The sequence below is a fragment of the Myodes glareolus genome, chromosome X (genome assembly GCF_982192425.1).
Source record: "Myodes glareolus chromosome X, mMyoGla1.1, whole genome shotgun sequence".
In the NCBI taxonomy this organism is placed as follows: domain Eukaryota; kingdom Metazoa; phylum Chordata; class Mammalia; order Rodentia; family Cricetidae; genus Myodes; species Myodes glareolus.
The window spans coordinates 71,716,713-71,860,891 of record NC_142053.1 but is presented as its reverse complement, the minus strand read 5'-3'; the positions used below and the strand labels follow the sequence as shown (position 1 = coordinate 71,860,891).

At 38.6% G+C, this 144,179-nt stretch overlaps 3 protein-coding genes across 6 annotated transcripts; all 3 read left to right on the top strand.

The window, feature by feature from the left end:
* The first annotated feature begins 1,190 nt into the window (after positions 1-1,190).
* LOC125389246 (uncharacterized) lies at positions 1,191-6,064 on the top strand. The gene is made up of 3 exons (XM_048417699.3): positions 1,191-1,196; positions 3,620-4,568; positions 5,626-6,064. The coding sequence occupies exons 1-3, from the start codon at positions 1,191-1,193 to the stop codon at positions 5,988-5,990; spliced, it is 1,320 nt and encodes a 439-aa protein (XP_048273656.1). The 3' UTR covers positions 5,991-6,064.
* Positions 6,065-15,922: 9,858 nt separating this feature from the next.
* On the top strand, positions 15,923-16,291 carry LOC146889169 (endogenous retrovirus group K member 21 Pro protein-like). The gene has a single exon (XM_085685175.1). It carries the CDS (start codon positions 15,923-15,925, stop codon positions 16,289-16,291), a length of 369 nt encoding a protein of 122 aa, XP_085541301.1.
* A 65,993-nt stretch (positions 16,292-82,284) lies between these two features.
* Apool (apolipoprotein O like) lies at positions 82,285-138,096 on the top strand. 4 transcript variants are annotated; one of them, XM_048417849.3, is made up of 9 exons: positions 82,285-82,396; positions 106,440-106,544; positions 115,351-115,470; positions 118,477-118,531; positions 119,999-120,097; positions 124,209-124,300; positions 130,087-130,200; positions 130,398-130,506; positions 137,545-138,096. In XM_048417849.3, the coding sequence occupies exons 1-9, from the start codon at positions 82,382-82,384 to the stop codon at positions 137,631-137,633; spliced, it is 798 nt and encodes a 265-aa protein (XP_048273806.1). In that variant the 5' UTR covers positions 82,285-82,381; the 3' UTR covers positions 137,634-138,096. The 4 variants fall into 4 exon arrangements, with proteins under 4 accessions (XP_048273806.1, XP_087758707.1, XP_087758708.1 ...); XM_087902581.1 differs by lacking the exon at positions 82,285-82,396 and adding an exon at positions 92,198-92,276; XM_087902582.1 differs by lacking the exon at positions 82,285-82,396 and adding an exon at positions 92,254-92,272.
* Positions 138,097-144,179: the final 6,083 nt, after the last annotated feature.

Below are 144,179 nucleotides of genomic sequence, written 5' to 3'. Positions count from 1 at the left end.
GGGGATGGTTTGGGGGAATGAGAGGGGGGAGGAAGGATGGATATGGGACTAGGGAAGTATATATCTCAACTAAGGGAGCCATTTTAGGGTTTGCAAGAGTCTTGATTCTGGAGGGGTTCCCAGGCCCAAGGAGAGGTCCCCAGATTGTTTCCTGGGCAGCAGAGAAGAGCGTACCTGAACTGGCCCTGGTCCATAACCATACTGATGAATATTTTGTATATCACCATAGATCCTTCATCGGACGATGCATGGAGATAGAGATAGAGACACACATTTGGAACACAGGACTTAACTCCCTAGGTCCAAATGAGAAGCAGAAGGAGGGAGAACATGAGCAAGAAAGGCAGGACTAGAGGGAACCTTCATCTGACGATAGATGGAGATAGAGACAGAGACCCACATTGGAGCACTTGACTGAGCCCCCAAGGTCCAAATGAGGAGCAGGAGAGAGATCATGAAAAAGGAAATCAGAACCGAATGGGATGCGTTCACCCTCGGATACAAGGGGACTGATCGAATGAGAGCTCACCGAGGCCAGCTGGACTGGGACTAAACGAGCATGTGATCAAACCGGAGTCTCTAAATGTGACTGACATGGGGGCTGACTGAGAAGCCATTGTCAGTGGCACTGGGTCTTGTTTTGTCTACATGTACTAGCTTTCTGGGATCCTAGTCTGTTTGGATGCTCATTTTCCTAGACCTGGAGGGAGAGGGGAGGAACTTGAACTTCCCACAGGGCAGGAAACCCTAACTGCTCTTAGGACTGGAGAGGAAGGAGGAGAGGGAGTTGTGGGGAGGAGGAGAGGGAGTGGGGAGAATAGGAGGGTATGGGGAAGAGGGGAGGAAGTGGAAATTTTTATAAACAAATAAATTAATTAATAAAAATATTTTAAAAAAAGAAATGGGAGAAAGTCTTCACTTTCAGACAGGGAATATATATATATATATATATATATATATATATATATATATATATATATATATATGATCTATAAGCTGCCAATCAGTAAATCAGTAAATCAGTCAATGAACTGAATAGATAGGTCTCAAAATAAGAAACACGAATGGCTAATATATATTTTAAAATATCAGCATTCTGAGCTATAGTGAAAATCCACATTAAAAGAACATTGAAATTATATCTCACTGAAATTAGAGTGGCTATCATCAAGAAACAAAAATAACCACAAATGCAGGTGAGGATACATGTGCATAAAGAGGAATTCTTATATATTATTGATGAGAATGTAAACCAGGGAACTCTTCTAAAATTGTGTTTTAGTTTTTTGTCCAATATATAGTTTAATATGTAACAACTTTATAAAACCACTTATATTGTTTTGGAACCATCATATGGAAGTATTCTGGGAGAAAGCCTGTTCTAATCAAATCACAAAGATCTCTTCACATTATCACTCCCAAAATAATAAAATAAGAAAATTATCAAATACATGAACTTTTCTTTACTAATATAAATGATATTAAATTATTAATATTAAATATTTATAAATATTAAAACTAAAATAATAAATGCCACAGAATTAGAAAACAATGAAACTCATACTCAAGTTAATAACACAGCATGTAACTGATAAATATTAGTCTGAAGCTTTCAATATAATACTGTTACTTTAGTGTCACTCTTTCTTTGATTTAATTTATACAAATATTGTATGGTGAAAGTTAGAAAAAGACATGAAGACCAAATCAAACGTTACCAATAGTTAATGAGTGTGATGAATTTTACCATGGCTTGCTTGTGTGTGTTCATGTATATGTCTGCATGTTTGTTTTTTCTTTTCCCTATTTTTTATTAGACTACAATGTGACAGGCAAGTCAATTCATGATAAGTCCATGAGAATGAGTAAGTGAAGGTGGTTTAATTCTATTTCATCTCCTTCAGTGGTTGCTAGGCCCTGAGTTTTCACCATGATTCTAAATTGTTGGTTTGTAAAGCATCTCTAAAACTGGAGGTAGACAGTGATGTTGGAACAGGGAAAATGAAAATGCAACAAGCTTAGCTACCCATATTAAACAAATGAGCAGAAATTACTCCAAGCTTTTGACTATTTTCTAGAGTTTTAGAAGTTGATTTTGATATTTTCTTTCAGCTTTTTTTATTGTACTTATTGGAAAAACTTTTATTTTACTTTTACTGATATCCTGGGATTTCTTTTGGAGGTTTTGAAAATGTTCAAGAATCACTTGGTGGTGGTGGGTGTAGGATCAAAGTACACAGTTTAAGAGCAGTTATCATGTGCAAATATAAATGTTCAGTATGTTTATTTTTCACATATCATCATACTTTGTGGAGTTAACAGACATATCAGTAAATGACAGTCATTGAAAATATAGTCCACTATGCTCACACATCCTAAGAAAAGTGACATACTATGACATGAGATAGGGGAAACGTGGGAACCACCAAAATCAGTGATTATGCAGCAAAGCAAACAGGTTAGCTTAAATAATTCTTGATTCTCTGATATAGGAGCTATTCCTAGTTATCCAGTGAATGAATTTGAAATTTATGTCCTGGCAATGCTGAAGTATGCATGGGCAGCCTATATTTGGTGGTTCTGTTGAGCTTGTCAATATTGAGTTTATGGTCTAAGTTGATGAGTATGGATGACCAGGTTTCTTCTTCAAGAGGGCACCCGATCCTATTACAGATGGTTGTGAGCCACCATGTGGTTGCTGGGAATTGAACTCAGGACCTTTGAAAGAGCAGGCAGTGCTCTTAACCGCTGAACCATCTCTGCCTGTTCCTAAAGTGACTGGCCAAGTGATAGTGGCCTAGAGACTGAGGTTTTTGGAAGTATAAACTGTAGCTTGGTTGGTTTTCATTTTAACAGAGTTCTCAAAGACAATTTGTCTTTCAGAACTAGCAACCTATAGGGGCAAATGCTTCAAGATTTTATTTACTTGGTTCATCAAGTAAAATCTCTTGCCACACAACTCTAATATCTGAATTTGATCCCCAGAACTCAATTTTTAAAAATATCAGATGTGGTACCTTGTATCTGTAACCTTAGCACTCCTGTGGCACACATTCAAGCAGCCAAAATAACAAGAGACACGGTGCCTCGGAAACAAGATGGATGGAAAGAACTGATTATACAAAGTTTTACTCTGTCCATACAACTGCTATAAAATGAGTGTACTTACATTCACACATACATACATAATGTACATGCACATGCATATGCACACATGCATACATGGCAAACACATGGACAGACATACAAAAATAGAAACATATTTTAAATATATTTCTAGGAACCTTTAAGTGAGTATGAAGTTATAAGAATTATAAATTGTTTTTCAAACTATTGGCCATAGATAATGTATGTTCTCAGAGGATAATACAGTCTTTGATTGGTTATTAGTAAATAAACTTGGGAAACACTAGACTAAAATAATATGTTTCTGAAATAAATAGACCACTTTTGGGGAATCCTTCATATTTCTCAATTTGGAGCAATCAACTTATGTCTGCTGTGTCTAAGTTAGTGTTATCCTGTCCTTACAATAAAAGATACAACGTATCAGAATCAAGAGTATTATTCAAAGTGTTGACATAATGAACTGTATCTTTGAACTTCAATTTTCTTTCAGATTGTTTCTGTGAATCCAAACTTCCAATACAGACATCCTCAAAATATTTCTGATGAATTCATTTATTTCCGTCCTATTAATGCGGAAATTCAGGAAAGGGACAGAAAACAAAACGAACAGAATCCAACTTTGGCCTCCCAGCAACCCAATCGTGAAGGTATCCATCAGAGGGACTTGGGGCTTACAAGTCATGTAAAGGCTACCACCCCACCACTAACTAAGGAGTTAGAAAGCATTGCCCTTGTAAGACCAAAAACTTCAGGTCTTCTTCGCATAGAGAAAGTACCAATTTCTCTATGGTTCCCAGAATTACAACGCTTAGACGTTACAGGAATTGTCAATCCCAAGGAAAGGGGGAAAGGCACTGCAATACTTGTTGCAGGTGTGCCTGGAAAGGAGGATCTAGATGATACAGAAGTTCCAACTTTGCACTTCACTGGGTTTGTACACCTGGAGGTTTTACTAAATAAATCTTCACCATCCTCAGAATACAGTCGCCCAGGAACCCCAAGAAATCTGTGGATGGAATCTCCAGAAAATTCAGAGTCCCCAGGAAGTGATGATATGGAAGTAGCAAGAAGCATGTATCCTTTTAGAGAAAGATTCATCTATCGGCGTTCCTGGGCAGAGCTCTTAGAGGCACCACTAAACAGTGAGGGGCTCCATATTCTCCAAACTATTCCCAAGGAAGAAAACCAAGATATGGATTGCAACAAACTAACATCAGAAGAAGAGAATCAAGTGACCATCCATACTAAGGATCAACATGTCCAAGCTTTGCAAAGCCCTTTCCCCTTGTTGCCAGGGAGTCCTAAGCTCCAGCAGCAGCGCAGTCAAAGCTTACCAAGATACAGTGAAGCCAGAGGCCAATATTTAAATGCACCTGAATTCAAATTAAATGAAGAAGAAACTCACTTCTTTCCACTTGACCATAATTTAATAACAGAAGGTAAGATTTTTCTTGTTGTCACTACTTTTTTAAGTTATATATAATTTTTCATATAAGTAGATTTTCACCAGTAAGTTTATCTTCAAGCTTGCCACCTAGATTATCCCTTTCTATATCATAAAACATTTTATGATGGAATTGGTTTCTCTTCCACAAATGTAAGTCTTATATTCATATTTGGTGATTACAGCCTGATGCTGTTGGGTTAATTCAATTACATACCAATTAATAATCATCAGAAGTGGGTTCTAGAATATACAGACTTCTTAAGACTTCAAGTTAGGAACAAAAATTGATCTTTTAAAAGGTGTGAGAAAATGAAAAGTCCTCATTCATTGAGTTTTAACCCATAGAATAGAAAAATGTGTCCACTAACACACTTGTTGTCTAATGACTAAGTAGTAGATAATAAAAAAGAAATTATGTGATGATGGGCATTAATAATCATCTAGTTAAAAACCAACAGATAACTTCTTTATCTCCTCTTGTATATGAGGAGATATTGACAAGAAAGTATGAATTGGCATATAAACCATTAATATTTAATCTATAATTGCTTAAAAGTAATATTTGCATAATTTATATCTATAACATATTAAATCCTAGATTGAAATTTGCTACTGGCTATAAAACAACATTTTGGTTTTATCATTACACCTATATAAGCATATATAAAATTTCTCCTGTGTATACTGAATGGTATTTGGAATTTTCATGTCTAACTTCTGTTAGAACCCCAATTCTACAACTTCATAAAAGGTCTGCAAATTAGAAGTATTGTTTTAAAAATAGCATCCCCAAACTCCTGAAGATGATTTTGCTAATAAACCTAAACGTCTGGTTTAGAATCATTTACTCACTTTTTTCTTGTCCATCTTTTGCATCCAAAAGTGTAATTGCTAAATAAAAGTTACTGTGGTAAAAATCACCATGTCATTTTGAGGTAATTGCACTGAAATTAAATTTGGAAATACATCTTTCATTCTTATTTATAGCTTCTTCTCAAAACTGAAGCCAATCTGTTAATCAGTTACAAATTTCTGGCTTTGTGTTTTAGAAAATATCGAGGAAAGATACAACATGGAGGAAGCCTGGCAAAGAGAAATTCCATCACATTCTGGAGAACATCTTCCCATCAAGCCAAGATTTGAAAATTCTACAATTGAAGGAAACAATGGAATTCCTGAGGATACTTCTGCATGCTCCAGAGGCAATGTTAGAATCCCTAAGAATGATGTCAATACTATCCCCATGGTTAATGTTGGAATGCCCATAGATAATCCTCAAGTTCTTAGAGACAATGCTGGAGTTCCCGGGGTCAGTGGTTTTAGTGTTTACATGGGTAATAGTGATAGAACCTCCAGACGTATGGTATGTTCTCCACTCACTGAGCTCTCAAAGATAGGTGAATACCAGTTATAAAAAATGATACTTTACAATGCTGTCCATTGAAGAAACAAACTAAGACACTTAACATCAACACAGACATGTACAAACTTGACAACTCAAAATACTAAATGGCATATCTAAATTATGAATACAAAATGAACATAATTACTAAACTTGTGATAATTATTTATTAGATTGGATAAAACTAGATTGTTGCTAGCTAGTTTATCCCATATGCAGTCATCAATTGTATATGGAATAATCTAGTTGGAGTAGCGTGTTGTAGATGTGGACTTCTTCATTGAACAAAATACCAAGTAATCTTCAAATGATAATGTCTCCTAGTAATTTCAAGTCCTCTTGAATACTTTGAAAGACAAATAAAAATGATCTCAGAGGTATTGTCATTTATTCTGATTAGTCTAGCTTAATGTCCAAGACATTTATTTAATGAAAGCTAGAGTCCAGGAGATTTCTTGAGTATAATACTTCACTAAAATATTTTAAAAAGACATCTGGGGAAAAGTTCACTAACAAGAGTATTTAAATATGACTAATTGTGGTTTTTTTACATATACACATCAAAATTGTAAATATTTATGGGAAGCCTTAACAATACAAGGAGACAAATAACTGTAGAACTGTAAATATCATATGTGGTTGTGATGCTAATAATATAAAACAATAATAACAGCACCACAGGATACCTAAAATACTATGTGATAAAAAAATGCTTTTGGTTTGAAAGTTAATTTTTTTACCTTTCCCATCTACTCTGTTGATTTGCATAAGAAGAGTCATGGTAGAAGATAAAAATTCTTAAAAACTTTTATGAGATGAATGAGTAGGATACTCTTCCAAGAGCAATGAAGATAGCATTTCATTGACCCAGGTGATCAGCCCAGTATTCAAATTAATGAACCCTACTTATGTATAAAATATGGCTTTCTGGAACATTTATTTCATAAATCTTGTAAGGTAGATAAAATATTACCAGAAGGTTATGAGAATAACTGACAAATTACTTGGGAAATTAATCTCATTACTTTGTATTCATGTGTAATATAAAATTTGTGCTGAGTTTTAGGGCACTCGGGCCATTATTCAATTTGTACATTTAAGTTTTCAACTTTCCTGAAAAATGGTTGCTGTTGTTTTTACAAATCCAAGGGCAATTTAAACAATAGGTTGCCCCCTAACCCCTTATTATGTGCCTTAACACATAGTGTAAGGGGTCTTTGATATGAAGGCAAACTCTTGCCTTTTTTAGAAGATTTCTTTGTGCTCTGAGGAAGGAGGTAAAGAGGCTAGCTAGCCTCCCTCCCTTCAGTTCCTATGGTTCAGCATGCGTTTTATGAACCAGGGCTTTAACCTCAGAAAATTAGTAAATGTAGTGAGATTATTTTTTTTTCTCCTACTTCTTACCAACCAAGAAGATGGGATACCATTTCAGACTTGAGTAACCTAAGTTTCACATAGTGTGGCAAAACCACAGAAATAACAGAAAGATACAGGCTACCATACTTGAGTTACTTCCAATATTTGACTTAGAATAAAACACCAAACAGAGATCACCTTGCTTAACATGCTCTCGTATCACACCGACTTTCGGGAACATAACTATTGTGTTCTAATTTTCAAAAGAAACAACCTTGTGAGTGAAAAATAATGAGTACAATAGAAACTGAGAAACTATTTATCAAGACCGAATGTTTATCAAAAACAAGTAGAAAGAGAGACAGTAAGCAAAGTTTGATTCAATTATATATAATATTAATATATAATTGAAGACAGTCACGAAAACACCAACTTCATCAACAACAAAACCCTGCTTTGTGAGTGCTATTCCTCATGATCCATATAATTGTGGATATTGTGTTTAGTGGCTTAAAACTTAAATATAAAAATGTATGTAAAGTGGCCAGCTACTTCTCTGTAAATTTTTATGAAATTAAATGAAACTGTCAAGGAAAAATCAAACATGAAGATGGTCTAAGAAGATTATTCTCAATCCTGTACTGAAAGTTTTTATAGCCTTGCTTTTATTCTTCTAAATACTATTAGTTTTTATTAAACTGAGCACATCATTATTTATTTTCAGAGATTATGACCTATTTCTTAGGGTTCTCCATACCAAATTAATTCTCTGAGTCACTCAATAACATCATTATTAGACAAAAGAGAGAATAAAGAACATAGTTTTTTTCAATAAGCAAACTTCATAACAAAATTCATAAAGCTGTCAGAAATGTGTCATTAATCACGTTATATTTCCATCAAATCGTTGTTTTAAGCATGTTTTAGAAATAAAAATCAAAAATATAGCAAAGTGCTTTTAACATATCATAGGTTACAAAATACGTGTGCCTTTTTCAGTAAATATTTCAAGAGCAGAGAGCCTCACTGATGTGGAAGACAAATTTATGGAAAATGAGAGGAAATCTAAGAAAACAAAAATTAGAATAAAATTATAGCTTTAAAGTAAATGAAGTTCTGCTTTATTATTTGGAAGAGAATATTTTTATTTCTTGATTTATTTCATTACTTAATAAAATGAACAAATAACCCTAAAGTTTACACTTTCTTCAGATACACTAATCCCCTATAAGCGTCCCTCAACCTGTCCTAACCGTACGACATCCTTAACCTTTCTTATCCCCAACCCAATACTTCTTATCGCCAACCATATCATGCATACCTCATTCCCCGACACTTTAGTTTTTTTCCTCACCCCTACACCATTTTGGGTATCTTCTCTGCTTTCCTCCTCTCCCCATCTAATTCCAAAATGATATTGTCCTCATGTTTACTATACCCTATTTATCATGCTCCTTTCCCTCAGTCGATTCCCAAATTCTGTCCAACTCTCACCATACACTTATTAACTCCTATCTCAAGTCTCCCGTACCTTTGACCCTTAAACTCTACCCCAGCATGTCTCCCCACATTTTGACCTTCAGGAACCAGGACAGAATGAATACTAAGGTAAACATTATGATTGGAGTAAATATGTCTACTTGATACCTTTGTTAAGTTATAAAAAAAAAGTTCAAAAATTGTATATTTTCCATACTAAAGCAAGATATCCAAAATTGTAACATCCGTAAAATTAAAACAGTTGGATAGGAATGATGATGTGAAAATGTAGGGGCCAGAATACCATGGACTCCCCCGACCAATATTCCTTCTTCTTTAAAATGAGCTGGCTTATGCTAGTCTTTCGAGGATTATGAAAATGTTTGCAGCATAGGTTTTAAAGATTTTTTTTTTAGTTTTAAATTTGGGGTTTTGCATTACTTTGAAAGCACCAATTTTTCTTTATATTATATATTATAAAAATCATTCTTTTTTAGGCTCTTTGAGAAAAATAAATGGACATACAATACCAATTTCTTCTTCTAAATTGTAGAATATATTAATGAAAACGATAAAATACGCACTTTGTGAATTTACCTAGAGCATATTTTTGCTATTAAAATAATATTTTAAGAGTTTATTTTTTAAAAGGACTCACCTTTAGTAGATTTCATTATCTTAAGCAACTAATATTCACCTACAAACCAACTCCTTTATTCTTATAAATATATTAGGGAAAGATAAAAAGATCATCTTCAAAATAAAATTTACCATACAATGCAGTGACATTAGTTAATTCTAAATTATGATAAAAGTATCAACAGTTAATATTACCCAGATACTCAATGTTTTTGAAGATCATCATGATTATATTAACTAATTTACATAATTTCTTCATAAGTATACCTAGTTATTAAAAATAAATGCACATATATTTGAGGGTTTAAAGTTATAAAATAATAGTTTCCAAAGTTCCTTTCTTAAACCCTAACATTTCAGTGTGACATAATGACATAATGCAGTGCAGAGTGTGTTTCAAAACCAAAATAAATTTCATTAAAAAGTAGTAGCAATTTGGAAATACCCACTATCATCAAAATTAAGTTTAAAAAAATCAAACCACCTCTACACATTATACTTCTCCAGCCTTTACACCCATCAGATTCTCCAATCAAGTGTTTCAGTTTGTTCTTAGTACATTCATAATGTTTCAAGTTAGTAACACCATATTTATCATTTTCTACACTTATCACCAGTGACTAGAGAACAAATCTGTCTAAAATCTGCAAAACCTGGAGTGATGCTTACGGCTTTAATATTTATTATGTATGTAAATTTCCACCTTTTGACAGTAAAGGAAACAACTGGGTTTTATTTTCAAAGTAAAGCAGGACAGTTAAGTGCACTAGTATGGTGAAACATTGTCCATTTTATACTGATGCTGTATTTGATTTTGTGAAATGTGTAGTACCATTATTTGCTGGCCATTTTTTACTTTTCCCTTGTTTGCTAAATATTTATTGTGATATGTTTAAACAAAGTACCATTCAAGGTGATATCGTAATATATATGTGATGTGTGTGAATTGGCCTGTATTGTATCTTTAAATAAACTATGGTGTAGATTGATGTGATGTTTGTATTTATTCAGGGGTTGAATTATTGCAGCACTAGAGTACTGAACTACTGGTGCTCATTCTATAAGATTATGCTAATCTTATAAAATTCACAACAGGTATTTTAATAGCTTACTAATTTAAAATTCAAATAAAGAATATTGCAGAGGGGTTGTATTCATTTGAAAACTAAATTGCTAAATCAATCTTATTTCTGTAACAGAATTCACTAAACATTTATTAGGACTGTGTTCAAAGCTAAAAACAAAATTAATTCTGCACCTGTTGAAGTAGCTGCTGCTTCTGTTACATAGTCCAAATATAGTTACATGATCTGGGCACTCTTGGTTTTAGATACCCCTCTGTGTGTATGTGAGACACAGAGAATATCTGCAAAGAAATCTATACAATAGCAGGAGCACTTTTATTTAATCATTGACAATTTTTGCTACCACCATGTATTTTTTTCTTAGCTACACTGAAGAGATTATTTTATATTTTTTTTCAACTCCAATATTACCTAATCTGTACATATAATATAAACCTAACCTTAGTCCTGACAGGTTGGTAAACATGAAAATGGAGATCCCAAATATTAAGTTTAGTGTCTGAATCAGTTGTGAATAAAAATAAGACAGCCCATCAACTTTTTACATTAAAAACTTTGATTTGTTCTAAATATTTTACCTGTTTCATTTATGTACAAAATCTCATCAAAATTCATTTTTTCTTCATGCAAATGTAAACTCTTATTTAATATGGGTTGTCCAAATATTATTAACTAGACCACTAGAAGTGTTTCATGTTACAGAAATATAAAAACAATTCACCCCCTCTTACATTTTGAAAAGTAAATTTCAACTCTTGGATAATAGTGTTTTCCCTAAGTATTTTCAATTTTGTATTTGTATCTTGTTGAGACTTGTACTCTAAATTATGTAATCTATAAGTGTCAGCTGTTTTTCTTCTCAAGTAAATTGTGATACTAATTGTGATTAGTATCATTTTCTTATGCTATATTTCTGCCAATTACCTTGTTAATACTTTGTGTCTGGTAAAATTTATTGATGTTTAATTTCATTGTGTTGTCCTTACTATTTTCCAACGCATAACAATGATGTGTAAGGTGCATTGCAAAATGTTTAAATTTGCTCTTTTTTCTAGTACGTGAATCTGCTGGAAAAATAAATATTTGACACAATAGTGAAAGTGATATATTTCTTCCTGAATTGAAATTGTCTTTTGCTTTAAGTACTTCATTATGTAAGTTTATATTTCAATAAATGGTGTCATCTGCATTCAAATGTTATATTGTCTGTTTTTAATTTTTAAAGACGTTTCCTATAGAAATTTGCCTAAAACACAGACCATTTAATAGAAAAATAAGAAAGCTGAGCATCATGATGCACACCTTTAAATCCAACACTTGGGAGAGAGAGGCAGGAGGATCTCTGAATTTGAAGCTAGACTAGTCTACACAGTAAATTCTACATTGTAAGATCCTGTCTCAAAAGAATGTTATTAGAAACAAACAGAAAATGAATAAAGGCAAGAAAATACAAATACAGTTATTTGAAAGTTTGAGAATTACTACATACCCCACAAAACAGAGAAAATAAAAACAATGCAAGCAAGTTTCACCAAGTACTTTAAATCTTTAAATCATATATATCTCATGCTCATGAGAAACACCAACTTCTATAAAAACCCAGGATTTTACTTACCTATAGTTTTCTTCTCTACTCACCAGCTTCACAATAATATTATTAAAGTCTTTGTTTTGGGAGACTTCAAGTAAATCAGTGATACCACTATGGGCAACAATAACTCTAAAATTGCCTTGGTTACTTCTACTTAATAAATATTTAGAAAATATTTGTATGCAAATTTATGTATCAAACACTTTTCAGTTTATTTCAAATAAATTATGTTGAAACAACGATGACAAATAAGGCAAAACTCAAACTACCTTTTAATTTTAGTCTTAACAGTCTAAAACTGAGCATTTATGTGGGATAAATTATTCCAAGCAACCAATGAATGTACTAAAATGATGTTTCACTGAGGAAAGAATTGCTACAGCAGACTTGAATAGGGAAGTCTGTTATATACATTCATTTTCATGAATATACAATTAAACATGTAGCATGTACTATACAATATAGGCACTGGGTGATATGATAGTAAGAAAACAAATCTATCCATAAACTTCTGTAGTTTGCAGTGTGGTTGGAAAACAGAATAATGATGAAAAATGGTCATGAAAGTCTACTCTGTCAGTAACTGGCAATCATGATCCTTTCAATTTAGAAAATATGACTCGAAATTACCTGTGAATAAAATATTGACACAGAAAGATCTGTTAGTACAAGAGATCTGGAAAAAAAATGGTTTCTTTCAGAAAAAAAAAAGAACAGCAATTTTTTTTCAGTATGAAATCCTAATATAAAATCATAGAGAAGAAATCAAGTCACTTTTTATTTTTATTTAACTTTTTGATAATTCAGATTTTTTCCTAGTACAATGAATCTCAAATTTATTATGTATCTAAGCTCAATATATCAAAACCTATGTAACTTTCCATTTAGTCATTTCTTTCCTAGATTGGCATTTTATTAGTTTTAAAGAAAAACCACAGGACAGGAAGCTGTAAATCTCAGCAGCTGCCCTGAGTCTAAGAATGAAAAAGTAAAGGGGAAAAACCATGCTATTTAACATAGCAGCATGGAGGTCCATCACAAGGCATGAGACAGTCACGTGGTGGGAAGAGTGAGCTTTAGAGAAAGAATAAGGAAACTCAAAGGATTAAAGCACAGAATAGAATAGCATAGCATAGCATAGAATAGAATAGAATAGAATAGAATAGAATAGAATAGGACAGGACAGGACTGTTGGATCCCTAGAGGACAGGCCTTCGCATCCCCACTTGATCTGTTTTGCACTCTTGTGATTGGTTGAAAACAGGAACAAAAACAGAAACAATCTGTTGTTTTCAGCAATGTTTCTAAGGATGTTTACCCCTAAGCCATTGAGTTACGATGATGAGTTTCCTACTTTTGCTGGCTTGGCCTCCCCTGCTGAGGGCAATATATACTGTGTGAGAAAGTGGAATAGAGGCTTGTCTGCAGAATCTGAAAGTTGTGTTGTGTGTTAATCCCGACATCCCTTGCTCAGAAGAACAACAGTTGCCATGCTGGTGTAGCAAGTGGAGGTTCCACCAAGATCTAAGAAAGAAAGGGTAGCAGACGGGGTCATCCTAGGCCAGTAAGGATGGATCAGGGTAAAAAATGGGATCCACAAGCAGTAAGAGAAACATGATATATCAGATAGCTAAATTGTTAGGGAAACAAGGAACCACAGTCAAAGAGAGAACTATAGAGGATTTTTTTAAAGAATATAGCTGTAGCAAGCCCATGGTTTTTGACAGGTGGAGGTTTGAACATCTCCGATTGGAATCAGGTAAAAAGAGATTTGCAGAAACAGCTGCAAAAGGAGGGTGCCGATAGTGTCCCTATATCTACCTTTTCACTATGGCGCCTGGTTTGCGATGCCCTACTTACTGATAAAGTGAAAGTGAGACCAGAAGTCATTGTGGCTAAAGAAATACTTGAAGAAATACAGGAGGAGGAGACTTGCTGGTCCATAGGATTGGCAGAGTCACATAGGGACTAAAAGGAAATGTCAGAGGTACCAGGGGGAACTTTGGAATCTGGCGCAGGACTAAGGCTAGCACCAAAGTCTGCCCACTTTTGGGTGCAAAACCAGATAGCAATAACCTCTCAGTCAGAAAATGGGGAAGACAGCCTCAGCTCTAGTGCAGAGAATAGTTTATCTAATGAGGAAGCACAGCTAATGCAGAAAATTAAGGTACTTCAGAAAAGGCTGAAGCGCTGTAAGGTGAAGGATTCCTTATGTGTGCCATCAGCCCCATCTGCTTATAATGAGGTTTGAGTAAGGAGGGAGTCCCGTTGGGGACTGACAGATGACTGGGAGGCCGAAGAGGGCTCAGGAAGAAGAGGAGGTGTCTGTTTTCAGCTCTGGCACACAAGTGCTTCGGTTATAGAGGTACCTGATCCTAACAATCCAGGACAGATGCTGAGACAACATGTGGCCTTGAACTTTAAAGAGATGAAGCAATTGAAAGAGGCCATGGTGGTATACAACTCTCAGGCCCCGTTTACTCTTGCCATGGTAGAGTGTTTTGCGGCATTGAATCTTACACCTAGTGATTGGCAGCAGCTATACCATGCCATACTATCAGGAGGAGATTACTTATTGTGGAGGGGAGAATATCAAGAAAATTATTTACAAATGGCTAGGTTAAATGAGCAAGTAGGACAGGCACAATGCAATCTAGACATGCTAACTGAAGCAGGAGCTTATGCTGACTTGGCCAATCAAATTGTGCTCGATCCTGCTGTATATCTCCAGATGGCGGCTGCGGCTACCAAAGCTTGGAAAGCCCTGTCAAACAAGGCTGCAGGGGATCAGCTGTCAAAAGTTTTACAAGGGCCTTCAGAATCATTTCAGGACTATGTGAATAGGATATTGCAGTTGGCAGGGAGATTGTTTGGTGATGTGACCATAGTTATGCCCACAGTGAAGCAGCTGGCATTTGAGAATTCAAATAAATACTGTAAGGAAGCCTTGCGGCAATATAAGGCAAAAAGCTTAAATGAATATATCCACATCTGCCGAGATATTGACGGGCACTTCATAGTGATTGCCACTGCCATCAGGCCTGGGTGAGGATCCCAGACAACTGGGGATAAAACCTGCTTTAACTGTGGTGCCCCTGGACATTTTAAAAAGGAATGTCTACAACTCACTCGGAGAATTACTACTAGACCAGAAAAGTGCCTATGATGTAAAAGGGGGGCCCATTTGGCAAATGGGGGGCCCATTTGGCAAATGATTGCAGATCTAAGACAGATATAGATGTAAAGCCTCTGCCCATTCAAGGCCAACATCAGGGAAACTGGCAAAGGGCCCCACTCCAGGGCCCCAGAACCTCAGTGTATGGAGCAATGACACCAGGAGACAGGGGGTCCCACCCCAGCAGTGGCCGTATCCAGTTTGTTCCACAGGGCAATCCTTTTGTGTTACTGACCTTGCCCGCACCACTCCAGGAAGTGCAGGACTGGACCTCAGTACCTCCGCCCAAGCAGTCTTGACAGCCCAAATGGGGGTACAAGCTTTACCCACTAACGTTTTTGGGCCACTACATAGAGGGACCTTGGGGCTTATCTTAGGAAGAAGCAGTACCATCTTGGGGGAAATTCAAATTCATCCTGGGGTTGTTGATGCAGATTATCAAGGAGAAATATAAATTATGACATCAGTTACTCAAGGAGCTACAGTAATTCCTCAGGGGGATTTTATTGCCCAATTGGTCTTGGTACCCTTAGTTAACACCTCCAACCCCGTGGCCAGGTCCAATCAGGGTGCTAAGGGTTTTGGGTCATCTGGCACTGCAGTCTTTTAGGTAGCTCATATGAAAGAAAGGCCACGATTAGAATTGATTATTGATGGGAAGTCATTTAATGGGATTTTAGACTCTGGAGCTGACGTCTCCATCCTGTCCTTAGAATTCTGTCCGAAGAAGTGGCCATTAGAAAGTAGTACTGCCACCCTACAAGGAATAGGTCAAGCAAGTCCCAAGAAGAGTGCAAAAATATTAAAATGGCAGGATAATGGAAGCCATGCGGGTTACTTTCAGCCATATGTCCTCCCAGGACTACCTGTTGATCTCTGTGGAAGAGATGTACTGAGTGAGATGGGAGCTGTCTTGACCACTCAGCCCACACCACCACCACCAGCAACCCAAATTATGCAGCAACTGGGATGGAGACCAGAACAGTAGCTGGGAAAAAATCTGCAAGGCCAGTTGCAGCCAGTAACACCAGATAAACAAATTACCAGACTTCTGGGAGACTTACGTGGTCTGGGTGATTTTTAATTAGGGTCACTGTTCCCAAGCCTGCCCCAATTCCTATAACTTGAAAATCTGACGATCCAGTTTGGGTGGAGCAGTGGCCCTTGACTCAAGAGAAATTGTAGGTGGCTCATGCCTTGGTCCAAGATCTGCTGCAGGGTGGGCACATTGTCCCCTCTACTCCCCCTTAGAATACACCCATATTTATCATTAAAAAGAAATCTAGAAAATGGAGACTATTACAGGACCTCAGAACTGTCAATGAGATGATGCAGCCTATGGGTCTTCTTCAGCAGGATTGCCCTTCCCTTCAGCCATACCTCGGGACTGGCATATAATCATAGTGGATTTAAAGGATTGCTTTTTTACTATTCCTCTAGTCAAACAGGATTGCCCTCATTTTACTTTTAGCTTCCCTTCAGTTAATTTTAAGGAACCAGCTCTGTGATTCCATTGGATTGTACTCCCAAAGGGCATGGCAAATAGTCCTACCATATGTCAAACTTATGTTGCTGCTGCCATGGAGCCTGTTCGCTGTCAGTTTCCAGTTATATATTGTCCATTATATGGATGATTTATTAATAGCAGGCCCTGATCAAGATCAACTGCTCAAGGCTTATACTCAAATGCAATAGGATTTAGAGAAGGCCAGGCTGATCATAGCTCCTGAGAAGGTCCACATGCAAGCCCCATATTCCTACCTTGGGTACCAATTGGCCATGGATGGAATTAAACCAAAAAAAATTAACTATTGACACCTCTCATCTTAAAACCTTACATGATTGGCAGCAATTACTGGGAGACGTACAGTGGATACGACCCTCCCTAGCAATCAAAACAGGTGACTTAAGACCATTGTATGATAAGATCTTGGGAGATCCCGACCCAACCTTTCCCCGAATATTGACGCCTGTGGCCAGGTAGGCCTTAAGGCTTCTTCTGGACAACATTGAAAGGGTCCATCTCCAGCAGATTAATTATGATCAGTCATTAAATTTTGTAGTTCTTGCTTCCAATTTTGCCCCGACGAGAGTCTTGGCAGGCTGGACCTATTTTATGGGTACACATGCCTACCTCTTCAGCGAGGGTAGTGACCACATACTATGAAGCTATATTACAATTACTTTGGAAAGCTAAGAAGGTTGCTGCCCAGATGTTTGGGAAGTACCCTGACAAGATTATAACACCTTATACTAAAGAGCAGCTAGCACATTTACAGAAGTACCATAATGAGTGGATCCTTTTTCTCACCTCCTTTTCCGGAAGTTTTGATTCTCATTATCCTCAGCATCCATTAATGGTCCTATTCAAAAATCCCGTTATATAAAACCCGTTATATTCCTCTGAGTGATTAGAGAATCTCCCATACCCTCAGCTTGTGCTGTCTTTACAGATGCTTCCCCTAAAGGTAATGCAGTAGTGGTTTCTGGAGGAAAAGTATGGAAACGTCCTGTGGGGGATGTATCAGCCCAAGCTGCAGAGGTAACAGCCTGCCTCATTGCACTCCAGCTCTTCCCTGGGGAACCTGTAAATTTGTATACTGATAGTGTGTATATGGCCCACATCTTTAAGCCATTGGAGACATCTGCATATATATCACCTACCTCTAAGGTCCATCATTTTCTCAGTTGTGTTCAGCATTTGATTTGGCAGCAGACTGAGCCTTTGTTTGTCAGACATATCTGAAGTCATACCCAGCTGCCTGGGCCATTGTCAGCAAGTAATTATTTAGCTGATAAATATACACATGTTTGCTTTACTTCTGACCACGCCCAAGAAATAAATGATAAATTTCACCTTAATATGTGCTCCCTTTGGCATCATACTCAATGCACGTGAGAAGTAGTACAAGCCATTACATCTTCTGGTCCTCAGTGTGTTCCTTTCCTAAGCAGCCCCAATTTAGGAATTAACCCACGAGTGTTACAACCAAACCAATTATGGCAGATGGATGTTACACACCTGCCTGCTGCAGGGAAACTTAAGTTTGTCCATGTGTCAGTAGACACCTTTTTAGGAGTAATTTTCACATCCTTGCATTCAGGAGAATGAGCAAAAGATGTCATTGCACACTGCCTATCTGCTTTTGCATATATGGGCAAACCTGGGGTTATTAAGACAAATAATAGCATATTTCAGCAAAATATTTTATCCTTTTGTTCATTCTATGAAATTTCCCATAAAACAGGCATTCCATATAACCCAACGGGTCAAGCAATTGTGGAAAGAACTAATCAGACCCTCAAGCAATATTTTAAAAAAAAATTAAAATGGGGGAGTTCATATTCTCCCCAGAGACACAATTATCCACCATTCTCTTTATTTCAAATTTTTTGACTGTGGATGCTGAAGGGCGCTTGCCTATGGAGTGTCATACATAAGTTAGGGTTCAGAGCCTAGGATGGGTTTGTTCAAAAGATCTGCAAACAGGAAGATGGATGGAACCAACCTCCTTGTTGGCAAAGGTGAGTGAGGCTGTGTGTGTTTTTCTTCCAGGAGTTGATAAACCAATTTAGGTGTCAGAGCAGTGCATAAGGCCAGTGACCCAGGATGAAGACCATGATGCTCCTTCTGCTTCAGGTGATGACTCTGGTAACAACAATAGAATTATGAGTGATGGGTATTCTGGTGAGAAACTCCCCACTTTTAATGCCAGTTAGTATTGCATAATACCTATGGTCCCAAATCTGCTCCTCAGTGTTGGGATGCTGACAGAGATTTTAATCTCCACCCCCACAGTTATGTGGGGAGAATGTATCATGCAAGACCCTGATTTTTTATACTGCTGGATGCAATATGACTATTTAATCCTCTGCTTGCTTTCCTGCCTCATTTATTTTTGTATTGTGGAATGGCACTTTGGGGGGGGGGCGATATTCTTAATTGTTCTTCCAGGATCTGCAAGCTGAGTATTTGCTGGGATGGTTGATGGTTCTGATGGAGCTTTGATCGTTCCAGTGCCTGCTGTGATTCCTTTGCTGGTGCTGATGTCTCAAGAATATCAGGAGATCATCCTTTGTTAACATTGGGCAAACAGCTGCAATTGCTGTTATTGCTGTCACTGCCACTGCAGCTATGGTTGCTGGAGTTGGCATTTCACAGACAGCTATGACTGCAGAGACTGTGGATCAGCTGTCTGGGAGGGTTAGTGAGTCCCTGCAGACACGGAGTGCTCTGGACTCTCATATTGGACTTTGACTTTTAAATTTAAATCAATAAACTGTGTTTTTGCAAGAACAGGTAGATTCCCTTTGACTCTTGCAACAAGTGTCTTGTACTTTACACCTGCTAATGTTGTAAATGCTTCTGATGTGGTTGAACAGTTGAATGCAATGCATGTCTGGATGACCCTTGGAATTCCTCCTTTTTGAATTTCACCCTGCAGACAGCTCATCATATTGTTAGTATTAATAGCACATGGGGCCCTGCTGTGTCTGAATTGAGTCAGTAGAATGCCATGACCCAGCTTGGGGGTTGGGTCCAGCGATTGTCTGGAATGCTCACTTGTACTGATATTGCTATTGGGGTTATCTGGTTTTGGAATCTCTGCTGCCTTATGGGGCAATCCCACATACAGCACACTGTCACACGACAAGTGTTGGTCGGGCTGTCTTCTGGTAATCAGGAAGTGCCTCAAGTCTGGCTGCAGATGCTGCAGAAGTCATGAGGGATCCCTACGATGGACAACTGTCCTGGTATAGAGAGCTCACCTAAGACAGGGATTAAGGCCTCCTGTAGACAGGTAAGGGTCTCTATCTGGGGGAGTCCTAAGATGGGTTCTCATGCTTTTGAAATAAAAGGGGGGGGGAATTGTTGGGTCCCTAGAGGACAGGCCTTCGCACCCCCACTTGATCTGTTTTGCACTCTTGCAATTGGTTGAAAACAGGAACAAAAACAGGAACAAAACAGGAACAATCTGTTGTTTTCAGCAATGTTTCTAAGGATGTTTACCCCTAAGCCATTGAGTTATGGTGATGAGCTTCCTACTTTTGCTGGCTTGGCCTCCCCTGCTGAGGGCAATATATACTGTGTGAGAAAGTGGAATAAAGGCTTGTCTGCAGAATCTGAAAGTTGTGTTGTGTGTTAATCCCAATGTCCCTCACTCAGAAGAATGACAGTTGCCATGTTGACACAGCACAGGACAGGACAGAGCAGAGCAGAACAGAACAGAATAGAAAGTAGAAAGCTTGGTGGCTGTCATAGATAGTGTTACTATTGCAATGATGAAATACCATGACCAAAACAACTTGGAAAGGACAGGGTTTATTTGACTTGTACTTCCAAATCACTGCTCATCTTTGAAAGACGTCTGGATAGGAACTCAAACAGGTCAGGAACATGGAGGTGGGAACTGATGCAGAGGCCATAGAGAAGTGCTGCTTACTGGCTTGCCCAGCCTGCTTTCTTACAGAACCTGGAACACAAGCCCAGGGATGGCATCACCCACAATGGACTGGCCTCTCCCTCATCTATCAGTAATTAAGATAATGTCTACAGTTGGATACTATAGAGGCATTTTCTCAAATAAGGCTCTCTCCTCTCTGATGACTCTGGTTTATGTTGAGTTGACATAAAATTAGCCAGTTCAGTGGCCCATTGTCGAACATTCCATTTCTACTAAGGCCCAATAGCCAGGCCAAGAGCTGTCTCTCAAAAGTAAATTTGTTGTCTGCAGATGATAGTAGAGCCTTGCTCCAAATCTCTGTGATTCACCTATAAAGGCCTGACAAAGGTTCCAAACAGCACCACTATCAGCCACTGACACCTCAAGTACTATCAGGTCTACTGAATCATATGATCCAAGTGGTAGAGCATCCTTCACCATGGTCTATACCTGTTGAAGAACCTTCTATTTCAGGCTCCACTCAGAAGTGGGAACTTCCCTAGTTGCTTGGTATATTGGCCAGAGTATAATGAAGAATTTGCTATCTTCAGAAACCAAATAGGCCCGAGAAGTGTTGTGCATCTTTCTTGGTCATGGGAGAAGCCAAGTACAATAACTCCTCCTCACCTTAAAATAAATATTTCTTTATGCCCCATACTACCGACTCCTAAAAATTTCACCGGAAGAGAAAGCTCTTGAATTTTGGTTGGATTTATTTCACATCTTATGATGCACATATGTGTTACCAACAAGACCAAAGTGGTTGTTTCTATCTTCTGCTCACTTGACCAATCATCATAATGTTGACAATATAGTGGACCCATGTTGTATTTTGTAGAAGAGACAGATGCTCATGATCAACCCACACCCAAATGTTATGTGGAACTCAGGGAACCCCTCAGAAGAGGGAGAGGAAGCATTGTAGGAGTCAGAGGGGTCAATGATACCAGGAGAGCACGGCCCACAGAATCAACTGAGCAGGGTTCACAGGGGCTCACAGACACTGAAGGGGTAGTCAGGGAGTCTACATAGGTTTATACCAGGTCCTCTCTGTATATGTTGTGGTTGTTTAGCTTATGGTTTTTGTGGGACTTATAACAGTGGGAAATGAGTGTCTGACTCTTTGGTTTGCTCTTGGGACCCTTTTACTCTTACTGGGTTGCCGCCTTGTCCAGCCTTGACATGAGGGCTTGTACCTAGTCTTATTGCATCTTGTTATGCCATATGTGGTTGCTATTCCTGGAAGGTCTGCTCTTTACATAAGAGAAATCGAGGAGCAGTAGATCTAGGGGAAAGGAAATATGGGGGGCGGGGCTGAGAGGAGGGGAGGCTGTGGCTGGGATGTATTGTATAAGAGAATATAAAGATGAAAAAAAACCTCTTCTAACTATGTTATCACACAGACTGGAGAGTTAATATATTCATGAGGTAAAACTGTAAAGCTATACTATGGGATTTACCAACTGAAAGCAAATTGCTTCTGGTAGTCCTCATGGATAAGTACCAAGAAAAGCACATTTTCTAGATCAATAGTTATATTCCATATACCAGGAAATATGTTAAACTGCTCAGGTAAGTATATCATACCTGATAAAACAGTGACTAGGAGAGCTGCTACCTGACTGAGTTTCCAATAGTCAACTGTCATTCTCCAAAATCCATCTATCTACTGCCATGTTCTAAATACATCTATCCCAATTATACATTCTGGAACTGGGGAAATAACCATTAGATGAGTTCAGGAACCCACAGAACCTACTATGAGTTGGACTTCAGTCAAAATTTAATTTACTCACCTGACGTCTCTAAGTCCCTACTTTAACTGGAGGGCCACAATGCTTCTTGGGGTCTCTGGCAACCAGTGTCATTTCAGAACCAGTATCATATAAACCCCAGGACGTCTGATTGTTTCCTTCCCCAGTGCACAGTTACCTTTGTAAAAGGCTAACAGTAACTCTTAGGTATTTGCTCAAAATCTTTTCTTGGGTAAATCTGGCTGTCCTTCCATATGAGGGGTTCTGAATCTGCACACTAGCTCAAGTCTGGATACTGGTTTACAAGCTGAGATTCCATCTAGTCATGATTCAATAGAACTTCTTTTCTTTTGATAATTTTTCTGCTTATACAGATCACACAAAAATGTAGTAGTCTTCTTATCTATTTTGTGCAACTCATGCCACCATAAAATTACTTTTCTTGCGCTGGGCATTATGAACATTGCTTGGTCTATGCTGCCTATCAAAATAACTGTGATTGTCTTGCCTTTTGCAATTCAGTCTTGTCACCTGGCCCTTGCTACCTTCGGGCCCAATCAAACCCATTGCATTTAATTCATCAAACTGAGCAGCAGAATCTCAAACTCTAAAGTCTGATACAAAGAAAATGGTGGCAACAAAACTCTTCACATGTGCAGGTGGCCCTCTTAACTGTTTGTGTCTCATAGGATTGATGAAATACATGTCTTCTGAGCCTTCCCATTGTGAAAGATTACATTTTATACAGCCTACCCACTCCAGCATTGCAGTTTCCCTGGGTCTTAAAATCCCTTCATTTCCAGGCAGTGAAGACTCATGCCTTTAATCAGGAGGCAGAGGCAGGTGATCTCTGTGAGTGAGAGGCCAGCCTAGTCTATAGAGTGAGTTCTAGGACAACAGTCAAGTTTATACAGAGAAAGCCTGTCTCGAAAAACCAAAACTAAAAACAAAAACAAATCCATCAACAGTAAGCCATATGATCTCAGGCATTTCCAACACCCTTTCCGAAAGTCATCTTTCAACATATACTTCAGCCAACCATTCAATCTATTGTCACCTATTTTTTAAAGCTGTGCAAGCTTCAATATTAAACTTAGAATCTCTACTCAGTGGGCCCATATAAGTAAACTCAACCTGATCCAGGTTCATGTATCTTTCACCATTATCCCATCCCCTTAAATTTATTCCCACACATATTCTCCATACTTCTGCTTGAATGAATTAGCAAACTCATGAAACTCCTTGGTGTTTGTAGTGCGACTCTTCATGAACTATATTTTCTATCTCCCCTCTATCACAAGGAGCCAGTCTACTTGAGTCTGGTTATACATCTAAAGGCCTCTGGTGGACCCTGAGCATCAGTCAGTATTGTTTTGCCTGACACCTTCTTTTTTTTTTTTTTAAAGATTTATTTATTTATTATGTATATAGCATTCTGCCTGCATATCTGCCTGCACACCAGAAGAAGGCACCAGATTTCATCATAGATGGTTGTGAGCCACCATGTGGTTGCTGGGAATTGAACTCAAGACCTCTGGAAGAGCAACCAGTGCTCTTAACCTCTGAGCCATCTCTCCAGCCCCTGCCTGACACCTTCTTAAGGGCAGGTTACTACTGGTTTGGCAGACAATGAGGGATTAAGTCCCTAATTCAAAGACAGAGGACAATATGGCAGGAGGTGGAGGTGTGGATAAGACATCTTCTAAGAGTGGAGAGGTTACTTCCTCAGTGAGATAAACCCCTTTGATTCAGAGTTCCAAGCCAACAGCCTCAGTAGAAAAAAAAAGCAGAATTCTGAAACAGAAACCCCATGTGTCTGGAAGAAAAGACTGACAACAACAATTAGCAAGACTTCAAGGCTGAAAAGATGGTTCAGCTGTTAACAACACTGGCTCTTCTTCTAGAGGATATTGGTTCAGGTTTGATTCTCAGTAGCTATCTGATGGCTCACAACTGTCTATCTGATGATCTCTTCTGACCTTTATGGGTTCTGCATGCATAAGCAGGAAACCACCAATACACATAAAATATAATAAATGTTAATATTTTAGGGTAAGAATTCACTGTTGTCTTCATTAAACATACATCACTGCCTTTTAGGGTTTTTGTTTTTACTCTTATAAGAATAGATTTTATTTTCCTTTATCTCAACTTTTTTTTTCTCAAGACAGGGTTTCTCTGTGTAGCTTTAGAGCCTGTCCTGGCACTCTCTTTGTAGACCAGGCTGGCCTTGAACTCACAGAGGCCACCTGTCTCTGCCTCCCAGGTGGTGGGATCAAAGGCATGCGCCACCACCCCCTAGCTTCTCATTTTTTTTTTACCCCAACCTTTGGCTTTCACCTAGTTCTATAGAGATAATTTAAATTTTCTATCTTATCTGGAAGTATAAACACCACACACACACACACACACACACACACACACACACACACACACAATTAACAATAGTACCTCCAGTCCCCATTAAGAACTATACTGTTTGTGCTAATTTTCTCCTTTTTCACATTTGTACATCATCCTCTGCTAGTAAGAAACCCAGTTTTAACTATCTCAAAATACTTGATCAGTTAATCAAGCTCTTATTTATGTATCTAGACCCTTCCCCTTAAAGATGTTGCCCTTTCCCTATTCTCACTATGAGACAAAAATCTCCTAAGGCCACGTGGATGCTTGTCCCATCCTACTAACATATCCTTGTTACAGGTCAGCCCTCTGCAGACACAGAAGCCAAGGACATTACTCAAACCTTGACACTAAGCCAGTTTATGTGGTAATTCTCCTGCTTTATTTTTACTTCTCTTTTTTCAAACATTTTATTTTAATTTTTTTACTTTATAAATAATACCATTCAAAATTTCCACCTCCTCCCATTTCCCTCCCACTCCCCCACTCACCCTCTCCCCTCCCCCTCCAGTCCTAAGAGAGGGCAGGGTACCCTGCCCTGTGGGAAGTCCAAGGTCCTCCCCTCTCTGTAACATGAGGGCCAGCTTGTTGGGGTTTCTATCCCGCCCGGTACCCCACAACCGGCAAGCCCAAAGAAAAAATCACACACAGGACTCCATAAGGTTATAAACTGACTGGCCCATTAGGTCAGGTTACTTATTAGTTCTTATAACATATGTTACCCCATTATCCTTATCTACATTAGCCACATGGGCTCAGTACCTTTCTCAGTGCGACAGCTTACATGTTGCCTCTTCGGTGGTCTGTACAGGAATGGTCGAGGAACCTTCTTCCTCCGTAGCCTTATTCTATTCTCATTGCCCCGCCTCTACTTCCTGTCTGGTTGACCTGCCTATCCTTCCTGCCTGGCCAATCAGCGTTTTATTAAAATACATGATTGACAGAATACAGACAATTCTCCCACACCATTTCCCTCTTTTTGTTTTTAAACAAAGGAAAATACCCATAGTCCATTTGTTGGGAATGTGGGCATAGTATTTCAGGTTACTTCCTGCTGGTTGGGAGCGCTGATGATCTTATGGGGACCTAAAGAAAATTTAGAGTTATAATCAAGTCCTGACTGGAGTATCCTGTGAGTCTTGATCATCTCAGGCAGCAGCTTTGAATCTGTTCTGGATGTAAAACTCAGACATCTGGGCCATCTATTCCTGTCGGAGAGTTTTCAGGTGGACTCCCTTGGTCAAAGATGATTTTTCTTAACTCTGAATAAATCCAGAGCCTCTCGTTTTCTGTGGAAACAAAAGCAGAATCTCTTCTCCAAAGCAGCATACCTTTTGACTTCAGCTTTGAAGCCAAGGTATTTTCAAAATGCCTATCTTGGATTAGTTAAGCAGCATTTATAAACAAAAGTCTTTTAACAGCTGTTTCTCCTTCCTCAGCATTCAAACAGTTCAAAGAGAGCATAATAGCATACAGTATCAAGATTCTCTGTGTATTTTCCATCAAAAAGAGGGAAATGGTGTAGGAGAATTATCTGTATTCTGTCAATCATGTATTTTAATAAAACGTTGATTGGCCAGGCAGGAAGTATAGGTGGGTCAATCAGACAGGAAGTAGAGGCAGGGTGATGAGAACAGGAGTATTTCTTCTGGGAAGAAGGAAGCTCTTCCTCCACTCCTGCGCAGACCACTGAAGAGGCAGCATGTAACTTGCCCAGCTGAGAAAGGTACGGAGCCATTATGGCTAACATAGATGAGAATAATGGGTTAATATAAGTTATAAAAGCTAATAAGAAGCCTGACCTAATGGGCCAATCAGTTTCTAAACTTATGGAGTCTTGTGTGTGATTTTCTCTGGGACTTGCCAGCTGTGGGGAACTGGGCAGGAACTGTAGGAAGCCACCTGGAGGCACAGGTGGTCCTGCAGTTTGGAGGTATACCTGGCTTAGCCACGTGGGGCTGAGCACCCTTGCCTGCACCCTTGCCTGCACATGCTCAGACTAGCAGAATGGCATCAACCAATCAGCATTCAAGCCTCTCCACCGTTTAAAAGCAGCTGCCTCTGGGCTCTACTTCCTCTCTCTAAGCTTTCTCTTGTCCCTGCACTCTCTCTTCCCTTCCCCCAATTTTCCTCAACCGAATGCTCCGAATAAAGACGTGACCAGGGAAGGAATTCTCGTTTTTAGTGGCGTTCATTCCTGCTGGTCAGGAAGCGCGTCACAAGGAACAGAAACCCCAACAAGCTGGCCTAGGAAGGTGTACATCCAAACAAACTAGGATCCCGAAAAGACAGTACATGCAGTAGAATCAAATCCCAGTGTCATTATCATTGGCTTATGAGTCAGCCCCCATTATCAGCCACATTCAAAGAGTCCAGTCTGATCAAATGCTAGTTCAGTCCCAGTCCAGCTGGCCTTGGTGAGCTCCCCTTAGGTCAGTCACACCATCTTAGTGGGTGGATGAACCCCTCACGGTCCTGACTTCCTTGCTCATCTTATCCCTCTTTCTGCTCTTCAACTGGACCTTGGGAGCTCAGTCGAGTACTCCGATGTGGGTCTCTGTCTCTATCTCCATTTATCGGCAGACAAAGGTTCTATGGTGATATTCAAGATATTCATCAGTGTGGCTATGGGAGAAGGCCAGTTCAGGTACCCTTTCCTCCACTGCCCAAGGACCTAGTTGAGGACATCCCCTTGGATACCTGGGAACCCCTCTAAAGCCAAGTCTCTTGCCAACTCTAAAATTGCATTCTTAATTAAGATATCTTCTTCCCTACTCCCATTTCCACCCTTCCTCCATCTCAACCATCCTACTTCCCCAAGCTCTCCCCAATGCTCCCCTTTTCCCTTCCCTTCTCTCTCCCCCTCTCTCCTACTCCCCCACCCCGACCCCCGTGCTCCCAACTTGTGCCTGGTGATCTTGCCTGCTTCCAATTTCTAGGAGAATCTATATATGGTTTTCTTTGGGTTCACCTTATTATTTAGTTTCTCTATGATCACGAATTATAGGCTTGATGACCTTTGTTTATGGCTAGAATCCACTAATGAATGAGTACATACCATATTCATCTTTTTGGGTCTGGGTTATCTCACTCAGGATAGTGCTTTCTATTTCCACCCATTTGCATGCAAAATTCAAGATGTCATTGTTTTTTACCACTGAATAGAACTCTAATGTGTATATGTGCCACACTTTCTTTATCCATTCTTCCATTGAGGGACACTTAAGTTGTTTCCAGGTTCTGGCTATTACAAATAGTGCTTCTATGGACATAGTTGAACAAATGCTTTTGTAGTATGACTGGGCATCTCTTGGGTATATTCCCAAGAGTGGAACTGCTGAATCCTGACTCCCAGTTTCCTGAGAAACCGCCACACTGATTTCCAAAGTGGTTGCACAAGTTTGCATTCCCACCAGCAATGGATGAGTGAGTCTTTGTACTTTTGCTTCCATTTCATTCATTACTACCCCAGTTACAATTCTGTAGGTCCATTTGGGCTTTTATCTTAGTTAGGCTTTCTATTGCTCTGATAAAACACCATACCCAAAACCATCTTGAGGAGGCAATAAAACCAGCTTACATTTCCACATCAAAGTCTATCTTTGAAGGAAGGTAGGAACCCAGGGCAGAAATCTAGAGGCAAAACTGAAGCAGAGATAATGGAAGAATTCTGTTTACTGGCTTACTACTCATGGCTTGCTCAGCCTGCTTTACAATTTGTACAATTCAGGACCACTTGTCAAGGGATGACACCATACATAGTGTCCTGGGCTCCCTTCCACATCAATAATGCAGAAAACCCACAGGCTAACCAGGTGGGTGCATATTCTCAGTTGAGCTTTCCTTTTCTTAGCTTGTGTCAATGTGACAAAAGAAAACTAACCAGGACAACTGACCCCTTGTTGGTCTGACACTGAAAAAACTGGGGGTGGCAGGAGGCAGACCAGGCTCTCCTAGCAGCCTGACAGAATTCTAAGCCTTAGTTTCAGTTCACTAAACTGAGACAGAGATAAATAGACAGTCCTCAAATAAAAACACCTTCTGAGTTCTTTTCTATCTCACCACCTTACCCCCAGGCATCCTAGGATGAGAGGTCCTGGAAGAAAAGGGGGATGGTGGAGAACTCCCCACATATGCACACATTCTCAGAGGTGAGTTGACTCCATGGCCCTTCCATTGCATGCTGTGGGCCAACCTGATGCTGAGGGCAGGCAGAGCTAGTCCACTGGTCTTTTGTCACCAGCAACCTTTATAATTAGAAATTACAAAATCCTAAATTTTATGAAAAGCCTGCAAGTCTAGTTGACCTTTGTGTTCTGTCCTTTTCACTCACCAGACCACATGGAATGATTGTTTCCAACTGGTTTAGGTTCTCTTCACTACTGAAGAAAGGTACCGGATTAGAATAGAGGCTTGGAAATTGGTTCCAAGCCCAGATGGAAGACAAGTCACCAATGCAGACCTCTTAAATGCTGGGTTTCCTGTGTCGTGACACAGCTGGGATTTCAACACGGAGAAACGTAGGGAGAGACTGAAAGTCTACTGCCAGACTCTAATAAGAGGTCTCTGGGCTACCACAAGGCAGCCCACAAATTTGCCCAAAGTTAGTCAGGTATGCCAGGGACCTAAGAAAACACCGGGAGTATTCCTAAAGAGGCTGATTGAAGCATATAAGACCTAAACACTCTTGAATCTGGAAACACCAGAGAATTGGTCTGCAGTTAGCCTGGCTTTTATTAACCAGTCAGCACCAGATGTCTGCTGTACGTTGCAGAGACTAAAAGGCTTTAAATGTAAGAGGTTTGTTGAACTCATTGAGAAGTTGCTGAGAAAGTATTCAATAATAGGGAAACCCTTGGGAAAAAGGCAGACAAGGGGGTTTATAAAAGCTTTAGAAAGACAGACGCAGGGGTTCACCAAAATCCTTCTGCTGTGTCAGGCAGCCCAGAGGTTAGGAGACAGACTCTGGCCTTTGGAGACTCACTGCATAAAGGGAAGGACCAGAAGCAGGGACTGCATAATAGGCCTAGTCTGCAGAAAGACCAATGTGCCTGCTGTAAGAAGGTCACTGGAAGAAAGAATGCCCTGAACAACGGGGCTCAAAAGTGAATGTTGTGATCCAGCTGCCCTCACTCCCCCAGACTTCCTTGTGGTCTGTAATTGACAAGGATGTTTGTGTTCTTTCTGACCAGTGGTTTTCCACAGAGGCAGTAGAGGTATAAAAGGCTTCAGCTCGGGGTTAAAAAAAAAAAAAAAGGTACTGTTCTTCCACCTGAAAAGAAGCCTCTGTGTCTCAATCCGCCCCCCCCCCCCCAGTCTCGGCATCTAGGCTGTGCTGGTACGGCAAGAGAAGGTACTGGAACTGGAAGAGATGAGTGATTGAAGGGGATGGGGCTCAAAAGCCCCTCCCCGAGCCTTGGGTAACCCTAAAGGTGGAGGAGAAACCCAGAGAACTTTTTTTTTCTGGTGGATACTGGAGCACAACACTCCATTCTAAAACAATCCTTAGGCAAAATGTCACCAAACAATCCTGGGTGCAAGGGGGGGCTCCAGGGATGAACTGGTACTCATAGACTACTTGAAGATCAGTGGACATAAGAAAGGGCCGAGTAATGCACTCTTTTGTGGTCATCTCTAAGTGCCCATGACTACTGTTTAGAAGAGACTTATTAACTGAGTTAGAGGCCCACATCCCTTTTGTCAGTCTCCCAACCATCAAAGATACAATAGAGGCCTGCTCCAAAATTGACTCCAAGAAGTTCCCCAAGCATGGGCAAAAACTGGGGTACCTGGACTGGCAACCAGCCCCCTCCACTAATACAGCTGAAAGTTGGGGCAACACTGATGCATGTCAAATAATACCCAACATCCAGAGAGGTAAAGCAGGGGAATCACTCCCCATATTAAGTGCGTCAGAGATACAGGTATTTTGGTCTTTAAAACACACTCCTGTTGATGTGGATGACCTGGTAACAGATGACACCTTGGAAGTTTGCAAAGCTGCCAGGAAAGGGTTGCTTAGAACTTTGGGAGACTTGGGTTATTGTATATCAGCAAAGAAGGCTCAACTCGGCCAGACTGAGGTAACTTACCTGGGGTACATAATCAAGGCAGGCAAAAGATAGCTGTCAAAAGCAAGGAGATTTTAGACCTCTTACAGGCCACATGGCTGCCCCCAAGAGATAGTTGTCATACACTGCCCTGGGCACCAGAAAGGAGAGGATCCAATCTCTAAGCAAAATAGCTTGGGAGACACGGCAGCAAATGAGTCTGTCCTCCAGACAGCAGCCATCCTCCTGGCCATACCACCAAAGATGGTAATACACGCATTGCCAGAATTTCCAACTTACACTGACCAAGAGCTCCAAAGAATCCTCTCATGCACAAACACAAGTAGGAAGGATAGTTCAGGACTCCTAATGAATGAATAACCCTCCCATCAGACTTTGCCACTCAACTAGTCTGACAAATACATCAGAGAAACTTGAGAGAAAGAAAAATACAGGACCTTCAGGGAGGAGCACCTCTTAAGGGTTTTGACCTTAAGGCCAAAACAGCAGAAGCTGCAGGCTGATGTCCCACATGCCATCTCGTCAGTGCAAAAGGTGGAGTTATGAGAACTGGACACCGGGAGAGAGGAACTCAACCTGGCATCAACTGGGAGACTGACTTCACAGAGGTAAAGCCAGGCCTGTATGATTTAAGTATTTGCTAGTTTTTATAGATACCTTTCCAGGATAGACTGAGCCTTTCCCAACTAAGCACAAGACAGCTGTTATGGTCGTCAGGAAGCTACTGAAAAAATATTTATCCTGGGGTATGGCCTCCCTGTGCTCTTGGGCTCAGATTACTGACTTGCATTCCTTTCTCAGGTAACATAAAAACTTGATAAGGCTATGGGGACCAATTGAAACCTTTACTGTGTTTATCATCCCCAAAGTTCAGGCCAGGTAGAAAGGATGAACCAGACCCTAAAGGAGACCTTAGCCAAATTAACCCTTGATCCTGGCAGTGACTAGGTTTCTCTCCTCCCCTTTGGTGGGAGGAGAGGGTTCGCAATTCTCCTTATACCCTAGACCTGACGCCATTTGAGTTCATGTATGCCAGGCCACTGCCCATTCTGCCTAATCTTAGGACAGAATTACTGGCTGAATTTGATGATCAAAGATTTCTCTCCTCCCTACAAGTTCTATCTTAGGTGCAGAAACAACTCTGGCTTCAGCCATGCAGTCTGTGAGAATGTATCATCTCCTGTGCCCCACGGGTTCTGGCAAGGAGACCTGGTGATCATCACAGACCTCTATGGTCCAGCCAATGGTTCTGAGACAGTAATACAAGCCTGTAGATCCGGAAAATGCATCTCCAGGATTTGAGATGACTCAAGGGGGGGGGGGGTGTGTGAGAGAGAGCTGGGGTGGGGCGGCGGGGGGGGGGTCGGGGGAGAGGCAGACCAGGCTCTCCTAGTAGCCTGGCAGAAATCTAAACCTTAGTTTTGGTTCGCTAAAATGGGATAGAGCTAAACAAACAGTCTTCAGAAAAAAACACAGCCTTCTGCTAGCTCAGCAGGCACCCCGCAGCCCTTTCTGCTAGCTCAGCAGGCTCCCAAAGCTCTTTTGCTCACTCAGCAGGCACCCCCTCCCCCAGTCTCCTGATAACTAAAGAGAGCTTTCCCTACCCTGCTGCTGGAAGCTCCCTAACCACTAGAACCTTCCACCAATCAACCTTCATACTAATCTGTCATCTACCAATCAGCCCCCTATACTAATCCTTCCTCCACCAATAAGATCCAGATTAATCCCTCCTCTCAGGAATTGCCCTAACTTGGCTAAAAAGGAGGTTGTGACCTTCTTTGGGGGTCGCCAAGTGTTACCCCAACATTGGAATTAGTAAAGCACTCTTGGTATTGCATGCATGGCTGTTCGTCTTCTTTGGGGTTTCTCTCAGACCCTAACAAACATATAAACCACTGTTAAACCATAGCCTTTCCTTTCTTGTTCATCATCAAGATCTTATATTAATATCAATATCACAATATAAATAATCTTAAAGCATCACCATCTTTAAAAATCTGAACACTTTAAAAGTCCAGTCTCTTAAAACATCCAAAATCGCCAGGTGGTGGTGGTGCATATCTTTAATCCCAGCACTCAGGAGGCAGAGGCAGGAGGATCTCTGTGAGTTCAAGGCCAGCCTGGTCTACAAGAGCTAGTTCCAGGACAGGCTCCAAAGCTACAGAGAGACTCTGTCTCAAAAAAAAAAATCAAAATCACTTTAGAGTTCAAAAGCCTCTCTAAAAAATTCAAAAAGTCTTTCTAAAATATCCATAGTCTTTGTAACACGCCAAAGTCTTTTAACTGTGCACTCCTGAGAAATAAAACATAAATTATATATGTCTTCATTAAAAAAGGAAGAGCCAGGACACACTTGTAATCAGATCAAAGCAAAACCAAAATCCAACGATGTAAAAACCTAAGTGTCAGACATCTGAGATGTACTCATGCTCTCCATGGCTCCTCCAAAAGGCTCCATTTTTTCTAGCTCTGCCATTGTCTCTCAGGCTCAGGCCTGCTCCTCTCTACAGCTTCTATCATTGGTGATTGTTGCATGGTAATAGCCTCTCCAAAATTCTGGGTCCCTGCTTTTCCTGGGCTGCACCTTCACAAATCACCACTCCTGGGATCCCTTCAGGGACTCTGACCTTCCTACGTGGTATCAGCCTCAACTTCTCTCCATGATCCCCTCAATCCTTGGGGCTTCTACTGATACTGGGGCTGCACCTTCACCGGTAGCCTCTCCTGGCCTTTCACAGTGCCAAGCCTCAAGTGATTTTCATGACCCCTTCATGACTTCAAAACCAGTACCACCTGGGGGAAGCTTATATATTGCTAAGTCCCGCCGCCAGCACGAGGTACATCCTTGGAGCACAGCTCCTGCATGCTGACCCTGAGGAAATACACCCAGATTTCATCTCACTGATGTTTGTCTCAATTAGCCCAGGAGAGCAAAGCTTTCATGTTAGTGGTCCTGGGCTCTTGTTAATCACCAGCTGATTCTTCAGCCCCAGCTGACTGGAAACACAGATTTTTAATTCAAAATATCAAATGGCCCTGATTAAATCTTTAAAGGACTCTTCAAACTTCCCACTGAAATTTCACAAGCCAGGCCTCCATTTATCTACATTCCTCTTAGCAATTTTCTCTAAATGCCCACAACAATATCTCATTAAGCTCTGAACATTCAATGGCTTTTCTGTCTCAAAATTACAATTCTCCCCCCAAAATGTGATCAGATCTGTTTCAGAAATTTCCCACAGACCTGGTACCAATTTCTGTCTTATTTAGGGTTTCTATTGCTGTGATAAAAACACCATGACCAAAATGAACTTGGAGCAGAAAGGGTTTATTTCATCTTACAACTTTCAGGTCATTCTCCATCAGTAAGGGAGGTCAGGACTGAATACAGAGATGGTTGGGAACTGAAGCAGAGCCCGTGGAGAAAAGTTGCTTACTGGCTTACTCAGTTTGCTTGCTTGCTTGCTTCCTTCTTTCCTTTCCTCCTTTTTTTTTCTCTTATTAAAAATATGTTTATTCTCACATAATATATCCTAATTGTGGTTTTCCTCCCTTTTTTCCTCCCAGTGTGACAGTGTAAGAAAATGCAAACGTTCCTCTTTCTTATATCCCTGCTGAGACCATTTTAAGTTTAACTAGAGACCTCTTGTGCCTGCCTAGCAAGGTGCCAAGCCATGGTTTCTGCCTTTAGAATGCCCGTGTTCTGGACACTCAGGGCCATACTAGGTCTCTGAACACTTGGGTAAGGTCTGGCTGTAATAAAGACTTTCAATTGGCTATAAACTGTCTGACTGGTGATCTGTGGTGGACTATCCTTAGTTATCAGTTCCCCTTTCCCTCCCCTCCTATTCAGATCCACTCCTTTTCTGTCTTTCATTCAAAGATAAAAGACTTCTAAGGGATAATGACAAAATATAAAATAATAAGATAAAACAAAAATCAACATATCATGGCCCCGCACCGCCCCTGGGCAATGCAGTAGAGCTGTCGGGATGGTATAGGTGTGAGAGCTTATCCTAAGAGTGTGAGAGCAGAACTGGCAGCACCTCACTGTTGCTGCAAGGATGAATGAATTAGTCTGGGCAATGTTGCAGAGCTCACCCTGGTGGTGAGCATAAGGAAGAACTGGCAGATGGACCAACCCTGCAGCTGCACAGGCCCAGAACCAGGGTTATGACTTGGCTGGCCCCAACATCCACCTTATCTACAAACTGCTCTCCTAAGGCAGCCTACAGCAAGGATCAGGGCCAGTTCTCCTGCTCTCCGACCCTCAGGTCTGACTGTCCCACACTCACACCACTAGAGCCAGCTCTTCTCATTTTCCTAGGCAAGGTGCAAGTTCTGCTCTCCCGAGTGCTGCAGTTGTTGAGGGACAACACCAGTTCTTACGTGATTTTGCTTTTGAGGCCAGATCTTCTGCCTGTCATAAGTGACAAGGGGCGAGGTGGGAGGACATATTTACCTCACCCATGACACCACATGGCTGACAGGGGCGGGGTCAGTTTTCCTGCTCTCATGCCTTCCAGGTCAGCTCACCTGTGCCCTCTCCAAGAGGGTCAGCTCTACTGTATTGCCCAGGTGAGGTACAGTGCCAATTTTCCCTCTCTCATGACTCCAGGGCCAGCTCTCCCACCTGTCACAAGTTGTTAGGGGTGAGGGAGCAGGGAGATCTCCTCTCCCTCACCCACTCTACCATATGGCAGATGAAGGGTGGAGACAGATCTCCCACGAACTTCTACAGGGTCAAATCACTTGCCGTCCCATCAACAGGGTCAGCTCTAATGTGCTGCCCAGGTGAGGTGCAGGGCCCACTCTCCCAAATGTTGTAGTTAGTGAGGGACACAGCCAAATCTTTGCAGTCCTATCCTCACTGCTTTCAGTGGCAACAGGAGCCACAGACCTCACCAAAGATGGCAGCTGCAGCAGGGCCATGAACTCAGACAAGGCTTCCAACAGCAACTCAGGCCCAGGCGACACCATGACCCTGGGTGGCAACACAGGCCATTCTGATCTATATGACCCTGCATAGCCTTAGCTCTTGGGCAATAAGATGGCTCTAGTTGGCAGCGTAGACCCCTGACTTCCACACGGCCTGTGGTGGCAATATAGGCCATGAATAGCCACAAAAACCTCAACAGCAGTTAGAACATAGACCCAGACATGGTTCTTGGCTGCAGCCTGGGCAGAACATATAGACCCAGATATGGTCCTTGGCTGCTTCCTGGGCCAGATGCCACCATGGCCCAGATTGGCAGCACAGGTCACTCATACCAGCATGGAGACCCAGTGGTAGCATGGCCCTCAAACACCCACTTGATCCAAGGTGGTAGCTCACAGTCCGAGAATCCAGAAAGTCTTGGAATAGGAATCTCAGACATCAATGCAGACCTTGGTTACAACAGGGCCAAGGACCCAGGCATGGCTCTGACTTCTGCCTGGGGCTATATGTTGCCCTGGTCCTGGTAGGCACAAAATGTCACTCAGGTACACACAAAATGTCCTGGTAGTGGTGCAGCCCTCTGACACCAACATGGCTACAGATCCTACAAAGTTAAATTATATTAAATATTGTATGCATGTATGTTTCTACCTCTGTTTAAAACATTGATTATGTATTGATATATATATTTACCATGTTGCACTGTACATTACTACCTCCAATCAAGATACATTTGAAGGTCACTGTCCTCATTTATTGCACAGTTGTTTATTGTATTAGTCTTTAAGTTAGATAGGTATTAAGAATTATATAGATCAATAATCATCTATGTTTGTCATATTTATAATTAGACTAATCAGGTTCTTTAGATACATAGAGATTATATTCAAAGAGCTATAGAAAATGGCCTTTAATCTAACTCAGAGTTACATAGTAGACACAATCACTGCTGGCAACAACAATCTATTCCCAAGAGAATGTTGAGCACCAAAGACACTCCACCTGGAGCCTTTCTTCTTGGCAGAACTGGCCTTTGAGCAAAGAAATACCCATACCTCAACCACTGACTGAGATACAAATTATCTGTAAATGGATAAAACAGAACTGTCATATCCTGCCAAGACAGGGTAAGATAGTTTTGAAAAGTTTCTTCTTCCTTGAATTTAATGAAAATAAAGACACAACATACTCAAATCTATGGGACACAATGAAAGCAGTGCTAAGAGGAAAGTTCATAGCACTAAGTGGCCAATTAAAGAAAACGGAGAAAGCACATATTGGAGACTTAACAGCACACCTGAAAGCTCTGGGAAAAAAAAAAGAAGCAGACTCTCCCAGGAGGAGTAGAAGACTGGAAATAATCAAACTGAGAGCTGAAATCAACAAAATAGAAACACAGAAAACAATCCAAAAAATCAACGAAACAAAAAGTTGGTTTTTGGAGAAAATCAACAAGATTGACAAACCCCTAGCCAAACTAATCAAACGGCAGAGAGAGAACACTCAAATTAATAAGATCAGAAATGAAAAGGGGACATAACAACAGACACAGAGGAAATTCAGAGAATCATTAGATCTTACTATGAAAGTTTATATGCCACAAAGTTGGAAAATGTACAAGAAATGGACTGGTTTTTAGATAAATACCATTTACCAATGTTAAATCAAGACCAGGTGAACAATCTAAATAGACCTGTTAGTCGCGAAGAACTAGAAGCGGTTATCAAAAACCTCCCGACCAAAAAAAGCCCAGGGCCAGATGGTTTCAATGCAGAATTCTACCAGAACTTTCAAGAAGAGCTGATTCGTATACTCCTTAAGGTATTTCACAATATAGAATCAGAAGAGTCATTGCCAAACTCTTTTTATGAAGCTACAGTTACCCTGATACCAAAACCACATAAAGACACAACCAAGAAAGAGAATTACAGGCCAATCTCACTCATGAACATTGATGCCTTTGAAAATGGTATGTCAGTTACGTTAGGCCTAAACCAAAGTTGGTTGCTTCAACATTACAAATGAGATTTTGCCCAGGTAGTCAGTTATCTCTGTCATTTGTTGCACATTTTGGAAGTTTCCCGATCGTACTTCCTGTTCACTCAACTAACATTGTTTCCCTTCTCAGATCTTTGATGGAGTTGAAGATTAGATAATTGTAGCTACCTTCCTCATGATTTAGTCAAGATTAATTTCAATGCAATATTTAGACTCCTTAAAATAGAATGCCTAGTAAAACTTTTGTTATGCATTCCTTGCTTAATATTGCTTATTGCTTGTAATTTTATATTTGGTATCTGTTCCTATTGTATATAGTTGTATTTGGTTTGAATCGATCTTGTTTAGACAAAAGGGGAAGATGATGGGGAAACTATCAACCAATCACATCTAATTAGGGTGTGGCTACCTGGGGCCCAAATAGAAATATTGGGAGATCCAGGTGTGCTGCTCTCTCTGAACGGTGCTCACCAGACCTATTGAATTTTGGATCTCCCACTCTTGTAGTGAGAGTTTCCCCTTTTCAACTATTAAAATATAACTGTTGTTCTTAAGCTGGTCTGGTTATTTATTGTGCTGACCTAATTCACCAGTACTGGGCCTCCATGTGGGCTTTGCTGGCAATACAAGCCACGGAATCAAACATATATAGACTCAGGTTGCAGTAGGACAACAGACTAAGATCTGGTCCTCTGTAGCAGCCCAGGCTAGGATGTCATTACTGCTCTAGTAAGCATTACAGATTGCCCAGATCAGCACCACACTGGTGGCAGTGTGGCCTTCAAATGCCAACGTGACTCCAGGTGGCAACCCATACCCCAGGTATCTTCTCAGCCTTCTATGGCAACCTGTGTCATGGACGACAACACAGACCCTGGGCAGTGGTAGAGTCATGCACCCAGACATGACTCTCAGCCACAATTTGGGTTCAGAATACACCATGGTGTAGTATGGCAGTTCAGGCCGCTGTTGAGCCCTTACTGGTAACAGGAGCCATGAAAGTCAATTCAGAGCCTGGATATGGCAAGGTCATGAAACCAGGAATGGTCCCTGTCAGTACTCCTGGATGAGGGTATGTGTTCCCTTCTTTCAGCTCTAGGACCCCATCTGGTGAAGACTTGTGCAGCCCCTGTGTGTGCTGCCTTAGTCTCTGTGAGTTTATATGTGCTTCTAGATGAGGCATATGGGCACGCATCTGTTGCTGCTGTAGTTGACACCATGAACTTGGGAGATTAGAGTCTAAAAACAAGCTGGACTAAAGTCTCAATTGCCAGCTTTATTCAGGACATCAGACAGTTCATATTCTGAAGGTTAAGCAAAGTCAAATAAGCAAAGGTGACATGAGTTTAGGCTGTGTACAGTCACAAGGACAACCATGCTTGGAAACATTTTTCAATAACAAAAGAAGCAACGTGAAATCTAAAGCAAACCACTGCTATTTCTACACCTGGGAGGGACACAAAAGCACAACCAAGAACAACCCATGTTATGGAGGAACAGAGGTTTCGAGGTCCTGTCTGGTTTACGTGGAGTTTTCTCACAAGGTCTCAGAAATCTCCCACAGCTTTACTCAGGGACTGTGTTGTGACATGTGTCCACTTCTCCTTTAAGCTCTAGGACTCTGTCTGGTACAGACCCACGCAGGCCCTGTGCATGCTGCCTCTGTGAGTTCCTATGTGCATCAATTCTTGTTGACCTAGAGGACCTTGTTTCTTTGCTGTCCTCCCTCCCCTCTGGCTCTTACACCCTGGCTCCACTGTCACAAAGTTTCCTGAACCCGAGGGAAGGGATCTGATGGAGACATCCCATTTATGACTGACTGGTCAGAGGTCTCTCACTTTCTGCATGATACCTGGCTGTGGATTTCTGCGTTTATTCCCTTCTACGGCAGCAGACTGCTGTCTTATACAAGTTTTGACCACCTTCCCAGGGCATTACAATACCCATTCCCTCTCCTACGAGCCCTCCCACACCAATCAATGTTCTACAGACTTTCCTTCAGGCAGTCTGAAGTAGATATCTTCTCAATTAAGGTTCCTCTTTCGCACTCCCCACAAATAAAACTATAGCTTATTTCAAGTTAATCAAATAATCTAACCTGGACATGCATCCTAAATTAATCTCTTTGCCTAATTTTGAGATATGTTCTGCCATGCTTTTACTTTAAAGGTTTTGGAAAATATTCTGCTATGATGTTATTGGAAATGATTTTTCCAATCAACTTTTCTGTTGCTGTGATAAAATACCAAGACCCAGAAAACCTCTAGAAAAAAATGATTTATTTGGGACTTATGGTTCCAAGAGGATGAGAGTCTATTAGCATCATGGCGTGAGAGTGTGGCAACAGACAAACATAGTGGCTGGAACAGCAACTGAGAACCAGAAACAGAAAGTAGAGAGCTCACTGGAACTCACTGGAAATGGTGCAAGACTTTTGAAACCTCAAAGCCTGCCCCTAGTGACATGATTCCTCCAGCAAGGACATACTTTCTAATTCTATATAAACAACTGTATTAACTGGGGATTAAGTATTTAAAGATCTGGGCCTCAGGGGACATTCTCAGGCAAACTACCAGATTCTTTTTCTCTTGTGTACGTGATTCTTTTTTTTTTTTCTGTATCTGGAGTTCCTTTTCAAGCTGTTTTATGTTTTTGTTTTGTTTTGTTTTGTTTTTGTTTTTTTGTTTTGTTTTTTTTTCAAAGTTTATAAAATTATGAAAGTTTCCATTTCCGCCCCTCCTCCCAACATCCTCCCACTTCCTCCCTCCCCCTCCTCCTCCGTCTCCATCCCTAAGAGCAGTCAGGGCTTCCAGCCCTGTGGGAAGTTCAAGTTCCTCCCCCCTCCATCCAGGTCCAGGAAGGTGAGTATCCAAACAGACTGGATCCCAAAAATCCAGTATATGCAGAGGAAACAAGTCCCAGTGTAATTGTCAATGGATTTTCAGAAAGGCTCCGGGCCAGCCACATTCAGAGAATCCGGCCACATTCAGAAAATCTGGTTGGATCACGTGCTCGTTCAGTCCCAGTCCAACTGGCCTTGGTGAACTCTCATTAGATAAGTCCCCTTGTATCAGCGGGTGATCGCACCCCTCGCGGTCCTGAGTTTTTTTTTTTCATGTTTGTCCTCCTTCTGCTCCTCATTTGGACCATGGGGAGCCGGTGCTCCAATGTGTCTCTGTCTGTATCGCCATCCATCATCGGATGAAGGATCTATGGTGATAAGCAAAATCTTCATCAGAATGGTTATAGGCCAAGGCCGGTTCAGGCATCCTCTCCTCTGTCCAGAGAACAATCTGGGGATCTCTCCTTGAACCTGGGATCCCATTTATAATCAAGTCTCTTGTAAACCCTAAAATGACTCCCTTAGTTGAGATATATTCTTCCCTGATCCCATATCCATCCTTTCTCCCTCCCCCCATTTCAGTCCCCCAAGTTTTCCCCATTACTCCCCTACTCCCTTCTCTCTAACCCTCTCCCCTTTCAACAACCCTCCCACCCACCCCCCATGCACCCGAGGTTACCTGGGACTCTTGTCTATTTCCTATCTCCTGGCGGATAGCTAAATAATCTTCATCAGGTTCACCTTCTTATTTAGCTTCTCTAGGATCTCGAATAATAGGCTCAAAGACCTTTACTTATGGCTAGAATCCACTTATGAGTGAATACAGACCATATTCCTCTTTTTGGGTCTGGCTTACCTCACTCAGTAAAGCGTTTTCTATGTCCATCCATTTGCATGCAAAATTCAAGATGTCATTGTTTTTTACCGCTGAGTAAAACTCTAGTGTATATATGTTCCACACCTTCTTTAACCATTCTTCTATTGAGGGGCACCTAGGTTGTTTCCAGGTTCTGGCTATTACAAATAGTGCTGCTATGAACATAGTTGAAGAAATGCTTTTGTGGTATGATAGGGCATCTCTTGGGTATATTCCCAATAGTGGAATTGCTGGGTCTTGAGGGAGGTTGACTCCCAGTTTCCTGAGAAACCGCCACACTGATTTCCACAGTGGCTGCACAAGTTTACATTCCCACCAACAATGGATGAGAGTTCCCCTCTCTCCACATCCTCTCCAGCATAGGCTATCATTGGTGTTTTTGACTTTAGCTAATCTGACCGGTGTAAAATGGTATCTCATAGTTATTTTGATTTGCATTTCCCTGATCGCTAAGGATGTTGAGCATGACCTTACGTGTCTTTTGGCCATTCAGAGTTCTTCTGTTGAGAATTCTCTGTTCAGATCAGCACCCCATTTTTTAATTGGGTTAATTAGAGTTTTATTGTCTAGTTTCTTGAGTTCTTTGTATATATTGGAGATCAGGCCTTTATCTGATGAGGGGTTGGTGAAGATCTTCTCCCAGTCAGAAGGTAACACACTGATGGTGTCCTTTGCTTTACAGAAGCTTTTCAGTTTCAGGAGGTCCCATTTATTCATTGATTCTCTTATTGTCTGTGCTACTGGGGTTCTACCTAGGAAGTGGTCTCCTGTGCCTATGTCTTGTAGACTACTTCTCTTTCTCTTCTATCTGGTTCAAAGTGGACAGATTAATGTTGATGTCTTTAATCCATTTGGACTTGATTTTTGTGCATGGTGATAGATATGGATCTACTTTCATTCTTCTACAGGTTGACATCCAGTTATGCCAGCACCATTTGTTAAAGATGCTTTCCTTCTTCCATTGCATACCTTTAGCCCGCTTGTCGAAAATCAAGTGTTCATAGGTTTGTGGGTTAATATCTGGGTCTTCTATTTGATTCCATAGGTCGACTTCTCTGTTCTTATGCCAGTATCAAGCTGTTTTCAATACTGTAGCTGTGTAATAGAGTTTGAAGTCAGGGATGGTTATACCTCCAGACGTTCCGTTATTATATAAGATTGTTTTGGCACTCCTGGGTTTTTTGTTTTTCCATATAAAATTAATTATTATTCTCTCAAGGTCTGTGAAGAAGTTTGATGGGATTTTGATGGGGATTGCATTGAATCTATAGATTGCTCTTCGTAGAATTGCCATTTTTACTATGTTGATCCTCCCAATCCAAGAGCAAGGGAGATCTTTCCATTTTCTGGTATCCTCCTCAATTTCTTTCTTCAAAGACTTAAAGTTCTTGTCAAATGGGTCTTTCACTTCCTTGGTCAGAGTTATCCCAAGATATTTTATGCTATTTGTGGCTATCGTGAAAGGTGAAGTTTCTCTGATTTCCCTCCCTGCTTCTTTATCCTTTGTGTATAAGAGGGCAACTGATTTTTTGGAGTTGATCTTGTATCCTGCCACATTACTAAAGGTGTTTATCAGCTGTAGGAGTTCTTTGGTAGAGTTTTTGGGGTCGCTCATGTATACTATCATATTGTCTGCAAATAACGAGAGTTTAACTTCTTCCTTTCCAATTCGAATCCCCTTGATCCCCTTATGTTGTCTTATTGCTATTGGCTAGAACTTCTAGCACTATATTGAAGAGGTATGGGGAGAGTGGACAACTTTGTCTTGTTCCTGATTTCAATGGAATGGCTTTGAGTTTCTCTCCATTCAGTTTGATGTTAGCTGTCAGCTTGCTGTGAATAGCTTTTATTATATTTAGTTATGATCCTTGTATCCCCAATCTTTCCAACACCTTTATCATAAAGGGATGTTGGATTTTGTCAAATGCTTTTTCAGCATCTAATGAGATGATCATATGGTTTTTTTCTTTGAGTTTATTTATATGATGGATTACATTGATGGATTTGCGTATGTTGAACCAGCCCTGCGTCTCTGGAATGAAATCTACTTGATCATAATGGATAATTTTTCTAATGTGTTCTTGGAATCGGTTTGCCAGGATTTTGTTTAGAATTTTTGCATTCATGTTCATGAGTGAGATTGGCCTGTAGTTCTCTTTCTTGGTTGTGTCTTTATGTGGTTTTGGTATCAGGGTAACTGTAGCTTCATAAAAAGAGTTTGGCAATGACTCTTCTGTTTCTATATTGTGAAATACCTTAAGGAGTATAGGTATCAGCTCTTCTTGAAAGTTCTGGTAGAATTCTGCATTGAAACCATCTGGCCCTGGGCTTTTTTTGGTCGGGAGGTTTTTGATAACCGCTTCTAATTCTTCGCGACTAACAGGTCTATTTAGATTGTTCACCTGGTCTTGATTTAACTTTGGTAAATGGTATTTATCTAAAAACCAATCCATTTCTCGTACATTTTCCAACTTTGTGGCATATAAACTTTCATAGTAAGATCTAATGATTCTCTGAATTTCCTCTATGTCTGTTGTTATGTCCCCCTTTTCATTTCTGATCTTATTAACTTGAGTGTTCTCTCTCTGCCGTTTGATTAGTTTGGCTAGGGGTTTGTCAATCTTGTTGATTTTCTCCAAAAACCAACTTTTTGTTTCATTGATTTTTTGGATTGTTTTCTGTGTTTCTATTTTGTTGATTTCAGCCCTCAGTTTGATTATTTCCAATCTTCTACTCCTCCTGGGAGAGTCTGCTTCTTTTTTTTCCAGAGCTTTCAGGTGTGCTGTTAAGTCTCCAATACATGCTTTCTCCATTTTCTTTAATTGGGCACTTAGTGCTATGAACTTTCTTCTTAGCACTGCTTTCATTGTGTCCCATAGATTTGAGTATGTTGTGTCTTTATTTTCATTAAATTCAAGGAAGACTTTAACTTCTTTCTTTATTTCTTCCTTGACCCAGGGATGATTCAGTAGTTGACTGTTCAACTTCCACACGTTTGTAGGCTTTCTGGTGTTAGAATTGTTATTGAATTCTAACTTTATTCCGTGGTGATCTGACAAGACACAGGTGGTTACTAATATTTTTTTGTATCTATGGAAGTTTGCTTTGTTACCGAGTATGTGGTCAATTTTCGAGAAGGTTCCATGAGCTGCAGAGAAGAAGGTATATTCTTTCCTTTTTGGGTGGAATGTTCTATAGATATCTGTTAAGTCCATTTGATTCATGACCTCAAGTAATTCTCTTATTTCTCTGTTGATTTTCTGTTTGATTGACCTGTCCATTGGTGAGAGAGGTGTGTTGAAGTCTCCTACTATTTGTGTGTGTGGTTTGATGACTGCCTTGAGTTCTAAAAGTTTTTCTTTTACATAAGTGGGTGCTTTTATATTAGGGGCATACATATTCAGGATTGAGACTTCCTCCTGATTAATTGTTCCTGTTATGAGTATAAAATGTCCATCTCCATCTCTTCTGATTGATTTTAGTTTGAAGTCAGTTTTGTTAGATATTAGAATGGCCACGCCCGCTTGTTTCTTAGGTCCCTTTGCATGGAAAACCTTTTCCCAACCCTTTACTCTGAGTAGATGTCTATCTTTGTGGTTGAGGTGTGTTTCTTGTAAACAGCAGAATGTTGGATCCTGTTTTTGTATCCAATCTCTTAGTCTGTGCCTTCTTATAGGTAAATTGAGTCCATCAATATTAAGTGATATCAATGACCAGTGGTTGTTGATTCCGGTTATTATTTTGTGTGTGTGTGTGTGTGTGTAGTAGAGTTTGTGTCTTTTTCTTCTTTGAGTTGTGGTTGTGAAGGGTCGCTAAATGTCTGGGTTATTGTAGGCAGTGATGGCAATGTTGGATTCCTTGGGTTGCGATTTTCCTTCTATTACTTTCTTTAAGGCTGGATTTGTGGCTACGAATTGTTTAAATTTATTTTTATCCTGGAATATTTTGTTTTCTCCATTCATCGTGAACGATAGCTTGGCTGGGTATACTAGTCTGGGTTTGCATCCATGGTCTCTTAGTTTCTGCAGTGCCTCTATCCAGGATCTTCTGGATTTCATGGTTTCCATAGAGAAGTCCGGTGTAAGCCTGATAGGTTTACCTTTATAAGTTACTTGACCTTTTTCCTTTGCAGCTCTTAATATTCTTTCTTTAATCTGTATGTTTTGTGTTTTGATTATTATATGGCGAGGGGATGTTTTTTTTGATCCAGTCTATTCGGTGTTCTGTATGCTTCTTGAACCTTCATAGGAATATTGTTCTTTAGATTGGGAAAGTTTCCTTCTATAATTTTGTTGAATATATTTTCTGGGCCTTTGATCTGCAGTTCTTCTCCTTCTTCAATCCCTATTATTCTTAGATTTGGTTTTTTTATTGTGTCCCAGATTTCCTGAATGTTTTGTGAAGAGAATTTGTTGGATTTGCCATTTTCTTTGACCAGAGCATTTATTTTCTCTATGGTATCTTCAGAATCTGAGATTCGTTCTTCTAACTCTTGTATTCTATTGGTTATGCTTGATTCTGTAGTCTCCGTTCGTTTACCTAGGCTTTCCATATCCAGCCGGTTCTCGGTTTGTGTTTTCTTCATTGCCTCCTTTTCAGTTTTCAATTCTCGAACTGTTTCCTTTACCTGTTTGATTGTTTTTTTCTTGGTTTCTCAGGGTATCATTCACGGATTTACTTATTTCTTCAAACTTTTTGTTATATTTCTCATCCATTTCTATACTCATTTCTTCAAACTTTTTGTATATTTCTCATTCAATTCTTTAAGGGAGTTATTCATATCCTGTTTAAGGGACTCTATTGCTTTCATAATGGCACTCTTTTCCACTTCTTCTGGGTTAAGGTGTTCAAGTCCTTCTATTGTAGGGTCCTTGGGATCTGGTGTTTTCATGTTTTTTTTCAAATTGTTGGATGAGGTCTTGCCTTGGTGTCTGCCCATCTCTTACTTCAAATGCTCTCTATTGGAACTTCTGGTACCAGGTCAGGTTCCCTTGTTGGGCAGTGACTTCACTGACAGAATGCCCACCTTTCCTCAGGCAGGCTATTGAAGCACAGGCACTCCCTCTTTCCGGGATACGCTTACAATGCAGGCCCAGCTAGCAAGGCAGCTGAGCTGGGAAAATATTATGGCCCCAGGGGGAAGGGAGAAATATAGGAATTTTTACCTGGATGGGAGCTGGGATGGCAGGCGGGAGGAGGGAGCCTGTACGTGATTCTTACATTTAGTCTTTTCATTGTGTCCTGTAAATTATTCATCAAAGCACCATACATTATTTAATAAGTTATCCTTTTCACTGTCAGAATTTTCTATCCCGACTACCTCATTGGCATGGAATATTAGTTTAAGATGTGTTACATTTGTTTATGCTGTGGAGCAATTAAAAAAAGTGCATCATTTGTTTAATGATGCAAAGATGTGCTGTATTCTTTTATGTTGCATTTGTTTAACTCCATGAACCTGTATTACTTTGCCTATCTAAAACACCTGATTGGGGTAATAAAGAGCTGAACAGTCAATAGCAACGCAGGGGAAAGGATAGGAAGGACTTTCAGACAGAGAGAATAAATCGAAGGAGAAATCTGTAAAGATCAAGCAGCAAGAATGAAGAGAGAAAACACCAGGGACCAGTCACCTAACTACATTGCACAGCATGGAGAAAGAACTATGCAGAAATAGAGAAAGGTAAAAGTTCAGAGGCAAAGGTAGCTGGGGTCATTTTAGTTAACAAAAGTTGGCAAGAAAAAGTCAAGCTAAGGCCAGGCATTTTTAGGAAAGAATAAGCCTCCCTGTGTGGTTTATTTGGGAGCTGGTTGGTGGGCCCCCCAAAAGAGCAAAAAGTAAAAATAACCAGCCACACCGCATACTCATTCAAACCCCACTATTCTGAACCAAATCCCAAATGTGGGCGACATAGAGGTTCGTGTACTCACAGATAATCACTAAGGGAACATGGAACCCTAAACACACAGGTTTGTTCCTGCAAAGGAAATGATGCATATCCTATCACCTGCCAAAAAGGCTTGGAACAGATGTGGTTAGGAGTCTGTGAACCTTTGCACTATTTGTGTGGCCAAGACCACACCCCATCTTCCCCCAGGCCCTTGATATCCTTGTGAATCTATAAAAAGCAACCTTTATGGGAGATGACATATGTACTTTACAAAGAGTTGTAACGTAGTTATTGTGTTAGAGCTCTGTAGGAAAAGGTATACTGGCAGTAAGGAGCCAAGGAATACAACAAAGTCACACCACACAGCCTCATAAAAGAGTTTTATTTGGAAAGACACAAGAGGGTGACTGTCTCTAGTCTTTCAGGGAGAAGCAGCAGAGCACTGAGTGGGAGGCAGGCTTATATAGGGTTTCTGGAGGTAGAGTTTTTCACAGTGGAGATTGGTGAGATTTTAAATCCTGAGCTTTGGGCAAAGTCGGAGATTAGTGGGATTTGAAGATCAGGGATTGGTGGGTTTTCAAGTACTGAGCTTGGAATTTTTACTATTCAGGGTAGAGCTTGGCCACCTGTGTCTTAAGGGACTGGGTCTGGCAGTTATAGCCATTAAAGTGTTTTGAGGGCAGAGCCTGGAGAAGCGGACTACTCCACTCGTGTGCTTTGAGGTGCTTACAGTTGTGCCTTAAGTTTTACTACACATGAGATTGAGTGAATTATCACCAGAAAAACATTTCATCAAATTGTTCTGTGCTTAATTATGCTAAAATAAGATACTTGGGGTCAGATTCCTGAAGTTTGAACCTATACTGGTATCAAATCATACTGAGCTAAACTAGCTTCCTGCCTCCCAAGAATTGCAACTCTGCTGGCTGTGGTGGTCTTAGAGACCTCTGTGCCACAAATCCTTGATTCATTTGATTGACAAATCTGTTGTATGAGGCCACTTGTTCATCCCAGCTGTCCAGACTCCCAAAATAATCACACAGCAATTGTATTATTTAAATCACTGCTTTCTATTAGCTCTAACTTCTTAATGGCTAAGTCTTACATCGTAGTTTAACTCATTTTCATTGATCTGTACATCACCACAAGGTTGTGACCTACCAGCAAAGTTCCAGTGTATCTGTCTCTGGTGATGGCTCCATGACTTTTCTCAAACTCCTCCTTCTTTCTTCCAGCATTCAGTTTAGTCTTCCCAGCCTACCTCTATTCCCTGCGAAGGCCCAAGACAGTTTCTTTATTAACTAATGCTATTCACAGCATACAAAGGGGAATCTCATATCACAAAGCTGTACTTTTTATGTATTTTTCATTTGTAGCATCTCAGTCTAGTTTTCCTTTAGTGTTTTCTATTGACTTTCTTTTCATATCCCTGTTGACATCCTTATCTCACTCTTAAATTCAGTAATTTATTTGTGTCTACTTTGGAGTTTTTAAAACTTATTATAATTCTTTTAAATTCTTTGTCTGGGATTTAATCTCAGTCTCTTTGGAGGACGTTACTGTAAGATCAGTAATATTTGAAGAAAACATATTTCTTCTATTTTTGCACTGGAACATACAAAAATAAGGTGAGAACATTGAATTAATTCTTTTAACTTTTATTTTTCGGTTGTGCTTACTTTTTAGAAGGACATTTTGCAATGTTCAATAATGACTTGCTTTAGATGATGTTTTACTGTACTTGACTGGTAGTCAGGGCACAAGGATGAATAATATTCCCCTGATATTGGCATACTGCCTTAAAAACAATCACTATCCTACTATGAAGGTACAACAATAGTTAAATAAAAACCAATTACCTCATAAGCGCCAATAATTTTAGAAACCAAGAAAGTACAGATGTTTTATGCATTAATATATTTGTCACTACATGAATAAAAGAGTAGAGAGACATAAATGATAAAATAGTTACAATAACCTAGGATAGAAAAATAAGGCAGTTTTAGCTAAAAATGGGAGGAAAAGGCAGGAATAAATGAATATAATTAGAAAACAATAACTTCCGAATCACAAGGCTGAGACACAAAGAGTCATCAAATGAGACTAGCCAGTATTCTTAGGGAAGGCCTACATAATAAAAAATAAAAAAAAATCAATAAGAAAAAAATGATAGAGAACAAGAAAATATTAGGACAGAATTAGTCTGCTAAATTGAGCTGGAAACTAAAGAGGAATAAATATGAAAAATGAGAGAGATGGGAATAAAAGTATTTTATGTCATCTTGAGTGTTTACAAGCTTCAGCTTAAAATTATTTGGAGTTTCAATGCTGGTGTTACTCTTAGCAGTGCTTTAGGAGACCAATGGGGAGTACTGAGCCCTCCACAAGGCAGTACTATGTAAAGTATGTCCTGTCTTCATGGGTTGGGTTGAAAATGTTGTCCCCACTTCTGTGGAATTCTTCATGGAAATCTGGCACCCACTTGAAACACATTTAATTTTTCCTGAAGATTTCAATTTCAACCAGTATTCAGCATTGCTGATTATACATGGTTCTGAGTCAAAGATTCTTTCTTGTGACATAGTGGTAGTCTGCTGGCCATGTTTCAATGTCTAATCTGGGACATTTTCTCTGAGTTTCAGGAAAGTGTTCTCTTAACAGAGGAATGTAAATTTCTAGCAACTGACTCAGCAGAGATATTTTAAAAATGCTATTGTGCAGCTGCTCTTGTGAATACCAAGTACAAAGGATTTTCCTGGCACCGTTCCTTCCTTCTCTACTGCTGCTCTTGCATGCCTTCTGTCTGGCTTCCTCTCTTTTTATGCTATTTAAAATCTTCACAACTAAAACTACAATGAGTTTTTTTCTGTGCCTGTCTGCCTTAATCCCTAGCTTCCCTTGGTCTGTATTGATATACACTTTCTCTCTGAGTAAGAATGGAGAGTTCTCTAAATCAAGCCAATCCCTCTGAGATTGACTAAGGACTTTCTTTCCTACTTTGTAAAATTCCATACATTATTTTTCTATTAAAGCTAGAGATATTCAGGCATCACTCATGTCTCCTGATGTTTGTTGTCCAACTTTCTTCCATGTATTTCCTGGACGTTGTAGCAGATGGTGCATATGTAGCCTCTGCCATCTTCTTTCCTCTGTATGTATACATTTGCTTGTTCGACAAGTAATTGAATTGTTAAGATAAGGTGTATTAGTTGGAGGCCTCTGAGTAGCATAGGCCAAAATGTAGTTAAATTTATAAGGATTTTTATCGAGAACAACTGTGAGAAAAAATAGAAGGGGGTTGGGAATAATTGAGACATCAGACCTCAAGTTGATGTAGAAGAAACTTTAAGTGATAGAAATGATGCTGTGAGGATTTCCTAATAGATTTATTTCAAGACATCAAGTCATACAAGATAGAATTTAGCTAAGGGAGCACCACTTCAAAAATAATCCAAATACAAGTAGTTGCTAACCATACATATTAGAGATAAGTAAAATTTAGGATTCTAGGATGTGAATGTTTATTCAGCAGGTTTGGCTAGGATGTAAATGTTTGTTTACCAGGATGGGCCAGTCATTAGGCTCATTCCCATAACCCTGACTCACAACCAGTCATTGGATCCATTTCCTCTATCAAAGAATATGCTTCTTATTAGTGCTCAAAATGGTCAATGCTGGGTCACAACCATGCTTAAGTCCTGGCATGCCATAATGACCTAAGTCTCTTCTTTAAGCAAGTCGTAACTCTGCCAGGTGGGCAACATGACCCTAGGCAACAACTATTTGAAGTGGAAGAGCACTCATGTACTCAAAATAATTCTGACAAAATTCAGAATTTGTGCTGTGTAAATCTTCCATCTGTCTAGGTGGCCAGGATTGTAGTCTTATGTCTCTGTTTAAATTGTTCAAACTGTAACTTGGAGCAGGGACCCAAAATATATTTAATAATGATAGTCTTTCTGGAATGTATTAACTTGATGTAAAATCTTTAGTAAAATCTTCTACTTGAGGCTGGCTCCTCTTGGAGTATTAGCCAGGGCTAATTAGACAGGCACTATCAGTTAAGAGATTTCTCTTTCTTTCGTTGAGTATGTGGAGTGATTGCTCACTGAGAGAAGCATATTTCTACTGCAAAGTAAAGGAAAGAAGGAATAAAGGATGGTCTCTTACTTACTTTCTAGTTGATATGATAAAATAACATTATAAAAGCAACTTAACAGAGAAAAGGTTTATTTTGAAGGGAAAAATCCCCAAAAAAACAAGGTCCTAAAATGAGCCCAAGGTTCAGGAAGTCACTACACATGGAATTTCTGGAAAGCAGCTAGTCCCCAACATAAGCCTTGGGGCTTGGAGGTTGCAAAAACAAGCATTTTGACTTATTTCCAACCAGCAGTTTCAAAAAGCAGTTTATCCAGAAAAATAGTTTCTGGGTCTGGTGAAACAATACCATTCCTGAAAGGCCTTTTCCTGGCACAAGATTATCTTGGCAACCAGAAAACATGCAACACCACAAAGTCCCACCACACAGCAAGCCTCATACAAGATATTTATTGGGGAGAACAGAATGGTAACTGCCTCTGGACAGAAAGAGAAACAGCAGCAGGCTGGATGGAAAGGAAAGTTTTTTATAGGGTTTTTGAAGCATGCTAAGTGATTTTAGTGGAAGACTATCATACAATAGAAATATGCTTTGGCCATTTACTGCTAGGTTACAGGGTCAGAGATTTCCAAGACTTGGAATTCTGGGTCAAGTCTGGCCCAGGTGCTTGGAGTCAAGTCAGGGTCAGGGTGTTCTTTCCTTGGCTCTTGTCTCTGACTTGGAGTCAAATTAGGGTCAGAGTGTTATTCCTTTGCCCCTTTTACCCTAGACTTCCTACTCTCAATCATAGAAACTGCCTTCAGGCTCTGGACAGGGCCTTCTCCTGTGCCCTCGGGTACAGTGCCACTAAGTCTTGAGGTACCCTTTTCAAACCAACAAAAGACATCAATCTGTGTTTTTATTCTTTAATTTCCCTTTGCTCATTTAATTTTGCATATTTTGATGCTGAAACCAAGGAAGGATGAGGGCAGGTAGAGTGTATGGGACATCTCCACCAGTTCCCTTCTTTGTCAGGCTTTTTTTTTCTAGCTTTTGTTTCCTGTCTTTTCTTTATCTTTCTAACAGCCTTCTAAGCTTACTGATGCCCAATCGTGACCAGTGCACATCCCAGACACCTCATACCACTATGTTCCTGGAAACAGTTTTTTCCCCTATAGCACATTCAACAGGAAGAAAAACCATGTCTGCACCAGGTTTCTAGCTGTCTCATTGCTGCCTACAGCAGAACAAAGGGTTTGTCTAGGAAAAGTAGAGGTCCATCAAATAACCCATTTTGACCTCATTCTCTGTCTTTTCAAAAAAGCAAGACTCCTTGGGGGTTTACAGAACAAATTAATATATGCTTATCCACTAAGTGTTGGGTACCTATAATCTTACCTTTTTGTCACCTACCATTTGTCTCATTCCCTCTAAACCCCACTCCCTATATCTATGTCTGCCTTAGTAACTGATAAATGAGCCACCAAACTCATCCCTTTTGTTGCCACTCTGGGAAATTTTTCAGGACTCTAAACGGTGACAGTGGGACTAAGGTTTTCTTTACAACAGTTAGCCACTATCTTGCCAGCTCCCAGAAAGCCTTAAATAAATTTCAATCAACTCAACACTGTTCAGCATCAGCTCAACTCTTTGGCCACCATGGTACTCCAAAATCAAAGAAGGCTATCCCTTGACTACAGTCAATGTTAGGCTATTTGGTATGGGAGAATGGTCTGTATTCTGTCAATTATATTTTAAATAAATGCTTATTGGTCTGTAGCCAAACAGGAAGTTGAGGCAGGTCTATGAGAACAGGATAATTCTGGGAAGAAGGAAGCCCATTCTTCAGCAGTCCCAGCCCATACACGGAAAAAGCAAGATGTGACTGCCTTGCTGAAAAAGGTACCGAGCCATGTGACTAACATATACTAGAATATGTAAGTTATAATATAACTAATATAAGTTATAAGAGCTAATACAAAACCTGATCTAATGGGCTAATCACTTTATAGTTAATGTAGACCTTTGTGTGATTTCTTTGTGACTTAACTATTGTGGGAACTGGGCAGGACAGAAACCCAGACAACAGCTATTCACCTTTCTTCCACAAACAATACTGCTTCTACATCAACAGTTCAAAAGTGGTTTGGGACCCAAAGGCTTAGAGACCATAGAAAATTCAACAAACCTCCTCCTATGGATGACTTCTGATGCCCTCCCATCTTCTTTCTCTCCCCTTACTCAGCTTTTTCTTTTTTATTATCTTTATACTTATATTTTAACTTTGTCTTTTAAACTTTTTTGCAGAAGTTCCTTCTGGGCCACATTGCCACCATCACCCAGTCTGCCACATAAAATAAAGTAAAAAACAATGCTTCTCTTAGAGTTACTCCAAACCCCCAAACTCCAAATGATTCCTCTGACTACAAGAAGTAGCCAGATAAAAAACAGTGCCACATATCCTTTATCTGTAAAATGTCTGGAATAAAGGAAAGTGTATCCCTAGAACCAGGCCCTAAAACATGACCAAGGTCCTAGGAAGTCCACCACTCATAATGTTCCTTGAAAGCAGTAGACCACCTCCTGGAGTCCAGAACTGGAACTATCGGGCATTTTAATCTCCCACCTCACTTTTTCAAAAAGCAGTTTATGCAGCAAAACAGTTTCTAGGGCGACCACAACCATACCCCTTCTTCCTACTCTCAACTACAAAAACTGCTCTTCTGGATGGATAGTTCTTGAATATGGCAAAACACTGAGAAATCATGGTAGCAGAAATCTAGCTGGTTCCATTGTATCTGAACACAGGAAGCAGAGAGTAAACAGGAAGTGGGGCAAAGCTATTGTGGTGGTTTGAATGAGAATGTCTTCCATAGGCTCACATTTGAATCCTTGGTCCCCAGTTGTTGGAACTGTTGGGAAGGTTATACTGCCACACTAGAATGGAGCCTGCCCTCTTTGTCTTGAAGTTGCGTGAGCTTCTGTGTACCTACCCTTGGGAATATTTATGCAGGCAGTTATTTTCCAGAAGGAAGAAAATTTTCAGCATTCTGATGCAAGGTTCTCTCCTTTTATTATGATTTGCACTTTTACAAATTGCAGCATTTGGTAGGTGTAGTCTTGCCATAGGGGTAACTTTGTTATTGTTCCAATGCAGAACACAAGGTTTCTCTTTAACAGTAGGATCCTGTTTTTCAGTTGAAACCTGGGTAGCAACTTTGATTGCCTTGGGGCTCTTGTTTGATAAAAAGGCCCAAGGAAAGAACATCCTAACTTGGTCCTGAGACCAGCGCCACAGAAAAGCACCCTGACCCTGATTTGATCCCAAGACCAGGACCAAGGAAAAGAATCCCACCAGTTCCTGAGCTTGCCTCAACATCAGGCCAAAGAATTCCACTAATCCCCGAGTACAAAATCTCATCAATTCCTGAGCTTGCCTCAAGATCAGGCCTCCTTCGAAAATTCCGGCCCCAAGAAACTCTATATAAACCTTGTAGTCTGCTCAGTTTCCTGCTGCTTCTCACTCTAGCATAGGCAGTCACCTTTCTGGTCTTTTCTCTCCCAATAAATCTCTTGTGTGAAGTTTGTTGTACTGTGTGACTTTGTGGTATTCTTTGGCTCCTGATTGCCAGGATACCTTTCCCTTCAGAGCTGTAACACTTGTATTGGGAAAACCTTCCCCTGACAGAGCTAAGCTGTTACACTTACACTGGGGAGCCTGTCCCTGCTCCCATCTGAGCAGAGCTGTAACACTTCTGTTGAGTAAGCCTTTACTGTTTTGCACACGGAGGCTTCTTTTCAGGTGGAAGAAGAGCAAGCTTTATTTTGCTCAGCAACCTTTTATACCTCTATTGCTTCTGTGGAGACCCACAGGCCAGAAAGAGCACAAACATCCTTGTCAATTACAGACGACAAGGAAGTTCTGCTGTCAGTCAGGGGGAGTGAGGGCAGCTGGATCACAACACTGTTTGAGTGGCACAACACTTACAATACTTGTATTTGATGCCATGACTCAGAAAGGCTCTCCTGATGTGCTCCTGTGCTTCCCGTCATGGTCTGAGCCACACTGGGACCCTATCCCTCATCTCCAGTCCACCCATACACAGACTCACATTCTTGTTCACGGATCACTCAACACCTCATCCACCAGCAACAAACAAGTAAGCTTCCACTCAGTGTTAACATTTCCCTGAGTCCGATGAAGTGACTATTGAGTATCCAGCAACCCTCTGGTACTCTTGAGGTGGAGGTACCCCCAGCCATGGTCTTTAAGGCTACAGCTGACCCTCTTCACCTGACCCCATCCCACTACCATTGATGCAGCAATCCTGCAGTTTCCTTAGGCCCAACTAGGCTATTGTGCCCCTTCCTGCCCCTTCTCCCATCTCCTTTGGCACTGTCTGTAATCTCACAGCTCCTCTAGAACCAAGTGGCTTTTGTAGTCCCAATCTCCCTGACTTTTTCCTGTGAATGGGATCCTCCACCTAGAACTTGATTTTTATCGTCACCTTCTGACCTCTATGAAAGCCATGGTACCAGGCACTAAGTCTCTCCTCTAGTTTAAGCAGGTTAAGCCCTGACCCCCATTGAATGTGGTGACAACTCACTGAACAGCTTGTTCCTTGTTTAGTCCTCCATGAGTACTGGGGATGCCCATGACTACTGGCTGCAGTGACATTTTCCTTCTCTTCTCTCTGTAATGATCTGTTCTGTCTCTTTAAGAGACAAGCCAAGCCCACTCCTTCCCCTGTCTGCTGAGGCAGGCTGATCTTCAGCTTCCAGCCAGAGTTCTCTCTTTTCGTTCTTCCTCTCGAATAGGCAGCTTCTGTCTCTCCCTTCTCTCCCTCCCTCCCTCTCTCCTCTCCCCCTCTCTGCTCTTCTCCTTCTCCCCCTTCCCTTCCATAACCGACTTAATAAATATCCAACCTCACTCTGCATGGCATGCCCATCCATGTCTCTGTCTCTTGCCCACCGCCATGTGTCTCCCTGCCCTGGACCAGCCACTGCTGGGGGACCTGAAGCCATCCCTGCCTGGTACAAGCTGCTCTCAGGGCCAGCTGCCTGCTGACATATGGCCTGCTGCCACCACTTAGGGACCTGCAGAGTTTCTGCTGCCTGCTGCTGCCGGGGATCCTGCAGCATGTTTTTATTTTTTCATTACACTCTCGCCCATAGGAATGGTATTTTCTATATCCACTTTCCTCCTTGTGATACTTCTTAGAAAACCTCCAGCCTCTACATCTGGCACCCAACCCAACATGTAATCACTTTTGCAATCAAATTTGGCCTTATAATCCATCCAAATGACTGCTTAATGGCACCTGGATCCTAATAGTCCTCGGAAACTTTTAAAATACTGCAAGCCATTCCCTACATTTAAGTTTTATCTTTTCTCATTTCAAGCCCTATTTGTTTTTTGTTCTATGTTTCCCACCCCCACTCACCACACTCACACATGCTGTGTAAATGTCCCATCTTTTAAGCAGAGCTGTGGGGAAGCCTTTCCCTTCAGACCTGCCACACTAACAGCTCTTTACCTAGACAAACTGAACAGTTTTTATGTCCTTCTGCCCCATTGTTACAGTAACCTTGAGGCTTTGCACTTCTTCTTCTGGTTCCCTGGTAACACTTTGAAGATAAACATCAACATTATCACTCTTTAGTATGTAAATTACCAGATGAAAAGTTGAAGGTGTCTGGAGCCCATTAATGCAACATTACTTTCTCTGGTTTAAAATAATGCAATTTAAGTTTTACCTCTGGTTCTGGGTAGAGACTCAAAACATTACACACTAATAAGTCATCATTTTAAAAGTTATTCAAGACAGACAAATTGATATCCAGGCCAAGAGTCCAGCCTCCCACCCCCAGTGCAATTTGTCTCCAGAAAGCCTGAGTCACCTGAAATCACGCTGTTGTTTGGCACTTCTCTCCAAATTGAAATATTTGCTTCAGGAAGGAAGAGGAGGCTTGTGAGCCTCTGGAGGTAAACAAAAGGACACAGGTCTGTCTGGGGCAAAAAGAAACTTGAAAGATTCCTGAGGGCTTGCACCCAATTGTCTAAAATGGAGCAAACACTGACTTGTTAGTGGAGACTCTAAACAGCCCCACGTCAGAAAGGAAGAAACGTTGTGACCCTGAAGCTGCCTGGAAGCTCTAGACTTCCGGGTACGGGTTTGTGGGAATCATCACTTGGACAGAGGTGTGCTTTCTAGAGATGCAGCTGCTTTTGTGTCATCTCTGCTCTTTGTCAGTAACTCCTCACGCATGCTTCTCTTCACAACCCTAGTAAAAACTCATTGCTCACCGAATTGTACATTGGTGCTGTCATTATGTTCTATTGAAAGCTCCCTTTTCAGTGTGTGTGGCTGAGGTTGTGTTTCTCTAGTGTGTTGCATTTCTCTAGAAAAAGTCATTCATATAACACATGCTGGAGAGGGGGAATAATTTATCCCCTGGATGATATAATATACTTTTTGTGGTGTTAAAAATTTCTGAATATACTTCCAGGTTTGAGAAACCCACCTGGATGAAAATAAGAAATAGCAAGGAAAGAAACATTACTGGTCCCAGGTTTTTACATCAGATGAATGAAAAAGAAAAGAAATTTAAAAGGGGGAAGGGAAGGAATATGACAGCTCCTAGGTGTGGTGGAGGACAAATTTTATTATAGATGTGTAGGAGAGCAGAGGCAGAGGCAGGAGCATTTGAGAGCGTTCACAGTGAGTATGACCAGACTAAACCATGTGAGGAGAGGGAGGGGAGAAGGGAAAAGAGGGAAAGGGGGACCAGGTGGAGCCACCAGTGAAGCCACAGGGCGATTGGTAATGAAAAGTCCCCAGACTATCTTGATACAAAATATACAGCTTTAATAAACAGAAGTAAGACTTACAACAGCTTACACCAGAATTCAAACGATCCGTCCGGACGCAGGAGCCAGGCGAAAAAAGGGGCTAGCAGAGCGTGCTTGTTAGGTTTATAGGCAGGCTTTAGCCTGAGGGTGGCACACCCCAAAAACAGAATGTGATTGACTGAACTCCCCTATCACACCAGGAGCCCCAAAAGAGAGTAGAATTAAGAGGACCAGGTAACCAAAATGGTTGATTATAAACCGAAGGGAAGCCCAAGCCCTGAGCAGAGTATGCCCCCTAGGAGGGCCTTGTAACAGGTAAAGACGAAGGGATGCAGGGATGGTGTGGGAGAATTATCTGTATTCTGTCAATAATATTTTAATAAAACACTGATTGGCCAGGCAGGCAGTATAGGCAGGAAAGCCAGACAGGAAGTAGAGGTGGAGCAAAGAGACTGGGAGTATTCTAGAAAGCAGGTAGCTCCCTCTGCATTCCTGCCCAGACCACCGAAGAGGCAGCATGTAAGCTGACAGCTGAAAAAGGTACCAAGCCACATAGCTAACATAGATCAGAATAATGGGTTAATATAAGCTATACGAGTTAACAAGAAGCCTGAGCTAATGGGCCAATCAGTTTTATAACTTATAGAGGTCTCTGTGTGATTGATTCTCTGGGACTTGTCAGCTGTGGGCTACCGGGCAGGGATAGATACCCCAACAAGCTGGTCCTCATGTTACACAGGGAGAATCTGGAGGTCAGTGTCTGTGTTGATATGTTCAGTAGACACCTCAGCCATTTGTTATGAGTTTGCAACCTAACATCACCAGTCTCAGCTTGAAAACCCACCAGTCCCTGGACTTGCTCTAAGCTCAGGACTTAAAACCTCGCCAATTACCACCTGGAAATCTCCACCCTGGAATGTTCCACTTTCAAGAAACCCTATATATCCTGCCTCCCACTCCGTTATCTGCTGCTTTTCTCCCAAGCACAAGCAGTCACCCTCTTGTGTCTTTCCCAATAAATCACGTGTGAAGTCTGTTGTGTCCTGCGATTTTATGGTAGTCCTTGGTTCCTGACTGCCAAGATACCTTTCCCTTCAGAGCTACAACACTTCCATTGGAGAAACCTTTACCCTCAGAGCTGTAACATTTCTATCTGGGAACCTTTCTCCTCAGAGCTGTAAGCTTATTCTTTCTAGAATCCCCTCCTAGTGCTGCTCTTTGCCGAGCTCCATCAGGCAGCTCTGTAGAACATTAAAACATCGGTCTACTAAAACCCAAGCTGCTTGGCACTCCTGTGAGGGATGTTATTGATCAGATTATTGAAGTAGGAAGACACATCTTAAATCTGAGCCATACCTTCTGCTGGCAGGCCAGATAAAAGAAGATGGAAGAATGAAACTTTGCTTTTGCCTGCATGCCCTCACTTTCACTACCAAGTTCACCTATCTTGTTGCTGTAACATTTCTTTGTTGATTATAATCAACTTCTGGGTTCCAACTACCACTGAAGACTAGCAGCTCTCCAGAGAAACCTCAGGCCTTCAGTGCCAAATTAGGAGCGCAGAGATATCCAACCTGATGGAAGAGGAAACTACCAAATTCTTAGCCTCTCCAGTTTGAGGCAACAATATTAGTTCCTTTATTATTGCTGTGACATAACACCACTACCGAAAGCAACTTGGGAAGGAAAAGGTTTATTTCAATTTACAACTCAGATCACAATCTGTCACTGAGAGAAGCCAGGGCAGGATTTCAAGTCAGGATCCTGGAGGCAATAGCTGATGGAGAAACCATGGAAGGATGTTGCTTAATGTCTTGCTCCCTGTGGCTACCTGATCCTGCTTTCTTATGCCTTCCATGACCTACTTGCCCAGGAGTAGCACTGCCCACAATGAGTTGGGCCCTCCCACATCAACCATAATCAAGAAAATGATTCAGACTTCTCTCCATGCCAATCTTGTGAAGGTACTTTATCAATTAAGTTTCCCTAGTCCCATATGTCTATGTTTGTGGTAAGCTGACAAACAAAATAAAACAAAAACTAGTACAGCAGTCATTAAAGGACTATTAAACCTGCATCCTGTATGTTAGGCTAATATAAGTGTGTGTGTGTGTGTGTGTGTGTGTGTGTGGTGTGTGTGTTCATTCTATCAGTTCTATTCCTTTGAACAGCCTTAAGTAAAACAGACTGAATATTGTCCTACATGGATATTTCCTTAACAAATACATCACTTCTTTACTTTTAATTCAGCTTCAGGCAAGTTTTCAGACCATGGGCAGAATGTAGTGAGATTCTTTGACAGATTGCCTGAATGGTCTTTAAACCAGTTCCTGTTAGTTTCCTACAAAAACTCCATGGGATGGACATCTACCATGCACACATTTCTTTAGTTCCTAGTCTTCCAAACTCATGCTAGGACTTTTCGAGTCCCAACTTACAAAAACTTTCAAATTCATCCCACAAACAACTCCCAAAGGCCTAAAATCACAAGTCAAAATTTTCATTGTTATTTTATTTTATTTATTTATTTATTTGCTTACTTACTTATTTAGTTTTTAAGACAAGGTTTTTCTCTGTAACCCTGACTGTCCTGGAACTCTGTAGAACAGGATGACCTCAAAGTCACAGAGGTCTGCTTGCCTCTGCCTCTCAAGTGCCAGGATTAAAAGCATGTGGTGCTACCACTGCCCAGTACACAGTCAAATTCATCACAGTAACAGACACACTTCTTAGTATGAATTTCTGTCTTAGTTTCGTTTCCTGTTTCCTTGATAAAATACCCTGGGACAAAGGATTTATTTTGACTTATAGCTCCAGAAGGATACTATTCATCGTGGTGGGGAAGGCATAGCAATAGGCAAGGCAGGTATGGTCACAGGTACAAGATTCTGGCTAACTATGAGACAGAACAGGAAACAGACCTAGGCAATGAAGAAGCAAGGTCCTGATTGGCGCTCCAACGTGTTCTAGCTAAATTCACATGAAACCTGAGAGGACTTGAAAAGGAATTCTAGACACTAAAAAGCAAAGTTTAGCCGCACTTATTTTTTTTTCAAATGGGCTCTGCTTGCTGGCATCATGCTGCAGCTTCTTTAAGAGAGGTCTTCCTGATTCAGCAGTAGCAAAAAAAAATGCCCAGTTTCAAAAAGGTGGCTTCCTGCTTTATGCTGCCAACAATAACTCTGGGTCTTTCAGAAGGCTGAATATTTAAATGGGGTTTGTAAGCACCATGTTACAAACTGCTTAATGACTCAACATAGAGCCGCTGCATACTTGGAACTGAAGTGGTGTGCATGGCTTTCAGAGGCAGTGAACATTCCTCCCACATGGGTGGAGCCAAAAGGCAAAGCAGCCTTGGCCCTAGTCACATCCTAGCTCAGCATTTTAAGAAGTGCTCCTGGACAGAAAATAATTACAGATACACAATAAACACATATTCAAATGAAAATGACCTCTAAATGGATCACAGTATTGGATAAATGTATGTAGGTTTGGGAGAGAGAAGAAAAAGAATATAGACAGTTATAAAAAAATAAATGTTTTAAACAAAGGCCATTGAGCCTATAGTTCATGGTCCTAGAGAAGCTAAGGAATAAGGCGAACACAAAGAAAAATTTATAGAGATAAACCTGGAAATTGGAAATTGACAGGCTTGACTGGCAGGGTTGTGAGCGTGGGTGTGGGGAGAGAGGGGAGGGTAGGAAGAGAAGAGGAGGGGAAAGGGGGAGGGGAGAGGAGAACTTTAGGGAATGGGATGGTTGAGATGGAAGAAGGGTAGAGATGAGAGCAAGGAAAGAGATATCTTTTTTTAAAAAATATTTATTTATTTATTTATTTATTTATTTATTTATTATGTATATAATATTCTGTCTGCGTGTATGCCTGAAGGCCAGAAGAGGGCACCAGACCTCATTACAGATGGTTGTGAGCCACCATGTGGTTGCTGGGAATTGAACTCAGGAACTTTGGAAGGGCAGGCAATGCTCTTAACTGCTGAGCCATCTCTCCAGCCCCAGAAAGAGATATCTTGATTGAGGGAGCCATTATAGGGTTAGTAGAAACCTGGTTCTAGAGAAATTCTCAGTAATCCAAAAGGATGACTCCACCTAAGACCCTGGGTAATAGAGGAGAGGGGGCTCAATCTTGACTTGCCTTGTAGTCAGACTGATGATTATCTTAAACATCACCATAGAGGCTTCATCCAGCAAATGATGGATGCAGAGGGCAAGACCCACATCGGAGCACTGGAGTGAGCTCCCAAAGTCCAGTTGAAGAGTGGAAGGAATGAAAATATGAGCAAGGAGGTCAAGACCATAATAGGATCATCCACTGAAACAGTCTACCTGAGCTAATGGGAGCTTACCAACTCCAGCTGGACTGGGAAGGAACAAGCATAGGACCAAACTAGTCCCTCTGAATGTGGTGGATAGTTGCATGGCTGGGGCAGACTGAGGGGCCACTGGCAGTGGCACTGGGATTTATCCCTACTGCCTGTACTGGCTTTTTGGGAACCTGTTCTCTTTGGATGTATACCTTGCTCAGCCTAGATAGAATAGGGAGGGCCTTGGACCTTCCACAAGGCAATGTGCCTTACCCTCTCTTAGGAAGAGATGGGGGTGGGGTGGGAGGGTGTGTGGATGGAATGGGAGAAGGTGAGGGAGTAGAAACTTGGATTGCTATTTTTTTAAAAAAAAATATTATCAATTAAAAAAAACCCAAAAAGGTAAAGTCTTTAAAGAGACAGAGTACAGAGAGTCATAGATTAAAAGTAGTAAAGAAAAATAGGCTTTGTAAAGATAAAAATACACAGAGAGTCTGGATTATGTATATTATTGTGTTTTCTTTGAATTTTTTGACTGTGAAGGAGCTAAGTACAGAGAGACATTTCATTGTATAGGCTGCTAAGTTAAACCAACATGTACCTTTTAAAGATATCTTGATTCCAAAATTTGGGTTTAAGGATTTGTTGCTTTGGAAAAAAGGTTCTTCTTTTGTTTCCACAGAAGATCAGCATTTGTCAATAAATTCCAGACTAATGTGGTTTGATGGAACAAGACCTCCCCTGAAAGGTCACCATAACACCCCCAGAAAATACTTTGCCAAACAAAAAGCAAGAAGCAATTTGGAGAGAACCACACCCAAATTCCCAAATATTGTTTACAAATGTTTCTTTACATTTATAGGGGGATATGCTATAGAGATTTGCATTGGTATGGATCTTGGTTTATTGATACAAATTTTTAGGTTAATTTTGTTATATGTATATTTCTGCCCTTGATTAAGGTATTGTGTTTGTGCAGCTCATTTAAAAATGAAATGTATAATTAAGAAATACAGGTTAATAGATAGTCATCTATAATTGTCAAGCTTGTAGTCATGTTAGTAGGTTTTCTAGATATATGGAGATATATTTCAGTTAGATAGGTATTCTTCAGATCTTTCAGAGACCTTCAGAATATGACATTTAAAATGTTTTAAGAACTTAGTACTTTTCATGACAATGAGACACATATGTTTCTGGCAGTACCAATAAGTTCAAGAGGATGATGGGTGTTGACGAGGCTCCTCATGGAGTTTGTAAGCCATTTGAGCAAGAAATTGTTCTTGCTTGGACTGCTTGATGAATTGGACATGCAAAACCCACAGAGAAATGACTGCTGAACTTGCCTAAAGGTGAAACAGTCCTTCAGGGCTCCTGCTCCATGAAAGACTCTGCGACACATTCTGCAGGATAAACTACCAATATAGGGGGAACTGTCTTTGAAATTTCCTTTTTCATGGAAAAGTCTTCTGGATACTATGGTCCTGTAGGCTGAAAAATACAGAAGAACTTTGGGTGACTGTCCAGGCAGTGAAGTGTTTCTGTCAATTTTAGAGTTTTAGAAGTTTCTTACAATGAACCTTCTGATTACTTAGATAATATTATATCCTTCTGGGGTCGTTGATGGAGTTGAAGAATAGATAGTGGTGTAGGAGGTCTTTCTGGTTATTTATTGCTTTCATTGGTTGAATAAAGAAACTGCCTTGGCCTTTTGATAGGGCAGCAATTAGGTAGGTAGAGTAGACAGAACTGAATTCTGGGAAGAAGAAAGCACGGTCAGGGATTGCCGCAATGGAGCCAGCCACCAGATCAGACATGCTGAATCTTTCCCGATAAGCCATGACCTTGTGGTGAAATACAGATTATTAGAAATGGGCTAAATCAAGATGTGAGAGTTAGCCAATAAGAAGCTAGAGCTAATGTCCAGGCAATAATTTAATTGATACAATTTCCATGTGGTTATGTCAGGGGTTAAGCTAGCCGGGCAGTGGGACATGACTCACCCCGGCTCCTCATACAACAGATAGTTAAAATTATACTTCTCCTTAGTCATTATAAAAGATAAAGTAGATATAAATATTGTAACTATAAATCTTGCTTGATAACTGTTTTTGTTATATGTAATTTTAGTATGTTAAAATTAAAACCTTCCTTCTTACTTAAACAGAAATGGGGAGGTGATGTGGGATTCCCCTTTGTATGCTGTGAATAACACTGGTTAATAAAGGATTGTCTCGGGCCTGTGCAGGGAAGAAAAGTGGTAGGTGGGGGAAAACTGAACTGAAAGCTGGGAGAAAGAAGGTGGAGTCAGAGAGAAAAGTCATGTAACCCCGCTGGAGATAGATACCATAACTTTTTCCAGTAAGTCACAGTCTTGTGGTGATACACAGGTTAATGGAGATGGGTTAAATTAAGATATAGGTTAGCCAGAAATACGCTTAAGCTATTGGTCAAACAGTATTCCAAATAAGGTTTCTGTGTAATTAATTTTTGGCTGAGCAACCCAGAACAAATAAGCAGTTTCCCCACAACACTTCTCCAATGAGCCACTTTACCTAGCGAAACTCATCCCTCTAAATATTTCACAGCCTTCTTATTTTAATTGATTTTATTGAGTTATACATTTTTTTCTGCTCCCTGCCCTTCCTCTCCTCTCCCTTCAACTCTCTCCCATGGCCCCCATGCTCCCAATTTACTCAGGAGAGCTTGTCTTTTTCTATTTCTCATGTAGATTAGATCCATATATGTCTCTCTTGGGGTCCTCATTGTTGTCTAGATTCTCTGGTATTATCATTTATAGGCTGGTTTTCTTTGCTTTATGTTTAAAAACCACTTATGAGTGAGTCCATATGTTATTTGTTTTTTTGGGGTCTGGGTTACCTCACTCAATATGATGTTTTCTAGCTTCATCCATTTGTCTGCAAATTTCAAGATGTCATTATTTTTTTCTTCCACAGCCTTCTTATTCATAGCCTTCACCTAGGAAATGGGTATTCAAACAGATGAGCTAATAAGGGATATCTAACATTCAAACTAGAAGAGCCTTATCTCAGACTTCGATAAGCATTCAAGCACAAATGGACTTGTGAAATTATGAGAACCAGTGAGTAAAGAATCATGTGACTCATCCTTGACTAGCTTGAGAGTTTTCTCTTTTATTCTCACATGAAAATTTTTTCCTTTGTCCAGTAACTAAACAGAAAAAGATGTGTGTAAATTTCATAATGACCCCCAAGTGGAAAGATTTTGACATATTTTATTCTTAGTGACAGGAAATTCAAGTCACAGAAGATTATGTTTCACACTGTAGGAAAATGCCATACACCTCTGACCATAGCATCTGCTAGTAAAATAATATACTGAAGAAGCAAGTAAAAATAACCATTTAAATACTCATTTTTCTACTCCCACTATTTGCTGTACCCAGTGTGTAAGGACAATTAACCCAGTATCACCTTTATATATGTCATAAAAATTGTAGTGCATAGGGTGATGACTTGGAGGATAATAAGATTGTCAATGTTTTAACATAATAAGCCAGTGTCTTGGAGAAATAATTTGTGTCTCATAGTAAGATAATTGCTCTACTCCATGAGTAAAATAGAAAAGATGCACTATAAGCACTGTTAAGTGAAGATGAATTGCTTCCGATGGTAATGTAGTGGGTAAAGACATGAAAAAAAATGAATTATCTAGATTAATAGCTGCATTTTAAATTCAAGACATCATATTAATCTTGTTCAAAAATGAAATCACATCCAAAATAGAAAATATAATCAGAGCCACCCCTGGGGTATGTATGTTCTTAGCATTCGTTTGTAATGCTTGAACTAGAAAACTGAATGGGAAACATTACACAATGTGATAATGGAGCTTCCCTAGAAGGATGCCATTATTGTCTTTGTTTTAGTAGTTTTAAAGTCATTTAAATTGAATTTATTTTGACATATATAAAACAGACTTCGATGTGCTTTTTTCTTTAACTTTCTCCTCTCTCCTAATTCACTATATTGAACAAAATTTTCTGATCTCAGTAAAAATTAAAACTTACTTGACTTATATATTTGATTTAATGTCATTTTCTTTTTTTTATTTTTCTTCAGAGCCCAATAACTTGAAAAGGCAATCCATAGTCTCTTTTCATTATCTGGCCTTCTACTCAATCTTAAAGTCATCTATTTTTTTGGCCCTTCAATGTAATTAGACAACGAATGTCACCAATCATCACTTATTAATTGACCCAATGTTTATTTCTGCTGTAGACATACTCTTCTATTTCTCTTGTCTATCAAATTATCTTTTGTCACTTTCTAATTGCCCTGTATGCCTGAGGAATTTTAATGTTATTGTGAAAGCACCACAGCATTCTCTTTTACTATATTAAATCTCTCAGATTTTCAGCCTGGTAAGATCTCTTGATAGAAAATTCTTCCACAAACACTCCTCAATTGCTGGTGGGAGTGCAAACTTGTACATTCACTGTGGAAATCAATATGACAGTTCCTCAGAAAGTTGGGACTCGATCTACCTCAAGACCCAGCTATACCATTCTTGGGTATATACCCAAAGGACATTCCATGCTGCTGTAAGACACTTGCCCAAATATGTTCATTGTTTCTTTATTTATAATAACCAGAACCCAGAAACAACCTAGATGCCCCTCAACAGAAGAATGGATAAAGAAAATGTACATTTACACAATGGAATATTGCTACACTATTAAAATCAATGATATCACAAGATTTGCTGGCAAGTAGATGGAACCGGAAAAGATTGTGAGTGAAGTAACCCAGACCCAGCAAGATAAACATGGTATGCACTCATTTATAAGTGGATATTAGTTGTTAATTAAAGGAGAATCATTATAGAATCCACAGACCCAGAGAGGCTAAATAACAAGGAGGGCACCAGGGGGCATACATGGATCTCTCTGGGAAGGAGAAGTAGACTAGGTTTTTTTCAAGTGGACTGGGAATGGGTGGAGATGGGAACAGGAGGATTCAGGCAGGGGGCATGGAAGAAGGGAGTACTGAGAGAGACAACTGAAAATGAGGGGTATTTGGGGGTGATGTGGAAACTACCTGGAATCAATGAAAATGACCCTAGCAAAGTTTCCTAGTTATGGACCCTGAACTAGCTAGCCGTCTGCTATAGTCAGGCAAGGCTTCCAGCAGTGGAACTGGGACATCCAGCCAGACATAAAACCTGTGACCTCCAATGTGCTCTGTTTGCAAGATGTGCTGGTGTAATGGCAGTGCAGAACTTGTAGGAGTTGCCCACCAATAATTGGTCTAACTTGAGGCCCACACCACAAGAGAGAGAGCCCACACTTAACACTGCATGGGTAGCCAGGACCCAGAGGTTGATCAGCTCAGAGATCCAAAATAGAACCAAATATGATAGGCAAAAAGTAGTCAATGAAATGATTCCTAATAATATTCCACAATATTCATGTATTGATGCCTAGCCCAAATGTCACCTGAGGGGCATCGTTCAAAAAAAAATGATAGGAGGAGATGCAAAGATCCACAATCAATTGCTAGGTAAAGCCAGGGGAACCCTGTAAAAGAGCTGGGAGGAAGAATTCTAAGAGCTAGATGGGTGGAGGACACCTTGAGAACATGACCCAGGGTCAACTAAGCAGGGCTAGTATGGTCTCACAGAGACTGATGCAACCATTAGGGATCCTATGTGGGCCTGATTTATGACCTCTGCATGTAGGTTCTGGTTGTGTAGTTGGTGATCTTGTGGGATCCCTAAAAGCAGAAGTGTCGGGGGGGGGGGGGAACCTCTGACTCTTTGGCTTACTTCCTCCTAACAAATCACCTTGTCCAGCCTTGATATGAGGATTTGTGCCTAGTCTTATTATAATTTGTTATGCCATGTTCTGTTAATATTCCTGGGAGGCCTGCTCTTTTTTTAAAGGAAGATGAAGGAGGAATGGATCTAGGGGAGAGGAAATGGAGCGTAATGGGAGAAGAGGCAGGGGAAACTGGGATGTAAATACATAAGGAATAAAAATTAAGATTAAAAAAGAAAATCTTTCTACAAATAGTAAGTTTTAAGTGAATATGCTTAAGAAATCCAACTCAGATGTAGATGGTATTATTTATCAGGTTTTTTTTTAAATTGCAGTTAAGTTCTTTTTCTTTTCTGTTTATTGTTATACAAATTAGGGCCTGTAAATCTCAGAGACAAAAGAAAAAAATGGTGGAGTTATCTTGTGTGTTTCTTTGCCTGTTCTCCTATATATGAAGTAATACCAAATATGTTTTAAATAATACTATTTTCATTAAACTATACCCTTTAAATTTATATATACAGAAAAATGGCATTTCATTAACTGTTTTATGATTCACAATAATGCTAAACCAAAATAGGGTGGTATTTCACAACATTTATGTTGATTTTTCTTTTCTGTGGTGTCACCAAAAGATGTTACAGGAAGCATCTTTGTGTGTGTCATCTACCTTGTGAGGAGCATCTGTGAAAAAAAATAAGCAAATGAAAACCTAGGTTTGGGTAGCCTCAATTTTTTTTTCTGCAAAATTAGATGTTAGCGAAATGTAGGAGCATGGCATCAGGCTTATTATCAAAACTCTAACAACTTGACAAAAATTTCAAAATCCTTCAGACAAAATAAGATTGAGAATAAATTGATGTCATTAGATATAAGGCAATTAGATATTCTACCCTGTAATTAAGAGTGGAATGAGATTCTCTTAATAAAGATGACTGCAGATGCTGTGACTAGAAAGGACATTGGGAAAGGAATTGTTCTGCATTAGCTAAAAAGCAAGAGGCAGGCTTAGTGGTAGATGCCTTTAATACCAGTACTCGAGAGACAAAGACAGAGGATCTCTGTGAGTTTAAGGCCAGCCTGGTTTACATAGTAAGTTCCAGACCAGCCAGGGATACATAGTGAGAGACTCTATCTTAAAATAAAAGTCAGAAACAAACCCTCCCAAACACACACACACACACACACACACACACACACACACACACACACAGTAACAATAAACAATCAAAAAGAAAAAAATAAAGACAACTGATGAATTAATGTGCTCCAAGAGGGAGTTAAAATAACCAATCTACCACTTTTTCCATCTCTGGGATATAATTCTTCATGACATTTGTATGTGTAATTTTGAAAAACCTTTTTCTATATTATATTTACAAGGATAAATGTATATAGCAAATATCCTTAGAAAGTATAGATCATTTGTGGAAAAATGGTAGCTTTTTTCTTTCTTGACCAGGATACTAAAGATAGTGGCAACCACCATGAAATATTTAACAAATTTTCTTACAACATCTCTTTGATTTATGTGTGTGTGTATGTATGTTGTTTTTACATTTTGTTTAAGACAAGGTCTCACTGTGCAACCAAGGCTGGCCTTGAACTTAGAGATCCATCTGCCTGCTGGAATTAAATGTATGCCACCATGCCAAGCTAGGACATCTTTTTAAAAATTACAGGTCTCTTCAACTGTGACACAGATCCAAAGTGCACAGTATCTACCTAGGCTTACCTTCTGCACCATCTTCATGGGACCAGGGGACAGTAGGACATTGATGTGAACATGAGATTCACACTGCAGTATCACAAGCAATACATTCTTTTTTTCCCCCTCTGAAACAGGAATTTCATATTTTCTCCCAACATCTATGAAATTATAGCAAGCTCACTTATTAAGTGATAAGTATGGTGTAATTTCAGACTCTTCACAGCTCTTGAAAGTTTTAGCAGCAAGGATGCATTGCTGACAAGGAAATGTCATACTGCAGTAGACAAGTGTAAGAGCTCTCCAGTCATTTGTGAACTGAGATTGAAAATTAGACCTAACAGCATTTAGACGAGAGTGATTTTGCTTAAATTGGGGCAGTGGCTACGGAATAAGACTGTCTGCTGCCCTTGCTCCTGTGCTCATGAGGCTGTGAATAAAGTGGCAGGGTGGAAACAAGAAACCCGCATGCATGATGCCTTCATGATGTTCTTCAACCTCTTCCAGTAGGGGCACCAAAAGTCAACAAATACCTAGAATTGTTCTAGTGTGTTAAGTTGATCAAAACGCTTGAAATTAATTAGGGGAAAGTGTGAGCAGTTGTTGAACTATGTTAAAAAAAAAAAAAAGAAAAGAAAAGAAAAAGAAAAAAAAACCCAACTTTGTGGCAGGCCTTCTGGAATCCAGCAGATCACACTCAAACCAGCAAAACTGGCACTGAAGAACCATACAGATCCCAAACAAACCACGTTTTCCTAAAGACAGGAGACTGTATGTAGTTTGCCTGTATAATAAAGAAGAATCCTCTTTATCAGCTCCTACAGAAGTATTTTAAAGTACACTGACATTAATCAATCAGCTTTGTTCTGCTGTTCTTTTTCCTTTTTCACACCTCACAAAATCCACTGTTCTGCTATTGCTCAGTGGGAATTCTCATTTTGTTTTATACAATCAAGGTGGCCTATATCCACAAACTATGACTTGGAAACAATTCTATCTCCAACTAAATTTGTTCTGGTTTCGCATTTTGACAACTGTTTGGGACAGAAACATATGTGCCTTGATTACTTCTGCCAAAACACGGTCTTTTTTCTCTCTGATCCTTTGGCTTACCCTTAATATCAATCATGTCCAGGGAAAAACTGAGTATATTGGAGCATTTCAAGGAAATTCTGGGCTCATTTTTTTTTTTACAGCTTTTTCATCACAAACACAAAACCACTTTCCTAATAGATGTATTACTGGGAAAGTACAACTAAAATTTGGTTGGTAAGGTTTGGTTAGGGTTCATAGTAGGGGACAAAACTAAAATAAAAATATTTGGGGATCATCAGGGATGATACAATGTTACATTTCTGTGTTTTATATGAATGTATAGTAAAGGAAGCACTTTGACCCACTGATCTATTTTCCTAGCCACTAATCTATAATATAAATTGATGAGTTATATTTTGCACTGTCCTATCCCTAAATATGAAAGGGAATACTTGTGAGGTGTGTGTGTGTGTGTGTGTGTGTGTGTGTGTGTGTGTGTGTGTGTGTGTGAGTGTGTGATTTGCTAATGATTAATCTAGATTTTAACTCACAGTAAACATCACTCTACATTTGGCCTACACCCCTTATCCAGAAAAGGGATGATCTGTATCAGGGGAGATCTGTTCTTACCCAGAAAGATCTCCTAGTTGCCACCAGTGGATTAATATTTAGAATTATTTGTTCTATCCCATGAAGTTTACAGCTTTCAGACCAGCTCTGAAAGCATTCAAGAGCAACCTTGGTATATTTTTGGTTTTTTATTCAGCAAAGGAGGGTCATATTCTTGATATACTGTTTGGTCATTGGAATCAGTACCAATCTCTGTGACTCTTGGTTATAAGTATCAGAAACTCTGGTGAAGGAATACAGTCTCCAGCAAGAGGCCACCTATAATTTCAGGGGCCTTTTCTACCTTTAATCGTTTTAATTTTGTATTGATAAACAACTAATGAACAGATAGGAAGGTTATAAAAAGACTCATTTTTCAAATGAAAGTGAAATATAAAAAAGCTAAGCTAGCTTCATTGATATCTTGACTTTAAATAAAAAGGGAGCAGCTATACCCTGAGAAGAAAGGCTAACGCCCAGTCTGCTCGCTGAAGCAAAGTCACTAAATTCAATGACTCTAAATATATTTGCTTTTTAGATAGTTTAACTGCACTGAAACTCAATATCTACATGGATGCTGTGGAAGTTTGTTCCCAGAACCAGACAGCTGTTCCACTCAATAGGCAAAGTTTAGACCATTGACTTTTTTGCCCGCAGTAAGCCCTTCCACTCCAGAAACGGCGGTGTCGGATTTCAAACACATGTCTTGTGGACTTTGAAACGTGAAAATGAGTTGAGCTTCTGGTCAAACTGAACTTCAAAAAACATCACGTAGATGTTCTCTGGAGAAGTCTGTTGTCTTTTGAGACTGAATCAAGCTGTTCTGTTTGATGGAAATTTTACCATTGTTTGTCAGACTTGTTCTCTCCCAAAGTTGTATTCTTTATCTTAAGATATAAGAGGATATTTCACATCATTGTTCACCCGTGGTTCTCAAACTGGGGGGTCGTGGTTCTCAAACTGGGGGTCGTGATTCCTTTGAGAGTCAAGCAGCCCTTTCTCAGGGATCACATATTAGATATCCTTCATTTCAGACATTTACATTACAATTCATAATAGAAGCAAAATTACAGTTATGAAGTAGTAAAGAAAATAATTTTATTGTTGGGGTCTCTCAGCATGAGAAAATGTATTAAAGGATCGCAGCATTTGTAAGGTTGAAGACCACTGCATTAGATCATAGCTCATTTCTCAGAACTATCCGAAGTTCCTTTCACTGCTGACACCTTTTGAAGTTCAGATCACTTGACTCCACCACACTACTGTGGTACTTGAAATTCTACCTGCATTTATTTCAAATCTTCATTCATTTTCAGTGTAAAAATTATACCATTTACTGAAAATACAACTTTCCTCAATTATGGTCGGTTATTCTGACTCTTCCTTTGGCCACTTCTGATGCACTCACCCTAGAAAAAACAGATGAAGTTAACAACACACCACAAGTTTACTGAGGTATACTTATACTTTTCACATGAACCTCAACTTTAAATGTCTGTATAAATCTTCCAATCCAATATGTCTGTGGTATTCTCTTATGCTCAAAAGACAAGGCAAGTTGAAGGAGTGATTCCACATACCCATTCAGCATTTTAGTTCAGGCATATTTTCCAAAGAGAAATTACAATTCTGGAAATACATAATGTATTATCTAGGCTATGATTTAATTCAGGGAGACAAATCCTTTACTTTTAAAAGATTTCAGAGAATGAAAATAAGGAAAAAAAAATTTTCAGGCCAACAACAAAGAGACAATTCAGAGGATTTATGGGTCTCACTGGCCATTTCAAATAGTGGGAAAATAACTTTTTTAAAACAACCAAACTGTTATGACATGGCCACATTTTAAGTAGCCAAATACCTTCCCACAAAGCTTAAACAAGGGCTGGGGAGTCGGCTTAACTTTACAGCATTACTGTGTGAGCATGAGGTCCTGTGTTTGAGTTCCCAGCATCTATTTAATAAGCCAGAAACAGAGCAGCTCCAGCCTCTAATTCCATAGCTGCTGAGACAGAGAAGGGCATCCCTGGGGCATGTTAACCAGCTAGATTTTTTTGCATTAGTGATCTTCAAATTGACTGATAGACCCTGGCTTAAAAAAACGAGGCAGAGGGCTGACAAGATGGTTAAGTGGGTAAAGGCATTTGCTGCAAAGTCTGGTGACCTGAGTTTCATTTCCAGGACACATAAACTGGAAGAAGAGAATTTGTGCCTGAAAGTCATCATCTGACCTCCACATGCATGTTATGGCACACACACACACACACACACACACACACACACAAGCACGCATGCACACGTACACACACATACACAATAAACATAAGCATACTCTAGACACTTAAAAGTATCCCTTTTATGACTTCTAACTAGACATTCTTAACTACCATAAATCCTCAAACCTAATATATGATGGTCATTTATTAACTTCTGATTTAATTTTGTGGGAATATCAAAGATTTGGGGGAGAAGGGGGAATAAAAAAAGCTTATTATCACCCAGGTTGTACTTACTTCAGTATCTTGTATAAGAATATTAGCCATAGAAGCTAAAAGAGTAGTAGCATCTGCCAACATATTTAAAGAGAGTATTCTCTTTAAGTAAGAATGTCACCACTGATGGTCAATCTTTGTTGCACACACACACACACACACACACACACACACACACACTTACTAAGTATCTTTACCACTTAGAAAACATTTCTTCATCTCTGTCGTGCTACATTTATTGTAGTAACTCAATGGTGCCACTCTCTATCACCTGAAGAAGTTCATTACTATCTGTACGCCAACAATATTTACTAGATACCAGCTTAGAAAATTTATTCTTTACTGCCAATGAGTCACGCCTTAAACCCGAAAGAGGAAAATATCACTCATGATACACTGTAACTAACTGTCTCACATTTTATCTTGAATTTGAGCCCTTGCTAATGAGAAAGTATTCCTATATGGCAAAACTGGGGCACTGGGACTGGTCAGTTAGTTAACAAAAGTTAAGAGTATTAGCATATGAACTGATAGTAGATAGGCTTTGGGAATAGTTCTTCATTTTAGAATGCTCAAAGAGCAAGTTCTTTTTTTCTCCTCAACTGAAATCCTATTTAAAAATTTTTGAGGGCCAACAGGATGGCTTATTTGGTAGAGGTATTTACTGTGCTTGGCTTGCTACTTGAGGTCAATAGCCAGAATTCATGTAAAGATTGAAGGAGAAAACAGACTAAACAAAGTTGTCTTCTGACCTCCACATGTGCACCAAGATACAAGTGCTTCTGCACACCTCATATACTCTTATACAAAATAAAGAATGAATGATTTTGAATACCTATAAGGAAGTGACTATTAGGAACACAGGATCAAATGTCCTGACTTCTTTTTTTTTTTTTAACAAAACAGCTTACAGTAAGAGTCTGAAACTCATAAAGCAAAGTCTTTGAAGAGAATCAAAGATGCTACTATACAATCCCCAATGTTTTCAGAGTAAGAAAAAGGAGAACATGGAGTTCTGGTATTTTATTTCATGGTACAGTAAATATAGATAACAAAACAGTATTGTATGCTTCAAAAAGTGAAAGAATTTGGAATGTTTTCATGTAAAGAAATGATTGAGGTTTGAGTGCATAGGTTTACCCCAATTTAAACTTTATATAATGCATAAAGCATTGGAATGCCACATGATATGTCATGTATAATGAATATTTTCTCTTCTTTTTTTTTGTTGGGGGAGGAGGTAGGTCTGTCTATTATATAGTGTTGAATGTCTTATGTAGACCAGGCTGGCCTTGAACCCTCTGCTTTGCCAGTGCTGGGATTAAAAGAATGTGCCACTATACTCAGTTTACAATTAATGTGTTTATGGTGTGAGAGTTTGAATGAGAAGGACTCTTATAGGCTCATAGATTTGAATACTTATTCACCAGGGAGTGGCACTATTTGAAAGGATTAGTGTGGTCTTATTGGAGGAAGTGCGTCACTGGTGTAAGCTTTGAGGTTTCAAAAACCCCAAGCCAGAGTCTCTCTCTTCATGCTGCCTGCTGATAGGATGTAGAACTCTCAGCTACTTCTCCAGCACAAAGTCTTCCTGCATGACATCATGTCACCCACTATGATGACAGTGGACTAAACATCTGAAATTGTAAGTAAGCCCCAATTAAATGTTTTCCTTTGTAAGAATTGCCATGGTCATGGTATCTCTTCACAGCAATGGAACACTGACTAAGACATTTGAGTATATTAAAATTATAATTTGAATAAAAGTGGTCATTTGATATAGCTCAGAGGTAGTTGTACTTGTCTAGCATGCATCAGGCCCTGGGTTCAATCACAAGGACAGCAAAAATAAATAGATAAATAAAAATATTAAATAAGGCAATCTTAGGTCACATTTAACTTAAAAATTGGAAGTCTGCTTAAGCTAGCTCAAGTTAGGTGTGTGTGTGTGTGTGTGTGTGTGTGTGTGTTTGTGTGTGTGTGTGTGTGTGTGTGTGTGTTTAACTCTATAAATTTAGGAGCTGGGTTCATGGGGAAGATGATATGTAAACTGTTTAAATGGAAAGAGTAAAAGGGATGTGAAAGAAAAAGTTCTTAGTCATTTTCCATTTTATACTAATAGCACCATTACCCCCAATGTTTTGCTATTCAGAATACAGACTTAAGTTCCTATCTTCCCCTGCTGTTAAATGAAGCCATGAAACTTGTTAATGAACAATAGGATCTAGCAAAAATAGTATGATTTACATACATGTGAGATGTGTTTTTAATATAAAGGGGTGTCCTTCCTTTACTTTTTCTACTTTCTCTTCTTCTACTTCCTGTTATCCATTTGCAATGTCTAGAAGTGGAGAAGGTATTTTGAACCAGAAAATGGAATTATATGTTGAGGGTACTTAAGAAACATGATAAAAGGAGCCTCGGTACCAGGCCTAGACTGAGTGTGTTTGTATGATAAGGAAGTAAATAATTATTGGTATGTAATATTTTCTATTACTAGTGAGGCTAGCTATTTTAGTTTATTGCAAATAAAGTTGTTGAAAATATATATCATGGAATCTATGCTACTTAGAAAATAAAATTAGATCAGTATTGCTAATAGATATTAGAAAAGATAATATGGTGCCTTTTAAATATACATAAAGTGTACTTACCCTTCTAAAGCTAGAATATACTTCCCCTATCCTGGCGTAGGTGTTTTACTTAGTGACTCATTTCTAATAAATACAAGAATGTAGCTGGAGTGACAGTGACATCCAGATTAGGACATAAAAGGCACTATAGCTTCCTCCTTGCTCTTTCTTTTGTATCACTCATTCTGAGAGAAGCTAGTTGTCGTGACATGAGAATACTCAGAAACTTGATGGGGAAATTGACATGGCAAGTAATTCAGGTCCCCTCGTAACCACCTAGTGACTCATCAGACGCTACAGCCTCAATCAAACCTTCTGATAACTGCAGGTCTACTCAGTAGCTTGACTTCAACCTCATGAGACATCGAGAGGTGAAATTATCCTGCTAAGCTATTTCTAATTTCCTGACATATGGAAAGCACAAGACCACAAATGTTTCTTTTTTTTCAAATTGCTATATTTATAATAAATTCTGGGGCTATAAGTAGCTAATGTAAATATTAAGGCCTAAAGATCTTGAGAGTCCAAAAAAAAAAAAAAGAAAGAAAAAGAGAAAGGTATGAAGCAAAGAGTTGAAAAGAAAGTAACTGAGGTCACAGGAGAGTATTTGAATTGAAATTTCAGTAATTAGCTCTTCTAGTCCTCGTCTCCAGTGGCTTTTTTACTCCAGCTTTACTTCAGCCATCCAGAGTAAAGGCCACACCCTGAGCTGACTTTTGTGTGCCATTTCAGTACTTCAGATTTCTACAAAGGAAGCTTACTTGTGATATAAAAGACAGAGAATGGCCCAGGTAATATTTGCCTAATGCAATTTGTTTTAATATGGACTTTGTGTCATGCTGGGTATACTTCAGAGAGCAAATTGATGTCACATAACTGTATACCCTCAGAAGTAGGATATTGTATTAGGAAGCATATAAAGTAAATATGGTCACAATTTTGCCAGAGAAGCAGGTAGGTTGACTGGAAATCTTTACCTCTTTCTCTTTCCCCCAGATCCAATATCCCCGCCTCATCCCGAACTGAGAAGAATACCCACAGCAGCCTTCCCCTGTCCTGTTCCCCGTAGATCGCACAAACCTTCCAGTCCTTACTCCAACAGTCACTGGTTAACCCACAGGCCACTCATGCACGGGAACAGGTAGGTTGACCGCAGACACTCACCTTTACCCTTGTTCCCACAGACATGATTCCCTGGTCTCACCCCCAGTTCTAAAGCAGAACACTTTCTGCATCCTTCACTGCCCCCTGCTGTCATCTACTGTGATCTCACAGATCTTCCCATTCTAATTTCCCTCCTTCAACTCATTGGTTTTTCAGTCCCAACCCAGCTAAGCCAAATGTCACTCCTGCCTGGGAACCAGGTAGATTGAATGCACATTTTTGCCTCCTTCTGCTGCTCCATATCCAGCCGTGCCACCCCATTTCAGTCCCAGCTCTGAAGCAGAAATCCCACTGCATTCTTCCTTTCCTCTCTCCGCTGCAGTCTTCCTTCCTCTCTGGCCCCATCCCCAATGGATCCCAAAGATCTTTTCCATCAGCTTCTTTGCTACAGCTCATCTCATTTTCCTAGCCTCCAACAACAGTAGATATTCCCTGTAAACACACCAGTTGAACAGTACAGGGAAACAGGTCCTCAGAAATTTTTCTACTGGTCAATAACTAGCCATCAGACACTCCTAAAATCAACATGAAATCGAAATGAAATTTATGCCCAGGTAATGTTGAAGCATGCATGGGCAGTTCGTATATGATGGTTCTGTTGAACCTGTCTATATTGGGTTCCATGGTCTAAGTTTAAGAGGACAACTGACCAGGTATCTTCCTAAAGAGTACACCAGATCTCATTACAGATGATTGTGAGCCGTACTCCAATTTTTAAAATTGGATTATTTGTTCTTTTGATGACCAATTTCTTGAGTTATTTGTATATATTGGAGATCAGACCTCTATCTGATGCAGGATTGGTGAAGATCTTTTCCCATTCTGTAGGCTGCCTGCAAAATATGCCAGGGCAATGATGGCACCAAGTTTGTGGGAGTAACCAATCAACGTCTGACTTGACTTTAGGCCCATTCCAGGAGTTCACACCTGACACAGCTTGAGTGACTAAGATCCAGGAACTGGATAGCCCAGAAACCTAGGGTCAAATCAAATACTACTGTTCTAAAACTAAACAAAAATAACAATAAAATGACTCCTAATGACACTCTGCTCTACCCATAGATCAGTGCCTCACTCAGTCTTCATCAGATAGGCTTCCTCCTGCAGCAGAGAGGAACAAATAAATACAGAGGCCCACAGCCAGACATTACACAGAAAGAGAGAAAGCCCTTGGAACACACAGCTCTAAATGATATGTCTCCAACAAATCCCTCCACTCAACTCAGGGAACGCTTCAGAAATTGAGGAGCAAAGAATGCTAGAGTCAGAGGGAATGGAGGCCATCAAGAGAATAATGTCCTCTAAAGCAGCTGAGCAAAGTGCATATGAGCTCATGGAGACTGAATCAGAATGCACTGTGCCTATCCCGGTCTGCAGCAGGCCCTTGGCATATATTTTATGCCTTTTACTTTAGTGGTTTCATGGGACTTCTGAGTGTGTGAAGTAGTGGGTCTCTGATTCCTGTGTCTTCTCTTGAGAAGCCTTTTTCCTTCTGTTGGTTTGTCTTGTCCTACTTGATGTGATTGTTTTTGTGTTATCTTATTAAATTTCATTTTGTTAAAAAATTAAAATCAAAAAAGTTAGTATCACCTCCCAAGGAACATAACTTTTCTAATTATTTGACACCCATAGTGTATGAAAAATGATGCTTGTAAACCAAGAAATAGGGGCAAGAGAGAGAATAAGGGTAGAATATAAAGTAACATTATTCTTCGAAGTTAACAATTACTAGAGTATTTCCTTATATTTTCCTACTTTCTATGTACAAATATTTACATTTTACTGATTTGAAAAACCGAAGTCTGCCTTGAAATACACAGTTAAAAACTAAGCTTCAAATTGTTCTTTGAATATTAAGTGAAAGAATTTGTGGAAAAAAATCAGTTATTAGTCAATTACTATGTAAGGAAATGTGATTTTTAAAATCAAAATTGAAAACGAAGTACTAGGAAAGACACGAAAAGATGATTACCTAGCATTTCTTGAAATCAAACAAGCAGTTTTGGAGTGGGGGGCATTGTTATACAATCTTCCCCACTGACTAAGCAGTTCATCAAATGCTAAACAGTCGAGCTGGACTCAGACATTGCCATTCATCTTTATTTTTTGCCATTCATTTTTAAAGAAGAAAAATTTCCAAAGTTGTAAACAACTGTGATAGAAGTTTAAGATTAATTTTCTAAAAATGTTACGTTGATTAAAAATGATTAGTTACAGAAAATTTTATGACCTTAATAATCAATTCTGAAGAAACAGAGACATAATTGTATTACAGTTCCTGAAGTTTTGAGAAACTAAGATTTCTCTGATTCAGTACATGCTTAGTTGTGATTTTTTAAGTATTTTTCTATTTGCATATTTGCTCCTAATTGTGAAAGAAATTTTACTAATATCAAAATTAATGACAAATACACTTCAACCAACTAGGAGCAAAGAGATAAATTTAAAATTCTACCTAAATTATCCATTGAATATTCATAAATATTGGATTCTGATGATGCAATTAACAAATATGCAAATGTTAAACCTCAAAAACAGAAACTGATATATTTACTAATCCTAAAGTGGCTGGCCAATACATAGACAATTTTATCCTTATCAGAAAAACAAATCCATGAAAAATTTAAATATTATCCACTATTTTTATTTTGTAGTTTATGCTATAGCATTTACTTTATTTTGTAATTTATTTTCATGCTGATATTTTATTATAATAAATATTTATATTTTATATTTAATAAATATTAAAATTTATTATGTTATACTTTAAGTGTAAGAACATAATAAAGAAACATTTCAGTCTTTTAATCATGACTATTGTTATTTGTTTTATTTAATAATTAACAATATAATTTTATTGCATACTCAAGAAAAAGAATCTGATTCAAGTATCAAATATGTTTAATATGCCATTAATTCCAAGAGTATAATTTACACTCCAGAAATATTTGTTGAAAGAATGAATGAATGAATGAATGAATGCAATTAACTATTATTAAGAAGTTAGTGGGCAAATTATGAACACTCTTTTTCTTGGAATTACTGGCAGAGGCCTCAGGAGTCTGTGCCCATATAGAGAATGATATACTTTCTTACAGCATTCTCCTGAGAGCTCCAGAATCACCATTTTATAATGTGTTTTAGATCAAGTCACACCATAAGCTAAAACCCCTTCAAGTACTTTCCAGATGTTTATTTTCAAATTAAAATTTTCATATAATATCTTCTGATACAGTTTCCCCCTCTCTCATCTCCTCCCAGATCCTCCCCACCTCCCACAGCCTTTTTCTCTCTTTAGCTAGCAAACAGCAAATAAAAAACAAACAAACCAGAATAAAGCAAAACAAGCAAATAAAAAACTCAAATTAATTATAACACACAAAGACCCCATTCACTCATGCTACTTTTACACCTTCTCGGCGTCATCAATCTGTGTGAACCAGGAAACTCCATTCCATCTCAGCAGATACCTTCTATTTTTTAACCTTGTAATACATTTTAGTGTGTGTGTGTGTGTGTGTGTGTGTGTATGTCTGTGTGTCTGTGTGTGTGTGCGCGCCAGCCAAATTCAGGTCATCAGGCTTGGCAGCAGGTACCTTTTACACACCGAACCATTTTGCTAATCCATATTCTATTTTCTTGAACAGCATTCAGGCCTTATATTTGTCGTTTTCTCTTGGGTCTCTACGATATAGTTTTATAGTTACTCTGATAAAATACGTGACTATTGATGCTCAGTGACAGGTTTAGAATGAATGTAACTGCCCCAAGGATGACAAAGGAAAGTGCTCTTGCAACTATATAGTTGTTTATTAAGGCAGTTGAACTTGAGTTTTAAGTTCTTATCCAGACAAATCACATAAACAAACAAAAAAGTCTTTCACCCAAGAAGAAAAACTTCTAATCGGAGTGGGGAGACTGTTCTGAGAGTCTATGGAGGACTGGAGTGTCAATCAAAGAAGTCTCTTTCTCCAGAGAACTGTTAACTTTGGCAGCCTGGTTGACAAAGCAGCTGCAGGAGGGCGGAGAAAGGGCAGGAGCCAGCGGACTAGCAGCGTAAAGGGGAGGGGCTGTGGTGACGCAAGTCAAATTGAACTCCTTTGTCCCTTTTCGCTCTCCGTCCGATAAAAAAAAAAAAAAAAAAAGGAGCGGAGAGGGTCATAGGTATGGCGGCTTTTAGGGTAAGTGAAAAGAAACTTAGTTTTCCACCCTTCGCTCGCTTTGAGCCCACAACATTCCCATAATTGTAGAAGGGTCGTCCATCGTTACTTCTGGAGGGAGCCACTCAGCAAGTGGCGGCCTGGAGGTGCGACTGTGAGAATCGGGATCTTTAAGAGTTGCAGTCTCAACACACCTGCCTAGCAGCCTCCGTAATCCCCTGCAGTTAAGCCAGGGCGGGCTTTAGTCCCTTAACCCGCTGTGCGGTGAAAAGGCCGGGGCAACTAGCTGCTTCGACAAAGAGAAAAATAATCTTTGGCATTTGTCTTAGTGCATAGGGCGGGGCTCAACGACCCGAACGTAGGACTTCCTTCAAAAATTATTGGGGAGCAAACAGACCCAGATGAGACGTCCCAGGCTCTGTATTGGAAGAGGAATTAGACATAGTGTTGTTACTCCCCGTCGAATAACAAGTTTCTGTGAGGTTTTTAGAAAAAACGTGCTTTTATGTACTAATCGGGGTAAAGGAAGCAAGCCAGCTGACTCTTAGGTTTCAATATTAGTTTACAAATACTTATGAACTATAGTTTTTCAGTGTATAATGACCCTGTTAGGCCCGAAGGAGATAAGAGTGTCAGTAATTTACCAGTATGAAGTTGATTTTAAGTTGGTTTAGTGCTGTTCTTTAGTTTCCACTCTTACTGCATTTCCGCGGTTTGGGACCTCAAACTTTCCCATGAATTATGGACCACTCTCCTAACTGGACTCTACTCCCTCCATTCCTCTGATGGAATCCATTTTCTCTGTGCTGCTACAGTACTTACACTCCATTATCTGCTCTCAGGGGTCAGGTTACACTTCTAGATAGCACCACCACCTAGCCTCTGCTTTTCCAGCTTCCTCTCCTCTCACCCAGGAATCCTCCCCTCTCCATACTCCTTTTACCCGCTCTTTCTTCAATTCCTAAGGTGCCCTTGCCCATTCCTATTTAATTTCTACCAGGCACGTCCAACCAGCCTTTTGATAATGGAACAGACTGAGTTCATCTCGGAGAATCACAATCAAGTTTCAAAAACAAAAAAACCAAAATTATAATGTTTAAATAAGTTTACAATTTTGTGTGAGGTAGGATGTGGTCTGTAGGCACAGGTAGGGTACGCCTGCCTGCTCTCGTTGCTAAGGGAGTGTTCTTGACCAACTGTAATAATGATCCACACAAGATAGTTATTGACAACCATACTGATAAAAGTTCTAAGTCCTTTTTTGACGGCCAAACCAAGAGTGAGTTATGACTCTGAAAAGTTTTGTGGTGCCCAAGTTCAGGGATACAGGGCTATTAAAGGCAAAACCCTGAGTTAGATGAGGGTCAGTAACCTTGAAACATTTATTTCTGGCAGAGTATAGTAGTTATTCAGACATAACTTTTCCAGTTATTTTGGTTAATACATCTGGACTATGGCCAAGGCCATGGAAGTCTCACATGTTGCCAAGGCAGACATGACCATTGTGGGGAGGGGTAAAGGGCTGAGAACTGTCTAAGCAAACAGAAAATGGAATCAGAACAGGATGGCATTACCTTAATCATTTCATTCCCCCGTTTGGAAAAGTGATTTTTAAAATTTTTAACTTGGATAAAGGGTAAATACTGGTTCCCAGTGATCACGAGTCCAACAGAGGCAAGTTTTTGTCTGATGAACTTAAAAGACAATTTATTGTATTAGGCCCTATAGCAAGTCTTATAAAAAGGGTGAGTAAGGGAACATCCAGGATGGTGAAAAGTTGTGAGCCATGGCTTTTAATCAGACATTTTATGGGATCAGAAGTTATTTCCTTTATGGTTTTGATCTAAGCTATTTTTGTAAAGTTTTTTCATGATAATTTTTGATTTATCAACTAGATAGACACCACACACCTTCAGCTACACTCCATGCCTAGAGAGAGTCCCTGACAGAAACAGTTTGTCAGCATTGAGACAGCAAGTCTCTCTTACCATCATACAGTCTTCCCTGGGACATGAAAATTAAGTGTAAGCCTTGCCCATTTTGGAAGACTGTTTCTGTCAGGGACTCTCTCTGGGCATGGAGTGTAGCTGAAGGTGTCTGGTGTCTATCTAGTTGACAAATGATCTGTTGTAGACTCTTTTCCCCATATTAGAGCTGTAGTGTGCAAAGCAGTAGTTCCTATCATCCTCCTCTCCCCCATCGTGGGAACGAGGCAAGGGGCAGCCTCCTATACTGCCGGCGGGCACATGATTCTCCTAGTACTCACAGCCAAGGAAAGAATTCATGTGACTGTGCAGGAGCTGGTAACAGGGTGGGAATCTTAGATCGTCTAGGCGATTTCTTCAAATAATTGTTTAGATTACTTAAGGAAATTCACTGAGGGTTAAAGTGTATTTCAGATTCCCAACACGAGGCCACGTACACGGGCCCAGTGTCACTTCTGCTTTTGTTCTCAGGCTAGTTCTCAAAGCACCCCCAACCCAGCTTATTGACTGACCTGTAAGGCATATTATCTCCAACTGCTCCTTTTTGTATGCCATGGCCTCCATGGTAGTCTCATCAGTTGTTTGGAGAGGGAATATTTTGTGGTTTGAGTGCCAAATCCAGGTTATTAATTGCTCTGCAGGGGCCCCTGCAAACTATTTTTTTTAAGACAAGGTTTCTCTGTAGCTTTGTAGGCTGTACTGGAACTAGCTCTTATAGACCAGGCTGGCCTTGAACTCACAGAGATTTGCCTGCCTCTGCCTCCCCGAGTGCTGGGATTAAAGGTATGCGCCACCACCACCCGGTTCCTGCAAACTATTGGTTGTGCCCACCAGGGGCAGCAGCAATCAGGTAAAATAGCCACAGTGAGGGTTGGCAGCAACCAGGGTTCAATGTCCAGGTCACCAGAGATCTAGAGTCACTGTGGACTGCACTAGCCCAAAGAGGTCAGAGCTCTGTTGTTACCTTCCCACCCAGCCGCAGTGGTCTGGTGACCCACAGCAGTGGTCTGTGGTAAACCGATAAACCTGCCCTGCTAGCCTGTGCTGTGCAGTAGTTAGGTGGTGTTGCAACAAATGGTATTATTCCACTGCTGTGCAGTAAAAGCATAAGAGAAGGCTTCTCTAGCCCTGACATTCAGCTAGCCACCGATCCTTTGCTCTTTTCGCTATGAGAAAGCCCCTCCGATGAAACCCCTTGTCAGCTGTCAGTCATCCTCGCTTGTACATTGTCAGTCAAACAGGAAGCTAGAAATTTGAATCAGATGTCTCAGTAGAGAATTCCCTGTCAAGCATAAAATAGTTATCATGGATTAACAAAAGCCATACCATCCATGTGTGGTAGTGCAAATCTTTATTCCCAATACTGAGGAGGTAGAGGGCAATGGATCTCTGAGTTCGAGGTCAGTCTGGGCTGTAGAGTGACTTCCTCTATATATAGAAAAAAAGAAAAGAAAAACTGTCCTTCCCACTTCCCCATCCCTGCCGTGTGTTAGGAAATGGAATCCCCACTTTCATCTTCTCCTCCTTCTCTTCCTTCTTCTCTTCCCCTCTCCTCTTTAATAACCCACTGAGGTAAGCAGGGTGTAGGTATAGAATCCTCCGCTGGAGAATGGTCTCCATACTAGGGGTTAGACCACTGAGAACTAACTCTCTCCTCCCCTGCAGTCATAAACTGACCATTGCTCCTCATTAGGGTAGCGGACGCCCTCTCCAGTCCTTGTTGGAACTTTGATTGGCTTGATGTAGGGTAGGCAAACAGAGGTTTTGAATTCATGATTACTCCAGCATGCATCCAGATGTTTCACAGTGGTTTTCTTAACTTCTGATTCTTACAACCCTGTCTCCCAGTCTTTCACAGTGTCTTTGAGCATTATGGGACAATGAGTGTGATGTAGATAGCCAATTTGGGGCCAAGCACTCCCTAGATACTTGCTTTTCTCACATAGTAGTTTTATTTCTAGTTTTTAAAGGAATATCCAAACTGATTTTCAGAAGCTGAAACAGTTTATACTCAAACCAGCAATGTATAGGGTCCTTTGTTTAGGTCCATGCCAGCATTTCCTGTCAGTCCCAGATGATGGTCATTTTGACTTAAGTTAGTTTAAATTGGGTTGTTTGTTACCCTCCAGTCTCCAAGAAGTGGTTCAGCCTGCAGCTCACTTGAACATTGATTGGTGTGGTAGGTTGAATACACAGCAAAAATCACAACAAACACCCTAATTCCAGATGTCCAAGTCTTGTCAAGAAAACACATACTATATGAAAATAAACACAGTATGTCTCTCACATCCCAAAGCATATTCTCATAGTTTCTCACAGGCTTTTATTTTTAATTTTAACCCTTTGAAGTTGACTATTTGCAATACTGATGAGCAAGGACCAAATTATACAATTTTTGTTATTATTATACTTGGGTTGTTTTTGTTATTGTTGTTCAGTTACCACAATTTTCCCCAAGAGTTTTGCAAGAAGATAACAGTGTGTGTGTGTGTGTGTGTGTGTGTGTGTGTGTGTGATTTTTCACTTTTTAGTACAGTATCTGCTTCACATTTTCTAGTATAATAAACAACTGGTACTGAAAGACTTTCTGTTCTTAGTAAATTTAATGATACTTTATTTTTTAGAGGTGATTCACTTACTATTTCCAGAAGAAAATAAGCACCTTGATATATACAGGTCCTCTAGTGACTCACTGGTGATTACTCTAAAACAGGGCACTCTTGTCTAAGACTTTTATGTTGCTGCTAAGAAATAGCTCTTAGGCTGTATCTCCAAGATGAAGCATGACTATCTCTTTTTATCCCTTTCAGTTTCAACTAGAGAAAATAGTAGTATATCTGTTAAAGTAGAAGATGAGTTTAGTGGCATTTGTTATTATCACAGACTTTCTTATCCTTGGAAAATTGTCTGGTATGCATAGGGGTGTATGTAGTCCAGAATTCAGAAGAAGAAAGTAAGATATGCTTTCATGGATAAGAAAGATTGTCTGAGTCTCTTCTTTATGACCCAAATGAAGACATGGTCATTAACTCAGTGTACTGTAGATCTTTCTCACAAAGATGTTAAAAAAAAATGTTTTGGGGGAACCATGCTCTATTGATAGCATTTCCTTTTACTGCAGGACACAAATGTACTGTTTGGGATTGCTTGATAATGTGTTTTAGAAAGGATTTTATCATCATAGGATTGATTGGGCCAGAAGATATATTTTGAAGGTATTGTATTTTGAAACATAAATTCCGATAATTAAAACAGTGATATGTCTGTTATCTGCCCCTTGCTTGTAAAACCTACCATTTATGTTACATCTAATTGTAAAGAATTTGCGAGCTCCCTGGAAGGCAGGAGGCAGCGGGTCCCCAGAGCAACTAGTCCCAGGCTGGACCCCGGCGCACCATGAAGCAGATCTCCAAAGGTGGCTGGTCCTCTGGGCGTCCCTGGCGGCTAGCCATGTGGGTGGTGGGTGGGCAAGGGGCAGACAGATAGGCACATCATACAGATGGGTTTGCTGCAAGCTGCCGGGGTCCCTAAAGCAGCCAGTCCCTGCTTGGGACAGCTTACAAGACCTAGATCACTGGGCAGGTCTCCATGTGACTGCGGGCTGGCAAGGGAGACAGATAAACATACCATACAAAGTGAAGTTAGACATTTATTAGATGGGTTATGGAGGGGAAGGAAAAAGGGGAGAAGGTGAAGAGAGAGAGACAGAGAAGAGAAAAAGGGAGAGAGAGAGGCTACCTATCTGAGAGAGGGAATAGGAAGAGAAAGTCAGGGTCTGAGGCTGCAAGCAGGAAGGGAGTGGGCGTGGCTTATCTCTTAAAGAGACAGCAATCATTACACTAATAATCATTAGTTTATTCTGGAACAGATCTTGATCTCTCAAGTTAATTTCTGTTCTACCCCCTACTTGTTATTTCATAAGTTATGTATGTATGCCTCTGTGTTTATTTTCCTCTGGTGTGTACACATTAGCTTTGTAGAAAGAGCATATTGCCCAGAAAGAACACCACTGGTATAGTTACTCTCTTCCCTTCTCTGCTGAAAAGACAGATAGTGAGAAAGAAAGAAGAACTAGTAAATAGAGATTTTAAAAAAGAACTGAAAAAAAATACAATTTGGAACAAATGATAGTGGAAAAATAAAGAGTGGTGAAGGAATCGATTCCAAAGCAGAGCAATGATTTAAAAGAAGCGGTGGGTAGCCTGCTTTTCCCTTTAGCTAGGTTGGTGAAATATAACTTCCCATTGTTCTCCACTTCAATCTTGTGGTCCAGTGTTTACATGTAGCTTTGTGATGATGTATTTTCCAAAGAGTAAATGAAAACATGAAAAAGAGCCAAATTAGAAGTAGAAAGCAGATAAAGGAGATTTATTCAATGCAGCCACATTAAGAAGAGGGACAAATATACCCAGTTATTCGCCCACGTCACTCTTCAGAGTTCTGAAGTGATGTAAACTTTAAATAGAGGGCCAAGGATGTGCACACCTAAGCAGTCCCAGTCAAGGTGTGGTTCTGCCTATCACTGGGCTTCAGTCTCATGATATAAGATGGTTGGCAAGTTGTTAAAACTAGGTGAAATCTCTTCCCAGGTGACAAGTTTCCCATTTGACTGATGTCATGGGGGAAATTACCATTTCTTTGGGATCTGTTGTTTCAATAGTTTAATAGTCAAATTAAGAGGCATCTCTTTAGAATATCTTCTCTTCTTAGAAACTTATTCCAACAGTCTCCTTTCACCTTTTCTTGACCTACACAAAATGCTATCTATTTAAGTAAAATTTAAGCAATTATAGTACAAGTATATTTTTCCCTAGAGAACTCACTAGTGAAAAGAATATTCTAGCTAAAGTATATTGATCTAAATAGAAAATTCTATCTATGTGTTTGATACAGTATAATTAATTTTACCAAGATTTTTTTCATGTCATATGCAAAGTTGAATTCTCTCTTTAGTAAGAAATGGCCATGCTCCATTGTGTACTAACAAATGATCTTTAAAATTTTGAAATTTGTTCTAGAAATCTATTAAAAATTATTACCTCTTTTCTTTCAGCACCTTAAACATTTTGTCCATTTTAGTGTTATCTTCTTAGAATGTTTCTTAGAATGTGAAAATTTTTGTGTATACCGAGATAAAATATTGTTTTAGTATTTGAACCTGTGAGCATATGCAAAATTTTCAGAGTAAATACATTTTGAGGGAATATATTTTATAATTTTCTGTTTTTCAGAAAGTTAAAAGTTAATAGCATTGAATCCCTCCTACAATTATATTAACCTTAAGATTTTTAGTTGTTTTGTCGTTTATTTTAATTGCCACTACAAAAGCTTAACAATAGCCTTTCAATAACTGTTACATCAAAGAGCTTACTAGATTTTGTATTTCTCCTACCTTGTTTACAATTGTGGATTCTTCACTACTTGAATATGAAGTCACTGGTTATTCAAAGTCTCAGAGTGATATACTGCTACCCAACAGAACTCTGTTTTAGGAGAGAAAATAAGTTGCATGTATTTAAAAATAATAATATAGCATTATATTTATAAGTTCCAGACTGTTGCTTCACACAAATAAGAGTTATATGAATTTGGAGAGAAGGATTTGAGGGAGCCAGTGGAACTTGAGCCAGTCTTTCAGAGAAGGGCAAAACTAAGAAGATGAAGGGAGTCTATGGACTGAGAGAAGAGTGTGCTTTACATGTTCGAGGCCTGGGAAGATTCATTTAGCTAGAGTTAAAGGGTGTATGGGCAGAGAGGAATAAAGATGGTTGTTGAGGTGGGAGAATGAAGCAGCAATTTAGAAAGATTAATTTAGCAGTCCTCTAGAATTTATTTAATTGTTTAGGAATTTTATAACACATAAAGCCTAAACTGAAAACAACTTGAATGGTACCTCCTTGAATGTTTCTATTTAGTGTTCCTTTCGTACATCTCTACGGCCTCCTCTTTCCCTGCATATCATGTACATATGTTTAGATGTGTGTGAAACATGGCCTTTAGGGGGTTTTTAAAATAGAATTGCTGGTTTTGACAATGTATAGTATTTGTCTGACCTTGATATCCATGAACTGAATTGAGTTATGCCAATCTTGTGCTGTTTCTGAAGGATTCTAATTATATCGACTGTATATGTTTTTATTTTTGTACTTGTTGGATTTTTATTTACCTAAGATAAAGTTTCAAGTGCCCCTCAGTAATAACTGCACTCCCATTTAGAGTCATAACATGTTTAGAAATTCTAAAATAATTTAGTACTTTCACATATTTGAATTAAAATTCAATGTTTAAAATATATTATTATTTTGGTTCTATTATTGAATTATACTGCACATGAAGCTGAGCTGTTCTGGTTATCTTATGATTGGCCTTTTAAATTCTAGAGCTTTAATTTTTATGCAAATTAATTTCACATGTGCCATGTTATTTTCATCCATTTTAGACTAGGGAGTTAAACCCATTCTTCATTACTCACTCTCTTCTGTTTTTCAGTTCTACTAATTGAACTATGTTATAGCTGTTATAATATTTAAACATGAGGTAGACCTGAATGGATAATTGAACTCAGAAAGAACCTTAGAAATTGCTATCTTGAAAAGTGTTTTGGTGTTGTTTGCTTTTTTCTTCATGAATGTATATTATTGGCTTTATGGACGGACCGGGTGATTTGCTCAGTGAATATGTGACAGCCTTTTCCCCCAGTGCTTTTCAGTCCTTCAAGGACCTTGCAGAGTACTGACATTTATTTACTTATCTTGACCCTTTCAAAATATCATGTATGTTTTCTGACACAGAGTAAGCATCCAGAAAATGTTAATTATCTACCACTTTTCCATCACAATGAACTTTAGAGCACAGTTTTTGTGAGCATATTCATCCTTAGATGTGTCACACATTACTACTTTCTATTAGTGTCTCTTGATATTTAATATTTCAAGAAAAGACCAGCTCCTGTGCACATTTCAAATAAAAGACATTTGAATGTGAAAAACAGAACAGAGAGATGAAAGAATCTAAGCTTTTTTGAATTGTAGAAAACAGAAAAATGATTATGTAGTCACATTGGGAAGAGTGACAAAGAAATCTAGGGAAAATGTACAAGTCCATCTTAGAATTCCCCGAGTTTATCTTGGGGGCCTGAAGTGAGATTAAAGTTAAAATAGAAGAAAATCAAGGATTTGCACAGCTAAGCAATTCCAGACAAGGTGTGGTCCTGCCCACCATTGGTCCATCCTTGTGTGAGATTCAGTCTCATCCTTTAATGTAGTCTAGCAAGTTGTTAGAACTGTGTGAAATTCTTTCCAAGACACAAGTTCTCCATCTGATTGGGTCCTAATCTTTGTTCTAGCATGAGATTCCAGGGAGAAAATTCTTTAGGATTCATTGCTTCAGTTGTCTGAAAATGAGATTGAGAAACCTAAGTGTCTCTTTAGAATAGCTGTATTTTGTGCCATGCCAGTTATAATTCCGCACTTTCTGTTTTAATACTGCAGTCTTGAGGTGGAATATGTCTCCTTGAAACAAATATAATAAGCAATTCAATTAAAGATCAACATTAAAACACATTTAGTTAGTGTCAGGTAGCAGTGCATCAGAACCATTTTTTATAACCTTTTGGCTTTTAGTTACTTTAGCAACTTCATTTTGTTCATTCAAAATAGGCTGTCATCATGAAGCCTAGGTTGGCCTCACACTTCAGGTTTTCCTGTTTCAGTTTTCCAAATGCTGGGATTCTGGGAAAGTGCTACTGTAACCAGTGTGACTTTATTTCAGTTTCTATCACTTCCCCTTTGTCTCCAAACAATATTCTCTGAAGGCATTACTGATTATCCACCTGGTGGTTTGTTCTCCGTTGTTTTATGAAGTCAGAGAAATATTTGTCCTGGTGCGTCTGAATTGATCTACATTGAACGGGGTGGGTAAGTGACAGATGCCAATGAATTAGTGCCAGTAATCTCTTTTGACTCAATTTTAAGTACCTGAAGTACAGTAGAAGCAGCTCTGCTTTCTGGCATACCTGAAGTTCTTTCTGCTCATCATGTGGGTAATGTCCTAGCATTTCAAAACTGCTCAGGGTCATTTGTCAGAAACTGTACTTTTATAGAAGGTTGACAGTTTAGTCATAAGACTTTAAAGAAACATAACCATCAAGATTAAAACTATTTTGAAAATTAATTTTAAATATTTATAAATATCTAGTACCTGTTCATTTTTATAAGGTTTACATAGTTTGAGGCATCTATACATGCAAAATATCAAGAAACTATTAGCATAATTATACAGAAGTACTATTTGAAAACTATTTCTATAACAAAATATAGAATCTTTGTCTTAGTAGAATTAGTCTCTAGCACTGACACTCAAAATCTCTTACAAATTTGGGGAACAGTGCTAGTTTTTACAAATAGATCATATACAAGTACAATAGCAAATTACTTATCAGAGTATATATATTATAGAGACAGACAGTGCTATATCTATAGCACATATATTATGTGTTAAGTATATAAATTTTTAATAAGTATATAAGAATATTATGCATACATACAAATGCGCACGCACACACACACACACACATACACACACACACACACACACACACATACACAGTATCTCCAGGTTTTAATTAGCAAGATTTCCAGAATGGCTGTTTTTAATGCCTGTTTAACTATGTAATGTAAATGGAAGTTTCTGCCCTGCCTGGTCCTCTAGCCGTTTAGTCCCAAAGAAACACACAGAGGCTTATATTAATTATAAACTGTTTATTTGGCCTATTAGCTCAGGCTTATTATTAACTAGCTCTTGCAATTTAAATTAACCCATAATTCTTCTCTATATTTAGCCACGTGACATGGTACCTTTTCTCAGTGAGGCATTTTCATCTTGCTTCCTCTGCATCTGGCTGGTGACTGCAACTCCTTTCCTCTTCCCAGAATTCACCTCATCTAGTTGCCCTGCCTATACTTCCTGCCTGGCTGCTGACCAATCAGTGTTTTATTAAACCAGTGCAAGTGACAAATCCTTACAGTGTACAAAAGTATTATCCCTCAGCAATGTAAGACAGTAAGAGGTCAGCATTATACCATACACATAATGAAATCATTGTATCCAGAGGGTGGGAGGGTCTCTGAAATCCCATTGTTATCTGTTTTAAAGAGGTGTCCATTGGTTTTAGGAGTTAGCAACTAAAGAGAGCAAAGACAAAAAAGAACATTAGCAAAGTTCAGTTCAGCATGACAAGACACCATCATTTGTATTGGTTGTTTCTTTAAAGAACACAGTTAGGTGAATCTATGTAGGTGACAGGAATATTTTTTGGCATTTGGAACATCCCATTTACCTATCAATCAAATCATTTATCCATGTTTATTAAATATATATGTCATGCTATTTGCTGCATGTGCCAGTGGCCAAGACAGATATCATAAGCTTTATTGGTTATTGGAGAGAGAGAGAGAGAGAGAGAGAGAGAGAGAAAATATTTTTTTTAAGTTGAAAAATGCAGGGTGTTTAGAGGACATAGTTTAGGACTAAGTTATCCAGTCTAGGACTCAGGGAAGTCTTTCAGAATGGAAGAAATGGCTGGGAAGATTTTTTATGTTAGTTCTCCATAATGCACAATCTCTAAGTTGTGTCTCATTCTTATACAGGCTAGCGTATGGCCCATGGCCCAGGATATACTGTACATTTTCTGGTTTGCTGTGCCCATTGCTCAGACTTGCTCTGGCTGGCTACAGCCTGTTACTGTGTAGAAGGAGCCGTGGGCCGCTTCCTGCAGCCCGCCTCCCAGCTAGCTTTACCCCTGAAATAATTACACGGAAACTGTATTCTTTTAAACACTGCTTGGCCTCTTATTAGCTAACTCTTACATATTGATCTAACCCATTTCTAATAATCTGTGTAGCACCATGAGGTGGTGACTTACCAGGAGGATTCTAACCTGCAGCTGTCTCGGAGAGGAGAGTCATGGCGACTGCTTCATTGCCTTCTTCCTCCCAGCATTCTGTTCTGTCTACTCCGCCTATCTAAGCTGCTGTTCTATCAAAAGCCAAGGCAGTTTCTTTATTAACCAATGAAAGTAACACATAGACAGTTAGTCCTCCTCCATCATTTCCCCTTTTTCTGTTTAAACAAAAAAGAAAGGCTTTAACTTTAACATAGTAAAATTACATACAACAAAACAGTTATCAAGCAAGAATTACAGTTACAATATTTTTATCTATTTTATCTTTTATCCTAACTAAGGAAAACTATAACTATAACTAACCATTCTTCAACTCCATCAAAGACCCCAGAAGGATATAATATTACCTAAGTAAACAAGAAATAAGCAACTTCCAAAACTCTAGAAATGACAGAGACATCTCGCTGCCTGGACAGTCACCCAAAGTTCTTTTGTACTGTTGGGGCATCCGTCTTCAGCCTTCAGGCCCATAGTATCCAGCAGACTTTTCCATGAAGCAGGAAATTTCAAAGACAGTTCAGTCACTATCTGCTGTGTCCTGCAGAATGTCTCGCCGACTCATGAGTCAGGAACCCCAAAGAATCATCTCACCTTTAGGCAAATTCAGCAGTCCTCTTTCTGCAGGTTCTTTGTGTCCAGTTTATGCATCAGTCCAGGCAAGAGCAGTTTCTTGCCCAAATGGCTAACAAACTCCATAAGGAGCCTCTTCGATGCCCATCTTCCTCTTGAAGTAGATTGTGCTGCCTGGATCAGACGTATCTCATTGTCATGAAAAGCCCTAAGTTATTAAAACATTAAAATGCCATATTCTGTAGTCTTTGAAAGATATGAAGAATGTCTGTCTAACTAAAATATATCTCTATATATCTAGAAAATCTAACCAATATGACTACAAGCTTGATTATTATCGATGATTATCTATTAACAACCTATATTTCCTAATTATACACTACATTTTTAAAATGAACTACATAATCACAATACCTTAATCAATATCAGAAATACATATACATATAACAAAATTGACCTTAAATTTATATCACTAAAGCGAAATCCATACCAATGCAAATTATTCATATCTATATCATATCCCCCTTTATATGTAAAAGAACATTTATAAACAATATTTGGGAATATGGACGTAGTTATTTCTCTCCAAACTTCTTCCTGCTGAATAGGGGCTCTGTTATTCAGGTCTTTCATGGTATAACCTGTGTGCTAGATTCATCTCAGTCGGCAGTTGAGCAAAGTAATTTCTTGAGGGTGTTCACAGCAACCTTTCAGGAGGGCGTGGTCTGTCATACCATACTGGGATAGAAGCAATCCACAGGGTCTCATCCTCTGTGAAAACAAAAGAAGACCCTCTCCAAAGCATCATATCCTTAGACCCAAATTCTGAACTCATAATACCCTTAAGAAATCCATTCTGGTTCTGCTTGACAGCCCATATAATGAAATGTCTCTCTGTACTTAGCTCCTTTACAGTCAAAAGATTCAAAGAAAACACAATAATACAAAGAATCCAGACTCTTCGTGAATTTTCCATTTTTACGTGGCTTATTTTCCTTTATTTCTTTTAATCTATAACTATCTGTACTCTGTCTCTTTAAAGACTTTACCCTTTTTTTTAAGACATTAACTTTATTCTCTATATTCCTTTTCTTCTCTCTCCCAAGCCTAGGTACACTGATCCAACACTGTGACCCACTTAGAGGTCTTTTAAGTCTGAATCTGTCCTGTTGTGAATCTGTAATTTTTTACTATCTAGGAGCATTTCTTAATATACTAAGCAGTTCTTAAAAACTTAAGTTGCACCATGTAGAGGTAATATGGTACCGCCTATTTTCTGCCCAGTCTAAACCTTAACTGCGCTTTTATTATGATAATTACGATCGTTAAGATCGTTCCTGCCTGAGGTCAGCACAGTTTAGCATGGCAGAGCGGATCTGGAGCCACTCCAGCCTCAGAGCCCCTTACAGTTCCAGGCATATAGCAGGTCCACACTGGAGCTGCACTCAGCAGTTTAATTCTGAGACTGAGTGTGCAGCACAGAAACTCTTTTCATCCAAGTTACATCCAAATCTGACACGCAGAGCACTGCGCAGCCTGGAAATATCTCTCTGTTTGGAGGCAGAAATCCGCCACGTTCTCCCACCTGCCTAAGCTGATTCTGCCGTCTGCCCAGGTGCAGGCAGGGAGCGCTGAGCCATTGGCATGGTCTCAGAGTACTTTCTTCCCGATCCCGAGCAGGCACACAAACATCCAGTCCCATAAAAGCCATTGAAATGCTTTAAAGCCAGAGTTTGCAACGGCAGCACAGCCCAAGAAGCCGCGTTTTAAAATGACGCAGCTTTTTCTCTGCCGCAATGGCTGAAACAGGAAATCTCTCTACGGCATGTCCTAGCAAACAGCAAAAAGCTGTGTTAAATTCTATATTTGTGTCTAGAATTTTTTTTAAGCCCTCTTAGGTTTTATGTGGAGTTAGTTACCACGTTGGAGCGCCACTCTGTTGATGTCTCTCCTTCCATACTGTGCTGAGCAATAATATTTGTTGGCTGTTTTGCATGTATGACTCTTACATGCTTTTAAGCTTATAAACGTATAATATAAAGATTTGATGCACAGTTATATGTTTCTAGTCACAGATACATGAGGCACCAATTGTAGTAGAGTCAATTTAAATTACTTACAAAGTTGTCATTTAAAAGACTTCAACACAAAATAGATCATGAAATAAATTTTGACTTTGTTTAGACACTTTTCTAAGTAGGCGCAAGTCTGAAACACAAACATCAGGAAAAATAAGTTCATCACAAAGAGTAAGACAATCTGTTTAACAACTTTTTGTTTTAGAGATAAGAATTAAGTTCTCATTTTACATTGGTACCTTTGCATTAGAACATTAGCAATTTTGGAGTAGGTGAATCTTACTAGTTCTCAAACTGGATTTTTATAATTGGGGTGAGACACCAATTTTTATTTTATATTTTTTAGCCTTGACATAAATTTGTATTAAAGACAGACTAGATTTTGAAAATAAATACAGAAATAACTAACATTATCAAGTTTTAAATTGTCAGAAATTAGAAAATGTGTGTGTGTGTGCGTTTGCACACACGCAACCCTTGTTTGTGTGTGGGGTGTCCACGGAGATTAGAAGAAGGTATCTGATTCTGTGAAGCTAGTAGTATAGGCCATTTTGAGCTCCCTAAAGTGGGTGCTAGGGACTGAACTCTGGTCTCTGGAAGAGCAGACTTAACTCTAAACCACTGAGCCATGCCTCCAGCCCAAATTTGCATTTTTCTGCTTCACCAAATGGAGGTAAAAAGCAACGGATGCTGGCTGAACTGTGAAGATGAAAAAATGTCCCCGGAGTAAAATGACTCCAGCAGCTGGTGGGAATGTCCATCTTTCCTCTTCACTCAGAGTCAGCTCGGTGCTAGTGGCAGACACCCCCAAAATGTGTCTAAGGTAAATCTGAGTTGCTGTTTTGTTACTGAATTTGGAGAGTCACAACCTGTTCCCCAAGCCAGGTTTGGGTGTCTGTCCTCAATAAGATAATTAGAAGAGTCAAATTAATAGTGGAAAGCACGAAAGGGAGATTTGTTTAATGTGGCCACATTGGGAAGAGGGTTAAAGAGATCCAGTGAACTCACCCAAGTCTATTTCCCAGAATCTGAGTTCTTGAGAAGCCACTGAGTCAACCAGTCCTTGTAGTTCTGCCTATGTCTATACTTCCCTCGATAATGGAGAGTAAGGGTTTGTTGTTGTTAAGTTAGTTTTAACTGTAGATTCCAAAACTTTTACCAGTAACCCCTTAAATGATACTAACTGTATTGAATTATCATGAAGATTTACAAACTCGGTGTATTTAAAGTTCCCGGAAACATGATAAGTGCTCCCCAAATACAGAATAAAGTGTCTTTGGAGAACCTTTATGTGACTAGAGGCATTGCAGTGAGGTGTGGCACAATATACTATATTTCTACCAGAGAGCAGAGCCATTGCATATGGGATTTTAACTCACTGTGGTTTTTCTTTTCTAACCTCCGTGTGCCTCCACTACCATCATTTGCTCTGTATCTGTTCGTTCTTATTTTTTATATTACTTGTAATTTCTTTTGCTTCTTGACTAGGACATTATTTAATGTAGCTTTTTTATAAAGACTGCCACTGGCATACCCTTGCCCCAGTTCTTTAACTCTTTCTTTCAGTTAGTTATTGGAAGTTCAGGGTATTTGTCTTGTTTCCTTTATCCTCCTCATGATTTTAGGACTTCACTAAAGGTTCTAGATAGCTAATATCTTTTGAATATTTTACTTTCACATATGTGTCCTATGTCTCTATTTGCTATTATTGTTTTTTAATGCTTAGGTTGAATGTAATTTGTGAAAAAGATGATTTCCAAAGTGTCTGAACAGGAAAATGAATCTTCTTTGAATTGTACTGCTTGATTTTTTTTTTTAAAATTAAACAAATGTGTTAGTAAAGTTATATATGAGTAAGGGAAAATATTTCTGAAGAATATGATTTTCTCCTTCCTTATTTCAGATATTTGGGATTTTACTTGATTATGTGTCCCCATAACATTGTTAGGCTGGAAATAGAAAATTGATATTCATATGTTTTATAAAAATATATTTAAAAATTCAAGGTAATAGTGAATAATTACCATTAAAAACCATGCTTATTGTAAAAAGTAGAAAGAGTAGATATAATTACTCTATGTTTAGATGTTGGCTTTTATATTTGTATAAGGAAAACTTAATGATTTGCTATCATTAATTTGTACTAAAACATGTACCTGGTACAAACCCAGAGATAAATTGGCTACAAAGTCTCTTAGATTTATTTGCTTCAATGTAAGATGAAAATGGTAAGGTTCAAAGTAGCATGAGGAACCACATCTAATTAAAGGGTTATGGGAACCATCATTGTGAGCCCTTATCTAGCAGTTCCTGGGTCTGTGAATTAATTAGTCTGGTAAAAGAACTTGTACAACAAGTTTGCTGACCTGGGTTCCATCCCACATAGGTAGGAGAGAACAGACTTCAAACTTGTTCCCTGACCACAATGTGTGAACTGTGGTGCTTGAACTACTCCCTTGCCCTCACCCCCAAGTCAAAATAAAAACAGTGATTGGTTTTCAAAAATGACGTTTTCTGGGGCAGTGATCCAGAATTTAGTCAGAAGAATCCTGAAGGAATGCTAAAGGAGACACAAAGCTAGGAAAATAATGGATGGTGTGTTTCCTCGGAGACAGTGCTGGGGAGGAAGAGGCAGTTGTTTTCTGTGTTTTTGTCCCAAGAACAGCGTCTGGGTTTTGTTTAAGACTGAGAAAAATGTAAATCAAATATATTCCTGCTTTTATGACCACCATTCACTGAATTATAGAGTTAGGCCATCTTTCAGGAAAACCTGTCCCATATGATTATAATGTTTCTCATTTTTAATATTTCCCTTTATCCTTCTTGGAAGAATGACACCATTGTATTTCTCCCCAGTGACCATGATTAACTTTCAAGGCAACATATATATATATGCTCTGAATGGATAGATACAGAGTTACAAATGATAAGACAGTAGTTTAATCTCTCCATTTTGAAAGAATCACAAGTTTTTAAATGTTGCAACTCCAAAGCAATACTGTTTAATAAAACTGTCTTCAATAACAGAAACTAAGTCTGTGCTATGCAGTAGATTAGCACCAGAGACACATTTATCTACTGAGGCCTTGAAATGTGTCTTAGTGGGATAGAAGACCTAACTTTTAAATTAATTTTAATTGATCATAGCATAAATAGCACCTGTGATAAGAGCCCTAAGTATCTGCCCTAAACACTTCTTTTTACAAATAAGACATGACTAACTAACTGGTTTTTCTTAATTTGCTTAAGCACAGATCTGGGACCTGAGCATAGTCGTGCTGTGAGTAGATACTATTTCTACATCTGAAGGTCTCAGAACTTTTAAGTTGCTGATCAAATGATGATTATTTCTACTGCATCTATCATGTTTAGTAATACTTTGTATTGTTTCTTTTCTTACCATACCAATTCTACTATCCCTGTCAAAAGAGAAAATAGATGGTCTAGCAAGATGGCTTTGTTTTTAAGGTACTTGCCCTCCATACCTGCAGATTTGAGTTTGAACCCCAGGACTTACATGGTGGAAGGAAAGAACAAACTTCTTCAAGTTGTACTCTGACCTTCACATATGTGAATGGCAGGTACTCATCCCAGAACACATACAAAATAAGTATGGGCAATTGAAAAAGAAAGAAGAAAGTAGAACTTCAGAATGAAGTATTCAAATTAATTTGGGGCACTAATTCTTAATTATGTGTATTTAATTTAATATTGGCATTCTTTATTTCATGTGTATGGGTATTTTGCTTCTGTGTATTTATCCACACCACTTGTGTGTATGGTGCCCACAGAGGCCAGAAGAGAACATGCAACTGGAGTTATAGATGGTTGTAAGCTACCATAGATCTGTGCTGGGAATTGAACCCTGTTCTCTGGAAGAACAGCCAATGTTCTTGACCACTGAACCATCGCTCCAGCCCTTCATTTAATTTTTAAAGTTAATATACAAAGTATTAAATATTATAATGTCTTTGTAAATAAAGTGTGTTCTAGTTGATTCTCTCTTCCTTCATATCTCCATCCCCTTTCCTTCCCTGCTGTTCCCTTGGATTCTCCTCTCCCTGAGTCTTCTTTCTGCTTCCCCCTCTCCAGGCTGCTAGGGCACCTCTTCTAATAGTAACCTTTATTTCTAAATTATTAGAATTTCCCTGTAGTTTCCATATTCACAATGTTTGATGTGAGTAAAACTTATGATATAATCAGTGCAACATCACTAAATATAAAGTAATTACTTCTGATGACTCCCTTTTCTGAGAAAAAAGGTGACAATAGCTTATTTGCTACAAAATCATATTCTTGCAAACTGTCACTGTTGTTTACCATCATACATTGTCATAATTAGAAGAAACTCTGGACGATTTGTAGTTCAACCTCCTTTCAAAAGTGGGGAATCTGAAGCATAGTATACACAAAAGGTCACATAGTAAACTAGTAACTGAACTGAGGCTAGAACCCAATTTTTCTTTTCCACAGCCTTGTGTTCCTTCAGTGATACCATTTTTACCTTTGCCTTTTAGACGCTCACAAGTGAACTAGCCCCAGGGCACTGGATAGCACAAAATTCTATTATGCTGCTAATGGCTGGCCTGTATTTTGATGACTAATCTCAACTTGTCACAGCTCATTAGGTACTGGAAATAGATGCACTCAGTTCCTGAGCCAAATTTTTAAAAGCATTTTATACCTGTAATATTGCAAGCACAATTGAATTTTGCAAATCTCAATTTGAAAGACTAGCTAGCTGTTTGCTTGTGGTACTTGTTGCATAACTATATTCCAGGGTGCCAAGCAGCTACTGAGGCATATTACCACAGGTGTCTAATATATGATTTCTTTTTCTTTGAGCAAGGAGAAAATACAATCACTTTTCTGAATTATATTGATCAAAAGTCTAAATACTGTGGTTGTAATTCTGTGAGAACAGATTATATAATGTAGGCCAGCTTCAGTTTTCTCCAACAGTGAAACTATTCTGACCTGCCCACAGCATTTGCTGCTGCTATTAGATCTGACATTTTAAAATGTCGTGGTGGATTTCATGAGCAATTTTTTTTTTTTAGGACTGAATGATCCCCTTGATTTTAGATTAAAGGCTGAGAAGCAATCAAAAGTAAATGATAAACAATTAATTCACAAATTTCTTGGGCCCACATCTTTTCTATTAAATCTCCATATCTATGTAGTTAAAGCTGTTATCGCTGGCAGAGAAAATAAGTATATATTCTACCTCTGACCTTAAAGAGTTAATAGTCAACTTGGGGAGTAAATGGTCATGCTGGTGACAGATGAAATAAAAAGCTCAGGATAAGAGTTGGGGAGAAAGAAGACTACCTGTAGAGATTGGAGATAGATTACAGAGAACATGAAAGGTAAAAAATGGTTTTAAGCAGTGTGTTAGGAAAGAGGAAGACAATTTATTTTCTTGATGCAGGATGGTGATCTGATTGACAATAAAATTATCTTGACTTGACAGAGGCAATTACACTTGGCTGAAGTTAAGATGAGACTATAGAGTCGTGGCCATGGGCTAGAAGAGACTAAGGATGACAGCGATGATGATGATGGTGGTAACTGCTAATATATACTGATCCTTTTGTCTGTGTTAGTTCCTTTGTGATAGGTGACATTAGACATATGGACATTGACACATGAATTCACTTTCTCAGGGCCACATCATGAATAAAAAGTAGAACCATAATTTACATTCAAATTTGACTCTGAAATCTGCTGTCTTTTTACTGCTTCACCAAATAAATGAGAAGGGCTTGGCTGGGTTGGTGGTTCCTATAATCACTTGTGTCCTGTAGTCGTTTGTGTATAGCTATATTATTAACACTCATTGACATAAGCTGTTGAATTACATATTGTCTCTCCTATTAGTAAACATAGACTCTTTGAGAACACACATCATACCTCGTAACCTGAGTAGAATTTCATTACAGTGTCTGTGTGACAATGTTTGCCTCTTCCTCATCCTTCTGCCTTTTCTGCTCCCTCCTCCACTTCCTTGGATGTTGATTAGCTTTGTCTAAGCATGAGTTACAGTGCTGTTGGCCATGAGGTCAGTGTTAATAAATCAATAAAATATATTAAATAAAATATCTTGAATTAGAAATGAATGTGAAACGAGGTTATATATTGATGAAAATTAAACCAGTGAATCACGGAAAGCTAACCCTGGGTTTTCCCCAGGAACTGTGGTTCCCAGCTACTTTATAGAGCAGAGCAGTCACAAATAACAAGAATCAATTATTTTCATTATAAAAATGCTGGTAAGGGATGAGTTGTACTGGAATGAGAGAGTAATGTGCTGTTTATCTCTGCTATTTATAATCTTTATGTTACAGAGTGCTCTTCCTAAGGCCTGCTCTCTTTTGGGAGGAACAAGTTTTAATTCTCATTGGTTTTAAAAAACTCATTTATAATTTGCCCTTGACAAATTGTTACTTTTGCAGTTACAAATAGTTTTAGCTCAAGTTCTGTCATTCTTGTTAAAGCTAGAGCACCTCTTCCTAATTTTAATGCTACTTGATTAATTGACAGCCTTACCTTATAATTTTATAGTATTCTTAAATTCCTCTGGTACTTAAAAATAATTTTGTTTGTTTTTAAATCAGAAATTGACAATGTTTTGTAGTATTTCTGCTAAGGGTCAGATAATACTTTTGGCTCTGTGGAATATATGAGGTCTGTAGTCACATTTACTTCTTTGCTCTTCCTTTTAGAAACCTTAAAGTATGCTTTACAATCATTATTTTAGCTCAGAACTCAGTCCAGAATTGGCCCAACATTGTAGTTTGCCAGCCCTTGCTTTACTGTTTCAGCATGTTGTGCCATCAACCACTCCTTTTTGCGGATGGAGTAGCATCTATTTCACTGTTTTAACTCGTACTTGAAAAGGATAACGTAAGCTAATTTGTTTTTGTATTAGATCTTAATTACCAACCAATTCATGTGAATTTATTTTAAAGTCTAGATGATATTACTGTATTGCATGAAATAATGTAACTACTCTAAGACTGTCCATATGTTATAATACATCAAAGGTATTTTTCTTTTTATCTAGGGATTACTATCTTAGGAAAAAATAGTTTTTAAATACTATGGATTTGACCTATTTCGCATAATCATCATAGAGTTTTAGTATCAAAATTCCTTAAGTTCATAGGTAAGCATGCTTTACGGCATCAGTTTTAATAATTTTGAATTTTTGTCACGAATATATTGTGTATCTAGGTACAACAGCAGAATTATCAAGAGACATGTATCTGAAAGTTCTTGTAAAGCCAGACCTGATTTAGAACTTGCCTTCCTGCCTTGGATTCCCTAGTGCTGGGATTATAACTGTTTGCCACTTAGAAGTAGTGGCATTAAACATTCTCTGTGTGTGTGATGTGAGTATGCATGTTTATTTGTATGTGAGTGCACACATGTGTGAGAGCACTTGCTTGTATGTGTGTGTCTGTGTAGGCCAGAGGTTGATATTACTTATCATCCTTGATCACTTTCCATATTTAATTCAGTGAGGTGGGATCTCTTACCGAAACCAGAACCCTGGAACTCACTATTTTGGCTAATCTATTTAGGCAGCTTGTCTCTAGGAGTTCTGAGTCTGTTTCCTTAGTGCTGGGATTATATGCTGACTCGCAGGCTCTTGAGCTATTTAAAGTCCATGACAGGGATCCATACTCCAGTCTTCTTATTTGTATGGAAAGTGCTCTATCCACTGAGCCACTTTGCAGCCAGATATTAATGTTTTACTAAAAATGTTTTATTTCCAAAAGATATGCTAAAAATAGAGAATTCAAATGTATTATACTTGTGAATTTACTCTCATATTAAAATAACTAATAATCATTTTATTTTTAAAAAATTATACTTACTATATTACCTTAAAGTATATATTATTTACTGCGATGCTTTGAAGTAAAAACTAGTTTTGCAGCCTCCTTGGAGTGAGTGGTATTTTGATTCTTTATTTAAAAACTTTAATGAAGCACAATTTAAATTATGTGGATGCGGGGATGTTGTGTGTCAGTGCAGGTGTTGAAGGAGGTCTAAGGCATTGGATACCATGGAGCTGAGTCACAGGAAGTTGTGAACTGTCAGTTGGGTGCTGAGAACTGAACTCGGATCCTCTACAAGAGCAGTATGTGCTCTTAACCACTGAGACATCTTTCTAGCCCTGGTATTTCTTTGTTTTAAAATTGCATTTATGTTTCCATACAGGGTATTAGATACCATGGCATTTCCAAACAACATGTGTTCAGTAGATTGTCTTCTCTCATCTTTTCCACTGCCCTGCCCTGACCCTCACTTCTGTCCTATACCCAGTTTCTTTTGCTTTTTTAAGTCACTGTTGTGCTTTTTGCACACTCTTCTTCTTCCATGTTGTCTGGTTTTACCCTTTCTTGTTCCCCTTCCTAGTTTTATAGGCTTGACACACAGTTAAAGGCATATGAAAATTTCAAGAAAGTGGATGATTCTGGAAAGCATAATATTAACAGAATAGCCCCAAATCTTCCATGTTTTTGAGTTATATTTCATTTATTTATTTTGCATGCACCAGGGTGAACATGTGTCACTGTGTTCATGTGGAGGTCAGAGGACAACTCGTCTGTGGAGTGGCTCTTTTCTTATCTGGGTCTTGGGGGATTGAATGCTGGTGGTCAGGCTTGATGGCAAGCACCCTTACTAGCTGAGTCATCTCCCCTGCCCTTTTAGTTTTGATTGCATGTGTGCCTGTGTGATGTGCGTGTGTTAGTGCAGTCATCCACGTACTATGGTGTGGTTGTAGAGGTCAGAGGATGACAACTCTCAACTTCCCAGGCAGAATTTCTCTTTCTTTCTGAGACATGACATACTCCAAATTAAATGGTTCAAGAGCTTCTGGGAGATTTTCCTGTTTCTACCTTCCATTTCCCCAGGTATTTCAGGTGTGTGCTGCTGCATCTGGCTTTTTATGTGAGTATCAGGAATTTCACTCAGGTTCACAGACTTGTAAGTGCTTTTACCTGCTGAGCCATCTTTATCAGCCTCTCAGTTGAGGTTTGCGAGACATAGTTTTATGTTGCCCAGGCTGGCCTTAAACTTGTTACGTAGCCAAGGATCACTGTTAAACTTCATATTTTTCTCCTCTACCTTCTGAGTGCTAATATTACCAGCATGTACTACCTGCCGCAGTAGGTTTCTGTAGTATTGAATACACTCTAGGGCTTTGCGCATGCTCGGCAAGTGATGTTACCACTTCTAGAAATACATGTTCATTTAAAATTAGACTTGGCAGAAGACAGCAAGATTTTTGCACTCTACAAGAGTTAAGGCAGCACAAGGGGTTTATGTAAATGGATAAAGTAATTTGCAATAGTTGAATATTTAACATATCTTCCAAGAATCCCCCAATACTTATCAGGAACTTAGAAACAGAGGATCTTTTCACTACAGTGGTCTTTTCGATATGTCTTTTTCAGATGAGAAAGTTGACAACCATGCCTGCAGGTCTGATATATGCATCTGTAAATGTACATCTGGCCAAAGAAGAGGAACCCAAAAAGCAGCTAGTAAGACCAGAACAGGTAATTGACCTACCAAAGTTTGTGAATTTTGAATGATATAGAGATAATGGAAAAACTATATAGGTATTTTGCTACATTTATCATAATAGATGTTATATATTTTATAAGTATAAAGAAATAGTTATGAGATATCTAAAATATATAATATATTTTAGTAGAAACACAAAATTGTAATTTCAAAAATGGTGATATTTTTCTTAATAGCAAACCATTAAGAATGGGGTCTTCAGCCACAAAACCTTCGACCTACAGTTTGTCCTGCCTGAACAGTGTTCTGGACCCAGATCCTAGGATAATTGTCATCACAGAGACCAGCAACTGATGGGGACAAATGCAGAGTCCCACAGCCCAACCGTAGGCAGAGCTCAGGCTGTCCTGTGGAGGAAGGATCAGATAGGAGAAAGCAGAGGGGTCAGGGACACCGCAAGAACATGGTCCACAGTATCAATTGACTCAGATTCATGGGGGTTGAAGAGATCCGAGAGCCTGTAGGGGTCTGACCTCGGGCTACTGCATATATGTTATGATTAAGTAGCTTGGTGCTCTTGTGGGATTCCTATCAGTGGGAGCGCGGGCTGTCTCCGACTCTTTTGCCTGCTGGTGTGACACTTTTCCCCCTACTGGGTTATCTTGTAGAGCCTAGATGTGATGGTATGTGCCTGGTGCCTGGTCTTGTAGTATGTTATGGTGTGTTTGATTGATGTCCTTGGAATGTTCATCCTTTTCTGAGGAGAGATGGAGGTGGGGTATATCTGGAGAAGAAGGAAGGTGGGGGAGAGGCTGGGGGGAGGGGAGGGAGGGGAAATTTGTCAGGATGTAATATATGAGAGAAGACTGAAAAATGAATGGGGTCTTAGAAAATGGGAAGCACATGGGAAGATAACATTTAAATGTTGGAACAGCTTATTTTAGGCTCTTTCAAATTGGATACTCCTGGTTATATTCATGATGGGGAGAGACACTTGAGTTTGAGCACTCTTGTCTTGTTCATGTCTTCTGCTGGCTTTGAGCCTTTATTAGAAAAGAGTCTGATGTCTGCCAGATCTGCCTTCACTTTAGTAGTTGCCTTTGCTTGCATTACAGGGGCTTTGCTGTCCATTTCTCTTTGCAGTCTGTATGCTGGACAGGTTTTTACCTGCCCCATACTACTCAGCTTGTACCCTCTGTGGTGGCTCATCTTGTAATTATATGGTGTCTTCCAATTAGGTTGGGGTTATGAGATGCAACCATATTACTGCTATTTGTTTTTGTACTTTGAAGATCTTCTGAGTATTAATTACTCTGCTGAATGAATGCAGGTGAGGGTATCAGGTGAATCACCAGAGCTTCACAGTTCTTGGTGTCTATAGCAGAGCAGGGTTGATAGGTGGTGGTTCCGGAGATGGATTCACATACCGAGCTTAGGCCCAGAGCTATCAAATGCCAGTGCTATTCTCAGTTGATGAGATATGGTCCCATGAGCCTCCTGCCACCTTCATTCTTCCGCCTGTAGGTGTCTGGTCCTATCACTTCCTCTGTATAAGTGTTTCCCAGAGCTCTCTCTTATCCTAGAGCTGGGGCAGATGAAATTTAAGCTCCCTGACTTATCGTTGCCCCCTTTTCTCAGACCTCCAGGTAGCTCAGTTTTAAATAATGAATTCTATATCGTTAGAGTGCCTAACTCCTGCCCTTAGAGTGACTTGTAGGATTCTCTTCTGCTGCCTTGTCCACTGAAGGAATTACTCTCTCATCAAAACTTAGAACAGGTGCTGAGGCTTGTTGTGGTTTTGGGGTTATCCTAGAAGTAGGGCATTCTGTCTCTTTCACCAGGATTGCCTGGCTTAATTTTTGGAGGCATTCTTTGCTTCCCATCCTCCAACAGTCAGTGAGCCATGCAGATGGAGCTCTCTTCAGCTTGGCTTCTCTAACATGAGTCTTTTTTCTCCTTGCTTTTCAGGTACCTTCCCACTGCTTGGCTTATTTTGCTTTCTCTATGGCTATGATAAACACAGCGAACAAAAGTGACTTGAGAAAGAAAGGGTTTATTTTATTTATCTTTACAACTTACAGCTTATCATGAAGGAAAGTCAGAGCAGAAACCGAAGGCAGGCACTGAAGTAGAGGCCATGGAAGAATGATACTGTCATGCTCTTTGTGGCTTGCTCAGCTTGCTTTCTTAGACCAATAGGACCACCTGTCCGGAGGTGGCACCACCCACAGTGGACTGGATCCTTCTACATCATTCATTACTCAAGACAATGCCCACAGACTTGCCTACAATCCATTCTAATGAAGGCATATTCTCAACTGAGGTTCTCTCCTCTCAGATGACTCTAGCATGTGTTAAGTTGAGAGAAAACTAAATAGCAAGTCACTTTGAGAATTTCTGATGCTCTTCTTTTCTTTATTTCTTTAGAATTTTAATCTCCCTTTTCTTATTTTGACTCCTCTCCTTCACCAGGTCACAGGGCAGCAGTTTCCAGGCAGCCACCTTCTCTGAAAGGACTCAAATTTTTGAACATCGAAAGTAGTGTGTTTTGCTGTTATAGAACATACAGAATTTCCAAGTACATTAATTGAAAATAATTCATTTATTTATTAAACATGGCTGGTTGCTAGCTATATGCTAGGAAATATTTTTAAAACTCAGGATCTAATTTTCAGGAATGTAAAGTGTCAAAAGGATGAAAACAGGACGTGCGCACAGAGTGTCAGTGCACCTTTACCGTGTAATATGAACAGTACCTCTGTTTAAATCTAAAATGAAATCTGAATACACTGAATGAGGTGTTCTGGTCTTTTTAAATTTTTGTTAAGTTTTTAGCTAAACAAAAAACTTATGGTTCAACTTTTCTTGTTAAACATCTTTTAAAAAAGGATCAATGTGTTCTTGCTTTATTGAGTGCCATTTGGTGAACATAATTAAATCTTTTTTCAATAGACAACTTTACAGGGCTATGAGATAGACATCTTTTAACCAAGAAATTTGTAGATCACTAGAACAAATGGTAAAGCAATGAATATCCCTGGAAATTTCTTTTCTAAATCCCTCAGTGTCATGAATTTAACTTACGTTATTGTCATTTGAGGCCCAGGGATCCTCCCTAGAACAGGAGTTAGAGGTGGTTGTGAGCTGCCACGTGGATGCTGGGAATTGAACTCAGGTTCTCTGGAAGAACAGCTATTGAGCCATTTCTCCAGCTCTATCCTTAAGAAACAAAAACCCAAAACTTTATGATGGACAAACATAGAAATTAACATTACCACATCTAGATTTCTTTTCTGGGTGGGGATGGCTCTCTATAATATACCTGATATCTATATTTGTACCAATATATAACTAATCTATATCTATATCATCTTTAATATAAATTATATATTTATGACACTCATAAATACACATAGGTATGTGATGAATTTAAATTCAAGCCTTAGTTTGAAAGGGAAAAGAGAAGATCTTTAATCCTAGTATAGGTAGCAAAGAGCTAATTAATTATAAAACAAGAATAATGTGCAAGGCAGACATCTCGCTAGTTAGCATATGTACCATATCACATAGGTATCTTTTACATCTACCCTCTTATCATTTAATTCTCATGTTTGTTCCTAGTAGATCAGGTCCAAAGCCATTAGTCATCTAGTTCCTTTTCTGTTATTCTGGAAACTTGAGTCTCCTCAATTATATTCTCACCAACCTCCATGGAAAAGTGCTACATCCTGAGGAGAAGATCATTTCTTTCTTTAAGTAAATCAGTTCTTATTTGTTTATTTTTATAATTGTTATATTTGCATTTGTTTTTTATTAAATATTGGTTAGAGTGTGTTTGACATTTGAAAGGTATAAATACCAGTAATATAAAACCATAGTGAATAACCATGTGGCTGCTACACAGTTCAGAGGAAAAGGCAAAATCTCCTGTATTCTCCTCCCTTTATATTGACTTATAACCATGATTCCACTGAGTTTGTTTTGTTCCCTTTTATTTATTTTATTTTTTCTCTTGATTTTTATTTAATGTAAATATGGGTGCTTTGCCTGTGTGCTTGTCTGTGCACCACATGTGTGCCTTGTGCCCGCAGAGGTCAGAGAGGGTGTCAGATCCTCCCTGGAACGGGAGTTGAAGGTGATTGTGAGCTGCCTGAGTTGAACTCAGGTCCTCGGGAAAAGCAGCCACTGTTTTTAACTGCTGAGCCTTTTCTCCAGTTCCATTAGTTCCTTAAAAACAAACAAACAAAGAAAACTAAAACTTTATGGTACCTTATCTGTTTTGCTAAGCAATTTGGGTGTTTATATACATTTGAATTATGTATTTATGGTACATGCTTGCATGTAATTTTCTACATCTTAGCTTTTTGGTTTAATAGTATTTTCTTGAAGTTCATCCTTACCTTTATATGTGGTTGTAACTGATTTGTATTTATTTTAATTGCAGCAGGATCCCATTATGTAGTTCCAACTGGCCTGGAACTATCAACATTGTTAGTTTGGCCTGAGACCTGTGGAGATATGCCTGCCTCTGCCTCCTGAGTAGTGGGATTGAAGGCATACACCATGATGCCCAACACTGTGATTATAGTGATTATAGTTTTTAAATTTTGCCCTAATTTACGATATTCTGTTGTATGGATATAATCTAATTTAATTGTGCACATTCCCCTTTTACTATTTGGATTTTTTCCAGATTTTTTTCTCTGTCTCCCAATAATCTGTGACATTTTTTTTATGAGAAAGGAATTTTATTAAATTATAAAAGTTTCCATTTGCGCCCCTCCTCCCAACACCCTCCCACTCCCCCCACTCCCTCTCCTCCTCCCTCTCCATCCCTAAGAGCAGTCAGGGTTTCCTGCCCTGTGGGAAGTTCAAGTTCCTCCCCCCTCCCTCCAGGTCCAGGAAAGTGAGTATCCAAACAGACTGGATCCCAAAAATCCAGTATATGCAGAGGAAACAAGTCCCAGTGTTATTGTCAATGGCTTTTCAGAAAGACTCCGGGCCAGCCACATTCAGAGAATCCGGCCACATTCAGAAAATCTGGTTGGATCACGTGCTCGTTCAGTCCCAGTCCAACTGGCCTTGGTGAACTCTCATTAGATCAGTCCCTTTGTATCAGTGGGTGATCGCACCCCTCGCGGTCCTGATTTCCTTTTTCATTTTCTTCCTCCTTCTGCTCCTCATTTGGACCTTGGAGGGCTCAGTCTGGTGCTCCAGTGTGGGTCTCCGTCTGTATCGCCATCCATCGTCGGATGAAGGTTCCCTCTGGTCATGCCTTCTTTGCTCACGTTCTCTTTCCTTCTGCTTCTCGTTTGGACCTAGGGAGTTAAGTCCAGTGTTCCAATGTGGGTCTCTGTCTCTATCTCCATCCATCGCCAGATGAAGGATCTATGGTGATAAGCAAAATATTCATCAGTATGGTCATGGGCCAAGGCCGGTTCAGGCACCCTCTCCTCTGTCCAGAGAACAATCTGGGAATCTCTCCTTGGACCTGGGATCCCATATATAATCAAGTCTCCTGTAAACCCTAAAATGACTCCCTTAGTTGAAATATATTCTTCCCTGATCCCATATTCATCCTTCCTCCCTTCCCCCCATCCCAGTCCACCGATCTTTCCAAATTCTTCCCCTACTCCCTTCTCTCTAACCTTTTCCCCTTCCAACAACCCTCCCACCCCCCATGCACCCGAGGTTACCTGGGACTCTTGTCTATTTCCTATCTCCTGGCGGATAGCTAAATAATCTTCATCAGGTTCACCTTCTTATTTAGCTTCTCTAGGATCATGAATAATAGGCTCAAAGACTTTTAATTATGGTTAGAATCCACTTATGAGTGAATACATACCGTGTTCCTCTTTTTGGGTCTGGCTTACCTCACTCAGTAAAGCGTTTTCTATTTGCATCCATTTGCATGCAAAATTCAAGATGTCATTGTTTTTTACCGCTGAGTAAAACTCTAATGTGTGTATGTTCCACACCTTTTTTAACCATTCTTCTATTGAGGGGCACCTAGGTTGTTTCCAGGTTCTGGCTATTACAAATAGTGCTGCTATGAACATAGTAGAACAAATGCTTTTGTAGTATGTTAGGGAATCTCTTGGGTATATTCCCAAGAGTGGAATTGCTGGGTCTTGAGGGAGGTTGACTCCCAGTTTCCTGAGAAACCGCCACACTGATTTCCACAGTGGCTGCACAAGTTTGCATTCCCACCAACAATGGATGAGTGTTCCCCTCATTTCACATCCTCTCCAGCATAGGCTATCATTGGTGTTTTTGAGTTTGGCTATTCTGACAGGTGTAAGATGATATCTCAAAGTTGTTTTGATTTGCATTTCCCTGATCGCTAAGGAGGTTGAGCATGACCTTAAGTGCCTTTTGACCCTTCGAAGTTCATCTGTTGTGAATTCTCTGTTCAGATCAGTACCCCATTTTTTAATTGGGTTAATTAGAGTTTTAGTGTCTAGTTTCTTGAGTTCTTTGTATATTTTGGAGATCAGACCTTTGTCTGATGAGGGGTTTGTGAAGATCTTCTCCTAGTCGGAAGGTAGCTTTTTTGTCTTACTGACAGTGTCCTTTGCTTTAGAGAAGCTTCTCAGTTTCAGGAGGTCCCATTTATTCATTGTTTCTCTTATTGTCTGCACTCCTGGGGTTCTGCTTAGGAAGTGGTCTCCTGTGCCTATATCTTGTAGACTACTTCCCACTTTCTCTTCTATCAGGTTCAAAGTGGTCGGATTAATGTTGATGTCTTTAATCCATTTGGACCTGAGTTTTGTGCATGGTGATAGATATGGATCTATTTTCATTCTTCTACAGGTTGACATCCAGTTATGCCAGCACCATTTGTTAAAGATGCTATCCTTCTTCTATTGTATACCTTTAGCTCCCTTGTCAAAAATCAGGTGTTCCTATGTTATTTGTGGGTTAATACCCGGGTCTTCTATTCGATTCCATAGGTGGACTTCTCTGTTGTTATGCCAATACCAAGCTGTTTTCAACACTGTTGCTCTGTAATAGAGTTTGAAGTCAGGGATGGTAATGCCTCCAGAAGTTCCTTTATTGTATAAGATTGTTTTGGCTATCCTGGGTTTTTTGTTTTTCCATATAAACTTGATTATTGTTCTCTCAAGGTCTGTGAAGAAGTTTTGGTGGGATTTTGATGGGAATTGCATTGAATCTATAGATTGCTTTTGGTAGAATTGCCATTTTTACTATGTTGATTCTTCCAATCCAAGAGCACATCCTCGGGCCAGGAGCAAACTCACTCCTCCTCCAATGGATGTCTGCTAGAAGTTCACTGTCTCTTGCTGGCCAGGAATGTGGCTGAGCTGATTCAGGCCCTGCCTGTCCTCAGGCAGGGTCTCAAAGCACAGGAACTGCCCCTGCCCGGCTGAGCCCACAGCCCAGGCTCAGCGTGCAAGGGAGCAGCTCTGGGGAGATCTTGTGGCCCCAGGGGGAAGGGGGAAAGAGAGGAAGGTGTACCTGGATGAAGGCTGGGATGGGATTCAGGAGAGCTGCACAGGGTGGAGCCACCACTGTAGGGTGACCAGAAAGTCGAGGGAGGCGGGGAAAGTCTGAATTCCTCCTAGCTGAAGACCTCGGGCCAGGAGCAAACTCACCCCTCCTCCAATGGATGTCTGCTAGAAGTTCACTGTCTCTTGCTGGCCAGGAATGTGGCTGAGCTGATTCAGGCCCTGCCTGTCCTCAGGCAGGGTCTCAAAGCACAGGAACTGCCCCTGCCAGGCTGAGCCCACAGCCCAGGCTCAGCATGTAAGGGAGCAGCTCTGGGGAGATCTTGTGGCCCCAGGGGGAAGGGGGAAAGCTTTTCCAGATTTTTACAGATAAAATTTTGTAGGATTAAGGACTGGTGAGATGACTTAGCAGGTAAAGACCTGTGCTGACTAGTCTTATGTCAACTTGACACAAGCTAGAGTTGTCTTAAAAGAGGGAACTTCAACTGAGAAAATACTTTTATAAGATCCAGCTGTAAGGCATTTTCTCAATTAGTGTTTGAGGGAGGAGGCCCTAGCCCATTGTGCATGGTACCATCAAAATACTGGTTGGTTCTATAAGAAATCTGGCTGAGAAAGCCAGGGGGAGCAAGCCAGTAAGCAGCACTCCTCCATAGCCTATTCATCAGCTCCTTTTGCCAGGTTCCTGCCTGTTTGAATTACTGTCCTGACTTCCTCTATGATGGACTATAGTGTGGAAGTGTAAGCCAAATATACCCTTTCCTCCCCTACTTGCTTTTGATCTTGGTGTTTTCATCATAGCAGTAGAAATGCTAACTAAGATAAGGTTCATGCTACCAAGCTTAATGACATAAATTCAATCCCTGGAATCCTCATGGTGAACTGAGACAAACAGTTCCAATATACCTCCATGTGCACACCATAGCATATGTGAACACACATATATACACATAATCAAATAAAATTCAATTAAAAATGCAAAAATTGAAACTAATGTGTCTTTTGGGTATGGTGATCCCCATCTGTAATCCCAGTACTGAGGAAGCAGAGGCGGGAAAATCTTGAGTTTGAGGCTATCTAGGAACCTTGAGCTATATAGTGAAGCTTAGTAGCTTGGACTACATAGGGAAGCCCTGTCATATAAACAAAATACAAACAGAACAACCCACTGGGTCATACTATATGTGACATCACTTGATTCTGCCTTTATAAATAGTTGTTATGATCAGTTTATCATATATCTGTAGATTCTATAGACAATTTTAGCTGGTTTTTACATGGAAGGTCAATGATGATTCCTGTTTTGACACAATGCTGGAAAAGGCATCCCAGCTATTTGTTTTTGACATGAACTTTATTCTATCCTCAGCTCCCCATATATACTGCACCACCTCTCCATTCTAAATATGTTGAAGAACAGCCTGGTTATTTACAAATGGGCTTTGCATCAATCCGTACTACAGCTGTTCGTTATGTTGGCTGGTGGAAGGTAAGTCTATTTTGATAGTAGTTAAATAGCAGTGTTTTAATTAATTGTTTCAGGTATTCATAGATGTATTTTTAAAAGAGAAAAACCACCTTGAAACTTAGTGGCTTAAAATATCAAGCATTGTATAATGGCCCATTATTTTGAGAATTAGGGATATGATGACAGTTGAGACAGCTGATTCTTCTATTCATGTGGTATTGCCTGAGGCCACTCAGTGTCATTCATCGGGCAAATGGGCTGAGCTAGAGAAGCCAGAATAGCTTAATTTATATCTTTAGCACCCTGTCAAGTGTGGCTGCAAGACTAGACTCCGCTGAAATTGTTGACTGAGATGGAAGCTGATAGCACACTGATGTTTTATTATCATCATCATATAAATTTAGTTGTGTGTTGTCAACATTTCTACTGTGAAGATCTTAGTAATAGTCATACTAGTGTTTTTCTAATTTTAGAATAATAATCACAGCCTTTACTTCAACAAATGTATCCTGATTGTCAACCCATATTTGATTTTAGCATTTATTATATCATTTTTTGGTAACACCATATTTACATCAGTATATGAGTATTGTTTTTACATCAGTTCTACCCCAACCTCTCCCTCCTTCAACTCCTCCTGCCTACCCACCACTCCCTCTCAATTTCATTACCCCTTTATTATTGATGTACATACACATGTGTACACACATGTGCACACATGCACTGCTGAGTCTGTTTAGTGTTGCTCATATGTATATATATTTAGGACTGACCACTTGGCATTGGATAGCCTATCAGGGAGCTTGTTTCCAGAGAACACTGATTCCCCTTCTCTTAAAGGCCATTAATTAATTTCTTATGGCTCTTAATCTATGACTGAGGCCTTGTGAGATTTCCTATATCCTAATTGAAAAGTCAACTGATAGTATCATTGTGAGGGCCATGTTTAGGCTGCCATGTTGTTAAGATTTCTAGACGTAGATTCCTTGTCATGTATAATTCTAATATATTCCTTTTAAAAAGAAAATTTGAGGCTGACGAGATGGCTCAGTGGGTATAGACAATTGCACTGTGAGCCTGGTGACCTGAGTTTGATCTCAGAACCCGTGAAAGGAGAAAAGAGAGAAACAACTCCACAAAGTTTTCCTCTGCCTGAATTTATACACACTGTGTGCATATGTACACAAATACACATACATACACACATACATACGTATGTACATATACACATCACACGTATACACACACACACACACACACACACACACACCTATCATCATCATCAAGAAAATCAGTGAACCTATAAAAGATAGCATCCTTAGATGAACTATCTAATCAGTGAACTCTGATCAATCTCTATGAGATTTCAAATGTGATATGGGTTTATTTCTGAAAGTTTGAGCTTGTCATACAATTCCAGGGCACTGGTTGTGCTAGTCACCCTTAATAATGTGATCTCTGCAGGAAACATCATAACTAATTGTGGTCTGAGTCATACCCCTCAGGCTATATGCCAAGAACAAGATGATTCAGACTTAGGTCTCTTGAGACCTAATTTTCTATAGTGTACTCAGATGTGTCTTCAGTGAGGTAATTGTTCCTGAGAGATCTTTAAATTGCTATTGTAACTATCACCCAATTTAAGACTGAAAGAACATTTTATTCTGTTAATATGCTGAAGCAAATAGGTTGATGAAGGGCACTTTCAAATGCATTTCATCTTCAATGTAAACAACTTTTCCTCTCTAATTTTCTCCTAAATACGCAATCTATTCCTCAAAAAAAAAAGGCCTGATTTAAATTACTTCTTCGTGAAAAGTAGCATCATGTAGTGCAAATTCAGAGCATGCTCCTAGCCTTCGCTTAGTCTATTGAAACTTAGGTAACAGTGCCCCCCAGTGGGAGAAAATGAATTCCTAAACACAGCTAAGGAAAATTTCCCCAAAGACCAGTTTTCTTCCTTGATGATTAAATGGTACAAAATCAGATCAGTAAATATTTTAATGCTGCAGCCGATGTTTTCTTAGACAGTCCCCCAAGAGAAATGTCTCAGTGGCACTTTATGTTTTATGCTAGTTTGTATAGTTTTAAGCCAGGTGAACACCTCTGTTCCCTCTTAAAATGAGACAAAATTAGTAGACCAAGACATCTCATTCCCATCTAATACAATTGTTTCTGTTTTTCTGCACTGAAAATATCTGTTATTCTTGTTTCCATCTCATGGTTTCATACATAAGGAGGTTATATGTTTAGATTGGTTTTCTTGTTTACGCAATAGAATCCAGCTTGGAATATATCAAGATTCTGAGTAAATCACTCATACTTTCCCTAATGTAAGTGAGACAACACCCACTATTCAATGAATGTGGCAGTATCTTGGCATTCAAGTAAGTTAGAAACAGATAAACAACCCCCCCCAAAAAAAACCCCCCAAAAACCCATTGCTTTAGGGTGTTAATTCCTTGGGTGGATTAATATAATCTTGATTTATGGAGAATTTGTGTTCCTATTTAAAAATAAATGCCTCATTTGTTTTTTTCTCATTCTAATTGCACACTAAGATGAAAGTAAGAGATAAAGTGCTTTTCATTAGGCCTTTCCTGTTTTTGTTTTTTCTCTGCAAATCACTATGCTGTTGCTATTGCATCCTTACTAGTCAGACGGTTGTGTGTTTGCTGAGATAGACCTCCCTTCGTGATTTATATAAGATTCATTCATTTTATTCAGGCCATTATAAAGTTTTTGTTATCTGTTCTATGAAATCACTGATTATTTTAAAGGTATTACTTTATCCACTTCTATGAGAAAAAAAAGACACCAGAATTACTATGTTAAGTAAAATGAGAGTAAGAGATGAAAGGATGATATAGTAAGTGGGTGTACTCAATGGGCAAACAGAAGATCTGGATCTAGATTTGAGTGTAGTGCTAAATCAAAAGCTAAATGTAATCTCAAAACTGTGAGCTGTGTTGATCAACCACTTCAAAAATTAACATTCTCTTTTGTTCCTTTTTTTTGTTTGCTTAGGGTGTTTATATCTTTATGAAGAATGGGATAGTGGATACAGTACAGTTTGGTAAAGGTAGGTGAGTAAACCCTCTATAGATAGAAACATATTATGGTTTTAAGTTATATTGTGTAAAATTTAAAAATATAAACATAGTATATTACCCATTGTAATGATTATACTGATGTAGAAGATAGATTCTGGGTTTTATTTGTAATAATAACAAATAGTATATACTATTTATTTTACAATTTATTATATGCTAAGGCCTTGTTAGGTTGCTGAGTGTTGCTATTCTAGCTACTGAGTTTTTTCTTACAGAGTAGAAATGGAGGGTTAGAAAGTTTAACTAGGTTCCCAAGGTTATTCAGAGGCAATACCCAGGTTTAAACTCAGGTCACTTTTAACTGAAAGTCCACATTGTATATTTATAAAGCATAAGGTAAAGATTTATCCCCTCTTTTGCTAATTCATTTAAATGAGTGTTAAATTCATCATGCGTTTCTTTTTAATCAATTGATGGGAAATGACATAGCTATCACTCATCTTGATATGTTTCACCTAATATTGGAAAGTAATTGTATTTGATGCTTTAGCTCCTTAATGGTATTTGGCAGCAGTCATAACTTCCTGATATTCCATGCTTAGAGCTGTTGTCAAAATTAAACATGTATGGAAAGCAAAAAGAAATATCATCTAAAATTTTAGGTACCTACAATAAACTTTATTTGCAATAGTATTACTTAATATATACTAAGGATTAACATTATCAATATTTTTGGGACAGCATCTTATTGTGTAGCCTAGGTTAACCTGGAACTCATTATCTTTCTGTCTTATCATCTCAAGTGCTGGATTAATATATTCATCAATATACCCAGCTGTCCTTCATTAATCTTGAGGAGCATAGTTATGTATGTGATTGCCATCAAATAACTATGATAGAAGAGTATATTTTTAGATCTGAAAACAATTCTAATGTTTAAAACACTGAGGCATATATACTTTTGATTATGCTTTATATGTTTTTGTCTATTTTTACTTCTCATCTTGATCTTTAACCAATGGCTAATATGAGGTTATTGGGAGATAGTGACAAGAAGTGTCTAATTGCAAAATTCCTTCATAAGATATCGTTAATTCTTGATGGATCCTACCAGTGTTTAAACAGGTAACAGTAGAAGCCTGCTAATTGTAGGTATATAAAACATACACAGTCAGGAATTTATTTTATGGTACGTCATATTTAAGCTGTACCTTCTAGCATTATAGTTCATTGAATAATAATCTATGTGACAAAGAAAGTAGTATTAAATGACCTATGGAAGATAAATTTGATTTTATAGTTTAGTATTATACCAAGTGATTTGTTTCTGTCCATTTCAGCTTTTCGTGTACTTTATTTGAAGAGTATTTAAACTGCTCTCTAACATGATATTGTCTTCCTGTAACATGCTAATCTCCAGCTGCTCTGTACTATACTTATATAGAATGTCCAATTGCAGTCAGCCGCTCTTATTCATTCTCAACTGGTCTCCTCAGATGCATATGTCTATCTGAAGAATCCTCCTCAAGATTTTTTTCCCAAACTGGGAGTGATTACAGCTTCAGGACTGGCAGGTTTGGTCACAGCAAGAAAAGGTATGTTTATACTATATATTTTCTCTTTCAGTGCTCTTACGTTAGTTCTGATTTTTATAATATCAGATTAGGTTCATATAAAATGTTTAGATTCTTTACCATACTATATTTATGTTTATAAAGGTTAAGCTTGACCATAATATCCGTAGTGAAGAATAAGAACAACTGAAATTCTTTTATTCTGCTGGGAAAAATTCAAAGTGATATAGGAATTCTGGAAAATTGACGATTTCTCATAAATTTAAACATACACTTATTAAGCAACATAGGAATCATATTCCCAAGTATTTATTTACCCTAGATATGCTGCCTAGTCTCATGTCATCTTGACACAAGCTAGAGTTATCTGCAAGGATGTAACCTTAACTGAGAAAATGCCTCCATAACATCCAGCCATAAGACATTTTCTTAATTACTTATTGATGAGGGAGGGCCCAGCCCATGGTACACTGGTGGTGCCACTCCTAGGCTGGTGGTCTTGGGTTCTATAAGAAAGCAGGCTGAGCAAGCCACGGGAAGCAAGCCAGTAAACAGTAGCCCTCCATGGCCTCTGCATCAGTTCCTGCCTCTAGCTTTCTGCCCTGTTTGAGTTCCTGTTATGACTTCCTTCAGCAGTGAACAACAATATGGAAGAGTAAGAAAATAAAATCTTTTCTGCCCAGCTTGGTTTTTGGTCAACGTGTTTTGTCGCAACAATAGCAATTATAACATTAAAGAAAAAGACATTAAAAGACATTAAAGACATTAAAGAAACAACACACCACTGCATAAATGCTTATTGCAATTTTCAGTCATACAAGAGCTGGAAACAAGCTGAATATCCTTTAAACAGGCAAGGCTAGTGGATAAAGGAATCTGTGGCACATTCCTACAAGGAAAACCCCTTAGCATCAAAATAGTTTGAGCTATTGGTGCATATAACATTGGTTGTGAGTTTGAAAGTAGGCATTGACTGTTTGATTCTGTTTGTATAACATTCTCAAAAGGACAGAATTAGAATGACATTAAGTAGATTGTTAGTTGCCTGAGGTTAAGAATGTGGGAAATGTACAACTTCAAAAGGATAATATGAAGTATTTTTAGTTATAAGACTATATATTAAAATGTACAAAGATATTACTTTTTTAAACAAAATATTAAAAATATATAACTGTTCCAATTAAAAATGTAATTTGCCTTTTTTGCTGCCTTGTTATTACAATTTTGTTTTTTTTAATATAAAGGTATTTATACTACCAAAAATTTCTTGAGAATTGTATGTTAATATACAGATATACACTATCCATTCAAAACTGCTTTGCTTAGTCATACTACTCATACCAGAAACTCTGTTAAGGATTTGAGAAAGACATGCTATAGCATATAAAACCTGGTTTACTTTTGGTTTTATCCTGATCAAAGTAGCTGAAATTAATATTAGCCAGATGGGAATGGAGTCTGTAAAAGGGGATAACTCAGTCTACCACTCTTATTCACTATTCACTGTGAGACTTGATATATTTGCTTTTTTAAACCTTTTTGAACAAGGTATCTGTACCTACTTTTCCATTGGACTCTAGTTCCCATGTGAACGGTCAGATTCATAAGATTGCAGTCAGGCTTGATGACTAGTTGCAAAGACTCACAGGGCTCAGTATGTATTTATGGACAAGAACTATTGCAATGGGAGGTATAGGATGGAATTTGAAAGGGGGAAATGACATAGGGCAAAGTTTAGACAAAATCAGTTATAAGTTTCTAGCAGTCTTTTCCCAGTGACTAATAAAACATATTCTTAATTTCTCCAGTAACAAGTTGAGATGATATGAATAAAGCCAAATGTTGAGTGACAACTATAGGCAGAAGAGTGACCAAGGTTTCATTGAGGGCTAGTCATGTAAATAGTATTTCCCTACCGAAATTCCAGACTTCCAAGAGAAGTTTCCAGATGCTAGCAGAAGCTGCTGATGGCAGCACTCTTGAGTTTACCATGTTAACTCCTTTTACACATGCTATTTAACAACTCTATTTCATATGCATATCATCATCTTCACTGTCTTCCATCAGATTATTATTTCTTTATATTGAGTGCTCTTGAGCTCTTTTATATTCATAAAATATATAATAGATTACTAGGAACTATAGTAGCCTCGCTGTACTTTATAGGTCAGTAGAACGGATTATCTCTGCGTGATTGTGTTTGCTTTTTTTCTTCCTACTCACTTCTATATCTTATTCCTTGAGTTTTAGGAATTTGTCTACAATGTATTGCTTAGTTTCTTAATTACAAAATAGAAATCCTCTGGTAAGAGAAACTGTTTCCTTATGTAAGCACTAGAATAATCTATAACCTTGTTGATAGTGAAATAAACACATTCGATCTGAAGGTGTATTTTATTTGAAATGTTATAAATTATGAGAGAATAGCAAATACAGGATGTTTTGTGCTTACTATTTGAGCAAATACTATGAAACTTTTGTCTCAGAGAAATTACGATGTGTGATAGGCCATAGGTCATCATGTAAACCTTATTTATATAGGTCATAGTACAGTAAAAACAAGAAAACTATTTCTTTCTTATAACCCTATTGTACTGAAGATAGGAATCTAAAAGAAATCCATTTGCATATTTTTAAGTGCACAGTGCTACTTAGTATCTGTGTTAAGTATTCTTTCTAAACTGTAAAAGTAGAACTGTTGAACCTACATGAAACTCCATTTTGCAGAATTGTTCCTTATATACAAGTAAGGAAAGAATGAATGCCATTTTTTTAATAGTTTATCAAAGAAAACCTGCCATATACCACCATAGTTCATGGAATTTTCATGAGTTAAGAGATCCTAATCCTGACATATTGGGATTGTTAAATCAAGAATGAAACAAAAATACCGAGGAGGAGCAGAGTTGCGATTCAGTTTAGGATATGCTTGACAGTCTAGACTTTCTCTCCCTATTCCACAGAAAGCATCCTTCCTACCCACCTTAGCCAAGATCAGTCTATTGTAGACCTGACTATAACAGACTTCTTTAGAAATAACTAAACCAGACAGAGAAAATACAAGGCTTGTAACATTTCACAAACTGTAAAGTTACCAGAAAACGTCAGATTATTTTTCACCTTAATATTTTGCTATTTCCCTTTTAAATAAGGGGCCAAAAAACTATTAGAAAGAGTTACCAGTACTTTGGTTGAAAAAGCCACATGTAATTGCTTAATCTCATCAGAGTCCAACATACCCAGACAGATATTTAAGATGCATATTATTTTGAAGCGGTGGTCTTATAAGTCTAAGCTTCAGCTACGAATGCTCTATTTCCCATTGTTATACAGCATTACTATGGTTTTCTGGAAATCTTTAGAGGGAGTATGGGGTTAAGATAAAAGCTGTGTGACAGGGCTTGATACAGAACTTCTTATACCCAGGTTAATCAGGGCAATTTCAAGTTGACAGGCTCCTAGTGAGAACCTAGTGAGTTCCTACTAAGATTCTCTTTGGAATTTTTTAAAAGGAGATTTTACTGTCAAAAAATGATATGAAAATGACTCTTAGATGCTTAGTTAAGGCACTTTTGAAAATGCATTAATTATGTCAAGCTAATTGTAATTAGTATTACTTCAGTATTCTGATTCAGTGACATGAAGGAGTTATGTACCTTTTGAGGTCGTTAGCTGATTGGTTAGTTGGGTCCTTCACCTTTCTAAGTGTTAATCAGAAAGGACATATAGAAGAGAGTCCATTTCACTTTAACCTGCTTTGATGATCACAGTAGTTGATTAATTCTATCATGCTTTGTTAGATATTTGAAAAAAGTGTAATTATAATTTTAAATTTCTTAGGATATGAAAAATAATCAATCTTTTAAAAATGAAGATAATTACTAATTTCTTTGTGTAGATAATTATTAGGTTCAGAACATTTTTCTTAAATTGGACATGATGGTTAAGGGACATTAATTGAATTGAGAACCTTAAGGGCATTTTAGGTACCATCTTGATTGGTATTACTAACTACAGAGCAATTTAACATAGGGTGGTAGCTTAAAGAGGGGCAAAGAATATATTACAGTGTAATAACATCAAGTCTCTGGTGGTATCTATTTGGAGTGAATGGTTTGTTTGAATTTCATAGGTTCTAGGTTTAAGAAGATTGCTTATCCACTAGGATTGGCCTCATTAGGAGCAACTGTTTGTTATCCAGCTCAGTCAGTAATAATTGCAAAGGTAAGTTCTTTTTAAGTGATAACAGTAATTTTTTAAACTCTCAGTGTGACAAGATTTAAATGTCACACAAAACCTTAAACATTTGATTTCAGGAGCATGCAGTTGGAATAAACTCATGGGTTGGCAAAATGACCATAGCATCTTGTCATGGAAAATGCCATTCTTAATTTTATGATCATCAAAATAAATAGGATGAATTTGTTTAACTATAGTTCAGCAATATAAAAGCAGGTTGACGGATCAAGTTCAGAGACAATACTGGAATTTATGGGGAGAAATACTGCTTCATAGTTGAACTAAATAAAAAAAATTCATAGTTAACAGAAAATTATATCCTCTGGCAGCTTCTCGGTTCAGAAGATTAACACAGTGCGAAAAAACAGCCAAATAATTCTTTAAAAATAATTAAGCCAGACAGAAAATACAAGGCTTGTAACATTTCACAAACTGCAAAGTTACAAACAAAACATTTGTCAGGTATTTTTTCACCTTAATATTTTGCTATTTCCTTTTAAATAAGGGGCCGAAAAGCTGTTAGAGACTTTAAAAAAAAAGAGACTTCTGAGGTTAAAAAATACACACATAAACAAATTAAATTTTGAAACCATTGGAATGGAAAAAAAAGTCTTCCAACACATTGTAATTGCTGCACATCTAAATTTGAACCATTTTTATTGAGTTTTCTTTTTGCAGTGATAGGGGTTATTCCCAGACACTATACTGGTCTCAGACAGTATACTGGTCAAGCCATAATCTATATCTCTGGCCTGGTATTTTTTATATTATTATTATCACAAATATAGATTCAGAAGCACAGGTTTTGGGTATGCAAGTTTTTCTTCTTTTCTGTCATTAGTTATCAACATTTAATATTCCAATTCATACTTAAATATTGTTACCAGAAGGATGTTTTGTACTTGTATTCTCACTACTATATCTCTTTGTTGATGTAGATAAAACTGCTTTTTTCAATATTTTGAGAATGTCAAGGATATTGTGAACTCTGCAGTTTGTAATGTGATCAAGCTATAAAAGCTTATAAGAGAGAAGAAAATTATTCATTAAATCTAGTTATACTTGAGAAAATTGCTGGATAAAGTGATGAATTTGTTTTAAAAAGACTCCTTCCTCTGAATTTACATGAGAATTAGCCACTCAAATTAATGTTGATGCTGAACAAAAACTTGAGCTCATTTTACTTAACCTTTATATTGTTCTTATTTGCTGATAAGTAAACACTAGCCCAATGAAGGTTCCCAGGGACTGCCTTATCCAGAGTCACACTCAACTTCAGGTGTCCCAATTTTCTGTCTGTTACCAGTCCCAGTGGATGCTGCTGCCACTGATTCTGCTCTATTCTTTTCTTTTTAGAGTGATTTCTCTCTCTCTCTCTCTCTCTCTCTCTCTCTCTCTGTTTTATTTTCATAAAAATGATACCAATTCCTTCTTAAATATAAGCATTACAGAAAAGTTTAAGACTAGAAGAAATATAACCACTGAAATATGCTTACATCCATAAAAATATCAGTGTCAAAATTTCTTGGAATATTCTTCTAGCTGCCTTTACATGATTACACAGAGATAAAAATAGATAAGTAAGTACGTAGATAAGAATAATGTCATGGTATAAATCTATATGTGTGTGCATGACCATGCACATGTGTGCTTATAGATATGCATCTGTGTGTTTACATGCATATATGTAAGCATGTGCGTGTGAAGGGTGGAGGACAACCTTGAGTACCTCAGGAACACCATGCACCTTCTTTGAGGCAGGATCTCTCATTGGCCTGGAGCTCACCAATTAGTTTAGATTGGCTTGCCACTACTTTCAAGGATCATCATGCTTCTGCTTCTGCAGAACTCAGATTACAAGTAGACACTATCACACTGGTTGATTATGGGCATTGAACTAAAGTTCTTAGGCTTGCAAAGCAAACACTTTCCTTACTTAACCACGCCCTCAGGCACCCATCCCTTTTCTCTATTTTAAAGGAAGTTTGTTCACTAGTATTGGGGGTTTTTTGTTGTTGTTGTTGAGATTTATGCCATTTTTCTTACAACAATAATATATTAAAAATTATATTTTCAATTTGTTTCTTTCAAATAGGGAAAATCATTTTAAATCATTGAAAAACCTTGGTTGCAGAATCCACCTAAAGTTTGTGTGTTGTGTGTCATAAGTTTTTAAACTGATAATCTTTGTTGAGGAAGAGGAGCCTGCATTTTGTCCCGGCCACCCTGCTAGCTTATACCTGAAATAATCACAGAAAAACTGTATTCATTTAAACACTGCCTGACCCATTATGTCTAGCCTCTTATTGGCTAACTCTCACATATTAGTTTAACACATAAACATATTAATGTGTATCGCCACTTGACTGTGGCTTACTGGCATGAGTCTAACCAGTGTCCATCTTGGGCAGAAGAACCATGGCGTCTGCCTGTCTCTGCTTTCTTCCTCCCAGAATTCTGTTCTGTCTTCCCCGCCTACCTGAGTTCTGCTCTACCAACTAGGCCAAGGCAATTTCTTTAATAACCAACGAAAGCAACACAAATACAGAAGGACCTCCTACACCAAACCTTAAAGAAGTTGTATTTTAAACATTCAATTTCAAAACTTTATAATGCATTTAAGACAATTTTCTTAGAAACATATTTTTATTCATATTTTGTCATATTGTACTTAAATTGTTTAGTTTCAAGTGAAATTGGTGTAGAAATTTGTAGAAAAAGCAAATGTATGACTATGAGTCAGTTTGCAAAAGAAGTCATCATATTAAGTGAAATCATCTAGATTCTAAAAGACAAATATCAAATGTTTTCTCTCATTTGTAGATCCTAGTTTGTGTATTGACACATGAAACCACACACACATGTATGTGACATGAAAATGTATATATGTACATGCATATATGACATGAAAACATAAGTGAGTCTAAGGGAAGGAAGAAAACTCAAAGATGGCAAGAAGGAATGGGAAGGCATTGGGAGTGTATATGCTCAAAGTACATGATATACTTAAAAGTAATTGTCTTTATGAAACTGACCATGGAAGAAATTTTGTGAGGAAATTTGGAAAAAAATGTATTTTATTATTGAAAGTAACCACTAGTGATCAGTATTCAAAATTCTATGAGTATCTTTTACTATAAAATAAAAAAAAAATCTTTTACTTAGACTAGAGAGATGACTCAGTGGTTAAGAATACTTGGTTAAGAATACTTCAGAGGCTCCAGATTCAGTTCCTGGCACTTACATGGCAACTCATAGCCATCTGGAACTCCAGTCCCATGGGGCCTAATGCCCTATTCTGCACAAGCATATATACAGGCAAAGCATTCATACACAGAAAATAATGATAATTAAAAATAAGTTAATAAAATAAATTTTAGAAGATCTTTGGCTACTCAGACAAATCTACTTAAAGGGATACAAGATAAGAGCTTTTTTGTTACATTTTTCCTTTTAGAAGGAAAGGACTGGCAGCTTTCAAAACAAGTCATAATTCATACTGTAGTTTGTAGAATAAAAGCCTCAGTCAATGTGACATTATTTTTTAAAAAGCATTTTTCTTCCAGTATTTCATTAACGTATATAAAGATTAACCAAGTAGCCTGTCTTTGGACTTTGTAAAGCATCTATGAATAAGCTTTTATTTATAAAACTTAAAGTTAACTTAGCTTTACTAACTTTGTGATTAGAAAACTCCCTCAAATTATATTAAATATGTCAATGTATACATATGGGTAAAGACTGCTTTATAGCAATGGTGGTACTTTATATTAGTATATGAAGGAAGGATATATTGCTTAAGAATGTATTGATATTAAAGAGCTTTACTAGGTATCAAGTCTAAATAAATCCTAGATGGAATAAAAACCTTTTCATAAAATAAAATGCTATTTAAAACATAAGAGAAAAAAGAAGTATATTTTATCTATTTTGAAATAAATTAGATCTTAAGTAAACCAAAATCTTGAAGCCATGAGAGGAAAAATAATGTATTTGACTATATAAAATAATTATAATAAGCCATATATAATGATTTAATCATACTGGAGGAACTATTTGTAATATACACAACAAAGGTTAACATTCTTAATGTATTAAGAACTCATATAAATAAAAATGAAGAGATGAGTACTCTTCAGAAAAGTAGAAAAAGTAGACAGATAGGTAGTGAACAGTATAAGATGTATAAATGGCCTAATCAAAAATACTAAGTTTTTATCAGCAATTGCATAAGTAGCAATTTTATAGATTATTTATATTTTGATACTGGGGGACTTATTCTTTTCTGGCAGTGCTAGGGATCAAATTCAATGCCTCATGTACATCCATATGTTTGCATTTTTTGTCTTTCAGCTTCAAAGACTTAATGACTTAAATGAAACAAAATTTTGCTGTTGGTTAAAAAGGGTAGGAAAACAGAAGTATGCTTGTGGTGGAAGTGTAAATTGCTGCTGTATATTGCTAACTTTTTGAAAAGCAATATGATAACATCTTAAAAATGAAAATTAGTATGATTCTTAATATAGAAATTTCACTTCTAGGAATTTGTACTGAGAAAACAGTGCAGCTGTGATGATCCCAGTTGTATGTATAAGGAATAGGATGCTAATTTCATCATTGTTTATACCTGCCTCCATGCTGTATTTTTTTCTCTTTTTTTTTTTTTTTGTACTGGGGAATGACTGTAGGGCTTCATGCATGTTAGAAAAATACTCTACCATAGGGTTGTTTTCCAACCTTGGATTGCTTAAATTTTTCAAGTGTAAGTATATAATTAGTAAAAACAATAAAACTTTTTAATTTGAAGAACAAAACACTGCTTTAGAAAAGACACATGTTTGTCAAAAGTATAATCATGTAAAGTTCTCTATTAAATCTTAATAGTTCTATACTTGTAACCATGAGGAAGGATGGGGAAAAATAAGAAGGAATCAAAAGATATTCAAAGGGAAAGAGTGCTATTAGTAGACGTTACCCCAGACTAATGTGGAACTCAGAATCTTTCATCTGGGATATCAAGGACAGGTTCCACTATTCCCAACATTACCTTTCTACCAGAAACAAATGTCATTCTCTTGAAAAATGATTATGTCTTTTGTTTCTCTGTGAATGGAGAAAGATTGATAAAGTTTTAAGCAAAAACACTTATAACATCTTAGAAACCTTATTTTTCTTAGTTAACTGTTTATTTTTTCAAAATATTTCTTCCTAAACTTTTATAGATGCAATTTTCACTCAAAGTCCTCTAATGGAAGCCATTTAGCCAGATCAGAAATGGCCAAACACAGAGTGACAAATCTGGAGTGATGTCACTCATCTAGAATCTAGAGAATTTAAAACACAGAGAAGAAAATTGCAGACTAGTGGTTGCTGGGGGCTGATGATGGAAGGTCACTGGGAGAGGAGATGCTTGTATATATTGAAAGTTACAGGGCAAAATGGTAGGATATAAAAAAGTTCATGAAGTCTGTCTATAGCTGAGCAATTAGAGTAAATAAGCATATATTGAATATCTGAAATTTGCAGAGGAAGTTGATCTTAAGTTGATGTTATATTGTGAAAGAAATTATATATTTATTCACCATTTAGGAAGTTAGTAATTTTTCATATAAGGTTTTGAAAATACTGCTTTATTTCATGTGCACTAGACATTGATATTTTTATTGTTAATTGCGACTTAAGTATTCATATAAAATACCTGGACTGAATTGAAAAATTGTTATTTTAACTTTTAAAAATACGTTATTTAACTCATTTTTTTTCTTTGTTAGTTAACAGGGAAAAAGGCATATACTACAAGCCAGCAAATTTATCAGGCCATTAAGTCATTGTGGACAAAAAGCAGTGAAAAAGAATCACTCCCTGAACCAAAGGAAGGAGCTAAGGTATACTTTAAATAAACCAAAACAGTACTCATTAAATTTCAGTTTCAGTAAGCATTGGCTCATATTGATGATACTACCAAGAGGTCAAAGATAAAATGGAGATAAATGAAAGACTCACAATAACTTGGTATGGTATAATTTTATATTCTTTTAGTAAAATAATTTGCTTCTGAAACAACTATGTTTTTGATAAACAGGTAGGAATGTCTGATGAAATACATGCCAAAACTCCTGACTCGAAACATTCAGTGTCTTTTCCAAAAGAACTTGCCTCTGCAACAAAGGTTAAATCGGAATCTACTGCAGGTTTGTTTGGAATTTTTAATTTTGTTTTCAGTTTTATTAAATAATTTTAGGGCATTATAGTTGATACTCTGAACTTCCATATTTTCCTAAATGTTTTCTCTCTTATATGTATGCTGTGATTTTCATTTTTGGTTATGAGAGACCTAGATCCCTGGGATTTTTCCTTTTAAATCACTACGTAGCTGTAATGAGTCTCCACGTGTGTGGGTATAGAGTAGTACTGTCAGTATGATTGAGTGAAACATTTAATATCACATTATAAATGTGAGCTATTCTATCAGGAGGAGGAAAGTGTACCTTTCAGAATCCTATCAGCTGACAGGTGTGAGTCACACCTACATTAAGCATATCAGCTTCCATTTCTCATGCTATTTACCTGTCAGTCTCCTGTCAGGCTTAGTTTCCCCTGTCTGTGCTTTTATTGAGTTTAGTACCAGAAGAAACTGCAGCATTAAATAGTACACTCCAGCATCGTTACAACTTTGCTAGTATTCACTATTGACAATTAATACTTTGTGGTACTAAAGAGTGATAGTTATACTTTCAAAAGATATCTCACCATGATCAGAAAGAATACAGCCAAATGTTTAAAACTGCTTTGAGAACCTAGTCACATAAACCCATCTGCCACAGATTTGCATGGATTTGCTTTTCTGTACAATGTGAATGATTCAAACCATAAGCTGCTTCATTGCAAAGGAAATCTGCCAGATTCAGGGGTGGAAAGGTAAAAATAGTACTGTGATCTACTCTTTATAAATCATGTACTGTGATAGAGAGTGTTTATAGGTATTGTATTCACATATCAATACAAAGCAAAATGAAAACCCACCTCTAATGTAGTGGTGATTATTCCCATCTCATAATGGAAAGCTCCCAGAGTGTAAGCTGTTGCAGGAAACGGGCTGCTTGTTCATCCCAGCCACCTGGTTAGCTTAGCCCCGAAATAACCACACAGAAACTATATTAATTAAATCACTGCTTGGCCCATTAGCTCTAGTTTCTTATTGGTTAATTCTTACATCTTAATTTAACCCATTTCTATTAATCTGTGTATTGCTACATGACAGTGGCTTACCGGGTAAAATTCCCAGCGTCTGTCTCCAGTGGATCCATGGTGTCTCTCTGACTCTGCTTTCTTCCTCTCAGAAATTCAGTTCTGTCTTCTTCACCTACCTAAGTTCTGCCCTATCAGGTCAAGGCAGTTTCTTTATTCATTAGCCAATACAAGCAACACACAGAGGGGACTCCCACATCCGTAAATAGCTGTTTTTTTTTTTAAATATGCAACTTGTCAGTAGCAGAGCCATATTTCTAGCTCGTCTTCCTGATGCCACAGTCCAACCTCTTTCCACTGTGCATAGTTCTTCTACTTTAAAGCCAGAATTTAGTCTCTAATTTCCTCTTCCTCCTACTCCTCTCTCAATCTCCATTTGGCGGTAGGGCATAGGTCATGCCTACAACCCAAGCAGTTGGGAAACTGAAACAGAAGACTTGGGACTTGGAAGCCAGTATGGGCTCTTACTTATCTAGTGAGTTCCTCTACTAGTCTGGGCTACATACCAAGACCCTGAGCAAGATTCTAATAACAATAGTATAAGAACAAGAAGAGTTGTCACCAAATAGCAAAATCTGATTTGGCTATTCTTCCGTCTTTCCTTTCTAATCAAGATAACTTATACAACTTTTACACTTTCTCTGAGTAACCTACAGTTGAGCATATTTATAAAGGATATAATATATGCCATCATTTTTCTAAATGTCTTGTCAGTTCTCAACTATCTTGTTGAAGGTGAAACAAAATACAGCTTAAAGTAGGATTTAAACCATTCTCACCTAATATTTTTCCTTATCCACCTATGATCTGGAACCCCTTTCCTATCTTGGATGATGTAGTATATAAAGAGCCTTCTAAGGAGACTTGCAGTGGGAAAGGGATACCAGTGATACTTATGTTCATTATATGTCTTAGTTCATGCTACTATGAATAAGAATAATATAGACTGCATTGCTTTAATTCAAGAGAATGGAAGTTCAAGATCAGGGTGCCAGAATGGCCAGGTTCATATGAAGGCACACTTTTGGCTCTTAAACAGTTGGGGTCTTGAATCTCTCACATGACAAAGAAGAGAACCAAGCAGATTGTCAGGACACTTCATTGGACACAAATTCCACTCATAAGAACTTCATCACCTCATCTAATCCCGATTACCTCCCAGAGCTCTTGTCTCCTAATACATTGGTGGTTAGGGTTTAAGTGTAACAGAATATTTTTGAAGGTTAATTGTCTCAACCTTAGAATTTTTCATTTCTCCATTTCACATATAATCACCAAGTTCCATGACATGGGAAATGGTAGTGATTCTGATTACAGGTTTTAGGATAAGACTTGAAGGTAAGTACCAAACCCAGTATTTGAATAATTCTATTACCTGGAGCAAGATACCATCATCTATGTTCAGTTTTGTTATCCGCAACCCAGTTTCCTCATTCACAAAAATAAGAGAGTAATAGCTCTCACATGTTTGCTGCAAGGGTTAAATTCTCTCTCTCTCTCTCTCTCTCTCTCTCTCTCTCTCTCTCTCTCTCTCTCTCTCTCTCTCACACACACACACACACACACACATGCACCATGCACATATACCCTGACACAGGGTATCATTATGTATTCCAGAATAGCCTTGAACTGCTAGGAGTCGTCCTGCTTCAGCCTTTTCAGTTCTGAGTGAAGCCTCTATTCAGATAAATTATAAGAAAAGTTCCACGGGTAATTCTGTGTGTTCATTTTAAGAATTTCTGAGGATCAAAGTTCTAAAGCTAGGGCACCTTTCTAATTAGGAAATTTGAATGAACCAAGGCTTTGATCAGACTGTGTACAGGAATGTAAATTAAGGGAGTAAGTAGAGATGTTAGAAGACTCAGGAAATTTGCACGCACTGTGGAGCAAATCTGAATGCAGAAGACACATGTAATTATTTGTCACATCCTACTAATATCTCTGCTTAATACACCTTTCTTGGAGGGGTGGCCATTGGCAGGTTGTCCATGTCCCAGAGGAGAGCCCCACAGCTATGCCCATACAGGAAACATTGATTGGATTCAATGGATTATTTGAAGGAAAGGAAGGGGGTGAGAGAGAGAGAGAGAAGATATGAAATGTTTGAAGTGGGAAGGTATAGTGAGGGGCTGCGGGCAGGCCTGCTTTTCATCCTGCCCAGCTCCCACACAGCTAGCTTAGCCCCAGAAATAATAACACACAAATTGTATTCATTTAAGCACTGCCTGGCCCATTATCTCTAGAGAGTTAGTTACTGACTAACTCTCATATCTTGATATTAACCCATTTCTAATAATCTGTATCACACCACGAGGTGTGGCTTACCAGGAAAGATTCAGCATGTCTGACCTGGTGGCTGGCTCCATGGCATCTGCCTCATTGCTCTCTTCCCAGCATTCTATTCTGTTTACTCCGCCTACCTAATTTTCTGTCCTATCAAGGGGCCAAGGCAGTCTCTTTATTGACCAATGAAAATAACACAATAGACAGATAACCCTCCTCCGTCAGGAAGGGAGTCATATCAGGGGAAGGGCCAGGAGAAGCTAAAGGGAGGGAGTGGGGAGTGGCTATCATTATGATACATCATATACCTCTCTGAAGTTTACTGGTGATAGATAGGTTTCTTATGCTTTAGGAGATAGCCCTAAACATGCACATATGGGAAGCACTAATAGTACTTAGTGGTTTATCAAAAACAAATAAAAGGGCTGGAGAATTTGCTCAGTGGTTAAGAGCATTGGCTTCTCTTAAAGATTACCCAGGCTTGATGCCTAGCACCCACATGACAGCTCATTACTGTCTGTAACTCCATTTACAGGGGATCCCATGTCCTTTTCTGGCTTTTGTCGATACCAGGCATGCATGTAGTACGCCGATATACACACAAACAACCATTTATGATAACTGATAATGATAATAATAATAATGTTAATAATAACAATAATAATATTGATATGAAGTTAGCAATATGTTTTAGAAGATACAGAGGTGGGAAATGGGAGGCAGATAATTCTCGTATATCATTGTGCACGTATATGAAATTCTCCCCACCCCTTGATGGAACATAATAGCCAATCAATGGCTACTGAGGAAGGGGAAATCTGTTTTCCCCAGGGACAAGCCCCATGACAGGTTATCTGATCCCTTGTGGTCAGCCCTAAACATGTGTACATATGAACAATAATGTACTATGTTTTGTGTGTGTGTGTGTATTTCTGAAGTTTAATAACAGTAATTGCTTTCTTAGAGTCTCTTTAGATTTCTACATATATCTAAACCAGAATTTATATAGCTACAATTTTCACTGAAAGAAGATGGGAAAATTATGTATGTATGTATGTATGTATGTACCAATAATAAAGAAGAGGTTATGAAGTTGAGAGTGGAGTTAACATGGGAGGAGTTAGGGTGGAGAGAGTGGAAATGATATAAATAAAGTACCCCAAAACTAAAAATTTGATTTAACAAAATTCACAAAAATAAAGAAAAATTTAAAGAAATTTAAAAAAAAATTCAAAAAACTTTTCACATTATTGAGCAGTGGCTGCCACCTGGTGGCAGTGAAGATACATTTGAGTAAAGCTGACAAGCACAAAAGCATTAGCATTCCTTTACCCCCCTTTTAGGCCATTTTCAAATGAAAATCAAATATGTAGTAATATATTATTGTATTTAGATATTATAAAATATTATCTAGCAACAGAATTAATGCCTACTGTAATTTTCAAGTAGTGCCATTTGAAAATATAATCTGTAAGATAATATGAAAACATCTAATATTTCTGTTAGTAATAAAAATGTAAACACAATATTCTTGTGGTTTGTCACCAATATTTACTACTGAATAAAATATCTAATTTTTTAGAGATTAGAAAACTTGTCTATATCATAGGTCCCTAAAAGGACCTCAGATGAAAAAAATTCCTAATGTATGGTGAACAGTATTAATGTCATGGGTAGTGTTCATGACCTGATTTTTTAAGTATATTTGTTCATAATATCATATACAAGTGTCACACTTTGTAAAGTATAAAATGTTTCTGGAAATACAGACATAGTATTAATCATTGTGTTCACTTTTTTTTTTTTTTTTTTTTTTTGGTTTCTCTATAGCTTTGAAGCCTGCCCTGAAACTAGCTCTTGTTCTTGTAGACTAGGCTGACCTCGAACTCACAGAGGTCCACCTGCCTCTGTCTCTCTAGTGCTGGGATTAAAGGCATGTGCCACCACCACCCGGCTCTTCCCTTGTTTTAATTATAAAGCTGAAAATATTCCATGAGCAAAATCTATGGCTCTCCAAAATTATAAAATCATTTACAAATGATTCAGACATTGGAAAAAATTGAAAAATAGAAGGAATTAGTAGATGTACTACTAATTTAAACTAGACTAGAAAATTTAAACTTATGTCATTGACTACATGACTACTTCCGCTATCTTAAGACAAGTACCCTAACCCTTATCTTTTTTTAAGTAAACTTCCATTTCTAAACAATAATAGACATGCTTTTTACTATTTTGTTATTTCTTGCTTACTTACCAAGCACAATGTAGTATATGCATCATGTTGTTCCCATTATCTTATCTAATGTTAAACGTAAGTGTGTGATGTTGTTACTATACTAACCTCTATCTTCAGAAAGTCCAGGACTCTGTAGTAGTCTTGACAAGCTTAGTTCAGCCTGGCTTTCCCACTTAGCAACTGAATGATAATAGTCAAATTAATCTCTCTAAATTAAAATCTCTTTATCTGCCAAATGTGAATAATGCAGACATGCATTGCTTAATTCCAGGGACAAATTCTGATGAATGTGCCATTAGATGATTTCACCATGGTGGAAACATCACTGTGCATGTACGCAAATTAGTTAGCATAGATCAGTATGCAGTGTGACTTTTATCAACGTAACCCCAAACATGTGTGGTGCATTGGGCTCTATCTTGCCTGGCACACAATTAATTTGTCAAGCTAACTATTAAGTCACATTATCAACTCTAAGAATAAGTTCTCAAACTCAAGCACGTGAAACCCATCAGTAACCATAATACAGTTTAGGCTCCCTCATTTTTGAAATAATCACTTATCTTGGCCTATAAGATATCTCTTACTCTTTTTTTCTTCTTGTTAACATCTCTGTTAATAGTCTCTTAATCTTAACCTGAAAAGGTTACAGTATCCCAAAGAGTTTCCTTTCTTGTACCTTATCTGGCTGTAGATAATGCTACCTCACTCCATGGTTTTCAATGCTATGTAGCTGGAGCTGCTAAACCCAGTTAAGTCTTCCTGTGAACGCTGTCACATTTTTTCCTGTCTCAATAAATGCCAGCTCCATTTTTCTAGTTTCTCAAGTTAAACAGTCAACCCCTTTAGGAAATCCTGTACATTTTACCTTCAGAATTATTTAAGGTATAGCCCCTTTTCACAATTCTCTCAAATGTCACCATCCTTTAGGGAGCAAAGCAATGGCTTCTTATCTGCTATGCCTACTTCTTTCTTCCTCTGTAGTCTCTTTTAGGTAAAGCTTCTCTGGTTAAACACAACTATGCTACTTAATGGTGACCCTGAACTACCCTGAGCTTCTCTTCTCTCACTCACTGACACCTATTTGTCTACTGTATTCCAGCCGTGTCGTCTTGGGGCCTCACACTTCCTTGCCTTCAGCTCATCCTGGAAGTCACTTCTCACAGATATCTACAGAGCACATGTCTGCATCTCCCTCAATTCTTTGCTCAAATATCACCTTTCAAGAAACCCTTTCTAAGCCACATTATATAAAATTGGAAATTACCCCAACATTTCATATGTCCCTCTGTGATTTCGTGTTCTGTGCAACACCTAACCATCGTAGAATGTACTATGTATTTTACTTACCTTGTTTATCTCACCCATGTGAGGCTCATGTTGAGATTTTGTTTTGCTCATTTCTATATTCCCAATATCAAATATAAATGTCTTCTTTTTCACTTTAATACTTCATCAGGCATTATACAGTTTCTACCTGACCCCAACCTCATGGATCACGGGCAGTCTCATCCAGAAGATAAAGATATGTACAGCACCAGAAGCTGAAATGGACTACAGTGGGAGCCTGCGGAGAGATCCGCAAGATGTACCAAGTGGGAAATGATGGTGAAAGATCATGTAATGGATGGGTAACTGACAACATGACTAGACATGTTCCCATGTTTAATTCCAAATAAACAGTTTGGCCAATGATGCAAGTGGTTAAAATACAAATTAATGAATACAACACAAGTAATATTAAGAGATTAATGAGGCAACTGAAGTAGAAGTACTAGGAGTATATTTTATGACTTGTAAGAGAATTTATTAGAAAGCAAAATAAGGTGAAGATATAAATGTCAGTAAGACTAAAATATGAAAATATGCATATGCAAATATACATATTTATACATGTGAATCTGCTTCAGTTTTCCCAGTTTATTCTCAGTTAACTTAGAGTGGCGGATAGAAGGATGTGTTTTTTTTCCCCAGAGCTGAAATAAAATATCCATATTTTATGGCACATGAACTTGGATATATGTCTTGTTTTATTTAGTTTAACTATTCTTAAATGCCTGAAAACATCTGTTTAAAAGGACTGTATACTACATTGTCATAATATTGCTTAGCAATTTTGATACTGCTTCCTGGATGCTGTGCTTTTTTCTGTTTTATTTCTCTCAGGCCTCGTAAACCCATCAACATCATCTTTTCTATTTTATCGAGCAGAAATGTACAATTCTTAGATCCTACCAATCGTGTCCAGACACCTATCTTCCTGAGTTACTCTTTGCACTGGGTTCTTTGCACCCTTTCCTAATACTTGTGTTTCATCTCAGATCCATGATTTTCCAATTTTACAGTACTGTATTTCATCTTGTTTAAACTTCAGTCAATTATCAATAATACTTTAGTGACCATTACAGCCATTAGGTGTTAGATATTTAGAAGACAGGCAAGTATTGTTTGATTATTAAGGATGCTTCAAACCTGAGTCACTGCTAACACCCTGCCTGGAGTGCTTTACCATGGGCCCTGCCTTTCTTCTTGCATCAGCATCTGGCATGTTGATGCATACCTTGTTTTCTGCTTCACTGTCAATTGAGTTTCATAATCAAATAAGCACAAAGCTGGAGAATGGCCTAACAAGTAAAAGTGTTTTCCCTGAAGCCAAATGACCTGAATTAGAGCCCTCAGAGCCACGTGTGCAATGAGAAAACTGAATCTTACAGGTTATCCTGTGACCTGCACACAAGGCAGTGACATGCTTATGTGCACACATGATAAATATTTTGTTTGTTTGTTTGTTTTTTGACACGGGATTTTACTGTATAACAGCCTTGGTTGTCCTGGAACTTGCTTTGTAGACCAGGCTGGCCTCAAACTTGCAGAGATCTGCCTGCCACTGCCTCCCAAGTGCTGGGATTAAAGGCGTGTGCCACTACTGCCCAGCTAAGTAAGTGTTTTTTAAGTAGACATAGTCCCTTATTTTTTGTTGTTGTTGTTGTTTTAGACAGAGTTTTTCTGTATAACAGTTCTGGCTATCCTAGAACTAACTTTTAGACCAGGCTGTCCTCTAACTCAGAGATCTACCTGCCTCTGCCTCCTTAGTGTTGGGATTAAAGGAGTATTCTACTACTGCCCAGCCCCTTATTATTTTTTTTTTCTACCATGGCTTCTACAATATCTCCAAAGAGAGTAAACCACTAATAGAAAGATTATAAATTAAGGAAGATTGTTCAGTGAAAATAGATTATTTTTTGTTAAGGCAAAGAGTAAGGTATTCTGTATTCATATGAGCTTTCAATGACTATAATTTGGAAAGGGCATATATGCAAAACCATGCTGCAAATTTGGATGCAGGTCAAGGACAATATGTTAAGGACAAAACAGCAGAATTGAAAAAAGTCTGTCTTCTCAACAAATTTAGGTTTTAAGTTATAGCTCATGTGAATTATATTGTTATATTGCAATATCTAGTTTTGACAGCTTATTTAATAGCAAAATTAAAACCATTCATTTATAGTGTGTTTTTTAAGCAATGTGTAGGGAGTATGACAAATATAGCACCCTTAGAAAGGGAGAGCTAGTTCTAAATAAATAGACCTCATGAGACCTCAGTCAGGCAAACTGGAGAATGGGAAAGTCTATTGAAAGAAGTTTGGGAGTAGAAGCACTGATTGTAAATTTTATGCTTTACTGGTGGATGACCTCTATGCTACAGATGTGGTTGAATTCAATATGTTGATGATGGAACTAATGACAAATATAATTTCATTGGAGAAATGACTTCTTTAGAGACATTCAAGGGTAAAGCTAAGCGAAGAGATATGAAGCAGCAATGCATATGTTAAAAGAATTTTTCTTATCTAGTATCAACATATCTGGTATAGTTACTGATAGTGTCCCAGCAGTGGGTGAAAAAAGACAGGAATTTCTAAAATTAATACAAGACAATGAAATTGCTTCCTCAAATGCATATCTCATGAAATGTCATTGCATAGCACACCAAGAGATTTTGTATGTGCAGTCATTAAAATGTGTCAGAGATGGTCTAGTGGGTTAAAGGCTTGTCATGAAAGTCTAAATCTCTAGAAACCAAGTAATACCACGTGCATCAGTGCACCTCTGTAATCTCAATGTTTCTATCCCCTTACAAGATGAATGTGGAGACAGGAGGATCCTCAGAAGTTTCTGGGGTAGCTAGGCTCAAGTATGCAATAGTGAAGAACAAGAAATGTGTCTCAAACAAGTTTTGGTCACTACACATGTTCTTGTAGTATAGATGTGCTCACACTCACGCATTCGTGTACACACTCACATGAGCACTTTTAAGTATTTAAAATGGATAGTATCATGTACAAGATCAAGCCAGTCAAAATTCCAGCATAGATAGGAGAGCTCCCGCCACACCATGTTGAGGTTCTACAAGTACCCAAGGAGCTATGACCCACTGAATGCTGCTAACAAATAGAGTCACTTTCTATTGGATATGTGGTCCCTGGTAGGTTGCTCATGCCCCACTGGATGGCCTATAGCCATGTGCATATGAGCAGCATTAATTAGAATCAGTGTTAAAAAATAGTGTGATGTGAAGTTAGGAGGGAGATCGAGTAGAGAGCATAAAGCAGAGTTGGAGAAGTAGTGGTGGATGATATGATCAGAATACATTGTATAGATGCATGGAACAAGGACGACAATAGACATGGCAAACTGGTAGGGAAAAGCCCAGAAGGCGTCAACTCAACCCAAAGAATTACAAGCAATGAAGGATGATGAGAGCAGGAGAAATAGTCTTCCTCAGGGAAGAGCACACCAATTGGTTTTCCAATACCAAATGGTCAACCCTGAAAACACAAGTTACACTGTATAGACTGAGCAGCTTGGACTTACGTATTAGGAATATGTATATGTATATAAAAACAATTAATGAGAAAAGAGGCCATAAATTTGAAAAAGAAACAAGGAGTGGTACATAGGAGAATTTTGATGGAGGAAAGGAAAGGGGGAATGATGTAATTATATTATAATCTCAAGAAATTAAAAGCAGAGAAAAATAAAATCTAAAAAGTTAATATATTTTAATTAATTTCAAACAATTTTGAAATTATAATTTCATAGATACCCCTCTACTTTTCTTCCTGCAAATCTCGTATATCCCTCTTTGCTCTCTGTCAATGTGATGACCGCTTTTTCATTAGTTGTTGTTATGCAAGTAAGGGTGTCGGTGTCGGTGTGTCTGTGTATGTGTGTGTTCCTAAATATATAAATACAACTTGCTCAGTCTGTACTTGAATTTTTAAACCTGAATTTTATAAAATCCAAAGGGTTAAACTATCACCAGCTAACAAAAATCCCTTTAAAATGTTGATTTTGACATGGCACTATTTACTTTCAGAAGTAAGGTGGTTCGAGGCCAAATGTTGAAAACAATGTGATTTCTGAGACATTATCATGTCCTTTATGATGTCATATACAAAATTCATGCCAGAACTTGATAATGAAAATTACAGACTTAGCATTTTCAGGTATTTAACTTCTTATTTAAGTTATAGAAACACACCCATACACACATTCATTTTCAAGGTAAAAATCAACTTATCAGTACAAGTTGTCAAAGTATGAGTGTTCCGAACGAAACTGAAATTATACCATGTTGTCATGTTAGCTATACATAGTTCCCTGATCTTCAAAAATTATGTAACCTTGCTTTTCAAATTTGACACAAGAATATGCACCCATATTTTAAGACTTCTGCAAAGTATTTTTTGTGCATTTGCAACTCCATTTCCAGTCAAAATAATTATTTCCTGACCATTTTCAGTGGTCAGCATGGAGCTGAAATTTGATACTGATCTTAAAGAAAAAAGAGTTCATTTCTCTTTAATAGACTTACAGGTCCCATTTTCTTAAATTCAAATATCCTTCACTTCATGATAGCACCATTCATGACATTGCTTTGTGATAGCACCTACATTTGTAAACAACTATTTCAAGAATTAAGCATACTAAAACTAAAATTAGAACCAAGATACTCAAAAAACATCTGAGAACTCACTGAGAATTAGAGCTGCTTTGATGCATTAGGTTTTCAGATACAATGCCAGGTATGCAACTAGCTTTATGCTATCGTTTTAATTTTACTTTTTTAATCAGTTTAGTTTTTATATAGAGAAGGGTAATCGATTCCATGTCTAACTTCCTCTCCTTTAACTTTTTTTGAACTTGGAACCTCCTAACTTGTATACTTACTTGGATTCTTAGGTTGTTAAACAGTGTTCACCATTCCCTTCTTGAGACTTACTCCTCCTTTGTATTCTGTTATCCCTGCATTTCTTGTTACTCTTCCTGCTTTTGTTGCTCTAAATGTTTCAAAGCCTGAGACTTCTCAGCTTCCATTCTTTGTCATCTTTTCTCATTCTCTATATGCTTTCATTTTTATTCAACCAGCTTCTGGCTTCAGCGACCATTTCTATGTTACTATTCATGTAATAGCCTCAGTCTTTCTCTAGTACAGCAGACCAACCTATATTTCTAATGACTGTTTATATCAATTCAACATTTCGAAGGTATTTCAATGTCATTGTGTCTAAAACTAAATACCTTCCCAATTTCTTATTTCTAAAATCAATTATTCTCGCTTTCATAATCCTATCTTTTTTATTACATCTTTATCTTCACTCTCCTGATATCACAGTAGCTTACTGGCTAATCGGTACACTGTCAGCTTTACTTCAGATGTGTTTTGCTTGCATGTGAATCAGGTAAAGAGCTTAAACAAGTAATACATTTAAAACCAGAAATAAGGTGGCATTTGATGTGGGATGTGCTTTTGAACACCACCAATATGTGTTGCTTTTATTGTTTGATGAATAAAGCTGTTTTGGCTTAGAGCAGGGTACAATATAGATATGTGGAAAATCCAAGCAGAGATATAGGCCAAAAGAAGGTAGAGTTGGAGAAATGCCAGTGAGCCGCTGAAGCAACAAGATGTACTAGAGAACAGGTAATGCCATGAAACCTTTTGGTGATACACAGATTATTAGAAATGGGTTGATTTAAATGTAAGAGCTAGTCAGTAATAAGTCTGAACCATCAGCCAAGCAACTATAATTGATATTATGCCTCTGAATGATTATTTTATTGGTAGCAATGGGGACCAGCAGACCAGAGAAAAACTGGTCCAGTGGACCAAGCTAGACAGATAAAAGCCTCCAGCTACAGGTGTAGGTATAATACAGTATTTACTTGGAGACATCAAGACCTAGACTTTCCACACTGATCTCCTTAGCGCATTTCAGAGTCACAAGATAACTTGTACCTCCAGGGAGCATGTTACATATCTAAAATAGGAAGACATAGGACAGGTGTACAGTGTGCAAAGACATCTGAGTCCTTTTCATCAAATTTCTATGTATAACTAAACCAGAACCCATATAGCCACAGTCTTCACTATAAGAAGGTAGAAAATGAGTATTTTTACTTGTGGTGAGGAAGGCAGAATATTGAAGTTTAGAAATGAATGAGTTTGATTTAAATGTATATTACCTGATTCTTATAGCTCATTTATTTTGTGACAGTCATCTTTTTGACAACTATTAAGTTGATGTCTCAATGAAAATTTCAGTAGCTTACCATTGCCTATAGAGTCAAATGAAAACTTACTACTATCTTATGTTCTAATTCTAATCTTGCTTCTTAGACACCTTCTTTCAAATGTACATTTATGACATTCCATTTGCTTAATGAACATGCTGTTTTCTCTCAGTATGCCCCTTTGTCTTGTTTCACTCTACATTCTCACATCCTACCTAACCTTCAAGTATAATTTTATTGTCACCTTTTCCATCCTCCAAATGGAATTTATTAATTCATTGCAACCCCTTATCCTTGGCATATATAAATATTATAAACCACACAAATTTTTAAATAAGTATTTTCTAACAGGCAAATATCCTTGGTGGGTATGGCTGGTGTATATTAGGAACTCACCCATTTATGATGGTTCTAGATGGTTACATAATCCCAAAGTGCTCGGAGCTCTATAAAGCAACTGTACCAGGAAGGATGGAAACATATACAAATAGGAGTGTTGAATGTGGTGTCTTCTCT

Excerpts from the sequence above, each read along its gene's own strand:
- LOC125389246 (XM_048417699.3), top strand. Across the intron at positions 4,569-5,625 it reads CCATAATTTAATAACAGAAG|AAAATATCGAGGAAAGATAC; the intron begins GTAAGATTTTTC and ends TTTGTGTTTTAG.
- Apool (XM_048417848.3), top strand. The coding sequence starts at position 102,513 with ATGACAGCGATGATGATGATGGTG. Across the intron at positions 106,545-115,350 it reads AGCTAGTAAGACCAGAACAG|CTCCCCATATATACTGCACC; the intron begins GTAATTGACCTA and ends TTCTATCCTCAG. Across the intron at positions 130,507-137,544 it reads TAAATCGGAATCTACTGCAG|GCATTATACAGTTTCTACCT; the intron begins GTTTGTTTGGAA and ends ATACTTCATCAG.
- LOC146889169 (XM_085685175.1), top strand. The coding sequence starts at position 15,923 with ATGAAAGAAAGGCCACGATTAGAATTGATTATTGATGGGAAGTCATTT.